The 143,690-nt window shown below is 46.2% G+C and overlaps 2 protein-coding genes and 2 long non-coding RNA genes across 24 annotated transcripts; 1 reads left to right on the forward strand and 3 right to left on the reverse strand.

Annotated features, from left to right (window-relative positions):
- Positions 1–17,308: 17,308 nt before the first annotated feature.
- On the reverse strand, positions 17,309–60,908 carry Kcnj15 (potassium inwardly rectifying channel subfamily J member 15). 11 transcript variants are annotated; one of them, XM_048422789.3, is made up of 5 exons: positions 60,743–60,908; positions 60,362–60,510; positions 39,535–39,768; positions 25,447–25,532; positions 17,309–21,795 (listed from the first exon to the last, which is right to left on the reverse strand). In XM_048422789.3, exons 4-5 carry the CDS (start codon positions 25,514–25,516, stop codon positions 20,648–20,650), a joined length of 1,218 nt encoding a protein of 405 aa, XP_048278746.1. In that variant the 5' UTR covers positions 25,517–25,532; positions 39,535–39,768; positions 60,362–60,510; positions 60,743–60,908; the 3' UTR covers positions 17,309–20,647. The 11 variants fall into 11 exon arrangements, with proteins under 11 accessions (XP_048278746.1, XP_048278744.1, XP_048278745.1 ...); XM_048422787.3 differs by lacking the exon at positions 39,535–39,768 and having other exon boundaries at positions 60,743–60,907; XM_048422788.3 differs by lacking the exon at positions 39,535–39,768 and having other exon boundaries at positions 60,285–60,510; positions 60,743–60,907.
- On the forward strand, positions 58,897–110,244 carry LOC125392957 (uncharacterized). 11 transcript variants are annotated; one of them, XR_015000671.2, is made up of 8 exons: positions 58,897–59,168; positions 71,452–71,524; positions 78,819–78,918; positions 95,935–96,170; positions 98,994–103,928; positions 104,865–105,009; positions 105,630–108,493; positions 109,444–110,244. XR_015000671.2 is itself a non-coding variant. In XM_087898887.1 (7 exons), the coding sequence occupies exons 5-7, from the start codon at positions 108,372–108,374 to the stop codon at positions 109,738–109,740; spliced, it is 330 nt and encodes a 109-aa protein (XP_087755013.1). In that variant the 5' UTR covers positions 58,897–59,168; positions 95,935–96,170; positions 98,994–103,928; positions 104,865–105,009; positions 105,630–108,371; the 3' UTR covers positions 109,741–110,244. The 11 variants fall into 11 exon arrangements, 5 of the variants coding, with proteins under 5 accessions (XP_087755013.1, XP_087754998.1, XP_087755006.1 ...); XM_087898887.1 differs by lacking the exons at positions 71,452–71,524; positions 78,819–78,918 and having other exon boundaries at positions 109,444–109,497; positions 109,587–110,244; XR_015735623.1 differs by lacking the exon at positions 71,452–71,524 and having other exon boundaries at positions 58,898–59,168.
- Positions 66,826–71,095, reverse strand: LOC146895744 (uncharacterized). Its single transcript, XR_015000675.2, has 3 exons — positions 70,836–71,095; positions 69,871–70,207; positions 66,826–67,335 (listed from the first exon to the last, which is right to left on the reverse strand). It is a non-coding gene; the product is annotated as an uncharacterized LOC146895744 (long non-coding RNA).
- LOC146895743 (uncharacterized) lies at positions 86,881–96,714 on the reverse strand. Its single transcript, XR_015000676.2, has 3 exons — positions 96,657–96,714; positions 94,009–94,083; positions 86,881–93,620 (listed from the first exon to the last, which is right to left on the reverse strand). It is a non-coding gene; the product is annotated as an uncharacterized LOC146895743 (long non-coding RNA).
- Positions 110,245–143,690: the final 33,446 nt, after the last annotated feature.

The following is a 143,690-nucleotide window of genomic DNA, read 5'->3' on the forward strand; positions in this document are numbered from 1 at the left end:
GACAGTTCCCACCTGTTGTATAAGACCTGCCATTATGGCTTGGTAACCTGCCAACCTTTCCCGTCTGACAAGAGTAAGGTGGGTCTCTATGGCTTGTTCATAGGCCTCTTCCATTCTGCTCCCAAAGATCATGACCCCTGCCAAACATAAACCTTCCTGACGAAATGGAACAGATGTAGTTGTACTGATTTCTAAGTGGTGGAATTCAGTCTCTCACAAGCCAATCACAGCCTATTGTGAGAACCAGGGTCTACAACAGTCTCTTCTTATTTCAGACATGCATGCCTAGACTGGACAGCTTTAGATATTGCCATTATTTTGTGATTATTTGTGTGTGTGTGTGTGTGGTGTGTTTTATGTGGTATGTGTGTGTATATATGTGCATATGTATGTATGTGTGTGTGGTGTATGTGTATGTGATGTGTGTATATGTGTGTATGTGTGTGTGTGGTATGTGTGTATGTGTGTGTATATGTGATGTGGGATTCCCCTTTGTATGTATGAATATGTTTTATTGCCATTGGTTAACAAAGAAACTGCTTTTGGCCAGTGACATAACAGAATATAGCCAGGCTGGAAGAGATATATATAGAGAGAGACAAGGCTGTGGCTTACTAGTAATAAAACATATTCATAGCATACAGAGGGGAATCACACATCATCTCCCTCTGTATGCTATGAATATGTTATATTACCCGTGCTTAATAAAGAAGCTGCTTTGGCCTATGATAGGACAGAATCAAGCCAGGCAGGAAATCCAAACAGAGATATATATAAGGAGAGTAGGTAGAGTCAGAGAGTCACAACGTAGCTGCCAAAGGAGAAAGATGCCAGAACCTTTCTGGTAAACCACAGCCTCATGGCAATACATAGATTAATAGGAATGTGTTAATTTAAGATATAAGAGCTAGTTAGGAATATGCCTAAACCATTGGCCAAAGCAGCTTCTTTACTAACCAATGGCAATAAAACTTATTCACAGCATACAGAGGGGCTTCCCACATCAGACCTGTTACCCTGGTAACCAGAGATGAGACAACATGGAGCAAGTAGCTCCACTCCCTGCCTCTGCCGAGCCTGTCTTTAATGGACCCCCTCATCTTACCCTTGCTTTTCTCTGAGACTGTGTCTCAGATAGCACAGGCTGACCTTGAACTTACCACATAGGAAGAATAACTTTGAACTCTGGTTTTTCCAGCCCCTGCACCCCCGATTGATGATGGGATTACAAGTATGTGCCATCAAGACCAGTTTGTGAAGTGCTGGGGATCAAACCCAGGGCTTTGAGCATTGTAGAGGGGCAAGCAGTCTACTCCAGAGCTACATCCCTGGCCTGCCATGAGAGTTTTGAGTATATCCCCTGAGCATATGTGACAGATATGTGGGCAATTCTGGGACACAGAACCCTCTGAAAGTGTGACCTACCCAAGTTTACCTTTTCTGAGATGATAATTTTCCAAACTTCTCCACTCTTTCCTTTCCTAAACAAACCCAGTTTTTAAATAGATAAAAGGTTTCTCTTGGTTCTTGGAAATTTCATTATGTATTTCGATAAATGAAGTGTAAAGAAGTTGAACAATGTAGATCAAATTCCCCTTAAAAATACATGACTTTTCTTCCAAATGAGGGGAATTGTGCTGCGCAAACACCGTGGGTTTGGTTTTCCTGAACCAAAAGCACTTGGAAAAAAAGAATAGTTTGAGACATTCAGCAATTCCAAACTGTGGCAGGGTTCACCCACCCTCAATTTCAAGGGAAATTAAATCCAGCTGTTTCTCATTCATGGCCATTCAGCTCACCACATGCTGTTTGGTCAGGGGCAATGGGACATCCGGGAAGCTGCTGCTGGGCTGTTTTCGAGCCACACGGCTTCAGCTGGGAAGTGGGCTTGGCCAGTGCCTATCTGGGACCAGTCTCAGTCTTTCACGCGGAACTCACAAAGTCCCCAAGAATTAAAAACTTGCCGAGGCAGTGCGTAGTTACTGGCGGGTCAGCCTGTCCAGTCTCCTGCATCAGCACGGGTTCTAAGGTTCATCTCACAAGCCCCTCCACTCCAGTTCTGTCCCTGTGTCATGGTTAATCGTTTCTGTCCCTGCCGCTCTTCCCCTCAGGAAGTTCCCTCCCTGCCTACTAGCCGACTGCCTACTATAGAGGAGACTGTTGATTCATCTCATGGCTCCCCTGAGACCATTTTCCCAGCTGTCCATCCCATCCCCCAATTCTTTATCAGCTGGAATCAGGAGTCCTTAGGAAGGGTGATAGCCTGCTTTTTCCCTCACATGGATGGAAATGCTTGGCTGGTTTGCCAGAGGTAAGTTGTGAGAATGCCTTCGATCTTGCCTGCAGTTACCAGGCTTTAGTCTAAACTGACTTCCGCAGTTCCAGGGATGTTGAATAGGCTCCCATTTCCCTGGTAAAGGTTGCAACAGTTCCTCCAATCCCCAGAGGCTCATAGTATACTCTCCTCAGCCTGTGGACTTTCTTAAGTGAGACCGTAGGGTAAAGCACAGACTGCCTTTGCGACAAGATGACCCCACTGGCGGAGAACAGAGGGTAATGTTGAGGACGGGACAGCCCATATTCTTGGCAAACATACGCACAGTAGACTCTGATGGTGCTAGATTAATTAATAAAGAACACCAGTCTCAGAGAAGCAAGCAAAGCCCTGGCGACTTGGATTAGGACAGTGCTCCTTCGGTGCTTGCTGGTGCAGTGAGGGCCCTTTTTCTTGTGTGAGGCTAATGGTTAGTGCTAATTGTCAGCTTAACAGGAATTGGCTAGAGACAACCCTCCAGGCACACCTGTGAGGAACTGTTTACTTTATGTTGATTAGACTAAGCGTGGGTGATGCCATTCCCTGGGCTTGAGTCCTGGACTGTATTAAAAGGAACACGGGAGCTAGGCACAAGCATTCATTGCTCTTAGCTCAGGTCGTGGATGCCACGGGACTGATGCTTCAAGCCCCTGCTGCTTTGGCTTCCGTGCCACGATGACCTGCACCCTGGAACCATGAGTCAGAGGAAGCCATTTCTTCCTTAAGTTGCTTTCTGTCACAGCAATAGGAAAAGAAACTGACAGTGAGGGTTGAGGCGGAATAAGTGTAAGAGTTACAGCGATCTGCCTCAGTGGGATAGTGCTCACCAAGGTGGGGTGGGGTTAGGCACGGGGCTCGCCGCCATGGCCCACACGGCTCGCTGTGGCAGTGTGTGTGTGGGGGGGGCATTAGGCTCGACATGGCGGCGTGGGGGTGGGGCTCAGGGTGGGGGGACACAAGGCTCTCTGTGGTGCGGGGGCACAGGTCGGTGAGGAGGCAACGAGTTCGTTGTGGGATGCTTAGACTTGATTTGAACATGAAATGTCCCCCTAATGTCTCACCCGACACAGGTCCCTAGCTGGTGGCAGTATAAGGAGGGGACTGTATGAGGAAGGTGCTAACTTCATCAGTGGGGTGCGCAAGTGACCAATTAATAGTAGAATGGGTTGGAGAGGTGGGCTCAGGTGGAAGAGGGAGGCTGATGCAGGTGGGCTTTTGAAGGACGTTTCCCCAGGGTTTCCTCTTTGCTTCCAGCATGCACGACTTGAGGGATGCGGCTTCATCACACACTCTACCGCTGCCACGATGCTCTTCCCACCACGCAGGCTTCCAGCCATGGAGCTGGCAGAGTCTGGTGGAAACTTCTGAGACGGGGGCTCCAGACAGAAATTTCCTCCCTTGATTTCTCGGGCTTTTTGTGACCATTGCAACACTGTGGTCTTGGGGAAAGTCCTCTCAACTGTGCTAGGCTTAGTCTCCATATTCATTATTATGGAACAACCTGCTTTTAGATGGAGAAATAACTGAGTGTCAGTTCAACTGAGAGGATGCGCGGCCGTTAACATGGAAGACAGAACAGACTCTGTTATGATTGTTTCCAGCAAATTCACATGTCTGGAGCTCTCAGCACAGGAATGTGGGTGCGCGATACAGTTTTTCATTGTTGATAGGTACGTGTAAATAACACGTGAGAAAAAGATTAATCAAGTACGTCCAGGTGAACCTTATGTCTTATGTGAATTGGGTAATCTTTTTTTTTTTTTTTTTTTGAGACAGGGTCTCACTGTGAATGTCAGGCTGGCCTCAACTGAAGTGCCCCCTGCCTTTGTCTCTTGGGAATGAAAAGTTCTGAGGGTCAGGGTTCTGGAAGTTAGGAACTCTGTCGGGCTGGTGAGAGGTTGCTTGGGAGAGAGCCTTGCAAATGTCAACAGTGACCCAGGCTAGGTGAAGCAGGAACCTCCGCCCCCCCCCCCTTTAACCACCAGTCCCCAGGCTCACACTAATCTTACAATCCAATGTCAAGTGCTGAAACCCTGTGAATCGTCCAGGTCGATGTCCTGAGGGAAGCAGGGACTTGCGAACCATCCTTCTGTTAGGAGGTCCCGGGTGAGGGGAGGTCATCGAGGGGCACCTCTGAGTTTGTGTCCTGGGAAGATGGCCCCTGTGGAGGGAGTGAAAGTGACAGATCGTGATGATGGGAGGGGAGGTGGCCCACACTGCAGAGGGGGGAACAGGAAGAGAGTGACATTTGGAGACCATGGGATTGGGGGGATGACGGGTCCGGAGAAGTGAGAGAGAGTGTCATAGACATGGAGCCTACAGAGGGGCTGCCAGAGAGAGTTGACAGCTGTAGATCATCTAAGGGGCTGGAGATAAACCAGCCACATAGGGAAAAACAGCTAAAATGGCAAACATTGTTACAACAAAGAACTCCATCAGAGGGATGGGAGGAGCCTCAGAGGTGGGTAGCTACATAGGTTGGGACTTGGGGTTAGATGTTCATAAACTCTCAGTCCCCTCACCGGGGGTCTCTTGCCCTTCCCCCGGCTGGTGCCTCCTAGAGGTCTCAGCAATCTGTGTTAATTAATAAATGGTTGTAACATTCTCTGAAAGGGGGACACTCCCAGAGCCAGGAGCAGCCCCTCTTAAAAGGGTCAGTCTCTGCTTTCCAGATTGATCCAAATTTCCCTAATCCTCCTTCATCTTCAGTAAGAAGTACAATTTCCTTTGCCCTAAGAACCCGTTACCATGCTCCTTTGCAAGCTGCCTCTCCCTCTTCCGACCCTAGCAACTCTGTTGCTATGGGGTGTGTTAGATGGTATAGGACTTGTTGTGTTGGGTCTTACAGGGTGTATTTGTGTCTGGCTCAGGATGAAGACTTTGAAATCCGTCTACACTGCTATTGTCATTAGAGATCTTCCACTTTGATGGTATCCCGTTGGGTGGACCCATTTGGCTTACCCTCTCATCTGCTGGTAAGCATTTAGACTGCTTACAGATTCAGGAATGCTTCGGAATACAGCGTCTACAGACAATGGTGCAGGGGCCCGAGGAGACGGCCGGTTTCATGCCAGGGTGGAATGCTGAAAGAATGGCTTAGCCAGATTTTTCTGGTAGATTTTCGGATTAATTTTTAAAGAAAACTGAGGCTGTTCTGCATCAACAGAATATGACAGTTTCTCTAAAGACTCTCTCGCATTTGACTTAGCAGCTGCTTTTAAAAATATTCCGTTTTGTTTTCTTAATCATGTACACATGTGTGTGTTTGTGTGTGGGTTTGTGCACGTAAACGCAGGTGCCCTTGGAGACCAGAAGAGGGAGTCAGATACCCAAGGGATGGAGTGACAGGTGGTCATACAGTCTTCAGATTTTATTTCCTAAATTTGTGCTGCTGGTGACCCTTAAAAATTTAGATTGAACTTTTGTAAAAGTAGAAGGGAGGTTTTATTTTGTAACTGAGCTCTTATACCATGTGCCCTTATAAACTAAGCTAACCGTTCAAATAATTTCCCCTAAGGATTTAATACTAATACTGTAACTTTTCAAATTTATCAAAATTACTATTATATCCAATTTAAGCCTACAAGGTTTGAAGTTGTTAGGTGTCCTGGCTACCCCTCATCTTCTGTGCAGCTGTTAATGTGTTTCTGTGAGGAGCGCACACACACATTTATACATCCCATAGGAAGTTAGGAGCAAGCCATTGTCTCCATGTGTTTATTTTTTTATCCTGGAAATCATTTCTTCCTGATGTTTCCATCTGGCATTACTTCCTGTAAGCCTAAAGATATCCCTTTAACACACACACACAGACACACACACACACACACAGACACACACACACACAACTCTCTTTGGCTCTGGTAGAAGAGTAATTTCTCTTATTCTGTTATTTGAAAAATGTATTTGGTCATTATTCTTGAAGCAATTCTTCTTGGTGGCACTGGGATTCTGGACTAACAGTTTTCCGTTTCAGTACTTCTTGTGTTGTCCCTGTTTGCTGAGCTCAGGGGCTCCTCTTCTGGAGCCGGTGGGCAGTGGGATCTCCATGTTCCTGTATACATGGGGTCAGTTTCCTCGTTCCTTCCAGAGTGTTTGTGATGCCGTCGTTTCTGACAGAATATTGACAGGCATTTCTTAGCACACACCCTGGATTTGTGTCCTGTCTGGGAACCTCTGGGCTTCTGGAGCCTGTCAGTCTGAATTTCGTCTTTCACTAAATGATTTCTGTCCCTGTATTTTCAATCTTTTTCTGAACTAAACTTTTTCCATTTTTGAGGACACAATAGACATTTGATGTCTCGCAGGTTCTTAAACTCTGATACAGTTTTTCAACTTATTTTTCTTCGGTGTAGACGATTCTGCAGATGTGTATTCAATCTGATTATCATTCTTATGTACCACTACCTTTTAATCCTTTTAGACAAATTTTGTCAGATCATTTACTTTTCGTTCTGAATTTTCGGCTTGAGTATCTCCATCCTCTAGTGAGAATTACTTTTTTACTCATTGCTATCGTGTGCTTGTTTTCCTTTTGGACAGAAGGTGCTGCTTTGGTTTATTTTGCTTTTGTCTAACAGGTTACTCCAAACCCTCTGTCCCTGAGCTGAACCCCAACTTCATTCAGCATTACTCTAATTAACTGCTCTAAGACCTTTGTATAATAAGCCTGGCATCTCTTCATCCTAGTGTGAGCATCTGTTGGGTCTTTTTTTTTCCTAGAGAGTGGGTTACTGTGTGTTGTTTAGTTTTTGGTTGTTTCCCAGACTTTATCGGAGATGGAGAAGTTCTTAGTTCCTCTGTGAGCTCGTAGCATGGGATATTCTCCCATAAGCAAGCTTGGCTACATGACGCTCTCTCTTTTCCCTTTCAGGGACTATATGTTGCTCTCATTGGTTAATAAAAAAGGTACTTCAGCCTGTAGCAAGGTGGAATAAAGCCAGGTGGAAAAGTCACACTGACAATAAGAGAGGAGAAGGGCGGGGCCAGACAAAGAGAAGAAGTCAGCCGGGGGAAGCAAGACGTGTTAGGAAACACATGTGCTAGAGATGTATACGAAGCCACATGGCAAAATGTAGATTAATAGAAATGAATTCATTTAAGTTATAAGAGCTAACTAGCAGCAAGCTTGAGTTAATAGGCCAAACATTCTTTAATTAATATAAGATTTTGTGTTATTGTTTGGGACCAAGTGACGAGGACAAAAGAAAAATTCCATCTCCATTTACAATAACTTCTCTTTATTTTCTTCTTAAAATTTACTATTAATGTTTTTAAGTTATCTTACTGAGCAGCAGGTTTCCTTGCTGCATTTCCATACATACTTCGTTTTGGTAGATCAGCTCCTCCTGTCCTGCTTCTTCCCCATCTTTTCCCGCTCATGACCTTTGTCCCAGTGTCTCCCCCTCCTGCTCACATCCTGTGTTCTGTCACCCCATCTGCACACTACTCAAAAGCCTCTTGTTTTATTTTTTCTTCTCTCGTGGGCTCTCTCACTCCCTCGGTTCCTCCGCCTTGATACATATATTGTACACGTGAAACCTTTGCACACGAGAGGAACCATGCTGCTTGGCCTTCTGAGCCAGGGTGGCCTCCCTTTAATGTAATTTTCCCAGTTCTGTTAATTTTTTCTTGCAAATCTGACTCCTTCCTCCTTCGTTATGGATGCGTGCGATCCTGTTGTGCACACACCCCATTTTCCTCATCAGTTCATTCGTCAGTTGGCATCTGGGCTGCCATTCTAATGAAACTTGGTGAGAGCTGAACGCCAGAGCTGGTCTCAGGGGTGTTGATGTGATTGGGATGCTTTGGCTTTGATTGGTCTGCATCCTTGGACGCCTCTCATCCATCACTACCCTGGGTACCTCCCTGTTTTTAAGAGTCAGAAGAATAGCAACACCGGAGTGGTGTTTTCCTTAGGACAGAGCCAAAAAACATGGGAACTTCTGTGTGCTGGCTGCTTTCAGGAGCATTCTACTCCCTCCAAAGGTTGCTTGCTGTTTTGTTCATTCTCTCAAGTTCTTCTATAATTGATTTTAAGTACTTCCCTAATATTTTTCTTCTTTTTGAGAATGTAGATTTCTTAGAAGAAAAGCTCTTGATGATTTAGTTTCAGTTTCGTTAATTCTCTTTATCCTATTTTGGGTTTAATTTATTCTTTTTCTAATTCCTTAAAGCTATAGCTGAGATAAGAAATATTATATCTTTCCTCCATTCTAAAATAAATTCCCCAAACTCTTACTGATCTCATCTTTATCTAAGATTTTAGAATCGTGTCTGTCATGGGTGTTATGTTAGTTTTATATGAAAATATTAAATTAAGATATTGATATCTCTTGATTGCTGAGATTTTAGCACTTCCCAAACGTTCCACCCACAGCAGAATCTCAAGTTATTCTCTATACCATTGACTTTAATATGGACTAGAGTAGAGCCTCCTCCTAAAATGGGCACACCATACTTGCAAATGTTGACTCTGGTGAGGCTCATATAATATATCTGGATAGTGTTTATAATTACCTTACATTACATATTGCAAGTCCTTTTGTTGTAGTTTGCTTTCTGTCGCTGTGATAAAAGCGATGACCAAAGAGAATTTGGGGGTTCAAAAGGTTTGCTTCATCTTACTTTTCCGGGTAGCAGTCCATCAGTGAAAGACTCAGGGCAGGAGCCTACAAGCAGCAACTGAAGCACATCCCAGAGCCTTACCGAATCCAATTCTTCTCAGCTACTTCCCCCTCCTGTCTTGGCCCACGTCTTGCCACTGGAGGTTCAGCCTTCGTCTTGTGTTGCCCAGCAATAGAAATTGTGAGTTGCTTCCTTCTTTGCTGACTCTCTTGGTTACAAGCCCTGTGTCTAAACCTGTGCTCTGGAGCCTCATTCTCTTGACCTTCACCAGTTAATGTGTGTTTATACTACGCTACTCACTTGTCCGTCCCACCCTCCATCAAGTCACTATTGTTTGATTCTTGAATGTCCCACAAAGGCGCATGTACTAAAGGATTTAATCTCTGTTTAGTCCTACTGGGAGGTGGTCAAGTCCCAACCTAGCAGGACTTGTTGAGAAGCTTTTAGGTCATTCAGATGTGCCTTTGAATGGGACAGGAGGAACGATGGTTTTGGTAAAGAGCTAATGGCCAATAGCTAGGCAGGAAACGGTTGGGTGGGACTTGCAGGTGGGGAAAAGAGAGAGTAGTGATGTAAAAGGAGGAGTCGCCAAAGGAGCAGAGGAAGCAGGGGGTGAACTTGCTGTGCTGAAAACAGGTACTGAGCCCCGTGGTAGTAATAGATAAGAAATATGGTGGATTCAAGTTGTCAAGAGCGAGTTAGTAACAAGCCTAAGCTATCTGTTGAACATTGATAATTAATAAGTCTCTATGTGGTTGTTTGGGAGCCTGTGGTCTCAACATAAAACTCTGCCTACATACCATGACCTTTCTCCTGGTGTTACTTAACTCTGGTCTCCCTATGTCTTGTCTTTGAGCAAGCTTTTGTCCATGCTAAGGTGGACACCAGAGCTGGGTATTCGCCTTTGTTCTTGGTGACTGGCATCCACTCTACCGTGTGCTTATTTTTTGGTTTGCTTGTGTGATGGATGGTTGTGGATGTGTGTGTACATGCCTATGGGGGCCAGAGATTGACATGTATACATCCCTCAGCTGTTCTTTTTGGACTTTGAGGACAGTCTCTCTCACTGAACCCGGAATTACTGCTTAGCTTGACAGTCTGGACCTTCTGAGGTCTACCTGCCTGTTTGCCTGGCATTGGCCACACCCAGCCCTTCATGTGGGTGCTAGCATTCTGAACTCAGGACCTCATGACTGCCCACTTACCTAGTGGGTAACTTACCCACTGAACTAGCTCCCTAGACCTTCCTGTCTGCTTTTTAAATCATCACAGTGTCATCTCTGTATCTGGATCCTTAACCCACATCCTTAGTTCCTGAATAACACATCCCTTGACGAATAGAAGGCCTCCAAGGACTCCATCCAGCTTCCGATCTCATGCATCCCTGGGTAATCCATTCTGTTGTTACCTTTGCCTGCAGTTTGACCCACCTCGTGTGGAAATTTGCCCCACAAGTAGAAGTATATGGCAAACACAAAAATCAGGAGGGTAGCCATTTGAGGAGAGCAAGACTCAAATGACTGCTGTGGGTTTTCTAGATTACTCTGGATAAGTGGATCTCCAGGGTCTTTTACAATGTGCATTTAGACCTGTCCTACCTCCTGTACAGGATATGTGGTGCAGGAGAATTGTCTGTATTCTGTCAATCATGTTTTAAATAAATGCTGATTGGCCAGGCAGGAGGTGTAGGTGGGAAAACCAGACAGAAAGTGGAAATGATGCAAGGAGAGCAGGAGAATTCTGGGGAGGAGGAAGTTGATTCCTCCCACTTCTGCCCAGATCACTGAAGAAGCAACATGTGAGCTGACAGCTGGAAAAGGTACTGAGCCACATGGCTAACACAGACAAGAATTATGGGTTACCGTAAGATGTAAGAGTTAGTTAATAAGAAGACTGAGCTAATGGACCAATCAGTTTATAACCTAATGTAGACTCTGTGTGATTTTCTTTGGGGCTTGCCGGCTGTGGGGTACTGGGTGGGGCAGATACCCCAGCAAGCATTCTGCTCACAGACCACACTCAGTCGGACTGCCTGCCTCTACATTTTTTCTCCCACAAAGAGAATGCCTCTGCATTCTTACTCCACCCACCTAAGGGCTGGTCTATCAAAAAGGTCAAGGCAGTCTCTTTATTAACCAATAAAAGTAACAATAGACAGATGACCCTCCTCCATCAGATATGAGATGCCTGCAGTTCCCTGACACATTTGGGGCTATAGAAATTTATTATTTGGGAATGGATAGATGACTCAGTGGTTAAGACCATTTGCTATTCTTACAGAGGAATCCAGTTTTGTGCCCAGCCCTCAAATCAAGTGGCTCATAACTATCTGTATCTCCAGCTCCATGGAATCCAACACCTCTGGCCTCTGAGGGGACCTGCATGCCCACCCACCCAGAAACACAGACAGATTTATAATTAGAAATGCATATAAATTTTTAGAAGATTGTAAACGTATTAGCACACTGCCAAACTCGAGTAAAGAAGTAGCCAAAGCTACAAAAAGAACAGATTTCACAGGGCAAGTGATTCTGGCAAAGTGTGGACTTCAGCAATTCAACCTCTTTGTGCTTTTTATTTTGCTAATTATTATTATTGAGTGTGTGTGTGTGTGTGTGTGTGTGTGTGTGCTATATGTATGAGGACAGGCACATGCTATATGTGGAGCACTCCTGCACACACAAAGGACAACTTTGTGGGTTCCCTCCTTATGCCTTTGTGTGAGTTTGAGGAACGGGGCTGGGATTACCACGGTGGTGTGGCAAGCACTTCGTCCTAGGTCATTTTTCTAGCCTTTGAGTGAGCTTTTTAAGGCTGCCATCAGGTGAATGAAACCAGGGCTTTCTCAGAGGAGAACATGGAGCTTCTACGTTGCTACTCTAGAGTCACGACTTCACATCCACATTCCATGTGGCCTGTCCCCAGGAAGGGCTGTATAAAGGCGATACCGCTGCACCTTGGTTCTCAGGTGACATCACCCAGTGAAATAGTGGAGTAGGAATCAGAGTGAGAAATTTGCTGAAAATTCAAGCTCACAGCCTAGCTTCGCAAGCTTTATCCACCCCAAATGCAGTCCTCAGGTTTAACCTACCATCTGCCCAGGCTTATTTCTTTCCAAAAGTCAGATATTCACACCAAGCACAAGGCCTCATCAGCACTGGGAAGTCACGTTAGACAAGCTCAACTGCCATTGAGAAGCCTCCCGACTGGGACTCTCAGTCTCTTTGTTGTGTGTGTGCTTAGTTTCCACGGGCGACTGCTCAGCAGATAACTGGCAGCTGTCTTAGGGACACGTACCTCTGCGGTGTGGATTCTAAATAGGTGTGTTGGTTTACAGCCACACCCGTAGCCAAGCCACGAAGACATCTGTCAAGAAGTGTCTTTCTCTGAGTCTATCAAAGAGCCGTGGAATGTTAAGGATTTGAGTAAGGGACTCAGAGATGAAAGGAGGCCCTGACAGAGCGACTGGGTGGATATTTGATCATGGTGGGGGAGGGGGAAATGAAAGGAATTAGAAGGAAGAGATGAGGCTGGGATTTCACTTTCTGTTCTAGGATTAGAACGGCAACAAACACATTCCTTCAGACTCATAATAGCACCTTGCACAGGGGGTGGGACACTCTTGGAATCCCAACCACTAGGGAGACTACGCAGGAAGATTGGCAAGTGTGGGTGCACTCAGGGCAACTCAGCAAGACCTTGTCTGCAAATAAAAGAAACAAACAAACAACAAGGTCTGTGATAGAGCTCAATGGCAGAAAAAAAATTTAGTATGCGCAAGACCTTGGTTCTGAGCATGCGCACGCACGCACCAGCAATAGCGCTGCCTTAAACAGTCATTAGTACCTGGTCACGTTCTCCCTTCTGTTGTTCCTAGGAAAGGCTGTTCCAAGTACGTTTATTCTTGATATATCTGAACACAAAATAGAATTCTCTCTATCTGAGCCAGCATCAGCACCACACCACTAAGATTGAGTGAATGAAAACCAAACACGGAGAGCATCCGGCTTTCCCGGGTAGCAGTGGTCCCCATGGTAACAAGGACAGAAGCAGGCTGCTTGTGGATACATATGCTACAGTGAGTTAGTGTGACAAACACAAACAGGTTCATCGAGTGTGGAAGACATAGTTAGACTTGTCCATTTGTTTGTGGTTGGGCTCAGGAGTAACATGCACACATATGTCAGTCAGCGGGGTCTTTCCGTCATGCACCAAACCATGCTCCAACTTTGAGAAACACGCATTGCTATCCTGATACAGCAAACACTAGTGTCAAAGTATCTGAGAATTGGGGGAAAGTGGGGTCATTCGTCTCACAGTGCAGAGGTCACATGATAACAAGAACTGGGGCGTCATGATTTGAGGGATAATACACTGCCAGTTGTCCTAAGTAGTGCGCTGTGGGCTCCTAAATCAGACTATTCTCTAGGATCCGGTCCCTATTATCTCTGTGTGAATTCTATTAAGCAGTTTCCTGGAGTGCACCCTTTGGAAGTGTAGATTCTGTGTGCTGAAGTCTTTTTATACTTGAGGCTTCCTCAACAGCCTACAGAAATAACCCTTCAGAAATAGAGCTGGCTGGCTATCATCCTGCCTCCCTCTCCTGACTGCTATTTAATGCTCTGTCTGCACACACACAGGGCTTCCTTTTGTCATCTGAGGGCTTGTTTTTGTAAAAAGCTCCCACGCAGTCAGGCTTCCTGTAAGAGTTCGGTTCAGTTCAACATCCTCACTCCTCAGCGGTGACAGCAGAAAGGAGAATGGAGTTTTACTCTGCTGGAAACAGGATAGCCTCTGGGCTCCTCTCTTTACTTTTCCACAGTGTTAAATACATATGTAGCTACTTTTTGTAGTATTAATAAGCTGATAGGTAATGTAGACTTTTTTGTAGAAACTTTTCATTCATAAATGGTAACTTCTGAGTTTTAGTTTGTTAGTTTGTTAGGGACACACATGCGCCATTATCAATAGTTGTTCCCATGGAAACTGGCTTCAAGTGTGTTCTAGCTTTTACTTACTTGTACATTTTGGGGGAACCAAGTTAGATGTCATTAGACATGGGGAAATAAGGTTATTAAATAAAATTTGACCAAGAATCAAATACAATGATAGTTAAGGGCTCTATCATATAGAGTAAGTGGTTAAACAGGGAATTTGATTACAAGATTTTAAGATAACCCCATTCTTCAAGATTTTAATGAATTTTTTGGTTACCATACAAATAAGTGTGTTTTGCTATGACATCTTAATTTCTTGCATGGATGAAAGCTGTCTCTTTGTAGATCTGTCCCTCATGTGATGGTGAGGATCACAGGCCTGGAAGCACAGGCTTGCTCCGGAGCCCAGAGTCTGAGTTCTCCACAGCTGTGAGAGGGAGGGTTGGCGCTCATGACTTAGGGCTATAACCAGAAATGGGTCCTCCCAGCTAAACAGGCTCCGCACTGGCTAGGAGAGTCACAAATGGCTCCACATTCCATTGCAATGTGCTTTTGCTGACTGTACTGGTCAGGAAACGTGTTTGGATGACCGACTTCTGTGGTGGTGGCGGTGCGAACACGCTAACTTCAGGTAAAGTGACACACGTTTATGCCCTTCCTAGCTGGGGGTTGTGTGAATGATCTCCACGGGCTTGGCGGGTAGGGTAGAGACTTCCAGTTACACCTGAAGAGTTTTAAAATTTGTTTTTATTATTTTAAAATTATGTGTCTATGTGTATGTGTGCACAGGTAGGGGGCTATGTGTCCATAGAGTTCAGAAGGAGGGTATCAGATCTCAGGGAGCTGGAGTTGCAGGTGGTTGTGAGATGCCATGTGAGAGCTGGGAACCAAACTTGGGTCCTCTGCAAGAGCAGCAAGGGCTCTTGACTGCTGAGCCATCTCTCCAGCCCCTAAATTTGAGGATGTTTTAAAGGTTGACTAGGCCATTTGATTATATATGACAACCCTGACTACAGGACTTGAAGGGCATCCTTACAGAACACGGGACAGAACGACCAGATAGAAGATAAAAGGAAAGGTGTCCAGGCCACTTGGCGTCACCCGCTCTATAGCGTTTAGTGTTCTGGGATGATGCAGCTTTTACTTTCTTGTGGCGTTTGGTGATTTTGTTTTATGGTACTGGGGATCAAACCCGGGACTTGTATAAGCCAGGCACATGCTCCGCCACTGAACCACACCCCCAGCCTCATTGGAGGCATTTTTATTCATGTATCTATCACACCATCTGACTTTCCAATCATTTTATTAGTAACTGACTGTTGATCATCAACGCCAGTTAACTGCCATCCTTGGCTCTATTTTTAAACATCCTATAGCACAAGAACAGGAATTCAAAAGTTCCTGGAGTCAGGAGTTTTAGATACAAAAATGCTTCTAGCTTGGTTTGACTTTTTGTTAGTCCAGAAAATGAATTACCTCAGTAGGATGGACGGTGCAGAAGGAGCCAAGGACACAGAATGTGCCTGGGGACAGTAGCCAAGGTAAAGACTGGAGCTTGGTTTTTACCTCCCCCTCTTCCTTCTTTTTCTTTTCTTCTTCTCTCATACACTACATCCCAACCACAGTTTCCCCTCCCTCCACTCCTCTCAGCCCCCTACCTCCTCTCTCCCCCAATCTACTTCTCCTCTGTTTCCCTTCAGGAAAGAGCAGGCCTCCAGGGGTATCAACCAGGCATATCAAGTTACAATAAGGCTAGGCACATACCCTCATATCAGGATTGGACTAGGCAGTCCAGTGGGAGGAAAAGGGTCCCAAGAGCAGGCGAAGAGTCACAGATGCGCTTCACTCCCACAGTTACGAGTCCCACAAGAACACCAAGCTATACAGCCATGGAATATATGCAGAAGACTCAGCGCAGACCCATGCAGGCTCCGTGATTGCCACTTCAGTCTCTGCGAGCCCCTAAGAGCCCTGCTTAGTTGAGTCTGTGGGCCGAGTTTTTGTGGTGTCCTTGACCCCTCTGGCTCCTACAGTCCTTTCTCTCTCTCTTCCTAGGGGTTCCCAGAGCTCTGCCTAATGTTTGGCTATAGGTCTCTGCATCTGCTCCCATCGGTAGGTGGAGGTAGCCTCTCTGCTTCTTTTTCTGTGACATACAGCTGGTAAAGCTTTGGAAAGAACCTGGGCTCCATCCACTGGTGTTTCTAGGAACGTCCTGGAATTCAGAAGGGTCTGAAGGCAGCTTGCTGTACCATAACGTAGAATTCTACTTTGTTGGGGCCTTTGAAGAACAGCAGCAGAGGTCAGACTTCTGCCTTGTTTTTTGACACAGAGTCTCACTGGCCTGTAACAGTAAACTGGCTGACCAATGGGCCAGAGATTTGTCTGTCTCCACCTCTCCATGCTAGAACTACAAACCATGCTACCATGCCTAGCTTTTTTTCGTTCCTGGGTTATGGGGATGGAACTCAAGTCCTCGGGTTACAAGGCCGGCACCTTCCTGAGTCATCTCCCTGGCACTCCAGTGCACTTTCCTGGCTTCCTTTTCAGTCTGAAGCCAAAGATCATGTCTGTGATTCTTTTAAAAAAGTAAACAAAATGGTGCCACAACATGAAGAGACCAACTGACAGCCGCCCCTCAAGAGGCCAGGTCCTTTATCCTTCACAGCCCTAGCCAAGTCTGGCTCCCTTCATTTTGCTGCTGACTTGAACTCTGGAGACTGCAGAGCTGCTCAGCTGTCTTTATTCTGAAGCAGGTGACCACCTGTTGCCAGCCACAAACCGAAGATCGGTGGGCAAGCAACCTGGATCAATGGCAACGTGGTGGCCACATGGGCAGAGTGCGTAAGTGACCTTCAGAAGTGGAATCGGAAGTGTTAGACCTTAAAGGGGAAGGCTTAGAGGGGCCATATAACCTCATAGTGGGCCACAGTCCCGTATCCTGATGCTGCCTTAACAGTGTGCAACACAGGACGTAGAAATCAAGACTCAGGTAGAGTAGATTTAGTTTTAAAAAATCTCATCAGGGAAAGCTAGGGCAAACTAGCATTCATCGGAAATGACTCTTTCAAACAGTTTCTATAGGCAAAGAAACTCTAGGAAGAAGGGTGTCAGTGCATGGTGGTGCATCCATCTTAGCCCATGGTCACCAGGCACAGAATCAGCACCTAAATGGGTCTGTGGTGAGCGTCCTACAGAAGCCAGGTTTACCCCCCAACACCCTTCACACTCTCCCCCTGACACAACCACTTTCCATCACCTTTCTCTCCCCATTTCCTTTCTTTCCAGCCTATCATATTCTCTTCTCATGTGTTATAATGATCTAAGTGAGAGAGAATTGCGTGAGTAGAAAGGCCTCTCCACACTGGAGTAAACGGCCACTTTTAAATATATATATATAACTTAATTTCAGTGATGTCAAAACCACAACCAGTTCAAAGCAGAAATTTAATTCAAATAAAGATCAAACAAAATGGATGTTTACATTTATCTAAATATTTGGTCCACTAATGAATATTATTATCTTTTCTTTCCATTATGCGTTAATTGTAGATATTCAAAAGCTGCACTATTAATTTCCCATGAATAAAAGGTAAAAATAGCAACAGTGTTTAGCTCCCATCCCCAACCCCAGGTGGCTCATTGTGCAAGTCAGAGGTTGCAGCTCTCTTTGGTGTCTGGGGTCATGGGCAGCAAGGCAGAAGAAATGGCTTGAGTGTCCACGGATCTGCTGCTGCTGGCTCCGTGGCCTCCATGGTGAAGCACATTTTGAGCATCCACTGAGAAGGCAGATGCACTGTGTTTCTGAAGATCACAAGGCTTGTCTTGGGTTAAATACTCCGTGGTTTTGATGATGCTTATGAGTCTGTTTCCACCTGAAGCCTGCCTAGATCACACTCAGTAACTTTCCACCACTTAACTCCTCTGTTGGTATATCAACACGAGAACACGAGAGTGTGCCATTCAAAGTAATCATAGCTAAGTGACTCTGGAGACTGTTGTGTTTCAAACCAGCCAGCCATAGAACTATTTAGTAAATATTATGTTGCAATATGATTTATCGTACTTTTTTAATAGAGGAGTTCATATGCAGGCGATATGTCGTCAAGGCTGGCCTTGAACTCCTGATCCTTGTGCCTCTGCCTCCCACGCGCTGGGGTTACAGGCATGTACCAGCACACCTGGCCCATCCATTGGTTTTGAAGGCACCATGTATTGAAAATAAATCAAATAATCAGATATTCTGAACTTGGCCAGCAAAGATGATTTTGAGTCTGACACATCCTCATTGTACCGTCTACAACAGAAGCAGGTCTAGTTACTGAGTCGCTGGTATCAGTCGGATTCAGATGGCACCAAGGTGGATGTGTGAGGAATTTCATAATGCAATAGAAAAGACACCACAAACACCCCTGTGGCGTGGTTTTTCCTATTGAATCTACTATTATATACAACACAATATACAGGATCAGTGGCTAGAAGGGCTAGTGTCTAAACAGGCAAACAGCTAAGTTTTTGAAGAGTGGCATGAAGTCCATGAAATCAAGAACAGAAAAAATATTTCTGAATGATTGAAGATAACAGTCTCTCTCTCTCTGTCTCTCTCTCTCTGTCTCTCTCTGTGTGTGTGTGTGTATTTATTTGTGTGCATGCACATATGTATGAGTATATGTGTGTGTGTGCATGCGTGTGTCCATGCCTGGAGTCCAGAGGAATAGGTAGCTGTCCTCTTCCATCAATCCTGCTTTATTCCCCCGAGATGGGGTTTCATATTAACTGAACCTGGAGCTCATCTGGCAACCAGGATGCTGCAGCTGTCTTCCTATTCCAGCTTCCCACAGCACTGGGGTTACCGGTCTATGCAATCCTCCATGGCTCTTTAGATGGGTGCTGAGGATTTGAACCGGTGACCGCATGCTCTCACCACTGGGCCATTTCTCCTGCCCTAAATCCTCCCTTTATTAATAGAAATTATTCTGCAAACTTTTCCTCAATGAGTCTCTGACTCTCACCACACTAACTCAGTTCCAACTCAGAGATTTTATTTTCACATTTTGTTGTTGTTGTTCAAAGGAAGAACACTTGCAGATGTGGCCACATGAAGATATGGCTGGGTATGCGGCAGTTCACACCAACAGCTGGATCCAGTTAAGTCTCCCTAACATCTCTGAGTCAAAGTGTTCATCTTCTTATAAAATCAAATAAACATGAAGGCACTTTCATACGTGTGACATCTGATGCCAGAGGCTTGAGATTGTGTTTGCAGAGTCAGAGCATATGTATGCATTTTGTATGAGGCATATGTGTGTGTGTATGTATGTTCATGTGTACGTGGGTGCATGTGTGTGTGTGTGTTGCCTGCACATTCATGGTTGCATGGCACTTGAGTAAACTTACAGTGTGCTCTGATTTGAATAAAAGGAGCACACACCTTTTACATATTTACCCATTCCTGGCCACATATTCTCTCTCCCCCAAAATGCTGGCATTAAATTCTAGTATTTTCAGAGGCAAAATGTCCCCCTTGTAAGGCTGAGTTGTAGGAGGTATGTTTAGGCTCTTGCATGAGGGGTCCTCTTGCTTACAAACACCTCTTCTCCTCTCCCCTTCTTCCTGTTATCACCGGCCTCAGGAACTGCAGGATCTCTGCAGACATCCTGTACTGTGACACAGCTTCAATGTTCTTTTGTGAGGACTATAATGATCAAGCCACATACTTATCAGGGCTGTGACAATCACAGCCCTCGGGGAGCTGTTTTATTCTTAAGACATCAGTGATTTTGTGTAATTTCTTTGTGGTCAAGGTATACTCACAGGGAAAGACTGAAATGTCTGAGAGATAGACTGTCAACCCCGACAGGAGGGCGGATCTGCCAGTCATATGAACACAGAACTCACACAGTCATTTTTTTTTCTCATATGGATCTAGAAAAATGACACTGACAACATTGCCCGAAGCAGAGCTTATAATACTGATGGTTCTGTAAGCCTGGCCGAAACCTGATTGTGTATGTTGCCAGTATGTCCCGAAATGGTGCTGTTTGGCTTGTCTGACAGATATTTTGAAGGCAAAAAGAGGCTGGTGCATGCTTCCCCCAAGAGTAACGGGGATGACAGAATCAAGATACAGACATACTGCAGAACTCTTAGATTCTGGCTTGATTGTTTTCACTCCACACAGTTAAGTCCACTGGAAAATGTCAAAATGAAATGAATGTATTTTTCAAGCTTGAAGTCCTTGCTTTCCCAACACTTTTGGGTCATTCCCAGATAGCCGTCACTGCAAATACAACATACATACTTAAACACGAGAAGGAGCAGGCTCTTGGGCCGTGATACGAGCAAATACTGAATCACGCCTTAGACCCAACCTACTGACGATGCCCTGGATAGGTGGATTAAATAAATACTTCAGATTATAAGCTGATGTTCTTCTACAGACATCCATTTCATTCTGTCAACATGGCTACCTGTCTGTCACCCGAACAGGAATCTCCTCCACCTTCCACACTCGGTTTTTCAGTATAGAGCTCCATTTTAGGGGGGCGAAAATCTGAATTTGAGTGTTCACTCTTGACCAGGCACTCTGAGGAAATCTTTTTATATGTAGAGAGGTTTATTCAGCCACCAGAACAAAGAGAAAGCTGTGCCATGAATATCTCCGTGGTTTGGTATCAGGTCCTCCTGGCCCATGTTCACAGCAGCCGTTGGTTTTTGAGAGGAGCCCTGGTGTGGAGGCAGCTCTGGGGGAGGGCCCAGAGGCCAGCCTGGGTCAGACATTGCTCTGCTGCAGCAGCAGGCTCCTCAGCTCGCGCTCCCTCTGGTCCTCCTGTCTGTACTGCTCTTCCAGCTTCTGTTTCTCGGAATCCGCACAGTAGAAGGTACAATCCGGGCTCTTCCGGATCTGCTCAAACTGGCTGAAGTCAGCCACGTACTTTCCATTTTTGGAGAGAGAAACCACAGGCACAAACTCAAAGCCCCAGTAGATCTCCTCTGGGATGTAAGATGTTCGACTCTGGCAGACGGCGCTGGTGGATTCCACGGTGGCATTGAGAAGGACCACCAGTTCAAACTCCTTTTCCTTTAGGTTCTGGGGAGTGAGGTCCCGCAGGGGGCTTGTTTCATCCAACACGTGGTAGAAGGTCATGGGCAGAATGAGAAAGGGGCTCTCAGAAGAGGAGTCCACGTGGAATTTGACGGTGGCCTGGTTGAGGAGGATGCGCTCTCCCTCTTTGGTGACATGCGTCTGGAGGAGTTTTCCCGAGAGCTGGCACTGGATCAGGAGGCTCTTTCTCATGTTGGCCACTTGGATGACCAAGCACAGCTTCCCGTTCTGCTTGCTGATGACAGCGCAGTGGCTGAACTTGATGGTCTCGGCTCGCTTTTTGGGTCTTGCGATCTTGGCCAGGAAGGTACCCGTAATGAAGATCTCAATCAATGTGGTGATGACCAGTTGGGCAACCAAGAGGAAAATGGCGTGAGGGCACTCCTCCGTGATGGAACGGACCCCGTAGCCAATGGTTGTCTGGGATTCCAGGGAAAAGAGGAATGCTCCCGTGAGAGAATCCACCTTCATAATGCAGGGTGTGTGGTTAGAATTAGGGTCCTCGAGTTCTAAGTCGCCGTGAAGGAAAGCTATGGCATAGTAGACCACTCCAAACAGAAACCAGGTCATCACAAATGTGGCCGCAAACAGGGTGAGTTTGTACCGCCACTTCATGTCGATGACCGTTGTCCACAGGTCCTGAAGGTAGAGGAGATAGATGCCATCTACTTTGTCAATTCTCACATTGCTGTGTCCACTCTTGGACATGACACGAGGCCTATGCGCCTTGAGTCCAACTCCATTGGCGTGTTTCACAAGAGGGGCACTGGACATGCCAATGTGGATGGCATCCATTTTCTGGCTCCTGGGACCACCTAAAGAAATAACAAAGATGTGTCTTACAATGTTTTTGGTGTGACTTCCAGAAAGTAGAAAAGGTACTAGCAGAATCCCGTTGTTATATTTTGGCTGCGACCTCCTACCACGTGCAGTAACTGCGCCCTGTTACCATGTAGAGTAAGGCTTGGATGCTCAGTGGTCCCTTGGTATCTGTGTAAATTTTAAGTGTCAGCTCAACACAATCTGAAATCACATGGAAGAGAGTCTCAGTGAGGGATTGTCTGGATCCAGTTGGCCTATGGGTATGTCTTAGTTGAGGTGGGAAGAACCACCCACTCTAAGAACCTTCCCATTTCTTGGGAAGGGCATCCTGAAGTATAGGAGAGTAGAGAAAGTGGATTAAGGCAACTCTGCCACCCTTGCTCGCTCTTTTTCCAGTGTGGATATGATCTCTCCAGCTGTACCAAGCTCCTATCTCTGTTACTTCCCCTCAATTATGAACTGTAATCTGGTATTTTGAGATAAAATAAATGCTTTCTCCACCTGCTTGTATAAGTGTGTTGGGAGGTTGTGCCTACTGAGGTCAGAAGCCTGAAGAGGGAAGAGTGTGATGCCTGACTCGGGTGCTGGCAATGAACTCCAGTCCTCTGCAAGAGCAATAAGCTGTCTTAACTGCCGATCCATCTCTGCGGAGTCCCGCTAAGTTTTTTTAGTCGGGGTACTCTAACATGGCACCAGAAAGCAAAGCTAAAACAGTTTCCAGGGGTCCTGTTTCTGGCCACCAACCTATGGATACAAAATCCTTGAGTGATCATGACTCCTCTATGTAAACGGCAAATTATCTGCATGTGATCTGTGCATCTTAGTCTCCATACTTCAAACCTTGTCTAGACAATTTAGGAAACTTAACAGGATGAGCATAACACACAGAGAAGTAGCCACTGCGCTGTCTGCTGGGGAATCACCGCAAGAACAATGTCGGCATGTGCCTAGCGCAGGTGCAACCGTGCCTTGTACCTTCAACCCTCAGTAGCTCAAACCTGCAGACAGAGAACTCTGGAGGCAGGTGGACAGATGAGTGTGGAGATGCGTAAGGAAGTGGAACTGTGAAGGCCACACCAGCTGGCTCGTGCCAGTGTGATGAGGGCAGCGGACGAAGGGCTTGGGGCTTTGGGGGAGAGCTAGCATGACTGAGAGATGTCCCTGCAGCCGATTAGCTGTGTGGCTCAGCACAAACCTTCAACCGCTCTAGACTGCAACTCTTTCATTTTTAAGTGGGAGTGAGTCCTTAATGCCTGTGTGGGCTCCCATCTCAGACCCAACTTCCGTCCCTGTTTGCTTTTTGTTACCTGGTGATAAGACACTGATGAAAAGCAACTTTTAGAGGAAAGAGTTTATGTCATCTTATGGGTTACAGGTCACCATGAGAAAGATGGGGCACAAACTCAAAGCAAGAAGTGAAGCAGAGACTATGGAGGAACTCTCTTTACTGGCTTGCTTCCTCCATCTTGCTCGACTGCCTACCTTTCTTACACAGCCCACACCCTCCTGCCTGGCGGACGGCACTGCCCACAGTGGGTTTGACCCTCCAACATAAATCATCAGTCAATGAAAGGGCTCATGGCTACGCCTACAGGTTAGTCTGGTGGAGGCAGTTCCTCGATGGAGATCGCTCTTTTCCAGGTAACTGTGTCTGTGTCCTGTGGCCAAGACATGACCACTCAGACATGACAAGGTGTTGAGATGGTCAGGTCAGCATCCAAACAAAGCCTTATTCTAAAAACAGAATCGCTTTCTCTCGACAACACAAAAGGTTATGCGAATGCCTTACGAAATGTTACCCACATTTATTTATAGTCCGCTTTAATGACTTACCATGATAATACTTATAACGTATTTGACCAGATCCAGAACTGATCTTACATGTTAGACCAACCACCTATAAAATAATTTTGGTATAGCAATCGAGAATATTACTGCATATCTTCAGAGCCAAAGTGCTATTAATTCACTTTTAGACCTTCCTTTTAAATCACATACTTTGGAGCAATTCATGCCTCCCTCCTTCAATGAATAACTTACTATCTATAGTTTCTCCTGGTTGCCATGACATTTGGGAAAAGTCAAATTATCAAGCAACAAACGTCCCACTAACAGCAAGTAATTAAACTTTCTTAACATCTCATGCAGGTTATTCTTAGACAAGTACCACCAATGTCATTTTAGGTGTGATATTTAGGTATACACACAAGTCTGCCCTGTTCTTTAGATCAAAATAGAACCAGCCGGAGGAGTCTATTTTAAGAACAAACGAGAAAAGGATATGTAGGGTATCTAACGTAACAGCAGAAAAAAAATAAATAAGAATTTAAAAACCTACCCAGAAGCAGCACTGGGCTCCCAGCTCAGACCCAGGGAGGCTCTGCTCTGCCTCAACACTCAACAGTCGGAGGAGAACTGTGAGACCACAGAGCATCTTATAGCACCTGCCTGCTGCCTAAGATAGCTGACCCCGGCTTTCCACGAAAAAGATAACGTTGCCAATGATAGAGTAACTCTACCTGGCAGGAAAATTTTTTTTAACCCTACCTCACTGGTATTTTAAGAATTGGAGGGGAAACCCCCCCTTTGAAAAGCAATAGATGAAAATGCAGTGGTTTATGATTCAGATGCTAATCTTTCTGGTGGGGGGGGCATTATGCCAATAACAGTTTTACAATGAATGCAGACAGATCCTTCCATGGAAACAGCAGAGGCTCCCAGTGGGGGCCAGCACCTGCTCAGGATGCAAAATGGAGCCACTGGGCCATTTAATCTTCCTGTTTCGTTATGAAAGGCATGTCTCTTACTAAATATTCCTTACTGAAATTAGAATTTTTTTCTTGGAAAGTCACTGTTTCGATTTCATTGCAAAGAAAGGCCATACGCGCGTTGCTCAGAGCTTTAACTTCTTGAAACCTGCTTCACCTTTCCTGGGATCTGCTATTTAGAAGCCGGGACATCGCAGAGAGCGCGTACCATCTTCCTTCTTGTTCCCTGGACTACACTTCTTAGTTCATAATGAGAGAAGGGAAAAAGAAGCCCATTGAGGCTTGGAAAGAGCCTGCTGGCCTGCCTGAAATGGGGACAGGCTGGTGACAGGAGACCCGCTAAGGATAAGCCCAGCCTGCATGCAGGTGACAGTTATACAGACATACACAGAGGAAAGAAAACGGGGCGTGACCTCGCGTGCCGCGCTGTCCACAGAAACCAAAACAAGGTTTTCCAGGACAAGTGAGGCACGAGTGTCCTGCGCACGGAAGAGATGCTCGCCATACAGCATTCTGGGGGGGACGGGACTGTGGCCTTGTGCCCCGGGAAAGTAGCATTGTGGGGCTTCTGTTTGTCCCGTGCCCTCGCTGGGGGGCTGACCTGGCCTGGGTGAACAGCCTGCTTTCCTGTTTCTGTGAGCACTTCCTGGCTGTAAGCCTGAGCACCTGGTTCTGGGGTCAGTGGCCTGAGCCCTGCTTCCGGGCAGTCAGGGTTTGAGGCCTGGGGCCTCTGCAAGGGCAGAGTTCAGAAAGTGCATGGTTCCCTTTCTGAGGGGCGTGGGTCTCGGGATAGCCCGTCTCCTCTGTCCTCCAACCCCAGTCCCCGGTCTAGAACCCTCTGCCCTCCAAACCCTCCTCTGCTACCTGGTCACTCACTCTGTAAGTCAGGAATCTTCTGCAGGGCAAATGGCACGTCCTCGCTCCCCTTCACCCACCTGGCTACCATGGGGTCCTGCTATGGCCTGGAAGAAAGAGGGGCAGACACGTGCTGTTTACAGGTAGGTCCAGAGCACCCAGCAGAACTGGCCCCTGAAGATCCCCTCAAGGCGACGGGTGTGGCATTTACCTCCGAATCCCTGGCCATCTGGCACAGTGCCCAGTACAGGCTAAATGGCCCAAAACTTTCAAGAATGAAACCGTTGCTACCACCACAGCCTTGCTATGAATCCAGCCCCTGGAGGGAGCTCATTGACAAAAGGCGCTGGAGAGAAAGGGTCAGCCCACCCCCACCGGGGCCACAGTGATCTGAGCAGGCGGCAGGAAGGGGAAGTGCGGAGGAAGTAAACAGCGCACACTGGAGGGGGAGAGTCCAGAATAGCCCCACCGCCGGGGGAAACGCATCGCTCCTGTTGACTCAGAGAGAGAGGTAAAGAGGATCTCAGCACTGTCTCAGAGAGTGGCAGACCATAGAGAAGACGGAAGCCTAGAGGGGAAGGCTGGGCTGGTGCTGGGGAGGAAGGAGGTGCAAAGGCTGTGGGAGACACAGCCATGCTCTTCCCAATACACAAAATTCCCTGTCCTGTCTGCTCTGTGTGACCTGGTCTAAACTCAACTTAAGGTGCTTCACATTCTTCTTTTTGAAATAGTGCCAGTCATCTATCAAACGGTTATCAATCATCTATCATTTTGATTTTATCTACTATCATCTACCTATAATTTATGCCACAGTACCTATCAGATAACCTATTAATCTTCTATCTATCTGTGCTTCACCTACCACCTGGCTACGACCTACGTCCTCCATCTGTCCACCTTGCCTGTTATGCATTCTTTCTATAGATCTTGAGACCCGTGTATGGGCCTCACTCAGGTACACTCACTCCTTATTGCTGATCAGCCATTATTTCCATAGTTGTATAGTTGATATGTCCCCTCCTGCTAGCTCCCTGAGCCTCCTCCAGAACAGATCTCAGTGTGTCCACTGATTGGTTGGAGGGCAACCCCTTGCTCTTTGCTTTCTATGCCCAGTAACCTGGCGGTTTGCTTCATTGACTTTATACATCATGACATGCTCTTGATTTACTTTATATGTTTTTCGGCAGCCTCCTCTCAAATTGTGTGCCTCTCGGGTGCTGGAGAGATGGTTCTGTGGTTAGGAGCACTTGCTGCTGTTTCAGAAGACCCGAGTTCTGTTCTCTGCACCCACAGGGCAGCTCACAACCATCTGTAACTCCAGTTTCAGGGCTTTGGATGCCCTCTTCTGGCCTCCAAGAGTACTGCATGCACGTAAACTCACATTAAATACATACACAGCACTGAAAACAGAAAGCTGCTTCTAGCACCCCATTTTATACGCTATAATGACATAGCCTTTGACCCTTTTTCTTAGTGATCCTACAATTCACATGGTTTATCTGCTGCTGAGACATCAATAGTTTTCTACAAGCTAAACATGGGTAGGAAGATAACAAGGGATTGCCATATGATTCCCTGTCTCTTAATCCTCCAGATAGGCAGTACTCCACTAAAACCATACGCACAGTGTTGGTGTCTGTTAATTACATTTAGTTTCTCTGGTTTTTCATGCTATCGAAGCTTACAGGTTGGTATCATACTTCTCACAACCGTGGTCTCTTCACTGGAGTCCTTAAAATACTGAATAGAGAAGTCAGGATGGCCCTTTCCTACTTCCAGTCAAGAAAGACATGGGGCATGACTCTGTTAGTTTGTTCTGTAGCATACCATTTGATTTCTGAAGATAAAGAAAAGAAAAGTCCAGTGTGTGATTGCAGGTAAGCAGTAGGCGGACAGCCGGAAGGCTCTTGGCTGCGTGAAGAGTAGATGGTGGCTGCTCTGGTAGTGCAGCAGATGAGACAAGGACGGCAGGGGACTTGGAAAGAGTCATCCGGAAGAGACGTCTTCTGACAGAGAGGCACGAGCTCTCGTGAGAATGGAAGACCTGGGAAACCACATAGAACACAGAGGGGCTTTGGAAGAGAACAGCCTGTGAGGTTCCTGGAAGCTGTGGCCGTTTAGAAGAAACACGAAGGAAATAGCAGGGAGAAGTAGGGATAGAAGAAGCATCCCGAGTAGAGAAGATGCAGACTAGACTAAAATAATGTGATAAGCAATCAAATCAGAAAGACTCGGGTAACAGGACCACAGTGGTTCAGGGGAGTACCGACAGAATCTGCAGAGATAGTAGAACACCCTGGCATGGCAGCCACACCTCAGCCATGTACTCATGGGACCCTTGATGCGCAACACTGGAGTCCTGCAAGGAGAGCGCTACCATTTGTCTGCCCTGGAAGTCACCCGGACACACACAGGGGCCATGGAGAAGTGACTAATTCAGGCTCCCAACACTGACCACGGCAGCACTGAGCGACCGCTTTCACTAGCCGCAGAGTGCTCTGGGCTCAGGTCTCCCAATGCGCATGTCTAACAAGATGCTCTGTGAGCATGCACAGTTCCCAGCCTGGTGTGGTCCGCTTTCCTCACTTTAGGATGAGCTTTCCTGTCTCTGCTTCCTCTCAACACCCTGACCAATACCATTGTCCAGGTGTTGAATACACCGGCCTATTTCTGTAGACATGTCCAGCTCCACCATCCTGGTAGGTTAAATGCCACCTCCCCGGCTTCCAGAGCAGGGACAAATACAGAGAGGTTTTAGTCAAAACCGTAGCATATTATTTACATTGATTATATGGATATTTATAAGTCATATAGGCAATAGAGTACATGTATATTATGTAGTATCAAATGTATACCAAATATGTTATACAATTTACATTAAATACTTATCATATTACTTATTTGCACAGTGTCAATAATTCTAGCTAAAATTAATCTGCACTAATTATAAAAATTTTTATATTTTGGGCTAAAACTGAGTAAAGTGATATTTTTGACATTCACAAGTTTCACCCATCATTTTCAGTAGCCCACTCCTGTTTACACAATATTTTTTCTCTCCCAGTTCTCAAAAATAGGATCTTCTACCTGCTGTAGACACTTTCCTAAAAAAAAATTAAACTCGTTTAAGAACTACTTTCCCCCTCCTAGTTAGCACAGCTTTGGGACCTCCTAAAAGTTTAAAGTTATTTTTAATTGAATATTGTAAGTTTCCTGTGTTTTCATCCTGGGAAAACATCAGGCTGTCTTCAGCATGGCAGACAAGTAAGGTGGGTGTACAGGCAGAAAGAAGAAAAATTGATCTTTCCCTCGATGGGAATTGCCTGCTTTCCAATCAAGTCTCTAGAGTCCCCATTCCATGTGCTCACAAGGGAGTGGAAAGTGCTGGCCAAAAAAAACCTGACTCAGTTCGTGCCTTGCTCCTACAGACTAACGAAATGTAGAGGCTCTGACTTAAACTGTGATGTTGTATAGCTGCTTGTTGATATGAAAAATCTCTTGAAAAGTTTTCTTGGACATCAGCTGTTTCTGACACTGTGAGTGTGTGTGTGTGTGTGTGTGTGTGTGTGTGTGTGTGTGTTTCAATGATCTACAAGCCCAGAGATTGCCCAGTTTAAATGTCATGTTAAGTATACCCCGGCTTAAATATTAAGTAGGACGAAGTGCTTAACAAGAATCTGTTCAGGGTTCACTGAACTCAAGGGTTTAAAAGTAATTGAAAATAAAACCAGTCAGACTTACTGTCTTTTGGACCCTGTGACAGGTCACACAAACACACACCAGGAGATCTGTGCTATGGCCTTGTACCGAATTCTCCTCTCCTCTACAAACCATCTACCATTCACTTCAAAGACTGGCTGGCAGAGTTCCCAACCCAGTTTAACTTCACCAGCATGGATCAGGGCACCTGTCGTTTTGCCCAAGGACACCAGCATATTCACGAGCTGGTTTCCCAGGTCTGTGGTCTCCACAGGTAGAGCTGTGGCATTCGGTTACTGTGTGTGATTGGATGTTGATTCCAGTTATTCCCTGCATTTCACTGCTGGATCCCATAAAGGATCCTGATCTAGGCCTTTGGGCTGCCTGGGCAGGGAGGTCATGTGACTTTTCTGCATGAGTGGCTCATCACGCCCCAGCAGAGGCACTGGGCTCCTGCATGGGTCTTGTGATGCTCCGGGGCTGATCTTCAGTTGTTTTGCTCCTTATTCTGGGGGAGGGGGAGGAAGAAGAAGATGCCCAGGGCTGGACCATCTCAGAGCGGCCGCTAACTTGTAACAAATGAGAAGGGATGCTTGCGTGAATCATGGAGGTTTTGGAGGTCTGGGTTCCAGAGACAAGCCTAGTGAAAACTGGCACCAGAGAAGCCCTCACTTCGGATTCCATGCCAGCCTAAAAAATACGGAATTTGAAGAAAGGCATAGAAGTCTGAAGTCGCCCTCAAGGGATCGCCAAATGTTCCAAATGCTGGTCTAGGATGAGAACTTGGAGCAGAGAAATAATGGCAGCCTAACAGGACGTCTGCAGGAAGATGGGTGTGTCTGGTCTCTAGGCACAGCCTAGGGAAGGAGGTCATTTCAGAGTCAGCACTTAGGTACAAGACACAGGCTGACTCTTCAAAAGATGGCACACGGGAGACCCACTCCTCCATTCCAAACTTCCTTTGATCTGTGGATCTGATGGATTTGTGACCTGTAATCTCAAAGACACACGAAATGTCCTGGGTCTTTATCTCTGTGCCACCGACAGCTTTGGTTTTAGGAGGGGGACTTTTTAAAGCAACATCATTTTTAATCTCATCGTTCCCTTTTTAGCAGCAGAAGAAAAAACAATGTACTTCCTAAGTGGGGAGCTTAAGAGTGGAGAGATTAAGTAATGTATGCAAATACATTCAGCTGGGAAGCAGCAGATCTTGTCCAGAGAACCAGGTCTGTCTATCCTTGCCATTCTAGCTATGACACTATCACAAGGACATGGTGACTCATCGCTTATGCCCTGCCAGCCTTGTATAGGCACCATATCTGACCCTCTGAGCCTAACATAGCTACTACTGTTACTGCCGTATTCCTGATGAAGGCTCCAGGTGTGTGTCTGTGAGCCCCCTAGCCACTGGAGGGGATTGGAAGGAGGAGAATGACCTGTGTGGAGCCAGAAGGTTCAAAGGTCTAAGCTCCTAGGAGGTGCCATTTCTGCAAATCTTGAGGTCACACTTGGAGAACAGAGTCTACACACAAGTTCCAGAGAGTACGGGGAAGATAGGCATGGTGGGGAAGTGGCAGGAAGCTGATGGGGGTCAGTATACCACATGGGACTGCCAGGAAGTTGCAACTGTCCTCGAAATGTCCCCAGAGCACGGAAGCTCAAGTGGAGTGTCTCAGAGAATAAACAGTGATGGCGAAGAGCTGGAGAGGTTTGGATGGGGAACACTCCGTTGAAAATCACTCCAAGTCTCTTCCTTGCATAAGTGCCATGCTACCAAATAAGAACTCTGGAGGCCTGACCTGCAGAGATAGCTGGACTCCAGGGATGGGTTGGTTCCAAGCATCGTCTGACTCAAGGCAAAGTAGCATTTAAGACATCTGTAGAAGTCCAGCTTGGATGTGTTGTTAGTTAAGGCCAGGCTGCTACAAGTCCTTAGCCAAGAACACTACAGAATCACATAAGAGATAGGCGTACATCCACTTCCTTCCTCAGCTCTGCCATGTGGGGCCAAGCGTTAGCTCCTGTACCACGAGCGGTGTGCACAACACTCGCTCATACCACACCTGAGCAGAAACATCCAGCCTTGATCTGACATTGGGAAGCCGTCTAGGGAGTGCTGATCTGATTCAGATTGCCCAGATCTAAAGAGGATCCAACAGTGTGAAAGATTCCTCAGCCAGCCCCCAGCTGGTTTCAGGCCAGAACAGAACCGTGCTTCCCAGGTCTCTCCATCAGCAGATGTCACTCCTGGCTAACATGATGTGTCTCGAGCTGTCCACCTCACTGGGTTCTGAACACAGGAGGCCCTGAAGAGTCGGCACCCCTCAATAGCAGCATCAGCCTCCCTCAGGGATCTCACTCTTCTCCCGTGGGTCCCACCTCTAAGCTAAAAAGCCCAAACTTCTGGAGGTGTTTCCCGTGAGCTCGAGCCTTAAAGGAACTCAGTTTCCCAAAAGATTGCAGGGGTGACTTGGAGAAATTTATCTTTTCCCCTGTGACACACAGGGCAAGCAACAAATGTCCCTTCAATGACTAAAACCCAATTTTGCAACCCATGGGACCCTGTCGGGAGCCCATTTGCCTCTATGGTCAAATATTTAGCTGTCTTTCTATGTCTTTGTTCCATTATTATTCTTTCAAATTCCATAAGTATTGAAAAAAAGAACTCCCTTTCCATCCTTCAATGTGGTTTGCATAGTTGTACCCTTTTCCCTCAATGCAGATTCCTTCTGATTTTTTTTATTCCATAGAATGTCAACCTCTCCTCTCTCCAGCAAGGACAAGTCCAAACGGATACCGTGCTCAGCAGACTCATTTTCCATTCTCCATGGCAAAGAATCTGAGCCCTAGAGTAAGTCAGAGCTATCATTTGCTGTGTATTTTTGTAAAGACAGTTTAATTTTAGGCTCTTTAGTTGCAGGAGAGCTAGCTAACCCAAATAAAACATTATACATCTGTCTGTTGTTACGAGTGACCAACTTCAGCTGAACATTCTTCCCTAATAGCAGCAGGCTTTCTTATAGACTAAGGACGACGTGCAGCAACTAGGAGCAAGTGGAAATTTCCTTTGGTTTACCACCCTCGGTCTCGCTTGCTCCAACATGTGAAGAACGTGGGTAATAGGCATCCTCTCCCCTTTAATCACAGCGTGGCTTGGACATGCATTGTTGTGAGGTGATTGGTGAATCAGGGAAATTTATGTCTGGGGGGAAAAACAACAAGGCGAAGAGTGTTGTGTTAACATTCCAAAATGTTCTCCTCAGGGACGCATTTCTCCTGAAGTCTCACAGTCTCGCTTGCCGCTCTTGTCCAGATCAATTCAAACACTGGGAAGAAGATGGATTAGCAGTTCTGTTTGGTGAAGGAAGAGAGAAGGCAGCACCTTGGGGGTTGTTTGACTTGAGTGTGTTGGAGGAAAGTGTTTGTTTCTGCAGACAGACTGTGTGGAAACAAGCATTTATATCATGTGTTTTGATGAAACTGCAAGCTGGGTGCAGTTGTAGCTTGCAAGGAGGAAGCTGGCAAGTGTGGAGGGACTGAGGAGATGACTTTCCTTAGTTCTTCTTAGGACGCAGGAAGGTGCCCGAGTGGGTGCTGCCTTCTCACCATGCGTCCTTATGTAATTTACAACACTTCGGATTGATTTCCCTAAATAAATCTCCCACGTGAAGTCACTGGGTGGAGAGCCTCTATTGAAGGTGATGAAGGCAAAGAAACACAGGAAGCATCTCGTAAATGTGGTGTCTTTTTCTTCTGGCTCTTTCTGTCTTTCTTTCTTTCTTTCTTTCTTTCTTTCTTTCTTTCTTTCTTTCTTTCTTTCTTTAATGGAGTTGTGACCCGGGTGATTCAATGGTGACGGGTGGATTTCAGTGTGATTCACCTGCCGTTGCGGCTGGAGTTCCTCTGCTTGTTGATTTTCCTGCTCGTTATTATCCTAATGGGAATCGTATTCCAGACAAAGGAAATGACTGACTCTTGCTTGGTTTGGAACCAAGTTATTAAGAAGCGGGACCCGTGTCAAAACATTTCACAACCCTGTCTCACTCTTAGTCCATGCTTTGACCATATGCCTGTGACATGGGAACCAGAGCACTCAGGTTTTGGGGGAGCACAGCGCATACTGACAGTCTAACATGGAGGACGATGAGAGGACCAGAGACACGTCTGAACTGTTTGCTTCTTCAACAGCTAGTCATATGCGATCTCTGAGTGACAGGGCCTGTTTCCAATTTTAAAATGTCTTCACGTTCAGTCAAAAATCTTAGCCCTTTGGCAGTTAGCTAGCCTTCATCGGTAAACAGGGACACACGATACACTGATGTCATCTGTACTTAATTAACTGGAGGGTGTTTGGCTCAATTTTGGTCATGTTAGGATTGCCAGATATGATACAAGATGCTCGGTTAAATCTGAATTTCAAGTGGATCGCACATACTTTTTATTATAACTATGGTAATGTTTAATATTTAATAATAGTATTCATATACTAAAATTATTCATGGTTGATCTGAAATGCATGTATATGTGCTCCCTATATATGTATATATTGTATGGACATATAGATAGCACACTGGTCTTTATTTATATGTGCTAAATCTTTTTATTTATTTTGGAGACAAGATTTCTCTGTAGCTTTGGTGCCTGTCCCAGAACTAGCTCGTGTAGACCAGGCTGGCCTCAAACTCCCAGAGATCCGCCTGCCTCTGCCTCTCAAGTGCTGGGATTAAAGGTGTGCCCCACTACCGCCCGGCATATGTGCCAAATCTTATATCCTTAGGGAAGGACAAATCTACCTTCTTCCAGGGTAGATCGGAAGGACAAAACATGTACAGACCAGGTTTTATAGACAGTGTTCTTAGAAGAACAGTATTTTGGTACTAGAAACTCTGAAAACAAACGCAGGCATTGTGGAGTTGGGATGCAGCCTTTTCCTGAATGATTCTCAGAAACGCGCTGGAAGCGGGTAGTCTAGTCCTAGCTTTTGTTTGTTTGGGGGATGGTGGCATGTGCCACCATGCCAGGTTCATGCAGCTCTCGGGCTTAAACCCAGGACTTTGCGCATGGTGGTGAACTTTCCACCAACCGAATCACATTCCCAGCCCTAGTCTTATTTTGAAAATTTGGCTCAGGGGTTCTGAACCATTTTGTTTTGCTTTTCAAGACAGGGTTTCTCTGTATAACAGCTCTAGCTGTCCTGGATCTCACGCTGTAGATGAGGCTGGCCTCGAACTTCTTCTGCCTCCCAACTGCTGGGATTAAAGGTGTGCACCACCATGCCTGGCTGTGAACCACTTTTTGTATTATGGTCTTTTTTGGTGACACACGATTGCCTTCTTGGAGTATAGCATTTAAGGAGATAAAGACGGACCATGGGGATTACCAGCAACAACATCGCTGTTCAGTCCTGAGGTAAGTCAGTCAGGGTGTAAAGGCCATTTTTACAGTCATTAAGCGAAATCTATTGTTCTGAGTGCAGTGAACAGAAATGGCCATTAAAGTCACTGGGAAGCCAACAGAGCGGTGGTGGCTGTGGCTGTGACAGGGTCACTGCGGGAGCTGTTACACCTGTAGTCTGCTGCACACACTGAGAGAACAAAAGACAGAAATTTCTACGAGTGAAGTCACTGAAAATAAAGAGTTCCTTTTCTTCCTTCATCTGAGACCCTCTCTCGTCCACCAGGCATGTGGGCCTGGATTTAGATTAAGTTATACATTCTAAATGCAGTGATTCTGGTACTGTCAGTCGACCTCATCCAGCCTTCTCTATTTACTTTCCCCAAAGACACAGTCAGAGGTCTAGTATATTATTTATGTTATAAATATAGCATGAATCCTTGCTGCCAAGTGTAATAATCTGATTTCAGTTTGTGGGACATGCGTGGTAGGAGAGAACCAGCTTCTAGAAGTCATCCTCTGACCTTCACACATATACTGTGGCACTTATGCACACCCATGTGCGTGCATGCTTGCACACACACACACACACACACACACACACACACACACACACACACACTAAAAATGTAACAAAAGCTTTTGAGATAAATAAATAACCACAGTTAATCTCCCCTCCAACACAGCGGCACACACCGTATCAGGCATGGACATTATGTCAGTATCTTGAGCTCACACCCAAGGGATGCAGTCCAACCCCACTGCTCTGGAAGCCATGGCACCGTCTTCTGACAAGGAAACAGTGGAGGAAATGACAGAAAACAGCTGAGAGCCGTACGTTGTCATTGCTCTTCATAATGGTGCATGGTGTCTCTGAGAACCAGGGAGCCGCAGCTCGGGCTAAGGAACCACGGAGCCCCACACAGGCTTCGATGACTATGGTTGCAGCCGAGCTCTCTCCAGAAAGGAGAAGACATATTGTTCCTGCAGGGCGCATGTGCACGCATGCTCCCACTCCCCGGTGGGGCAGATCCCAAGGAACCTTTAGAAGGCATGGTGCCTGCCGCTCAGGCCTCACCTCATTCCTCAGCTTTGCTCTCTCTAGGATAAGCCTGGCTTCCAGCTCGGCACTGGCCCCTTCCAGTACCCTCAGGGCTCCGTGTCTGAGAACGCTTGATTCTTTCCTGAAGGTTCTCCTCCCTTCTGCCATTGGCTCATCCCACCTCTCCTTCAGAAGTCAAGTTGAGCATGACATCCTCTGTCCTTAAAGATACATTGAGCACTGTAGCGTGAAGACGGACTGAGTACTCACTCACTGTGTTCCTGCTGGCACTACCTGTGCAGCGTTGGACAGATTCTTAACCCTCTGGAGACTTGGTGTTCTCAAGCACAGAATGGAGGACATGATAAGACCCGGACCCCAGAGACTGTGAGAGGTTAAAATCCATCTGCCATACCGTGTGTCACAAGATAATCATTGTCAATTAGAGACTCCCAGTAGAAGAAGCACACAGACCACTGGCCATAAGGAAATTGCATTCACCGCAGAGGAAGTGCGGAGAATTCTATCTGAATCTACTAAGTTCTCATGGGTCCACAAGAACCATCATTCGCAGCATCTAAAAACATTCGACAAGCTGAAAAGACATTTCATTTCTTCAGTGTATGTTCATTCGCAGCAAGAACTTACTGTGTACCTACTGTGAGCTGTGTGTCGTGTGGGACCTGTCGGTGAAGACAAGTCGCTGGCTTTGTCCTCTAGAACAGGACAGGGAGTGAGGCCTTGCACAAGTCAGCAGGCAGCCAACGAAAGACAAACCTGGGTGTGCTGGGGAGGGAGTCGAGGCTGGAAGGCAGAAGAAAGCGTGGGTGTATGGTGTGGTGTGTTCTAGTCTGGGGTTCCTGGAAGGTTTCCCAGGGAGGAGTGAAGAAACAGAACAACTTCTTGTCAGGTGAGAACCGAGTGTCTATGACAAGGCCCTGGTAGATGGAGCTTGGTACCTTCCAGAAAGGAAGGCAGGTGTGGGGAGGAGACAGGGTCCAGGGGAGAACTTAGGGCCTTGGGAGCTCTTTGAGATCTGTCATGTCTTCATCTTGGGAAAACGAGGAACTTCTCGGGTTTTATTCAAAGGAAAGACAAGATTTAACATGCTCACCGGGTGGTTGCTTTGATACCATAGAGAATGGTCTGGCAAACCCAGATCCTGACATCCTAATTAATTAGCACCTCCAGTAATTCAAGCTAAAATAATGAACCGAGGTATAGCCCAGGCTGGGGCCAGCTGCTTGAGAGAGGTGAGAACCTGTGAGCTGCAGGCTCCCCTAGAGTCAGCAGGTGTCTGGGGCACAGGTAGGGTGACAAGAGTGAGGAAGAGAAGGTCTCAGAGATGACAGGACAGGGTCTCATTCTGTAGTCCAAGCGGGCATCAGACTCCCAAGGTGGACCAGGCTAGACTGAATTTATAGTAACCTCCCTGCCTCTGTATTGCCAGTGCTGGGATAACAGGCATGCACCACTTTGTCTGGTTCTAACATGCCTTTCACAAGGCGGTCGGCAGGGCTGAATACACAGTGTGCTCTCCCTCCCTCCGTCTCTCCAGGTAAGATTGATGTGAGATGGCTCCATGCCTCCAACAGTTTTCATCTCGTCAAAGGAAACACAATTAGAAAGGATTTCAATCCAACCAGACTTTCCATTTTATGCCGTTATAATCTGAAAATTCAATTTCCCCGGCACGGCTCATTCTCAGTCCGTCCAGATATTACTGTAAACGAGATGTACTTACCGTGTCCCTGTGAGAAAATTTCCACACCCTGCCACAGCCAAATCTGTGGAATCATTTACTCTCAGACATGTTCTAGTTGTGAAGTCCAGGAGCCTCGTTTGCAGTGAACAGTGAGGACTATTATCTTCTCTTCGCTTGAGGCTTCCTCTAATTGGCTGAGGAGTCTGCGCTTGGCCCGAAGGGGTTGCTGATACAGCAGATTCCTGCCTGATGCCTTTGCTCAGGCAGGTCAGTCACTCCAGAGACCTTTCTGCCTTGCAAACTCCTCTTCACTCCTCACAGCCCAGCCGATGCGTGGGCTCTGATGCTAGCGTTTTCTCTCCTCCCTCTCCTTCCTCTCCTCCGCCTTTTGCACGTTGTCAGCACCTCGTGACAGCTTCACTCTGGGGCCGTCCATCTCTGCTCCGGAATGTGCCTTTTCTGCTCAAAGATGGGTTCTAGATGGATGGGTGCTCAGCTCATCGTGTGTGTGTGTGTGTGTGTGTGTGTGTGTGTGTGTGTGTGTGTGTGCGCGCGCGCGCGCGCACTGCATGCAGGTATGTGGGTGCATGTGTGTGCATATATGTAAGACATACAAAGGTTGATGTTGTATATCTCCTTCAATCACTATTCATCTTACTTTTATCTATTTTTTTTCCAGGCAGAGTTTCCCTGTGTAGCCCTAGCTGTCCTGGTACTCACTCTGTAGACCAGGCTGGCCTCGAACTCACAGAGATCGCCTGCCTCTGCCTCCCAAGTGCTAAGATTAAAGGTGTACTCCATCACTGCCTGACCTTCTTATTTTTGACACAGTCTCTCACTGAACCCAGAGCACACTGATTCAGCTCTCTGAGCCAGCCGGTCAGCAAGCCCAGGGATTCTCCTGTCTCTACCTCCCAGCACCAGAATTTTAGATTCAATCATTATCCCAGCTTATTCTTATGTGGGTCCCAGGGATCAAATTCAGATCTCCATGTTTACATCACAAGCTCCTCACAGAGTGAGACCTCTACCCAGCCCTCATCACTCGTGCTAAAGATAAACCTTGATGCATATAAGGGATTCAACGTTTAAGGGAGGGTCAAGGGGGACAGGGGTGCTGTCCGAACGAACTCAGAGACCCCCGGCTCATAACCAGGCCTCTCATTTACAGAAACCGCTCCAGCTCAGTGAGAACACGGGTCCACAGCTAAGCACGTGGGGGAACCCTCCACCCACAGGAACCGTCAACCTGGAAGTGAACACCTAGATTTCATACGTTGATTGAAAGTACAAGCACATGCGTGGAGAGAAATTATTTGTATATTCCTCAGATTGATGGGCATCAGTGCACCCAGCTTAGCCTGATGAAAGTCGCCCTATTTGTATTACATGCAGGTCATGTACATGGTGTGTCAATCAGTGTATCCAGAGAGCTAGGTTCTACATTGTGTGCTGCCGATTAGCCCAGGGGTCTCTAGTGTGGAGAAGTGTAAGGCAGGTGGATACAGACATGAAAAATATTTATATTTTATATAAAATATATAATATATAAACAGCGTGACTCCTATTCAGCCTTACCTTGTCCCTTTAAATGCTTATACATGGTATGTAGTTTTAGTGAACATACATGTCCATTAAAATAAGAATCTTCATATACCATACATGTGTGTCCCAAACCTTGGTTGGGGAGATGAATGATCATAAATATTTGAATTGTATGTGTATGTGTATGTGTATTTAGTATTGTTTGTTTGAGACAGGGTCTTGTTATATAGCCTAGAACGTTTCAGAACTGAATTTACGGTGTTTCTCCTACCTTTGCCTCCTGAAAACTGAGATTATAGCCCTGAGCTCTAAGCCTGTTGAATTTACACAGCTTTAGAGACCAACGACCATTGAGTCTCAAAATATCTTGGCTGAAGTCTGAGGATCTTCAGCTCCCACTACCTCATGTGAGGCCAACCAGGGCTGAAGGGCCACAGCTCATACTGTGTAGCCGTGAGCAACGGTCCTCCTCTGAACCATAGGACAGATGACACGGGAAGGGGCCTGAGTGGCTGGCTTCCCATTTTTCCTGCGGGTGGCAGTTACTAGTGTCACCTCAAGCATAAAAGAGAAGATATGGGTTATGTCAACCCATAAATTATGGCACAGGGACACAAAGGTTCGCTGTGCCGTATACCGTGATAGGGAGGGCCCTGAGGGGAACCTGCTTCAACAGACGGCATTCCCTCTGAGAAATTGTTCAGCCCAAAAGCATTGTTTGTACCTCACAATGCAGTGTTACACAGGGTCCTGTAGTCAGCAACTCCTTCCCAGCTCTGGCTCGAATCTAGAAGCTCTTCTGCTGGGAAACATAGCTGGGGACTGAGGTCGTGGCCACTCCTGGTCACGCAGCTCCTGTGGGGCTCACACTAAGCTGGGATTGCTGAGTCAGGACAGGCAGCGCTGGCTTCATCACCCTGACGATGCTGGCTGCAGAATGCACCAGATGAGACTCACACTGTGAGGGAGGAAATGCAGGCCCTCTTCATCCAAAATGAGAGGAGAAGCAACACACACACACACACACACACGACACCATTGACTGAATGAATCAACTCTCTCAATTCATGTCCATGTGCCCTATTACAGCTTCCCAAAGATTACTTTTGTCTTGTTTATATAAACTTCTTTTAAAACAAGATTTCTCAGTGGTCCAGAACTTGCTAAATAGACAAGCAGGTTAGACAAATATCCCCAGGATCCCTGTCTCTGCCCTCCTAATGTGAAGACTGAAGAAGTCACCACACCTGGCTTCTTATGTGGGTTCTGGGGGCTCAAATGCAGATCTTTTGCTTGCAAGGCAAACACTTAAGGAACCGAGCTATCACCCTAGATCTGAAAATAAGTTTTAAATACTGTATATGCTCTACTGTGGAACTGGTTTTAGTGGAAAATAACATGGGATTAATTACCGCCAAGGCTAGATCCACAGCTCACAGAAGCGGAGACCAAGCAGAAGAAAGTAACTCTCTAATCTTTTGATGTCTGAGAGGGTGATCTTAAGACGGACAAAAACCATGGATGATGGAAGTGGCAAAAGAACCGTAAGTTTCCTGGTGGAAATGAGTTAACTCTTATAAAAGCTGTTCAGCCAGCGCCCATATTCTTGCTTGGATCTGTCCTCAGCCCCGTTACAAACAAGAGACCCCTCTTTAGAGGTGGATCTGGGGCTGTGGTTGGCAGCCCTTGGCAGAGCCTCTACATTCTGTATGCCCTACAGCATCTTGTTGCTCTTGTCCCTGCCAGACCAACAGACCAGGGCATGAAAATAGAACCCAAGATCTTGGGGCTGTGAGGACTACCAGTAAGGTAGGAGGAAGGACTCCTGGGACTTCCACTGGACACCCAACAGAGGCTCCGTTCACGCTCTCAGCTCTGGGCCCCCTCCCATCCTTAGCGGAGCTGTTTCTCTGCAGATCAGTCTTCCAAGTCTTCCAGCTGTTTGTTCCTAGTCTGGATCACAGAATGAACTTGGGATCCCCTGGACATCGCCAGCACCCCTTTATAGTTCTGCATACTTCCAGTCATCTCTGGGTGTGTATAGTTCTGGTGAAACTGTCTCAAGCCATCTTTGTTCTAGAATATTCCACGTAGTGGAACTGCAGCGGTCCCTCTAAAACTCCAACTGTCTGGATGGGAGCTCTCTGTTAATCAAAGCATCGCTCCTGACCTTTTGAACGTGGATCTACAGTTGGCCCTACTTGCCTGGCTTTGGCTCTAGAAAACAGTGGTCCTAGATTATTAAGGGAATTATGACAAGGAAAAAACACACACGCCCCAGTGTAGAAGCAGGCACTTCATCCTCAGCACTTAGGGTAAGAAAAAGAGTCAAGGAGAGTCACACTCAGGCTGTGTGGGCCGATGATTGCGATCTGTGAGCTGGGGGGAGGCCATGGCCTTCAGCAGGGTGTGGTTACCCCTCCCTTTGCTTGCAGATTCCCCACAGGGCTTGTTGTGTGGGGCACATTCAAGTTTTGCATTTTCGAACTTCCTACAGTTTTCCTTTAAGCATCTTAAGTGCTCTGTTAGTAGATTCTTCTGGTCCAAAACCCATCACTTTGTCCGTCTTTCTTTGATGACAATAACTTGTCTCAGGTTATCTTCCTTTAAGAATGTTCTATATTTTGCAACCTCAGAGGTTCCTGTAAAGTCATCTGCTGCCCAGACCAGCAACATCCACTATCTTCTAGTCAAAACCTCACTCCTGGGCTTTTGAACATGGCTGTGAGACCCCACCTGCTAGCAGACTTTAACACCAAGCATTCCCCAGGCCTCTGCCTACACAAGCTGAGTGACTCACAGCTGTCTTGATGAGCTGGCTCTGTTGACTAACAATGCCTTTCACCTTTTGCCATTGTCTCCCTTCTGCAAAACCTGCCTCCTTTTGCTTCCTGATCTTTTCTGATTTTGGTTTGAGACACTGATCATTCCAGGCAGGTGCTTTTCTTAGTTGTGGCAACAGAGTGAGTGTTTCCCTCCATGTCTGACTGGGCTTTTATCTCTGAGACCCCTTAGCTCCCCGAGTGGAGCTGTTTTCTTCCACGCCCATGTATAATAAGATAATTAGCAATCAGAGAGGTGAGAGTGTACATGCGTCCAGCACTGGGCTGGCAGTGTACATACTTCTAAGTCCAAATTTCAGAATGACTGGTGAAACTCTGATAAAAAATAAGTCAATGGAGACCAAGATAAATTTAAGAGTTGGCCTGAGATTATGTCTAGACCATGGTCTGTCTGTTTTCAATGCCAGCCCTCCCTCCATCATAGTTCAGGGTTTCCCAATAGAGTGCAAACTACTTATACTATATGTGCCTGGGCCCAGGAAGCAGTGGGGCTGTAGTGTGTGTTGAGTGTGTGCATGTATGAATAAAAGAAAAGGAAACATGAATCTGCCATTGTAGAACAGTAGCCCAGAGTCTCATAATGAATGCTTCTACATAGGAGCTGAGTCAGGGACTCTCAGCGTCTGTACCATGCTTACTCTTTGCCAATGGAAGATGTCAGCATTCCCTGGAGGCTACAGTGTGATGTTATCAAGGGGGACGTATGTCATCAGCCTTTCCCTTGAACCTACTATTGTTCCATGTTCTTTGACCAGTCCCGTGGTCATACAAGTCAGACACAGAAGTACATCTCCACCCCTTCCTTGGGAACCATAGTTCCATAATCTCGTTTTAGCTCCTGCACAGTCTTGTTTGCATGCCTGCTTCTCTGTTCTTTTGAGACTGGTGCAGAACTACGTGTCTTCTCTGCAAATCGTTTTACCATGTTGTCTGCTGTTTCTCGGGCTACAGCGAACCTTCTTCATCCCACCCCCATTTTACAGTCAATTTTTCTAAAATGCAAGAACAGTTTCTTAAAAATGAGAACCTCTGTGTGGATAGGACCTGCAACCTCCATCCCATTCTACCCCTGGTTCAAACCTCATTGTTCCTCATTTCCTATTTCATGAAATGTCAACTCTGAACCCAAACTGTAGGTTTCTTTCATCTAGCCCCCTGTCATTTTGGCCATATCTCTGGAGTTGCCTCTCACAGTCCGGGTCACCTTGGCTCTTCCAACCTGCACCTTCTCCTACTGTCTTCCCTGTGTGAAGAGCCAACCATTCTGATAGCAAGTCCCCCGAGGCTGTGATCAGTGCTTGTTTTTCCCCGCCTTCCAGCACAGTCAGTAAAGAGTTCTCTATCTCCTTCACCACTAGGGAGTCGTGACACCACCAGCCTGACTCCTGTAACCTAAAGCTCCAGAGCTTTGTGCCCCTCCCTTCCAGATGGCACACGGGTTGGGCTGAGTTCCTCCTGTGCTCTCAGCAACAGACCCTGGCATAGGATAAGCCTCTAAAACTGTTCTATGACTCATGACTCTAGAATGTGCCAGCCCACGAACCAGGAAGTGGATGATTAGTCAGTTCATAAGATGAAACATAAATTACCATCAAAGGCACGACCAAAGCTCAGGAGTGGTTCCTGGGCCCTCATCACTGCATGCAACATTTTCTAAATCGTTGACTTTGAAAGGCTCTGGGCTTGACGTTGTTCTATCTTTCTAGGAAATGGGTTTTCAAACTTTTAAAACCCCCTGAATTAAGACGCATGCGTGTTGATCTGTCTTGACTACTCAGACACTCCTGAAGGTGTCATTGGTGTTCTGAGAGAGCACACGGACATTTAGAGGTAGCTTCTTTTCCCGAGAATGTTGTACTTTTTAGGGTATGTCTGATCAGAGGTTTCGACTAGAGAAAGCAACAAGCTTCACATGCACACCAGCTCACTGTTCACTTAGGCTGCACACCCCACCAAAAGCACACTTGCGTAAAATTACCATAGGAAATAGCGCTACTCTCATAGATGACCATGAAAACAGCCTTATCAATAACACCTTTAAGAAGCTCAAGAGTTCAAGTTGGGAATCATGTCAAGATCAAGGGAGAAGGAGGGAAGGCTATTGGTCTGTTGGGTGGGTCCTCTTTATGCCCCTCAATTTTTTCCACCGCCCACCTGAGCATCACTTTTCATCTCCAGCATTTATTTCCTAAAGCCAAAGGGGGATTTTGACCTCTTAGTCATTAGAAATGGGACCTAGTTTTAAATGTGCTAATCTCATTCTCACTTTTAAAACACTCTAGGAAGGCAGGAGGGTGTAGAAACCTTATACACAGTTTAGGACTGAAAGTTATGATATGAAACTTTGAGCCTTGGTGGAACCCCTTACTCCTGCCTCAAACTCTGAACTACTGTGCCATTTTCTTGGAAATTCCTCTCTTTTCCAATTAGGCCTCACCTCCAAAACATTCATTTGTTTGCTGATTCATTCTGTAAGCATTTAATGCTCTTTAGTCTTTCAAATACATAAAGATGAGTGTGATGAGGTTCCAACACTGAAACATACACCATCAGATAGAGATGCTCTGTATGTCATTGTTTTTATACCCAGCACAGCAGACTCTTCATATCTAAACACTGAAGCATACACCATCAGATAGAGATGCTCTGTGTGTCGTTGTTTTTATACCCAGCACAGCAGACTCTTCATATCTAAATAGTTCCCATTTACTCATGGATGCTTATCCATTTCTATGATAATATTCGGTATTCCATGGTTCCCGTGTTTCACTCATTGCAAAAGATTGTCAGCAAGGACAAGGATCTGATCTTCACCCCCACCTTGCCTATATCCAATATAGAGTTGACTGGTATACTTGAATGAATGTGAACAATAGAGAAGACTGGGGGTTTCCAGGAGAAAAGCAGATTAGTTTCAATTCAGAAAGTCAAAGAAGTCTTTGCTAATTTCCTGCAGCCAAGAAGAAACTGGAGAAAGAGCTTTGCCACAAGGGAGAGATTCCCCAGGTTTTATTTGGGTTGGTGAAGAATGCCCAGAGTGTTCTCCCTCGACTGGTAAGAGGGTTCATCAGGCACCAGTGTTTTCACTGCACAGAAACATCACACAGGCACTTTTCAGATGTGCTAATGTCTTGGCTAGAGCACAAGGCAGTCAGAATCACCTGGAGAGGGCGTGTGGCTAGACCTAAGTCTTGCTCATTTTTAAAAAGCTCTCAATTTGGTTCTAGTGTGTATCCCTGGTTGGGAAACACTGGGGAACCAGAAGCAAAGGTAGAACAAGGCCAGGTTGTGGGCACAGCATATTAGTAATGGACTTCATAAAGAGATGGAGATCAGACTGGGGAGTTAGATCTTTCAACAGGCAGAAAGGATCATTTTCATAGCTGTGTGGACTGGTGGCCAGGAGAGTGCCTTTGGAAGATTATCTGGAGGATTCTGAACTTGGGTGAGCCATGCATGAGCCCAGGTAGACCCTCAGCTCAGTTTGCCATCAGGTAAAATTCACTCAGATGTGCATGAAGAGGTGATGAGCGGCTGCAAGTGGGAAGGACTTGCTGGTTAGATGGAGAAACCTGGAAGACATCCAGAGGATGCGGAGGGTGAGACAAGCCCAGTGATAATCTGCACCAACAGAAGGAGGGCTGTCCAGGAAGGGATCCGAGCAAACGTCGCCAGATGGCTAGGAAGTTTATCCGAATCGCTAAGAAGGTAGTGGATAAGAATGACTGTAGGTTGAGGGTTTGATGGAAGATAAAGAGGCATTAATGCTCACAGCGGTAAGCGTTGGTGAGGAAGGGTCACCTGCTTCAAAGAATAAAGCCACTGCATGCCCATGGGTGTACAGGCATTGGGATGTGATGGACAGGCAAGATGTTGGCTCTCGTGGAGTTTATGTTCATGTAAAATGATAGAATCACACTGAAGATGGATGAGGATGAGATGTAGCTCAACCAGTAGAGTCCTCACCCAGCATTAACAAAGCCCTGGTTCACATTCCTAGTACCGCAGAGACTGGGCGTCTCTTAGAAGCATGCCTCCAATGATGGAATTTGAGTGGTGGAGGGAAGAGGTTCAGCAGTTCAATGTCATTCTTGACTTTATAGCTAGTTGGAGACCAGCCTAGGCTACTTGAGATCCTTCCCAGAAACAAACAAGGAGGACAATAACTCACACTCAAGGGTGTGAACACAGGTACTTTGGTGGAAGGGGCCAAGGGATCCAGGACATTGGATGAATGTAGGCTGCCTCCTGAATCACAGTAGGAGGCAACAAGTGTGGAGAAAGGCTTTGGCCAGGATCAGGGTCTTGTGATGGTCAAGAGGGAACTTGTATTATGTTTCACCTGCTATACTTCATAGATACTGTGCAGCCTAGAAATACTGGCTGAGTATGGAAGGAGTGAGTCACTCTGGCCGGAGGCCCCAGAAGCCTTAGTAGTAAAGGTCACTGCAGCAGGAGATTGCAAACCCCACGTTAGAAACATAAACACTAGCAAGCCACAGAAGGTGGAATCTCGGGGTCATAGCACACTCGCCAGCTTGTGCAATTTCTAAACTAACGGAACACATGGAGGAGCCTGCTGGCCCTGCTATCTGGCTAGAGAAGAGCTGTAATTTAGCATCCCTGGCTATCAATTAGTCCCATTTTCCTCATCTGTAAAATCATAGGTTTGGATGAAATGACCTCAAGGTTCTCTTTCCAGCCTAGTGAATGGTGAAGGTGAAAATCTGAGCATCCACTGGCAACTTTAATGGTTGCTTTGAATGTTTAACTGTCCGTATTTGAAAAGGCAGTACCAGGCCTATACGCTCCAAGCTCGAAACGCTAGGAACCTACCATATTTTAAAATGGATTGCTCTCTGAAAACACACAATCTAAATTCTGCTGGGAGAACTCCTCAGGGGTCTGGAGAATTGCCCGTGGTGATGGGTAGATGACGGATTAGACATTGAAGCAGACCTAGAAGTTGATTAAGAATGTCTCAAGTCCCTGGAATTTCCAAGGCAGCAGATTACTCCACGAAGACTGAGCGTGAGGGGCTTCTCTAGTGTTAGGAGGCTCTGCTGATGGGACTCTTCCCCGGGAGTCCAGAGGACTCAGAAGAATGCATACAGCCCCTTTTATCCCTCTCAAGTATTTGAAATAAGGGATGGAGAGGCGGTCCAGCACTTAAGAGCACTGGCTGCCCTTCCAGAGAATGCAGGTTCAGTTCCAGTTATTAAACCCACGTGGTGGCTAATAATTGTCAGTACCTTCATTTCCAGTGGATCCGACACCCTCTTCTGACCCTCACAGGGACTGTACACACTCATAGCGCACAGAGATACAATCAGGCAAGAAACCTGTCTTCATTAGGGTTTCTATCAATGTGAAGAGACACCCTGACCTGAGCCACTCTTATAAAGGAAAATGTTTAGTGGAGTGGCTTACAGTTCAGAGGTTAGTCCATTACCATCACGGCGCGACATGACAGCGTGCATGCAGACGTGGTGCTGGAGAGGGAGCTGTGCAGGCAACAGGAAGTGGTCTGAGACCCCTGAGCATGACTTGAGCATCTACGAAGCCTCAAAGACGGCCTCCGTGGTGACACACTTCTTCCGACAAATCCATACCTACTCCAACAACGTCACAGCTCCTAGGAGCGCCACTCCCTTTGGGAACCCAAGCACGTAGAATAAAATATGGAAGCCAGCCAGGCTCTCATGGGCTCTGCACGTCCAGCCCGACAGTGTCCTGCATGGGTGGCATGCAGGCAGTCTGCATGGGAGAATAGCATTAAGGTAGAAACAGCACCTCTAAGAAGGCCGCCTAGTTCCGTCTTATGGACCTGTTTTCTCAGTCACCTAGCAGCTCACTCTGCCTCAGTTTTACTGGATCTTTTCCACTTCACTGTCTCCAGAAGAGGGAGCAGAAGGAAGACTAGACTTGTCCAGAGTCACTACCCCAGCCCCTTCCCAGTAGGTCTCTCCCTGCGTCTTTAGGATGACCCAGCCAGCAGGTGGCCTTCAGTTTCTGTTTTCAGGTTTCTGCCTTAGCTTCCCTTCATGATGACCTTTCCGGAAGCCAAATAAACCTGCTGGTAAACATTGATCTGCACCCAACATTGTTGCGGTCCTAGCCCCAGTAAAAGATGGTAGGTCGTATTGTAGCCAAACACAAGATGTCATCAGTTTTCCAAGGTCTTACGGTCTCCTGGACATGTAAAGGTACCTGCCCCAAACACACTCAGATGTCAACCAGTAACCACTGGTCACAGACACATCACAGGCATACTGAGATCTTGCTCAGCCTAGAGAAGATGAAGTTCCGGGAATGCGGGGTTGGTCATGCTTTATGAGGTTGGAAAATCAGAGTCTGGGGAAATCAGACTCTTGGGGAAGTGGATAATGAGGTGCTAATAGGAAAAGCAAAGCCCAGCTTTCCCGGAAGGGGCACTGCCATGAGATGAGGGAAGAGCCTTCCCGCGACTGGATGGGACCTCACAGGGAGAGGTGGGACCAGAATGAGTGAGTGGAAGGGCTAGCGAGGAGAGCTTATAGAGAAGAATCAGCCTCCCCTCCCCCACCCTCCCAGCAGCTTAGGCTACAATGGCAGGTGCCTTGGATGCTCAGGTTCAAGCTGTTGATGGTTAGCCTCCTTCTGATTCCCAGGGTAGCAGCGAGGCTCCTGAGAGCATGAGGCACACGGTGTTCCCGCTCCTCATTTCCAACAGCCTTGAGGTTTCTCTCCATCCCGACTCGAGCAGAATGCAGCCAGTTTATAGTTTATGGGGGTTTCCTGCACCCCCACCTATGTTTCCACTGAGGTCTGTGCTTTTTCCTAGACCCACCCGGATTCCAGAGCACGGCTCACTTGCGTGCCAAGTTCAGACTTGCTCTTTGTCACTCCTTCTTTCTCCAACTAAAACCCAGGAGCGTTACCTTTCGAAGGCCTCTCTGTGTGTTCTTCACAGAAGAGAGAGAAGGCCCCTAAAGAACTGGAGGAATACTATCTAACTCATTTTGCATGGAAAACAATAGCGCTTCTAGAAATAGGCCACTAATTAGTTCTCTCCCATCCCAGGTCTTGTTTGTCAATTTAAGTGGCTTTTAGTAGGATACCTTGTGTGTGTGTGACAAACTTGGGTGTCCTTCATCAGGTACATCATTATTGTTATTATTGTTTGAAACGGGGTCTCCCACTGGCCTGGCACCCTCCAGCCAGGCAAGACTAGTTCATTGAGATGGGAAACTGCTTCTCTCTGCCTCCCAGGCACTGGAATTATCTGCATGCTCTCATGTACTGATTGTGTTAACATGGATTCTGAGGGTAAAACTTAGGTCTTCGCGTTGCAAGGCAAGACCTTTACCAAAAAGCCACGTCTGCAGCCCTGCGATGCCCTTTATAGGTTAAAGGATAGTTCTTAGAGATTTTGTAGGAGTCGTAACTTAGACATCAGAACTTAGGACTTCTTTATGAAATATTTTTTTTCTTTTCTTTTCTTTTCTTTTTCTTTTTAAAGTGGAACTGATTAATAAGGGAATTGGGCCCATGGAGGAGGAAGTTAGGAATTATTTTTTTTGGTCATCTGAAGGCATTGGTTCCCTATCAGTTTATATAACACAAGACTCATGGCTTCAAGTGCTTGCACTCAAATCAACACAGGTGGTAGGCATTTCTCTGGGGTTTTCAGGTAGGGGGAAATTAGATAGCTTGCCCAGATGAAGCTGCCCTGTGAGTGGAGACTGCAATCCAGGCCTTCTTCCTCCATCTCTCACCTTCTCTCTGAAACCAAGCCAAGGAACGAGCTTGTACTCTTCTTCTGGGGAAAGGAAGAAGACATGGCAAAGGGAAGGATAGATCCCAGAGTGCTGAGGGAAATCCACGCTCCGTGGACCACTTCCACCACATCTGGAACACCTATCTGAAACACCTGTCTGGGGCCAGGAGCAGTCACACCTGGAATTCACATCAGGGACGTCTGGACTCCAAGGTCTAGAAACTACATGGGGCCAGGCTGCCTGTCTCATCAGAATGAGCCTCAGCTGGTTCTCCTCCACCCCCTTAGGGGCTGCTTCTCTCTCTGTATCTCTCCCTCCCCTTCTCTTTCCCTCCCTCTCTCTTTTCTCATGTCTGCACTCCTCATCCTCTCTCGTTGTACCTCTCACTCTCTCTCATCTCTGTACCTCTCTTTTATCTCTGCACTCTCTCATTTCTGCAGTCCCCTCTCTCATCTCTGCACCCCCTCCTCCCTCCTCTCTGCACCTCTCTCTCCTCTCTGCACCTCTCTCTTCTCTCTGCACCCCTCTCTCCTCTCTGCACCCCTCTCTCCTCTCTGCACCCCTCTCTCCTCTCTGCACCCCCTCTCTCCTCTCTGCACCTCTCTCTGCACTCCCTCTCTCCTCTCTGCACCCCTCTCTCCTCTCTGCACCTCTCTCTCCTCTCTGCACCTCTCTCTGCACCCTCTCTCTCCTCTCTGCACCCCCTCTCTCCTCTCTGCACCTCTCTCTCCTCTCTGCACCTCTCTCTCCTCTCTGCACCTCTCTCTGCACCCCCTCTCTCCTCTCTGCACCTCCCTCTGCACTCCCTCTCTCCTCTCTTCACCCCTCTCTCCTCTCTGCACCCCCTCTCTCCTCTCTGCACCTCTCTCTGCACCCCTCTCTTCTCTCTGCACCTCTCTCTCCTCTCTGCACCTCTCTCTCCTCTCTGCACCTCTCTCTGCACCCCCTCTCTCCTCTCTGCACCTCCCTCTGCACTCCCTCTCTCCTCTCTTCACCCCTCTCTCCTCTCTGCACCCTCTCTCTCATCTCTGCACCTCTCTTTCCTCTCTGCACCTCTCTCTGCACCCCCTCTCATCTCTGCACCTCTCTCTTATCTCTGCACCCTCTCATTTCTGCACCCCCTCTCTCCTCTCTGCACCTCTCTCTGCACCCCCTCTCATCTCTGCACCTCTCTTATCTTTGCACCCCCTCTCTCCTCTCTGCACCCCCTCTCTCCTCTCTGCACCCCCTCTCTCCTCTCTGCACCCCTCTCTCCTCTCTGCACCTCTCTCTCCTCTCTGCACCTCTCTCTCCTCTCTGCACCTCTCTCTGCACCCCCTCTCTCCTCTCTGCACCCTCTCTCTCCTCTCTGCACCCCCTCTCTCTTCTCTGCACCCCCTCTCTCCTCTCTGCACCCTCTCTCTCATCTCTGCACCTCTCACTCTCTCTTATCTCTTAATTCTAGATACTGTTAACATGCATTTGTATTCTCTGTCCTGTCAGAAAATTTCCAGAATGTGTGTTACTCCTTAGATTAACTTTTGTCCCTTCCTCCTGTCTTTCCTGCTTGCTTTCCTTCCTTCAGCTGCCCATCAACACGTGGCCTAGGCACACCTTGAACTGACAGACCTGTCTCTGTCTCCCAAGAGCTGGAGAAGGTTCTGGACCACACCTGGCTCTCATTCTACTTTTTCTAAGACACAAAAAAAGCTATGATTACTTTTTCAAGCTATCTATGTAGTTTTCAACTTTGCTACCACGTGTTCTGCCGCAGTTCTGCAAGGTCACAGCACCCCGTTGGGGAAACCCAGAAGACAGACCGGGAAACAGAAACTGGGAGCTGTAAGAAGGCCCGTGGCCCGCGGGGAACTGGCACGACTTCCCTGTTCTCGCTGCCTTGGCACTGCTCGCTCTCAGGTCCTGTCTGTGCTCAGAGGTCATAGATCTTAGGAAAGAGTTAACATGAAAGGTCTTGCTTTAATCACAGCGGTAATTAGCAAGCTTGGACCCAGCATTATCTTTCCTCGGTTTTTTGTTTTGTTTTTTAATTTATTGGAAACACGTTCAAGAACAGGCTTGTTGTTTGCTCGGTGTCTTGGAAAACTGAAACACATTCCTGGCAAAAACCAGCTACTCACCCACTTCTCCCAGGCAATGCCTTTCCCAAATCAGCTTCCACTCCTGAACCCTGAAGCTAACAGACTTAGCCTCTGTCCCTTGCTCGCCTGGCCTGCAAGGGGCGGATGGTAAGGTTCCTTGTGTGAGTCGGAAGTTCTCAACCCAGAGTCCAGCCTTCTGTGGGTTGTAAGTCTGTCAGGGATGCTAACTGGCAACATCTCTCTCCTGTCCCTTCCTCACAACAAACTCAAACCTTGGACACATGGCAGCCACTCTGCATTGCCTGGCTGGCCTTATTTCATTCATATTGCTCTCTGACCTCCGATGGTGCCTCCCTCCCCTCACTTTTGGAGTCCATTCTGCTCTTCGTGGCTCATCTCAAATACCCTAGAACCTTCCCCAGAATCTTTCCCCCTTCTTTTCCTCTGCAAAGGTCCCTCATTCAACTCTCAAGTTTTCCCATGTACCACAGCTGTTCCCAGGTTTTGGGTGTCTACAGCTCTTCTATCTCCCTCCCTACCTGCATCTGTCCTCAGTAACATCCAGAATTTCTCTGAGTTCAAGATCTAAGTTTTGGGGCCAGCTCGAATGCTTGGTGGATATTGTACTTGGAACCAAGTCCAACGATCTGAGTTTGATCCCCAGAACTCATGTGACAGAGGAGAAATCTGCCTTGTACAAGCTGTCCTTCAACCTCAATATGAACACGATGGTACACATGTACAGGAACACACCCACACCCACACCAAATAAATACAGTTTTAAAATTTTAGTTAAAATGACTAAATCTTATCACCTGGCAAGATAAAAGACTGCCCAACTTCCAATAGAGAAAGCTCCCAGCAAGAACCGACTGGGGAAAGGCAACTGAAAGTCAGGGCGTAAGTATTCAAGATACAAAGGGGGATTGATTTAAATCTCATTTAACACACATTTCTCCCAACCATACAGATATTGAAAAGTAAACAAACTGCTGCATAGAAAGCTTACTTTAAGAAACCTCCCCAGGATATTGAACTAGACTAGTTAATATCCATAATTAAAAGAATTTGTGTTTAAAAATGCATATTCTCATGAAGGCTTAAAGAGTCTGGGCGTCTTGAAAGAAGACACATTCGATTGCATTTACCAAATCAGCTCTTCGGACTTTGGGTCTGACAGAGTATTCCATGCTCTAGAGGGGAAAACCGAGAAACTTCTTTTTGACTTAAAATCTGAAAACCCCTGAGAGTCAAATACCTTTCCTGCCGTGCACCCAGTACAGCCCTTATGAAACAGCGTCTGAGGGAGGCCAGCACGCTAGCTCAGTCGGCCCCTGGATGTGCCTGGCCGTGGACTGACTCACCCTTTCACACCCAGGCGGCACCACCTTCTTTTCCCTTCTCCTCTTTGCTTCCTGGACAGAATTGCAGCCCCTACCTCCACGCTGCACCTTACAGGCTCTGAGCTCCTTCTCCGCCTTATCTCAAGTCTCTTGGTATTTCTTCTTCCCCAGACACTCTGGGTGTTTCCCTAGCTCCCTCTTTGGGGTTCGGAGCATCACGGTATTGTAGGCACAGGATGTTGGTTCCCTCTCACTTATGAAAACACCTTCCTCCCTCATCCCCCAGAAGTTCGATTCCAGCAGCTAGACCCCTGGGCCTCGGTGTTCACCAAGGGAGATCAAGTTTCACTTACTAGTTTTCAGATATGTATTTCCTATGAGAGGTCTGTGCTGGGAGAGATGTGGGAGGCCAGGAAAGAGGCAAAGACACAGCAATTCTACCTTCGTGTGGGTGTGCACACACAAACTCAATAAGCGGGGCTTCCCTGGCCAACACATTGGCAGTACAGAGGAGGATCTAAAATCTCCATCGCCAAAGAGACTTCAGGCCTGCCTAGAAGGGCAACTAGGCTATTATAATGTCAATGAAATACCTACATCCAGGAATGGGAGAAAATTCTAGAAGGTGCTAGTCCCAGCTTTGTAAGCCAGAGATGGTGTCCTTGTGCTGAGGCTAGATATGAGTTTAAACCTGGGGAAGGTTAAGCACATCAGTGTGGGCCACCAGATGATACACAGAGTGTGGGGAAGGTTAAGCACATCAGTGTGGGCCACCAGATGATACACAGAAGACTGTAAAGAAGCAGCTGAGGTGTGCTCAGCAGAGGATGGACATCGTCTTTCAGGAATTATGAAATGATGAACATAGACTAGTGATTGTAAAGCTGTTTCTTCACTGGCCGCTAAACAGCTCAGGTAGGGAGGTACCTGTCCCCAAGGCTGAAGACCTGAGTTTGATTCCCAGAGACCACATGATGGAAAGAATAGTCCATCTCCTGCACGTTGTCCTTTGACCTGAACACATGTCACATGGTACACACACATGCAGGTGTATACACACTTACATGCATGTACACACGCTTGAATTCATACCCAAAAGAAAGAAGGAAAGTGGTTAAAGAGAAATAAGAGACGTTTGGCTTCGAGACAAAACGTGAATTGCTTTTCCAGGGCTGACCGAGCAGGTCCACTGTGTACCTAGGGCCACCACTTGCAGTTACCTGCAGGGGCACACAGCTTTCTGTGAGGTCATGACACAGTGTGCTCAGAGGGATCACGTGACTCCTCGCCATTCCCCACCAATGGGTGTCCACCCCGTCCAGTGAAGCCGTGTGAAAACGGGCCAGAGGAGTAAATAGACCTAGGGTGAGATGGGTTTCCTGTCTAACGCGGGTGTCCAGCAGTCTCACAGTTAAAGGCTGGTTGCTGTAGAGTTTGGAGATTTAATGTGCTAATGCCCAGGACCTGCAGGCTGGGAAGGACTTCCTGAGCCTGAGAGTTGGAATTGCATGGGCCCCTCCTTGGACTCTGCACACCAGCAGGACAGAGCGGGAAGCTCCTCAAGTGATAGGAGAGGAGACAGGACTAGCATCTAAGAGGATTCCCGACATCCCAGGAGACTGAAGCTTCAGCGTGTAGGGCCTGAAGCTGGGTTCCTGGGTACCTGTTGATGGGAGGATCAGAGCGCTATCTGGGCTAGCATCACTTAATACCACACATATGCAGTAGGGTCCCCGGTGACTTGCCAACATCACCGTAGCAGCCCTTACGAGGCAGCCTTGGCTCTTCATGGTTAGCGTTTATACTTTATTTATTGATTTATTTTTGAGACAGGTCGCATGTTCCCCAGTCTGGCCTTGAACTCACTGTGTTGCTGAGGATGACTTTAAACTCCTGATTTTCCTGTCTCTTCTTCCTGAACGCTAGGATTACAGGCTTGGGGATACATTTCAAGGATTTGTATTTGCTAGTCAAACACTCTATTAATCAACCAAGCAACTCCAATTAGCCTTTAGTACAGACCTTTCAGAATCATAGGAACTGGAGAGACAGCTCATCGGTTAAAAGCTCTTGCAGAGAACCAGAGTTAAGTTCCAGCCCCTACATTAGGCTTCTCACAACCACCTGAAACTGTAGCTCCAAGGGATCTGATGTCATTTTCTGGCCTCTGAGGACTGCACTCGTGTGGCCATCTCACACTCAGGCATACACGTATACACATAATTATAAGGTAAAAATAAAACATTTTTACAATTAAGATGAGAAGTGTATTGAACGAATTATCGCGAAGAGCGCGTGACTGCGCTGACACGAATGGCATGGGAATAGACTGTGCCTCCACGATTTTAGTTTTAGCGTTAATGTTCTAGCTGAGCGCTCCCACAGTTTGTCGCTTGCGTATATGCACGTGTGTGTGGTGCAGCCCACTAGTTGTTTGTAAATTCCTTCCACAGCCTTCACAAAAGGCACAGAGCCCAGCAGAACTCTTACGTGGGACTACTGCAGCATGTCTGATCCCCCATCCAGCCAGGGGTGTCCAGACTCTCATGCCTTCCTAACTCCTAGCTGGTCTGTGGGAATGGCTGACAGGTGGGTTCACCAGGTGTGAACTTCGGTTTTTTGTTTGTTTGTTTTTTAATTATAGGAATGGATAGAAAGGGTAAATCTAATAATTAAGATAGCAAGACTTAGACCTCAACCTTTTATTCCTTAGAGAAGGGGATAAGGGCAGAGCAGATATGGCTGACAAACGCCTGAGCGCACAGACATCAACGAGGAAGAGCATCCTTCGGTAGTCGTGAGTTTAGCCAGCGTTCATCCCGAGCAATGACAGTTAACTGATATAAGACATCAGAATCAGCGCTCATTCACAGAAACTGGGGAGGGAAAGGAGAGCCCTAGCCAGACACACGGGCATTTCACTGAGGCGACTCCTCAGAGTTCACTGGAGATGTGCCTTGCTCACGAATCTGGCGTCATCCTGGGTTCCAGACTCATGCTCCGCAATGTGTTCTTTATATCTTAAGTTTCCGGGTGGAAACTGCGCAGCGTGGACTCCATGGGAGGATGCATGGGCTCTACAGCGAGAGGATGAGTACGCTGATTGCATCATCATTATCATCATTAGTCCCCTGAGGCCTAAATGGGACTGGAAGGACCAGCCATCACATGGAAATCTGTCATGGTCACATGCCAGTGATGTAAGGAGCATTCCAGACATCATGAGATTGAATTTTCTTAACCCATTGGTGAGCAGGTATGTAGAGGCACAGGCCCATGCCTCCGCCTGTTTCCCAGAGTTACTTGTCAGGCAACTGGTGACTACCATGCACACACAACTGTCCCTTCACCGGGGAATCAGTCTGAGACTTTCCGACATAAGACCCGGCGTGGACTTATCCTGAATTGATGGGATTCACATGCACAAGTCCTCTCCAAAACCTCCTTCTGATTTTACAGCCATGGTTTTGAGTTTATGTTCCTTAATGAAAGCCTTGCCTTGTATAATCTTTGGGCTCTATGACATCTTGACCAACCTCAGCTTTGAGCGGTGGGAAATAAAACACACAAGAATTCTGTAACCATCAGCCTTACACCAAGATGACTAACTGAAACAGGATGAACTCCAGCCAGACCTCCCGGGTCTGAACACAGGCCTGCTCCTTCTCTGTGTCAAATTCACCCACCTTGAGCTGCAGTGGTTCAGCATGTTTGAGCACTCCAGGGGTATGGTAGACTTGGAGGTACTACCTGCCTGACCCCTGGGCAAAGCAGGAACAGTCAGGGCTGTCACTGAGATTTTGAGCATCCTGGTATCAAAGGTGACCCTGCTGGTGTGTGTGGATGATGGCACCCTAGGCTGTGTGAACTGTGAGGCCACAGGGGAAGGTAGTCAACAAGACCCAGTCCATTCTGGTGCCCATTCTTCACATGGTTTTCTTGGTATGTCCTTAACTGGGGTGGGGCTCACACATGCATTTCTATTTAACTGCTTCGTACTGGACACGGACCGGCTTTTGGCACCCGGGTGCTTTAGTGCCCCAGATCGGAACCCTGTTTTCTTCTTGTGTGTCTTCTGCTGCGAGCATGACCAGACAGCCTCGAGTCGTCTTTACAGTGTGACTGAAATAGCTGGGATTTATTGTCTAGAGAATCTGGCAGAGAAGCACACGGGGCTATGACTGTGTTTGGGCTCGCTGAAGTCTTCCCGCATCAGAGGGGATGCAGGTCGCTTGTTAAAGAAGGGCACAAACATGTGTGACTCAAAGTCCTAGGAATGTGTGTGGCCCTCTACAAGGGTCTTAGCTGCACTGTAAGAGACTCCCCGTAGCTGTCTCAATGAATCCAGGGAGTGCATTGCAGCAGCTGTCTGCCTCAAGTTCAACCCTCCTGACTTTCCCTACGTCCAGGAGGCAGAACCAGGGCTTGGTGCCTGCGAGGCACACGCTTTACCACTGGGCTATGCCCTCATCTTGCCTTTTAGAAGGAATGTCTGTGTTTCTATTTGTTTTCCATCTCAACAAAGCAACATTTAGTCTGTGAGACTTCTTTCTGGGAGTCCTTTGCTTAGCCATGTTAATGTTTTCTCCACCTGCTGCTTGCAGAGTGCCCTTTGAAGGGAAGGAGAAGGCCGGTTCCCTCCATCCCCTCAACCAGGGAGGAATCTAAGACTCTGCTTTCCCGAGCTTGCTTGGCTCTGAACTTCTGACTGCAAAGTTCTCTTACCTGACAGGGGAAGCAGCATCCAGGAAGCCACCTGAACAGCAGCAAGGAGCCAGGAGTGTTGGGTCACACCTGCCTCTTTGTGGGGCACTGTGTCCTTGAGAGGCTCACTTTGCTCCTGTGCTACGTCTGCCCACCCCCTCCTTTCAGGGAAATGGAGGTGGCTCTGAGGAGATACATGTGAAGGGCGGAGTAGCTGAGGGCCGGCAGCCACCTCTTCCTGCTCTGCTTCTTGCCTTTGACCACCCATAAGCAACTCTTTGCTGGTGTAGAAAGCAATGTTAATCCTTACAGGAACCTCCTGGCTCTCACTGTGAGGATGTGAGCGAGGCCCTGCCTTTGCTGCACCCACAGAGGAGAGTATAAACTGTCGCTTCTGGAAGGGAATCAGAAGGCAACCCCTCAGAGACGCCTCCTACAGGTGCTCCCGGGCTGGCACTAGCGCTCTCTCTGCCCACCCTCCCTTACAGGTGCTCCCGGGGCTGGCACTAGCGCTCTCTCTGCCCACCCTCCCTTACAGGTGCTCCCGGGGCTGGCACTAGCGCCAGAGACGCCTCCTACAGGTGCTCCCGGGGCGGGCACTCGCGCTCTCTGCCGCCTCCTACAGGTGCTCCCAGGGCTGGCACTCGCGCTCTCTCTGCCCACCCTCCCTCACCGTGCTGTGCTCATCCTGGGATTGTGTACCAATTCGTTCTAGCCTAAACTCGGGACACTAAAGGGTCACGTTCAAGGGAAGCAGTGGACTGCCGCAAGGTTCAAGCGGGTGGACTCACTGCCTAGGAAAGTGTGGGACACTGACTGTGTAAGTCAGAGAAAGGCTTCTCTGAATTTTCTGCCTAAAGCCTCGTGGGTGTGCGCTCTGATCCTCAGCACATTCTGTCATTTGGGTAAATATAACTAAGCATACATATGACACACATGCACACACGTACCCACACGCGCACATACAAGAACACACATATATGCATACACATACATATATGCATGTACACACAACATACACACATGCATTCATGCATATCTACACACCTTCCCCCCCAACAACCACAGAAGCCTTCAGATTTCTTCCTTGAAGAGAGGGAGGAGGCATGCCCTCGGGTCTGAGGGAAGAAGCCAGAAAAAACCTGTTTTTGTTAGCTCCGGGCCCGCTGGCGTGAGAAGCCCTTGGTCTCACTCTTCTACCCCCAAAATGTGAGCTGTCTGCACGGGTTACACGTGTGACGTGGGGAAACTGGGCAAGTGGCACTTGTGTAAAGTGGCCACGGATGTTAGTGGGAGGAAGGAGTGGTAAGGGGGAGGGCTTCTTAGAAACGCATTTTGCCTGAAGCCAGCAGAAGCACGCACTTCAGCTCCATAGGTTTCCCTAAGACCCTCACAGTGCTCACGTGGGTACCCGGAGGAAGACTTTGATCTGTTAGGACTCATGTTTCTGGGGCTAGGACTGCAGGCAACCTCGCTAAAGTTTTTCAGCCTCCAGCCTTGTGTGGAAACCCCACACATGACCTCTGGTTTATGCTCCGTGGTCATTTATTTTACTTCAGAAGGCGAGTTGTTAGGAAATCAAACCCCGGGAAGATTTTGAAAGAGCATTTCCCTGGGACCCACCTGTGAGGTGAGTTTGTAATTAATGCTGCATCTTAGGTCACCGGCATGTGTAGTGTCCACACGTGAGCGGTATTTAACAGCAGTTCCAGTTTTATGTGACACTTTCCTTTGATTTTCTTCCCTAAGCACAGCTGTAAATTGGAGAGAATTTGTCCCCCAAGGCTGTTGCTGATGGTGACCTGTTTGTTTAACCCTTCATGAGAGCGGGCAGAGCAGAGAAGGGTCCGAAGTCACTAAGACTGCTGTGTGAGTGTGAGCTGGCGATTTGAGACTGCCCAAGAGGGGACTTTGAACCCATTAATAACCTCAACACTAACCTGGGGTCTGGGGTGGAGGGGCGAGCACATTCAGATAAAAATAAGGCTGGCTGGACATTTGGATTGTGGGGCGGGGGCAAGGTTTGGACCTTAGATTTCCAGAGTTAATTTCTACATTTGCTGTGAGTTTTCTAACTTGTGACTTAAAGCATCTGTGGGATCACGGAACGTCTAAGAAACAAATTCTTACTTTCCTCCAGGCGACTGAACGCGGAAGTGTAGGGAAAAGACAAAAGCAGGCTCTGCAGGGGCCGGTGGGAGACTTCACCCAGCACTTTGCTCATTAGCCAAAAGCAGTCTAAATCCACATGAAAGTGTACCCCCATTAGGGAGAGGAGTGTTCTCCCTGGGTCTGAACAAAGCGGTTTCTAAAGTCAGACTCCTTCCACTCCTTGACCCACCACAGTAACTAACAGAGCCCTTTCCTTTTGTTGAGAGTGTTAAATGTTTGGTGGAGGATTTGCCTTACTTCTATCTAAACTGACTTCTCCAGTGACAAAAGAAAATGACAGCCAGGGGACTTAAGAAAGAACTAGAGAGCCCCTGGAGAACGGTAGCATGCTCCTTCTGACACCCAACACAGGAAAACACTCGAGCAGTGCACAGCAGTTCTCAGACTCTAGACCCCTTACACCCTCCCCATGCTGGGCAGCATCTGCTTATTTTATTTTATTTCCTGCAGACAACGATAAAACACTCTCCCCTCCCTTTGCCCACATGTAAACAGCCCCTGCAAATCCCCAGATAAGCTTGGCCGGCTTGAACCATTTAAGAAAGTATTAAAAGAAGAGCAACGTTTTCATTACCTTTAGAAGTCAGGCTTTTCAGAAGCATCTCCAGAAAGCTGAGTGCCCCCACGCTGACATAGGCGCCGGCCTCTTACCTGCAAAGAGTGCCCAGTGCAGGCTCCTATGTCAGTCCATGCAGGGCGCCTTGGAAAGATAGGTGCTGAGGGGTTTTCAAAGCGAAGAAACACTCTGGCTGTTCGCTGTCAGTCAAAAACAAGTTGGTACAAGTTTCTGTAGGAATTACCTGAGGGGAATGAGGAGAGAAAGAAAGAGATTGGAAGAGATTGACTGGGGAAGGAGGGACAGAGGAGGAGGGAGGGAAGAAAGGAAAAAGAGGGGGAGAGAGGGGGAAGAGGGGAGAGAGGAGAGAAAGAGAGAGAGAGAGAGAGAGAGAGAGAGAGAGAGAGAGAGAGAGGAATCTGAGAAAGGATCTCATGATGTCAGCATGACTTAAAGTCTTAAGGAAAAGTACAGACCAACGCAGGGCGGCTCAGAATGGCACCGACTCCCCAGCTCTCCGGGCACCTGTGTATAAAAGAAACTGAAGTCCTTATTACAGAACAGCAGTTCATTTCTGGAGAAACTTTGTCCCCTCTTATCAAAGTCCTTTAAAGGTTCCTTTGCCTAAGTAAACTATAAACAGATTATCTTTCTTAAGGAACCAGCCTGAATCTCCTGTTCCCGCTCCCTCCCTCTTCCCTCTCCCCACCCCAAATGAACACTAATCAGCATCCTGGCTCCCAGGGAGAACAGGGGGCAGCAAACTCACTTGAGCCCTGTCTACCACAGATTATGCCCAGGGAGAATGGCACCGTGGGGAGGAAGTGCTGTTTTCAGTTCTTCCCTCTGTGGTCGCAGTGATTTTTTATTTATTGATTGATTTGGGGGACTGATTTTGTAGTTAGAAAGATAAGGGCAAAGCTGGCTTCTTCCAAACAAGACAGTGGGAGCTGGACTGGGGTTCTAGGTTAGAATTAGGGCTCAGCATTCTTGCTCAGAGTCTGGCTTTTTATTAATTATTATTAATAAGAAGTAGCCAGTCATGCTGGGAGAAACCCCTAAAGGGAGAGTTCTAGGGTGTCAAAACACCCATCTACGGGTCTGCGTCCTTCCTGAACTTCCAGAAAGGGACATCCACAGCCTCTCTACCCTTCCGCCGTCTTCTAGCCGTATATATAGAGATCCTGGAGCATCCTTAGAGAGGGATAGTTTCCCATGGAACTTCCCGAGGAATGATGCCTTTTGCTAGTCTATAGGCAGTACAAGAAAGAGCAAAGACTTTTTTGTCAGAAAGAACATGAGGACAAACATGTGTCCCCCACTTCCCCGCCCCCAGCTTTGTCAGGCACCTGCACCTCTGTTCTTGACTAAGCCCATACCATAGTCGTTGATCAGGTCTTGACCCACACGGTACGCGTCTGATGGGTGGCCCTTACCTAACACAGGCCTGCCTCAACTCTGGATCTCTATTTTCCTTACTATTTGATACATCAGTTATCACCACTGGAAACTACTCTGACTCTGGCATTTATTGTCTGTGCTTCATTTCCAAGTTCCTCACTTGTCTAAGATATTAACTGTGTCTTTCCAGGAATACCCAGCATGGTGCAAGTTCATACAAGCATCCTTGCTCCTTGTACATTTACACACATATTTACATATTATGGGTATTATTATATGTATCACGATGTGTAATACACGTGTACTTGCCAAGTAGATTGAAAGGCCATGACCGGAGGATATAGTTATCACAACAGAGCTTCAATTTTCATCTTCTGTATTTGATGTGCATTTCCAGCACTGGCTTCAATTATTCAAATATTCTTACCCCAAAGTATAAAAGTCTTAACATGAATTTTATCTGTTCGATGCTCAGACCAGGATATCAGCAGGATTAGTTGTTTCTTAGGGGGAAGGAAGGGGAAACCAGAGAGACTGATCTACCCAGAGCCAGGTCTACAGTGCAGATGGACGTTAAGACATTTCATGGCCCACACGTATTTCATTGCTCTGCATTTTTCTTGCTAGCCCACTGGAGATATTCTCATGCATGTATATAAGCATGTGAATATGAATATGTTCATATGTGGAAGTTCACGTGTTCATATGTGAATAAACATGTTATGCGTGTTCCTTTGAGCAGCATGTAATATACCTCATGCAGTTTAAAACTGCTGCAAGATTGGTTTCTTGCAGATTTATGTCTAGTAGAGTCAAAATGTATTTATATAAATGAAGACAATGATAATAATTTATGACATAGCAATAATGACAATGAGAGAAGAAGATTAGAAGTAGTAAGAGTGCGTTTGGAAAGTTAAATTCTTAGACAGTGTCCATTATAATGATGCTTGCGTTTTCATTCGTTGTAATGGTAATAATCAATAATTAGATCCGGTGGTGGCCAGTCTGACAGAACCCACCAGATGAGGTGAGGCACTAAAAATACAAACCTGGGTGCTCACAGGGGAAGTAAGAAAATTCTAGAAGAGCTCTCCATGAGACGTCAGTCACCGGAACAGACTCTGTTTTGCATGATGTAACAGCTGGACGACTTGTCTAGGTATCTCTGGAAAGTTCCCTCTCTACCTTCTCCCTCTCTCTTTCTCTCTCCCCTTCCTTCCTCCCCACTCCCTCACTCCAGTTAAATGAAAGCAATAGATGTGTCTAATTTTCACAGAACATAATCTAAACCCTGCATTTGTATCTGGCTTTTTCAAGAGGTGCGTCTCCCCAAAGCCATTGCTAAAAGGGCACCATGAAAGCAGCAGCGCTGTCCTCCTGGCTTGAATCAAAGCACGAAGAACCTTAAGTATAGGGAGAGGAAGAGGAACAAACACATATTTAACTTTTGAACATCTTCTCTGAGTCAGGTTCCGTGGACACACACCAGCACACAATGTGGCTTTGTTTACAAAACACCCTGTCTGGACTGATGGTGACCACCAGCATCTTAGAGAAGGCGTGCTAAGGTCCCAGCACCAACCCTGCCAGGAAGGACTGGGGCAGTGTTAGGGTTCACCCCAACACTCCATTAGCCAGACAGTACAAAATCATCAACCCAAAAATGACTCAGTGGAAACATTGCCTCCAAGCTATTCTCTGTAGGGTGACTGACAGCACTGGGCTTAGCACTGGAAATGCTAAGAAATCCCATAGTCCAGGCAAACAGCTATGGGGGCTCACCCTACTCCAATGTGAACACTTGGTTTCTTTTGTTTTCCTTTTCTTTTCTCTGTTTTTTTCTGTCAGGGTCTCACTGTGTAGTCTTGGCTGGGCCTTGACTCACAGAGATACACCCAGATAACTGGGGTTAAAAGTATGCATGGCTGCACCCAGCCACCCTCTCTCTGTTTTGAAGTTACCTATTTTAACGTTAAACATTAATTTGAAAATAAAAATTGTTATTCTATTATTCTAATAGAGTCACACTAAATAGACAGTGGTCAACATATCTGTAAATGTTAATCCAATGGGGAAGATACAACTTAAAAAGTTACGTTCATGACCCATGGGCCTCTGCTCAGAAACTGCTGGCTCTTTAAGCCTCTCCTGAGTTATTTGGAGACTCTAGGTCCCTCTTGGTGACATGTAAGTGTCAGTGAATGACACGCTGGCCCCGTTGGCCGGTCCTAGGAAGATGAGCTTTCCCTGTTGACCGTGTAAGCCGGTGAGCAGCAGAACATTGCCCGCAGGGTAGAACAGCCAGGCCTGGCCCACTGCGCCCGCAGCCACCCTTCCCTCCTTGGATAATCTAACCTGAACGTTCATCTGAAGATGAGCTTGAATGTTGGCTTATGTTAACTCCTATTGTTATTTAACTGTGCGTTGAGTAGGTGGGTAACTACCTAAGCCAGACAGAGAGATGTCCTGGGCTTGTCTCCACCAGACGTCCAAGCGGAGAAAATTATTCATAACAGCTTGGTTCTTAGCCAACCTGCACTCCAACAACCATTTTTACATATTGAAGTAGTCCGCTGCGGACCTCATGATGGTCAGCCTGTGTAACATAAGAGATGGATTGGAACAGGCATTTGTAGCTGGTTCTACTTCTTTTCCCATGGGTCCCTACTTGGTGATAAACTGGGTACTGCATTGGGGTACCTCTTTTTTGGGGTTGGTGATAGCAATCATTGGGGGAGGCGTTTGGTTCTATCTGCTGAGTGCAGCTGCTGTCTTCTGTCACCTCCAATCATTGTGTTGACAAAGACCCCCCACTTTAGGTCTCACCTGTTAGTATCTGCCTCTCTATTATACTTCCACCCCTGAACATAGGCAAGGTCTCTTTACTACTTTTTCAAAGTTAGTGCTTGGCTTCTGGCAGAGACTGTGGGTTCACATTACAATTTGGGGGCTATTGTTTTATCTATGGCACTTAGTGGTACAACTATGTTATGACCCTCACTCAAACTCCCTACTGATTCCTTGTAGCAACCCTGATTCTTCATAAGTACCAAGTTCCCACACTGCGCAGGAACCTAAGGCAGCAAAACCTTAGCAGCCCCCAAACAACACGCCCTCAGCATTTATTATAAGCAGAGAAGGGAAAACACCTGTGTTCCTTGGGTTTAGATGTTGGAAATTTTCCCATTGCACAACTGTCCCTTCTTGCCAAATATTCCAGTTACTGTGGAAAAACTGAGCAATGAAAATTGGCCAAACGATGTCAAATGACAGAGCCCAGCCAAGCTGTCATTAAGGTCTCCAAGAAGGCTCGTGACAAAGAAATAGGAGTGGGGAAAGAGGGCGCCTCTGCCTTCTAGATCCTTGGCTGCACACCCCACCTATTTCTTATTTTTAGCTAAGTCACGATGGGAATTAACGGGGCATTATCTAGAAAGCAGTGTCCACATAGTGAGCGAAAGGGCGCACTAAAGGGAAGCTATGCTGGCGACTCGCTCTGCAGCCCAAGTCAGTCACCTCACTGGACTCACGGCCACAGCTCTATTTGAATGAAGCACACTTAGAGACACCCTGGAGATAGGTTTTGATGGTCCTTTTCTTCAACAAGCCAGCATGGAAAATTAAAGCAACTAAAAAGTTATGAATGAGCCAAGGTCAAGCTCCCAACACTGATAGACTCGTTGACTGAGAAAGGAGTGACTGGATTTTCTTAGCTTCTCCATTAAGAAAGAGATCACCTTGTGCTCATTCAATCTCTCTCTCTCTCTCTCTCTCTCTCTCTCTCTCTCTCTCTCTCTCTCTCTTCCTTGTGCGTGTGTCTCTCTCTTTCTCTCTCTCTCCTATGTTTGAGTGTGTGTGTATGTGTGTGTGTGTGTGTGTGTGTGTGTGTGTTCTGCCTCTGTCACTCGTTCCTTCCCACTGGCGTTGCTCTGCTGTTGCGGTTACCCTAACCCACAGTGGGGAGTTGAGGGATGACTTGCCCTTCTCCAAATGACTTTCATTGAGAACTTTCACTAATCTCTGGCTACCTCAGCCCAGCTGACTTCCTTTCTGAAATCTGTATATTTGGCAGGCAGTGGTATCTCCAAGCGTGAAGGGTTCTGATTTATGAATTAGCGAAGAATTCATGTGACTCCATAAAGAATGCACCCCAACTAGGCTACTTGGAATTTAGCCTCATGTTTATGCCTTGGGCAAATATAACTTTTGAGTTGCTTGGTGGCTTGTCTTATGAGTCAAGTCCTGGCTACTGTGCCCAGAGCAGTGCTATAGTCCCCCCATGACAGGCTAATCAGTCTTGGCAGGAAGTTGCATAGACGTGCGGGGGTGGAAGGGACATGGTTCTCTCTTAGCCATTGGTTCAGAGTCTGGAGATGCTGCCTGGGAATTGGGACCTGAGAAAAGGTAACCCCATATCCAAACTGCTTTTTGCACTAGTCAACTAAGCATAACAAATCCACATTCAGGGCTCCTGCATGATGCTGATGGAGGAGACATGGGGGACCCTATGCAGTGTGTCTTCTCTAAGGAGACACTGAGGATCAATGTTCTATAGTGAAAGCAGTTAAACTCAGGTTACACTTCTTGCTTTGCATTTGCTCATTGCCATAGCAAGTTCTGTGTTGTTTTTCCCCCAAGCACGCGTCTAGGAACTCCCCCCTACGCAAATCCACAGGCTTCATTTGCGCCCACTCCAGTCCCTTCAAACTCTGTGTTCGCCATTTGTACTCTGTGACCCTGAGCCACCTTAAAATACTTCCAAAAATGTGAATTCCTTTAAAGAACCAGAGCTTCTCCAATAATAGCAGTGGGGAGCCCTGTGTGAGGAGCACTGTGTGAGGAGTCCTGTGTGAGGAGTGTGAGGAGCACTGTTTGAGGAGCACTGTGTGAGGAGGACTGTGGGAGAAGCCTTGTGGGGGGAGCCCTGTGTGAGGAACCCTGTGTGGGGAGCACTCTGGGGGAGCATTGTGGGGAAGCACTGTGTGAGGAGCATTGTGACTCTGTTGCTTTTGTTGGGGGGAGGGTCAAATCATTTGAGTGGTTAAATAGGTTATATCGCTCAGATAAATAGATGAATGGATTTCATTAGCTTATTCTTAGGAAACTGAATTTAATCAAGCTAATTTTCCTGGAGTGCCTTGTGCTGCGACACTAATTTGCAAGGTTTATGCCACTTGGTTTATTTAGCATTTTTTTTTCTGACTTTGATCATGTGCTTGCATTTACAGAAATCAAGTGTGAGAATCTATCTCCTATCATAGTTTTATAATCTAAAATAATATTTGACGGTTCTTGGCATTTCTGTTCATTTGCTAACAGAGTCTTACGCTGTCCGGCCTTGAGTCAATCAACACACAGAAGTAGTGTGCTGATCCCAGCAAGTGGTGTGTGCGTATATAATTCTGTCTGCTGTTGTCTGTGTTCAAACTGCTGTTTGAGTTTCAGAAATTCATATGGGTAGAGCCAGCATGGCCCACATGTAGAGGTAATGAAATTTGACAGTTCACTGCGTCCTGGAGATGGAATCCTTAGTTAAGAGAGCAGCCTGCGTCAGTAGAGCACTTCCGAGTGTTTGCCGGGGATTGAGTTTCCTCCTCAGAATTCAGGGAGCAGAGAGGGTGGAGGAGGCAGGCGTGGAAAGTACTTTCCCGGGTTCTACGTGTGCCTGTGAGAGAACAAAGAGCTCAGGTAGAGATGAACCGGAAATGATAAGAGGAAAGCCAACCTTCCGTCACAAGGTGACCTTGACAAGTGGCCAGGAACGCAGGAGCCCTCAGAGTTGGCGTTCACACCCATGATGACTGATGTTAGTCAACCTCTCCTTCGATGTCTCTGTCTATCTTTCATCTCTACCCCTGTATCATTTACTTATGAACCACTGTGACCTAACAGAACTGATCTGAGCGAGAAAGGCTTTCTGGCTCGTGATTTTAGATAGGCCAATCCAAGTTTGTTAGCTTCATGCATTTGGACAGAACATTATGGCAAAGGGAGTGTGTGCCCAGGAACCTCCTCAGCTCCCCACAGGCAGAACGTAGAGAAAGATACCATGAGGAGTCACAGACAGGAAATCAAGGATCTACCCCTAGCCCCCGTAGCTTATTTCCTATAATTAGATCCCACCTAAAGTTTCCAGAACCTTCCAAAAGTACCACTAATTGGAGAACCAGGTCTTCAAAGTATGAATCTGTTAAGAATATTTCTTATTCAAATCATGGCAGTACCCATGCAGACATCACACTTCTTTTGTTTTTTGGTCTTCTCATCTGACTTGGCCGAACTCTTAAAATCATAGCAGAAGGTAATGTCTGATGTGAAACACTCCTGTCTGAAGGGTTCCAGTTGGGTCTCAAGCATGCATTTCCTATTACAGAGAACAAGACAAGCTTCAGATGCTAACTTTGTAGCCCGAGGCTTACACTGTGGTTCTGATTATCAGGTATTATGCTCATAGCCTTGCCTCTCTTACACATAGCCTAGTCTCACTTCCTGACGGACTCTAACATACTTCCTCCAGGTTGTCCATGGAGACTTTTAGTGCAGACTAGGAAACCTAACAGGAGCCACAGCCCTCGCGCAATGGCCAAGAACTTCAAAGAAATCAAAGGCAGGCCCAGAACGATTCGCCTCAGAGTATAGGAAGATGCCATTAAGGTATCATATACTGGCAGTGACCAGCCAAGGGGATCAGGTACAGTTAGATTCAGAATTGGGTCTCTGACTCTTTGCCCCTTTCCCCAAGCCTTCTCATGGTCTCGGGCTCCTTATGCCCTTCCCTTGCCTTTCTGCTGTCCTCAGAATTTGTGATAATAGTACCTATAGCAACCTCTTGTGGCCATGGAGGTGGCTCTGCCTTTTCCTGTCAGCTGCAGGCCAGTAACCGCTCTTTAAAGAGCGTATTAGATGAACAGTATCCATGTGGTCATCTGTATCAGGATGTGTCCCGTTTCCTGAGCCAGCCATCTGGACTCCATCCAGCCCACAATCCAATTACTTAGAATATCTTTTCTTAAGATGAAAAAGAGGATCCTTGGTCCAGAGGACTCATGGGCAACTATCTGTTCTATAAAATAAATACCTTAAAAGTCACAAGCCTGGAATCAGAGAGTTGGCTCAGCAGTAAAGAATGCTTGATAAGCAATCATGGGGATCAGAATTTGGATACCAGTATCGAAGCTTGGCATCCTGCAAATGCCTGCAGTTCGGGTCCAAGGGCAATGGAGACAGAAGGATCTCTGGGATCTGTTGGCTTCCAGACCAGCTGAGAAAAATATTGAGATGCCAGTTTCAGGGTCCAAAGAACCCCTGTCTGAACTGAATTGCCACAGAGTAATAGAAGGGGACACCTGAAACCATGCACAGTGGTACACACACACACACACACACACACACACACACAATCTTTTTTTTTTAAATCGGCATGAGTCTGACCACCACTGTCATCATTCACTTCACACTGCTGCCCATGGTGCCTGTGATGAATAGTTTTCCCCAAGAAATTCTGAACTCTGCAATATGAAGAGTCAAAGATGGACCCAGAGATAGCAATCTCTTTGGGGCTATTGGATTCAGTTCTGCCTAGAAAGAACAGTTGGAAAGTTAGAGAGATTCAGGGCATCCCATACAGCCAGGCAAGTCTATTCCCATTCTTATAGAGGGAATCTGAGATCAGCACAAGTCAGGTGCACACTAAGGATAGCTTGTCTATAGTCAGGTCCTAAAGGTCCAGTTCTGCTTCAGGAGTTCAGCCTGGAATGTAGACTCTGCTCCCTTGCTCCCATTAGAGTCAACAGAGGTGAGACAGAGGGGGCCTTCATCCCTCGGGTCCCTGGCCAGAGCACTGTTAAAACACTGTGAAGATCTGCTGAAGTCACTGCCCTGTTAACGAAAGTCCTGAGTTCAGATTGTAAGCACTCTGCCCCCTGTTCATTCTTCTTTTAGTGAAGACAACAAGGAATGCCTCCTCAGCCGCTTCCGCTCTTTCCTGCACAGCCCAAGCTACCACTAGCCAAAGGGCTACTAGTTTGAGAGCCAGGCTGTGCTGTGTCAGCACCAGGTAGCTTTAGGGCTCCTTAAACACACCTGGAAACAATTACATAAACACCTGGTGTTTGTTTGCCCTGAATCTTGAAGGTTCAGGCCCAGTCAGCCCAGTTCGAAAGATCTAAAACAGTTTAGGGCAATTATTTTGTAGCCTTACCTCTCAAGTTGGAATGCCCACCTTGTCTGGGGCCTGGGGGAGGGGGACACTTCCTTCAGTGAGTGCTAAAGGACCAGGGCATAACCTGCCCAGTGCACAAGCCTTAGTCTCTGTGACTGGTGCGAAGGGGCAAGGCTGTGACTGGCCAAACACGTGACTGTGATTGGCCCAAAGACCCCTTCTGGGGCTGCGTAGGCAGGGTACTGAAGCTCACTCAGTGGGTCAGCTGGCAGACATGCTGCCGGGCTACTGCATCTGGTACTGCAGCCGCAGGGAAGATGAAGACTGTCTCCGAGTGGCCTTGCCTCCCTTCAGCAGTGCAGGATGTGCCGGATGCCTGGAGAAAGAAGCAGCAGTGGAGAATGACAGAGGCAACAGAAGTGGCTTAGCAGTTAAACAGGTAGGGCCTCGATGCCACAGGCTCTGTGTGAACCGGGCAATGTGGGTACTGCCTGGTGGTCGGACAGCTGGAGATTCGATGGCCATGCGAACACAACACCACTTGGTGTCACCCGTCGACCCCAGACTTCCTGCTGTCACAGGAAAACTCAAGACCACCCACTACCCCAGGGTTCACATAGGTAAACACTGAGCACTGAGCAGCCCTGCTTAAGCGGGTTCCTGGTGCCCCAACTCTGGTCCCTGATTCTCTGGCAGAGAAAAACACAGCAATGCTGCTTCTGAGAGCAGAGGCCTTCATGCATTTGCTTGAGGACAGAGGAACAGCTACCTAGAGAGGCCTTGGCCCACCCCGCAGAGGCAGAATGAACTTGGTGGTTTCTGACGGCCCACCAGTTCCATCCAGATAATCCCATATACCAGCCAGGATCCTGTTCCTGATGGGAGGGCAGGTTTGCTGACGAGTGGTGCTGGCTGACCTGGCACCCGGTTATTAAATAGTCCCCTGGGTCCCCTGGCTCCTTAGCAATAGCAGGTATCCAAGCTGTAATCTGTCTCTCCAGTACCTCTGCGACAGAGACAATGTCCCGAGGGCATTGCCACTGACAACCAAAAGAAACGCCGAAGAGTTTGAAGGGGCCCAGGGTGGAGGAGGGCAGGGGAGGCAGAGAGATGGGAGGTAGCAGCTGGGACTGATATAAGGCTCTAGGGAGCTCAGGCGAAGAACCTGCAGATCTGGTCATCTGAAGAGCTGCAGGGAACTGTCCACTCTCTCGGTCCTCAGTCCCAGAGAAGTTACACTGGCCGCTGGCCCAGATCAAAAGTCCCCACGTCTGAGGCCGGCAGGGAGAAATGCTGACACCTGTAAGGCTGATGTCTCCATGGGGGCAATGACATAGGCAGTTGCTTCTGGCTCCCCACTGCTGCCTTTGCTGCCGTCAGACACTGAGGGAGAGGAAGGCGGCTGTGTCCAGCATTTGAAGAGCTTAGCCCTGTCCACATAAGGGAAGAGAACCAGTCAACTGGTTATGGTGGAGGGAGTCCATGCCCTCATCCCAACATCCGCATAGAGCACTGCCTCTGAGGTCAGGGGACGCTTGAAGAAGGCACAACCTGGCTCCTACACTCAGGTTCCCTGACAGAGGCATCTAATCTGCCCTAGGCCTTTCTTTTCCTTTCTAGAATCGGGTGGTTGAGAAACCAGTTTAACCACAAAGAGCTCAGGAACCTTACACCAAGGCTCTGCCTCACTCGTGTAAGTAAACAAGATGCCCACAAAGATGAGTGCTATTTTTAAAAGATGAGGCAGAAAGGGAAAATAAAGGCCGGCCGGGGTTGGCATTCAGTCCGTTAAGTGCTTGCTAAGGGTGCAGAAGCCCTGGGTTCAATCCCCAGCACCGCATGAAGTGGTCACAGTGGCAGGCCTGCCATCCCAGAATTCCAGAGGCGCAGGCTGAGGGGTCTGAGTTTCACTGTCTTTCTCAGCTTTATTGGAGTTTAAGGCCTGTGTGGGCTATAGAGAGTGAGTTGAAGAGAGAGGGAAGGAGGAATGAGAAGAGAAAAGAGAGTCCTTGGGACATTTCCTAGGTGGGCCAGGCTTCATCAAATGTAAAGACAGGATCAAAGGAGAGTGAAGATCGAGAGTCACTTAGCAAATCTTTATCTGAGCGTTAGGACCAAAAGTCTAAACAAATGAAGGGAAGGTGGTCTCCGGCTCTTAGGAAATGGCTCTTGGGTGGTAATCGAAGGGCTGGAAAACCCCACTTTCCAGGCCAAATGCAGCCTGCCACCTCTATCAGTAAAGTTTTAATGTGATTGTGGCCATGTGCATATAATAACAGATTATTTACCGAGGTTCTCCTGATGGCACAGCGACATGGTTTTGACAAAGAAACAGTGTCACAAGCGAAAAATGTTTGCAAGCTGACTTTTTCTAGCTAAAAGTTTGCCAGCTCCTGGTATCATAGACTACAGAGCAGACAATGCGTTGTTCTCCACTGTGCAGTGGAGTCTCTAAACAGAGAGGGCAAAGATGGAATCTTTGTAGTTTGTTTTTTCCTGGGCACCATACCATTTGATTAAACAACTTTATTGACTTAGCATCTACCAAGCTTCTGTTAGGCGTCTACTGGTGGACACTCTTCCTGCGTTATGGCGACAGTGGTAAACAAAACCAACCATGTGTCCAGTTGCCTTTGCTTGGAGAGTGGTGGGGAGCAGGAAGCTGTCCTGCTGCCACGGCTGTCAGAGCACTGTAGAGACACAGAGAAAGCCTTAGTGGGGAAGCCTGGCATGGGGACTGGTCTGGGTGAGTGGGGAGTGCTTTCAGCAAGAGACCGTGCAGGGTCTCTCTTCACACACCTGTCTCTCTCAGGTATGAGTGGCTTTGGAAATCTTCAGTAGTTAAATGTTGAATGAAAGCCATCTCTTCCCCCCACTTCATGTGTGTATGTGAATGTGTGTGAATATGTGGGTATGTATGTGAATGTGTAGTGAATGTGTATGTATACATGAGTGTGTATGTGAATGCACGTGTGTATACAGAGGCTAGAGGTTGCCACTGGTATCTCCCAGAGTCATTTCCAGCCTTATTTTGGGGACAAGGTCTTTCAGTGCACCTGGAGTCCACTGAGTCAGCTGGGCAGCCTGAGTAGCACCCCCCAGGAACCCCCCTGTCCCTGTCTTCCCAGCCCTGGGGTTATAAGCATGTGGTTATATGGCTGTGCTTTCTTTTTAACATTGGGGAGGGTCAGACACGGATCCTCAGACTTGCGTGATAAGCCCTTTTCTGACTGAACCACCTCTCCACCCTCAAATCCTCTCCTCTCTAAGTCCTTCCTCTCACCCCGTGTCTTCCAGGCTTGGCCTTGAGTGAGGGACTAAGTGTGTGAGAGACAGCGATTGTAGTGTGCTTTTCCACAAGAAAGCCCGTGGGGAGTCCTGGCTCGCAGGTGACCTGGACTGGCACGAAGGTGGCAGACACCAGCATGAGAGAGGATGTGTGAGCGGAGTGGATGTTTGGGAAGAGCTTCAGATCAGCCCGGAAAGCACAAGCCCATCAGATGCCTAGGTCGTTTCCTGCATTTTCTGCTTGGGTAAACAGCCAAGAGAAACTAGAAAGTGCACCCTAGACACAGTAGGGGGTGAATAAAGAGGGTTAGAGGCGATTAGACCCCAGAGGGCTCCTACTCATCTTCAGCCTACTGCAAATTGTCCTGTACGGAAGGAGCAAACAGCTTATTAAACAACAACCCCAGCACCAAGCCGACAAGGGGAGGATGAGAGAGTTAATTATTCCCCCAAATCCTTGACTCCATGGAGGTATCATCTGAGGATATTGGTTTAATAACATGTTCCCACCCAAGTTCATTTAAGGCATCATTTCAACACTTCATGTAAGATGTTAACGAATTTGTTTTTGATAGAAGAGGACTCAGCCAGGAGAAAGGTCACTTACACGAGATAAAAATTCCACCAAGCTGCCCCAGACTTTCATGTCCGCCCACAGACCAATAGTGTCCAGCAGGCAGTATCCCAAGTCTGTGGACTTGCCCCGCCCACCTGTTTTGAACTCCAATATGACGGCCATTTTTTGAAATACCTGGCGCAGAAGCTAGACCCCAGATGTACGGAAAGGTGACCAGAATGCTCTGTGCTCACTCAGGGGGAAATTGTAGACCTGAAAATTCGCAGCAAGAAAAACATGTCTTACCAAAGTGCAAACCAGACACTTGGCATCTGCTCTGTGTGACGCAGGGCTCCCCGACTGGCAGGAAAACCACAGTAAAGAACTGATTACCCTGTGAGAGTACATTCCACAGTCTGTCCAAGGCTATTTTTGTTTTACAATAAGGTACAATATGTTCCGTGATGTTCCCAATCCTGGGCACTTAAAAGAATTGTATCTGTATAGTCATTAATTCCACTAAATTACAGAGAATCCGTCAATTATGTAAATGAATGCATCAGGTTTGGGGTGTTCATTCAATTCGGTAACAGTGCTAATCCACACATGGAACACTTTTAGTAAGGAGAACGCTCCTTCCTGATCCCACCTGTTGATTGTAGCAGCCATTTGTAAAAGCTACAACCGAAAGACAGCTCAGATAAACTGGGTTTTATGAATCAAACACCTAAGTATGATGTTCCCTAGCAAACTAAATGTATTTATGTTTTTTAAAAAAAATAAAAATGAAAAGTCAGTTTTGAAAGTCGTGTTTAGTCAAGTGTTAGTTGATACATTAAAAAAACAAAACAAAACAAAACCTAAATCCCCCTCTTAGCCGGTGCCAGGAACTTAACTGGTGAAAAAATAAATGTTTCTGTTTTAAGTTAGAGCCTGTAAACACTGAAAGTGCTTCAGAAGGAGGAATGGTTTCCCCTGACAGGACGGATAGTCAGCAGCGCAGACGCCTTTGAAAGCAACTTTCCGTTCACCTCGGGAAGGAAAGTAGACAACAGTGTAAGGTTTCTCCTGGGAGCCAGACGGTCCTCTGCGCCCAAGTTCAAGAGCTGCTTCTGCCTAATGCTTGACTAGTTGGCACAGCCGCTTTCCCGTCTCCAGACCTGCCTAGCTACTTTTTAACCATTTCAGACCAGGAAGCTGGGCAGAGAGAAGCTGCACCCAGTCATCTGCCCCTACCGAAGGTCTCAACCTGAGAACCCAGCAAATTCCTCCTTGTTTGTGTCCTTTGCAGACTTTGGCAAGTTCATAGGTCAAGAGGGGGTTAGCCATCTGCAGTGCCATGATGAAAGTCCATATTGTGTGTGAGGGGGTAGGTACATGTGTGTATACATTTGTGTGTGTATGTGCACATGGAGGGAGAGGTACATGTGTGTATGCATTTGTGTATGTACGTGCACATGGAGGGGGAGGTACATGCATGTATGCATTTGTGTGTGTACGTACACATGTGGATAGGCATCTTCCTCAGATTCTCTCCATTTTTAGAGACAGACAGCGTGGGTCTCTCATTAAACCCAGTTTGTCATTCAGCTAGACTGAGTTCACAAATCCCGAGGATCCCCCTGTCTCAGCCTCTCCAGTGCCGGCCCAACAGGTGCCCACTTCAGTGCCTAACTGTTGACAAGGCTGTTGAGGATTGGAACTCGGGTCCTCGTGCTTATATGGCCAGCATTTTTCTGATAGAGTCGTCTCCCCAAACTGTGCTCTGTGGTTCTTGATGGCCTTTTCTTGTGCAAAATAAGGGGGGGAGGGGGTACTTTTTGTCTGTTCCATAAAGCATACTGGTACTCAGAGAAAGGTGATAGAAAGGTAGGAAGAAACAACACATTAAATAAAGTACGTGTGTGTGTGTGTGTGTGTGTGTGTGTGTGAAGATACACACTGAAGGTTCCTTCTGAGGCTCCAGTTAAAAAAGTGTTCATTCTAGAAACTGACACCTCATAAGAAAACATAAACAAGCAGGATGATTGTTCCAAATTTTTAACATCAACTTTGCTGACAAGATCAAGAAACTTGAGCCAACCATCTGCATCAAATGATAAATCCAAGGAAAAATGTCCTTTTCCACTGCAGGGCAGTGCAGTCACAGCATCAGCAGTGACACAGGAGACACGGGCTGTGCTCTCACTTAGAGCGAAGAGGAGCGTTCAAGCCGACTGCCCGGCCAGTGCTGCACCACGGGCATCTCCCACCTGCCCGGCCAGCGCTGGCACCACGCGCATCTCCTCTGTGACCAGAATTATTATGTTCAGATAAGCCAGAAGGAAGGGCCTTTCTCTGTCCTTGGCTTGCTCAGTGGTCTGCAGATGTTTGTATCTCTCTGTGGTACCTCTCCCATAAACACACACACAAAACAACTAATTATTCTTATTTAGTTTTTATACAGTACCAAAAATATGGTTTAAGTCAGCACCTTTCTGGTTGCCCAGGTTGCATTGGGATATTTTTAAATGTTTCAAAGAAAGAAAGAGGGTGGAGAAAGAGGAGAAAATAAAAATGAGCCAGGCCCCTAGAAGAGATTTTTCAGACCTACTGTGTGCAATCTCTGCAGAGCTCTAGATCTTGGGGGATGCCCAAGTAATGGAGACAGGGCACCTTAGCTGGATGTCCTATATCGGTTGTTGAATTTTATGTCCTTTCTGTTTATGGGTTTGTGAACTTGCACTAGTCAGACAATAACCTTGAGGAAACAGAGGTGAGTTACACAGCAAACATGGTAAAGAGAGTGTCAAGCCGAAGTGATTTCTGGCTGAGCCCTTCGAGGTGAGTGTGAGCACACTGCCGGGAACCTGCAGCTCACCCTAACAACCAGCTCCTTGGCTTCCTCATGGGCCCCAGGTGGAAAGGACATTCCCCTTTCTTTGCCCTGTAACAAGAGGTCAGTAACCAGTGTCTGTGCTTCAGGGGAAAAGGACCGAATTCTACAGATGAACCCGGGCACAGACTTGGCCCAGATGTCATGCCTGCATACCTGTAGAGAGGGTCCCATGTCTCTAGAGTCCCATCCTCAGGGGCATTTTTAACTGGAAGCAACATTTTTATATGTATTGTTTCACAAGCAGAGGAGAGGCAGAAGCACGGGGCATGGGAAGGAGACATGGTTTTTCTTGTTCTTCCACTGCCAGCCCTAGACAGCCATGTGTTGGAAAACTTTTATCTAATTCTTTTGACATTTCCCTCCCTTCTTTTCCTTCCATTGTGGAAAATTCTTCTTAGGAATCATCTTCTCGGTGATGCTTCATCTAAGGTTTAGAACATTACACCCTTCAGCCTGGAAGCCAGGCTTAGAGACACTCTGTTGCTGTGTGTGTGTGTCTCAGACTGTCTGTGTCTCTCTGTCTCAATTTTGGTGTCTCTATTTCTCTCTGTCCCTCTCTATCTCTGTTTCTCTCTGGGTCTCTCCCTTCCTTCCTCCCTCGCTCCCTTGCTCGCTCCCTCCATCCCTTTCTCCCTTCCTCCTTCCTTCACTCCCTCCCTCCCTCTCTTTCTCTCTCTCTCATGTGTGTATGTCAGCCAGAGTGCATGGGTGTGTGCACACGTGCACCTACATGCTCATGCAGGTGGAAGCCAGAGGTACCTTTCAAAGACTTTTTTTCACTTTTACCTGGAACTTGGTGACTTGGCCAACTTCAGCGAGCCCCAGGGATCTGTCAGTCTGGCTCCACTTCTCCAGCACCAGAATCACAGACACCTACCACCATGCCCAGCTTTCTTACGTGGGTTCCAGAGTTTAAACTCAGATCTTTACACTTTCCTAACTGACCTGGCTCCCCAGCCCCTAGAATGTTTTTGTTTTTGTTTTGTTTTGTTTAATTGTGAGTACTTTTGTCTCTGTTCTTCACCAAAGGAAGTACCATTTGGAGTAAATGTCGACATGCCTGCATTTGTGTGTTTCTTTTTCCCGGAGGGTCCTGACACTGGGCTGGTGAGCGGTCACTCCTGCAGGTCACCTCTGCCTGCATCTCTTTCTGTATCCATGGCCCTCCACTGCGGCAGCGCAACCACTGCACTCTCCCCAATGAACTATCAGGAGAGGATGACACGGATCAGTTACTTTCCATGGCTGCAGCAAATGCCCAAGGCAAACAATCAAAGGTGGAATGGTTCACTTTGCCCAGAGTTTCCGAGGTTTCTGATCATGGTTGATTGGCTGTTGCAGGGTCTGTGGGGGGCAGGACACCTAACTGTGGACGGGGAGCAGAAGAGGCTACTCACTCCCAGTGGACAGGAGGGAGGAAGAGGGAAAGTCGGGGTGAAACACATCATGGAAAGACACCCACTTCTTCCCACCCTCTAAAGTTCCAATAGTACCAGCAGCCAGGGACCAAGTTTTCTACCCATAACATTTGGGGAACACGTAAGATCTGAGTTCCGTGTGGATCCCAGACAGTTTTGTATGTGTATGTGTGTATATGTTCATGTGTGTGTATGTGTGACTGTGTGTGGGAAATGGGAACATGTTTGTGTGCATGTGTGTATATGTATATGTGTATATATGTATATTGTGTGTCTGTGTATGTGTGAGTATGTACATGTCTGTGCATGTTCACATGTGTGTGGGGAGTGGGCATATGTTTATATGTAATGTGTTTGCATGATTGTTTATGTATTATGTGTGTGTGTGTGTGTGAGTATGTACATGTCTGTGTATGTTAACATGTATGGGGGAGTGGGTACGTGTTTATGTGTATGTGTTTGTATGATTATGTGTGTGCATGTGTGAGTGTATACATGTATGTGCATGTTCACATGTGTGTGAGGGAGTGGGTATGTGTGGTGTGGTGTGTGTGAGTGTGCATGTGCTGACAGTCAGCTTCAGATACTGCTGCTCGGGGTTCTGTCTGCCTTGCTTTCCTTCTACAGGGTCTCTCATTGCTAGGAACTTGCTGATTGGGCTACGCTTGCTAATCAGCCAGGGAAGGGCCATGGAACCCAGCCATCTGCTTCCCAATGCTAAAAATACAACAGCTGACGTTTTTACATGGCTCTGGGGATTGAACTCTGGTTTTCATGTGTACATGACAGTGTTCACCCACTGAGCTCTCTCCCCATCTACTCCTCGTTCATCTTCTTTACCTCACAGTCAGGAAACCAACAAGAAAGTCCAGGTCTCTCACCATCAGAGTTCATGACAAGTTCAAACGTCACTCACCCCTGCTCAAGTGCAACCATCTTCTACCACGGTAAGTACGAAACGATACCTTTTGTTACTCGGCTGACTAATTCTGTCACCTGAGAGCCCGCCTTACGCTTGCCGTGGAAGCTCACTACAAAGTAACAAACTTTCCCAGATCTTCCTGGTAGATGCCTGTGTGGAGTCCTGAGTCACAGCCAACCTATGGATGAGGGTTTTTCCCATCTCTCTACGTGAGTTTGGATGTGTCCTCTCTGCCCACTGCCTTGCCGCGTGTCCTCTTGAGTATGGGCCACTCTTATCTTATGATGTGGAGCAATGACAGAACATGGTGGCAAGGATGACTGAGTGGACAGGAGGGAGCATGGTCCGATGGTTTCAGTAAGAATGGCCCCATAAACTTACACGTTTGGATGCTTGGATGAGTTGGTAGGCTGTTTAGGAAAGATTAGGAGGCTTGGCCTTGTGGGAGGAAGTGCATCACTGGAGGGGGGCTTTGAGGTTTCAAAGATTTATCCCAGATTTCGTCTTTGGTTTCTCCACCTCCATCTCGTGGATCAGGTGTGAGCTAACAGCTACTGCTCCGGCTTGCCAGCCTCCTGTCACACTCCCTGCCATGATGGCCATGAATTGACCAGCCCTCTGACACTGTAAGCCAGCCCCCAGTTAAATGCTTTCTTCTGTGAGTTTCTTTGACCAATGGTGTCTCTCCACAGTGACAGAACAGTAGCTAAGCTACTCTCCCACCCCGACGTCATAGGTTTTCATGTTTCTCCAATCTTCATCAGCCTTATTTTGTTCAGCCACTTGAAGGCAATGATAGCTTCAGATGCAGAGTCCATGGAGGAAGACAACCCACTACCTCCGCATTGGAAGTCAGTATTCCTCCTGGGGTGTGAACTGGTCATGTTCATAAAGCGTGTGCCATGCGTGATGCAGGCTTTAGCAGAGGCCCTGCTGTGAAGACAATCATTGAATATTTTTGGTGCTATTTTAGAGTAGACTGTCTGCTTAAACTAACAGAACATCCTTGATTTTGTATCTGGATAAAATGTTCTTAAAATCAGCAAATTATTCAGTTGTCACTATAATGAATCATCTGAAATAATAACTCGTAAAGGAGAGAGGCTTTGGTCTGGCTCACAGTTTTGAGACTTCTACTCTAACCATTGGATTGGGCTCCTGGGGTGGAGTGGGTAAACCCGGATGTGAGGTGATTAGGGTGGGGACAGGATGTTCTCACCTGGATGTTGAAAGTCATCCAGGGATCCATGTGTTAAAGCCTTGATTGCAGTCCTATGGCAGTGCTCCTGAGAAGTGGAGCACTTACAAGGCAGAGCCTAGTGGGACCTCTGAGTAAGGACATGCCCTTCACAGTGATAGTTGCTTCCTGCTTCTTTTTTATCTTGCTGCTTCCTGGCTGAGAGGCAGGTGTTTTCGCTTGCTCAGTGAGGTCTCTTGTCAGGATGTGGTCTGAGCAGGGAGAAAGTGATCCAGCAACATACCCAACTGGCCTGGCAGGTATTGCAGGCAGGTGCGCAGCTGATCCACAAGTTACAAAACACCTCTCACCAGCTTTGTGTTCGCCTCATTCTTAGGCCTGTTTGACTTAAGATGTTAGGCAAATTTTAAAACTGAGAAATAAAAAGGGTGAAAAGAATCCCTTGGTCTTTGACTTCTCCATGAAGAAGAAAATCTATTAATATAAACACACACATTTTGAGCATGTCATGTGGACCTGAAGGAACTCCCTGATGACGCGAGCAGGAGCAGTCTATGGTTCCTGGGAACCCTAAGAAAACGCAGACTTGAAGAAGCGGAGGTGGTTTCAGAGCATCAGGGCTCCGTCCAAACAAGAATCCCACTGGAAACTGTCTTTAAGGGCTTAATGGGTCCTTTGGCCTCAGCTCAGGCCTCAGTTGCGACATCAGTTAATTACATTGTTGCATTTCCCTTGAAAGGGGTGTCTTTGGAGTATTTCCCTCTGATTGGCCAGAACCCTAAGCTACTGTAACTAATTATTATAAATAGGTTTATTCAGGGCATGATCAAGGTGCTCTCCTCTCTTTCTCTCTCTTTTAAAAATTCTGTTTGATCTAAATGTGTGGAGATGTTTCCTGTTACTATTGCATAAACAATACAAAATAATTACCATTTATATATTAGTTGTATTGTACTGAGTATTATCTGTAATTCAGGAATGATTAATATAAAAGACCTGAGTGTCTTGGCATGCCGTAGGATAATGGTCCTGTACCCTGTAAAGATTTGTTTCTTGTACTTGTTTAATAAAATGCTGATTGGCCTGTAGCCAGGCAGGAAGTATAGGCAGGGCGACCAGACTCAGAGAATTCTGGGAAGAGGAAAGGTTCAGTCTGCAGTCATCACAAGATGACACAGTGGACACAAGATGAGAATGCTTCACTGATAAAAGGTACCAAGCCACTGACTAACACAGACAAGAATTACGGGTTAATATAAGACGTAATAATTAGTTAATAAGAAAGCCTGAGCTAATAGGCCAACCAGTTTATAATTAATGTGGCCTCTGTGTGTTTCTTTGGAACTGAACGGCTGCAGGACCAGGGGGGACAGAAACCTCTGTCAACAGTGGCGTGCACAAATATCCTGATATTCCAAAGGTACCAAGGGTCAGCTTTATCACAGTTGCTCTCTATATAATTAATGCAGCAGTCCTTATAAATCGGAAACACTTTGAGAAGAATAGTAAAATGCATTTTTTAACCCAAGTTTGCTTGGTGATCAAATAAATACAATGAATGTTCCTGCAAAGGAAAAAAAATTACATGTAAAGTCAAACAAAATGTTTAATGTGAGTTTAGTTTTTTGGTAACTTGATTATCTGTGACACCCACTGAACCCCACTGACTGAAAGATGCCGAAGTTGATTGGCGGGAGTCTCTAAAGGCTTGGGTTTGTCTACAGCTCTGTGGCCCGAAGAGTAGAGGGAAATACAGGAAATCACTTGCCAATGTGGGTGCTCCAGAAAAGACCTGAGTCAGAAGGGAGAGTCCCAGAATGTGGTGTGGGAGAACTGTCTGCATTCTGTCAATCATGTTTTAAATAAATGCTGATTGGCCAGGCAGGAAGTATAGGTGGGAAAACCAGACAGGAAGTAGAAATGATGCAAGGAGAGCAGGAGAATTCTGGGAAGGAGGAAGTTGATTCCTCCCACTCCTTCCCAGATTACCGAAGCAGCAGGATGTGATCTGCTCCACTGAAAAAGGTACTGAGCCACATGGCTAACATAGATCAGAATAATGAGTTAATATAAGTCACAACAACTAATAAGAAGCCTGACCTAATGGGCCAATCAGCTTTATAACTTATAGAGCTCTCAGTGTGATTTTCTTTGGGGCTAAACAGCTGTGGGAACCAGGCAGGACAGAAACCAGCAAACAAGCAGCCCTCCATGTTACAGTGGAGGGAAATACAGGAAATCACTTGCCAATGTGGGTGCTCCAGAAAAGACCTGAGTCAGAAGGGAGAGTCCCAGAATGGAAGGAGAAGACGCAGCTTGGCGCATCAGCCGCTGGTAAAGGACATGCATCGCTTTCCTTCAGGAAGGGTCCCAGGAGTCCAAACAGAACCATAAAACCATGGTCCCAAGCATGGAAACAATCCCAGTGTTTAGCACACCTTCTGAGCTTAGCATTACTCACCAGTGAGTGGGAGATCTAGCCATCACAGACTCCCTTCATGTGGCCATAGCTGCATGTCTCACAGTAAGGAACGTCCCCTCTTCCACAGGATGCACAGAGTGCTCTTTCTGCCACTGATGTCCCTTGGAGTGGCACGCCCACTGTGAGCTCAGGAGCGCCTTGGCATGTGTTGAGGTGGGGAGCGCAGGCTTTGCATTCTGCCTTATACCTTCTCTGGCCAGCATACGCTAGAGAAACATGGTTGAGCATGTCTAAGTCCCCTAGAGCCTCTTGCCTCCCTCAGTGCCTCTCCTGTTCAGAGAGACTATCATCATACCCTCACATAAATATTTTCAATTTGTTTTTCTCCTATACAGATTCTTCCATCTTGCAGTTATGCCTTACGCACGTGGACTTTGTTCATGTGACTTTTGCACGTGAAGGGAATGAGCTCCCTAGCCACAGACCTAGCTTTTGTCTTCTAGAATCTCCAGGGCTGAGGAGTGCTGAGGGAGAAGAGGTGAGCCTGTCTGTGCCTGTGCTCACAGGACGGGTGCCTGTGTTTGTGTGCGCATGTGTGGATGCACAGCTGCATCAGTCACTTTTCTGTTGCTGTGACTGAACCACGTGATCGAACGTAGCTTAAGGAGGGACTGACTTTGCCTTGTGGTTCCAGAGGACTAACAGTTCCTGGGGGAGTGCAGGCATGGCAGCACGCAGTAATGCAGGATGCAGAAACCTCGCATCTCAAACTGTGAGCAGGAAAGAGGGTGAACCAGATGTGGTGAGACTTTGTCATCACAAAGCCTGCCCCCAGGGATGTACTTCCTCAAACAAGCTGGTGCCACCCCACCCTTCCCAAATGGCATTAGCAACCAGGAACCGAGTGTGGACTGGAATAATCAATTTTATAAAAATGGCTGTGTAACCCAAAGAACTCTACATATTCAGTATAATCCCAATCAACATTGTAGTAACATTCTTCAAAGAAATAGAAAATAATAATCCAAATATTTATATGGAGGCAAAGCAGACATTATGTAGGCAAAGTCATCCTGAATAAAAAGAATGCTGTTGGAAGTATCAATGCCTGATTTCATTAAAATAATAACAGCAACAGTAGCAGGACAGCACTGGCACAAACACAGATACAGAGATCAATGAAATAGAATAGAGGGACCAGATAATACATAGATTAGTGAAATCGAATAGAGGACCCAGACACCAGGCCACACAGCTACAACCACCTGATTTTTTATGAAGATAACACAAACTCATACGACACAATTACAACACCTGCAACAATAGTATGGAAAACAGACATCCACACAGAGAAGAATGAGAATAGCTCTTCATCATTCAACACCCCTAAAGTGATTTCAAATAGATCAAGGACTTCCGTGGAAGACCTGAGACTCTGAAATTGCTGTCAGAAAGGGAAGGGGGTGCATCTGAACACATAGGCACAGGCAAGGACTTTCTAAATTAGAATTTAGTCACTCATGAAATAAGACCAATAATTGTCTAAGAATGTCATGAAATTAAGGTTTAGTGCAGCAAAGCAAAGTGCCAATCAAGAGGCCAGACAGCCTGAGAAGGGAGAACCTCTGCCCACTGTGTGTCACAGCCTCAGGAAACGAAACACTAAGAAAATAAACAGCCCAGCAAAAATGAGCGAGGAACCAAACGCAGTTCTCAAAAGAAGAAATACAAATGGCTAATAAAATTTTTAAAAGCTTTCACTATCCTTAGCCATCAGGGGAACACAAATTAAAACTATGCTGAAATTCTAACTCTCCCCAGCCAAAGCGGCTGTCAAGGAAACAAATGGCAGCACATGTGTGTGTGTGTGGAAGGGTGATGTTGATCTGCTGGGAGTGGGGGTGTGAGCTGGTACAGTCGCTGTGGAAATAAACATGGAGGTTTCTCAAACACCAGAAATAAATCCACCTTGTGATCCAGCCATAACCCTTCTGGAGAACACCCTAGGAGCGCCATATCCTCACATGGAGAGACTAGCACACTCTTGTTTACTGCTTCTCTACTCTCAATAGCTCGGAAATGGACATCAGCCTAGAGTTCCGTCAACTCACGAATGGTTGATGAGCATGTGATATACACACACAGCAGAATTTTAATCAATCCTAAAGAAAACTGAAACTCATAGGAGAAATGGGCAGAACTGAAATACGCACTAAATGAGGTGGCCTAGGCCTAGGAAGACAAATTACGTGTTTTCTTATTTGTAGATCCTTGCTTCAAATTTCTAGATTTGTGTGCTTAGTTTACAGTATCTATAGAGGTCAGGAAGATAGGTAGGGCCCATGGGGGGACCTGAAGGGTGAGGAGATAGAGAACACACTGTGGAAGTAAAAGGAGATACTGGGAGTTAAAAGCTAAAACGGGGAGGAGGCAGGAGAGAGGAGAGGTTGGAGGTAAGTTAACCGAAACTAAGGATGTGTAAAAACTCTATGGATTCTCACTACTTTCTAAGATAATTACACCTTTTAGAGGAGCTTGACATGGGTGTCCTTCATGGGTGTCCTTTGCTCACTTCAGAAGACATGAAAACCTCAGTGCTGTGTTGGGAAACCTTATTGTTGGTGGACTGGCTGGTTTTTGTGTGTCAGCTTGACACAAGCTAGAATTATCAGAGAGAAAGGAGCCTTGGTTGGGGCAATGCCTCCACGAGATCTGTATGTAAGGTATTTTATCATTTAGTGATTATTGATGGAGGTCCCAGGCCGTGGTAGGTGGTGCCATCCCTGGGCTACTGATTCTGGGTTCTGTGAGAAGGTTGGCTGAGCAGGGCAGGGGAGGCAGGGCAGGGGGAGCAACCCAGAAAACAGCTCCCTTCCATGGCCTCTGAATCAGCTCTTGCCACAGGGATCCTACCCTGTTTGGGTTCCTGTCCTGACTTCCTTCAGTGATGACCAGCAACATGGAAGTGTCAGCCAGATAAACCCTTCTCTCCCCAACTTGCCTTTTGGTCATGGTGTTTTGTCACAGCAAGAGAAGTCGTAACCACGCCAGCGGGTTGTTGGTTAGGACTGTTACTGCTTTTGTTCTTGATTGCCCACCCTAACAAATGATAAGATGGTATCGCTGAAGACACAACACTTAGGACTTAAGCTAGAACTGACCTGGAAACTCCCTTCCTTCATAGGGCTGGAAGTGCTGTGTGGGCCGGTGGGGGAGAGATGGTATCCATGGTCTTACTAGCACTGGACCCGGAATGTTTAAGTACTGACCTGTCAATCAAGATGTGCTCACTGTGCAATGGTGGCATGACTGTTACAGGGTAACAAACTACTTTCTGATTGGATCTGAGGCCTGCTCCATAAGGGGAAAGTTCATGCTTGGTATTATCAGTCTGGTCAAAAGTCCATGGTGAAGGAAGGTATACGCCCTGCGTAGGAACCCACCACTGTTTATCAAACACCTCTTAAATAAAGACACATCTCTACAGCTGGCAGAAGTTAACTCAGAGGCTATTAACTGGTCAAAGTGCTGAGGACAGCTGCCTGTTGTCCTCATGAGCTACTACACAGCTCTGTAACATGCAAGCAGAGTCTCAGAGGAGGTTTAACTCACAGTGGTCAGAGGGCACAGCTGATCTGGGTGAGGAAATGGGGCTCTCTTTGTAGTCCCTTCAGGACCGTGGCTGCCAACAACTCAGGGTCCCTAGAAGTCACTCTATGACAGAGGTAGAGGGCCTCCCAAATAGTTTTCATGTCTCCCATCCTGTGGGCATGAGGAAGCATTCATATCTCAGTTAGCTCATCACTTACATCTCAAAGATACTGATTTGTTTTCCAGAACAAATGAACCTCTTTCTGCTCCACAAATATAGCCCGAGTTTTAAAACTAAGAATTCAATGGGCATTTCTCCCAAGAAGACGACACCTGCCGTTCATCCACCATATCCTTAGTTCCTAGGGACACAGAAATTCAGGCTGTGGCATGAACCCACTTGCTCTGTGGAATGACTCTTACCAAAGGGCAGACACCAACCCATGGCAGTAGGTTTCCGTAGAAATTGGTTGGAGGGTAAAATGCTCAAACTACTTTGGTAAATACCACCAACTTTAGTGGCATACTCTAAAAAATAAATAAATAAAATGCGTTATTTCAAAACCTTGACATGTGAATGTTCATAGAAGAATTATTTCTAATGGTCAGTGGTAAAAACAACCTAAATACTTACTCACTGATGGTGAATGAATAGATAATGATATATCCAAACAATAAAATATTACTCCATCTTAAAAGGCAACAAAGTGTAGATATACATCACAAACCTTGAAGACACTGTGTAAACTGAAATAAGTCTGTCACAAAAGACCTAGTGCAATGATTCCATTTATTGGAAATGTTCAGAACAATACAACTCATAGAAACATGAAGTGTATTAGTGTTTTCTGTGTGGGGGGTAGGGAGGAATGGAGAGACACTGTCAGTGGGCATGAGTATCCTGTGGGACACTGACAAAAGCATTCTTCCATCAATGGAGTTTGAGAATATACCAAACACAGAACTGAATACTTGAAAAAATAGATTCAGTGGTATATAAGGAAAATTCAACAAAATTGTTACTTGGATATTTCCAGAATAAGGAATAAAAATAATATTTTGCTGTTACCTGCATTTCAGGTTGCTTCTCTGATGTGTTTGTAGCTGCTCTCTGAGTACTCTATTTGGTGTTTTTGTCTTGTAAGTCGATTTGTGCAGACTGTGGATGCTTTTATATACCTCCGCCCGTTCCCAGCACACGCTGTAACACCCATGCCGTTAGCGGTTGCTTCTGGAACTTTCTATCCTCTTCCATGCATAACCCCCCTTGTCAAAGATTCTTACAATTTACAATTTTATATCTAGTTTAAAGTTTTGTTCCTGCCCCAATCTCATGCATAAATTATTCTGCAGGTTCCTTCACTACTTAAAACCTGATTTTCTCCATTTGAGTCTAATCCATCTGGAATTTATTTTTGATGGCACACAGCACGAATTCCACTTTTCCTTTTTTTCTACTTGGAAGATGAAATGTTTTTAGAGCATTTATTGAGCATTTTATCCCTTTATCACCAACTGAAGATGCCATTGCTTCACGATGTACCAGACGCCTAAGCAACTGAATTGGCTCTGCTGAAGTAGCACACATTTTAAATTTCTGTAACGCTAAAGCCAGGCTTAGTTTCTGTTGGAGTGAGTATTCGATTGTTCTAGTAAGAAATGAAGGTGTCTGGGTAAGGAAGGGGCTGGGTCCAGCTGGACACAACAGAAAGCCCTTTTCTGAGTTTTGGCACCAGTGTAAGAAGTCAGTGGCGGAGAATGAGAAACTAGAGTCTGTTCCACCTCAGAATGGCTGGAGCAGTCCCTTACTGACCTGAGAGACTGACATCAGTGGGCCCCGTGGCTCAGCTCAGTATCCAAGAGTACAGGAGAACACACAGTACAGGGTCTGAGGATCCGTCTTTGTCTGGCTTCACTGTGTCCTGGAACTGCCGTGTTGGTAAGCTGTTTGCCCAAACCCTGAGACGGGTCCAATCACCTGCGCTGAGTCTTCAGGCTCCAGGGCATGAGACGGGGTGGGAGCTTTCTGAAGTTCCAGGGGTGGCAGGTTTCTTAATGGCTTGGTGCTGTCACATGGCCCTTGCTTTGGTGAGGTGGGTCTCTTTACTAGTTTCACGGAGTAAAAAATCATTCCTTGTTTCTCTCCCCTGGTAAAACCATATAGAGGTGCTGGTTTTCTGAAAACTTGGAGACTTTTTCATGAAAACGATGTGATTTTATCATGGGTGCGCACTCCGGCGGTCACCTTGCCTGTTCATGTCTCCCTATTACTTTGAGTGCATTTGTTTGCAGAAATGATGGAGCAGAGCTTCTGAGGCCGGGATGGAAACACAATGGGGACACCCTCACATTAGCTACGGGTCCCTAGCGATGGAGGAAGCCACCTGCAGCACGGATGGGGCCCCCCAAACAGCTCCACGGAGGGGTCCAAGAAGCACGGAGCTGATGCTTCCTCCCTACTTCTAGCCAATAGGTGTCTGCAATCTTGGCCAATGTCCAACCAAAGCCTCTGGAAGGCTTGAGATAGAGCCATCCCGTGAGCTTCAGGCCTCCTCACCACAGCACCAGTGAGTTAATGGGCATTTATTTTTATGTTCCTGTGTTTTGAGTAACTCATTATGCAGCCATAGATAATAAACATACTTAAACAGAATAATCATTTTAAATAAAAAAATTCAGTGAGCCAAAGAATTAGGATGTTGGTTTAAGACTGGAAACAACTATAACGAATGAATATTTGGTTGCTCCAAGAATGAATCTCTGCAGTGTAGCCTGGGTATTTCCAGTGGAGAAAGCTTCAGCTTTCACTGTGGCCGCCGGAGCTCACACTGAACACACTGGAGTGGTATAGGTTTCCCAATGTTTGGCCAACAACAGTAAGTGCAGATTTGGGTCTGAGGTTGCTAAACCTAATTGCTGCTACATTAGCCCTTTCTGCCCAAACCTGCCCAAGTGTCCCTGGAGACTGTGAGAAACTCCACCTCCCCAGGTGGCCAGGAGACTCAGGGCCTAGAAGTACCCAGGGAGGTCCACTGTGGTATCAGTGCAGATGGGAGCCTGGAACAGCATCCTGGGGCTGATTTCTGGACATGAACGTTCAGTGTTTGAACTTTCACCTATTCGGCAAGATCTAGAGGCAAGGCTGTGACTGGGGATCAAAGAGGAGCAGCAGGTGTAGAGCCAAGCGCACAGAATGGCATTGCTGTGGTCAACGTGAGGGAGCACAGGGGAGACGACCTGCTCTGAACTGTGTCCCCCAAAAGGCGGTGAAGGCATAACCTCCAGTTTGTGGAAATGAGAGTTTCTCTAGAAATAGACCGAAAATTACCCACTTTAGCTCAAATCCATGACTAGTCTTCATAGGCAGAAGAAATCTAGACACACAAATAGTCACATGGGGGATATGTGAAGATATAATTAGAAAATGGCCACTTACAAGGCAGAGATACCTGAGGCTGTCGAGAGTCAGGTGAGGAGCAGGTTTTGGAAGAACACCCCCTCAGCCCAGCCATCTTAGAATCCTGGCCAGCAGAACTGTCAGGCGTGCATATGCGTGTCACTGAAGGCTCCAGCTGGGTCACAGTGGGGCCAGGACACGAACACTGGGCACTGATGCTGTGGCTGATGACAGCTTCCGCCTGCTGTGAGAAACAGCTCCTTCCGGACCATTCTGTGGGGGCTGGGGCTTCAGTGAAAGCAGCGTTTTCCAGTGGGTAGAAGGGAATTCATGGATGCCACATAAACCCCTTCCTGGGGACAGTCGACAGAGTCCCTGACTGTTTTCTTTCATACTGTGCTTGTGCAAAGGAGTTACTATACCTTCTTTGAGAAAGCATTCGGTAGGTGAGCACTGTAGAATCAGTGTCCACTGCCCAACCAATCTCTCTTTGAGGCTATTACCCAAGTAATTAGTGAGCTTCTCATCTGCTCCAAACCAGGATCCACCTGACGTCATGGTGGAATGTCAGCTTCTCATGGTCTAACGTTCACAAAAAGCCCCGGGATAGATTTACAGGGCGTTCTCAGTTCTGTAGACTCCTGTAGATCAGGCTCTAAGGTGGCCTTAGAAGTCTCAGGTGAGCCCTTCCTGTTCGTATTCCCTTTCCTTTTTCTGCAGGGTGCAGGCGTGGGTAGCTTGCTCATTCCTCATTGACAAGATGCTGTTGAAAATGACAGCTTAAAATTCGTGAGCTTACCTTGGTGGTATCTGCATTGCGGGCAACGATATAGTCAGTCTCTGTGGGCTAAAGACTAAGTATTGAAGAGCTAATTATTGAGTGTAAGACTTTGGTAAGTCACGTAGCAGAGACATTTCTTTAAATAACTCCTTAACCAGGAAGACACATTCCTTCTGGGTAGAAAGCTGTCTCTGCTTTTGTCCATAGGTAATTCTGTTGACTGAATGCAAGTGCAGGTCCCCTATGGCGGTGGCAGGAATCAGGGCCAAGCAGTACAGAAAGAGCTTTGGCACTGAGTGATGAAATATTGATGTATTTAATTCCACCGGGAAAGCTGTGCTGGGAGAAAGCATGGCTTTATTAGACACATACCATATACAGCAGCTGATGAGAGCAATGCTGGAAACAAGCATGGGGGACTATAGCAAGCGGCCCCATGTCTCCCTTCGCTACACTGTGACTCTTGTTTACACAGGCCAGCAAGATGCCATGCAGGACTTGAGGTTTAAGGGATGGAATTTTGAAGTGAAAAATCAAGACCCGTAAGTTTCCTTTTCCTGGAAATTGATACTTTGTGGCACAAAGAGGGGGTCTCATCAGAGCAATGCTAGTCTTGGAAGAGAGCATTTCTTCCATTTCCTGGGACTGTGGTTAAGAAATCCCTAAATAGATGCCGTTCTGCTCCCTGCTCCTCTCTCTGCATGCGCACAATGGGGAGGGGCGCACATCACGTTTCCTTCCAGCCGTATCGAGTATTTTAAGTGTGCTATTTCAAATTCGGTAAAGGAATTCTTAGACATGTCTTTAAATGGCATGAAAGTAAATCTTCAATGAGGCCAGGAAGTGCCAGATTTCATTCTGAAGAAATAGGTCTACTCTATTTTTAATGCGTTTTATGTACTATTTCTTTTTGTATTTATGTGTGCTATATTTACCTACTTGTATTTTCATTTATATGCAACATATTCTTTAAGATGTATTCATTTTTATTTTATTCATATGGGGGCTTTGCCTGCTTGTATGTCTCTGCACTACATATGTGCCTAGTGCCTGCAGAGGCCAGAAGGGGGTGTCGGATCCCCATACGTGAATTACACGTGATTGTGAACGGCTGTTTGGGTACTAAGAACTGAACCTGGGTCCTCTAGAAGAGCAACAACTGTTTTTAATGGGTAAAATCCCATCTCTCCAACCTCTGTGTGCTCTATACTTTATATTTAAACATATGGACACATTCTGAAGTAGATTGCAAGATGTTGAAACTAGTTTGACTTTAATATTCTTGGAGTCTTGAGGATGAGACTCAACACCTTGTGGACGGCAGGCAAATTTCTATTGCTGGGCAACATCGCCAGCCTGGGTGCAGAAGTCAAATACACCTTTAGGTGAAACTCTAGGTTTCAAGGAAATACAGGTGTGTGATACGTGTGGTAGGCAGTTGGCCTTTGGATACTATAAGACAAGGATATCATTAAATTAAGTGAAAAGTCATGGAAATTAAGTGAGAGTTTTAAAGAAACACAAAACAGTTAAGACCACTGGCCAGCACACACACTGGGTAGCTCACAGTGACCTGTAACTCTAGTTCAGGCCTTCTGTTCTAGTTCTTCTGGCCTTCACAGGCACCTGCACACATGTGGCACACATACACACACACACATGCACGCGCGCGCGCACACACACACACACACTCGTACAGATAAAATAGAAAGATTAAACAACAGAGACAACTTAATAGAGAAAGGAAAACAGAGAACAGTTAAGAGGTGCTGGTTGAGAAATTTTTTGCACTGTGTACAAATACCATGAGTATTAATTCTATACTCAGAAAAACCAATAGTTCTTTGATAATTTTCCCGTGCCGTTTCCTGTTCACTTAATTCTGCCTGGATACTTGTTTGTACGCAGAGTTAGAAGTTCCTGTTAACTCCATAGGCAGCTCATGGGATTCAGCATGGCCATTGTGAAGGAGAAACCATTTCCCATCCTCAGTTCTGCCATGATGCCCCAACTGAGGATCTGATTCTGAAAGGCTCCCTGTACCCTCCCCAGTGAACACTTCCATGATGCAGAGCACATCGTGTGTGTGTGTCTCTTTCCTCATGCAATGTTGGATGCTTCTTCCAAGGAGCTTTGGGGAAAGGCCTCGGAAATATTTGCTCTAGCCTTTCAAAGTAACAAAATGCATTTGCTCTTCCTTAAGCAATCTGTTGTAGGACTGTGCTACTGGTTCAAGGGTGCATCTTTCTCGGCAGAGCTTAAAATACGAATTCACTCTAAGTGTCAAGAGTATCAGAAAACTGGAGCCCCGGCGTTCTGGAACTCTCTTGTTACACCAGGGGTGTGTTCTTTATTCTCTGGCTTCAGGGGACATTCTGGAAGAAGTGTGTGGCCGTATTGACTGCATATTTGACTGAAGTGTTGCTTGAGAGATGCCAGGAAGAATTACCTCCTATTTCAGGAAAGACTGTTAAAAGGAGCTGGATAAACAAATTCTTTGTAACTTTCTCTTGAGTCTTTCATTTAGAGCCTTTACTCTCAGGTGAATGGGAGTAAGGGAAAAGGTCTTTCAGATGTTGGCCCATGCCAGATACCAAGCTTCTAGCTCTCAGCTTGTGATGAAATAATTGTCCAGTGTGCACTTCGCTAAGGCTGAGAGCTGTTCGCACACACACCCTTGTTATTAAGGATCCAGATAAGTGGAAACAGGCTTCCTATAAATCAGTGATTCTCAACCATCCTATTGTTACCACGCTTTAATACAGTTCCTCATGGCATAGTGACCCCCAACCATAAAATTATTTTTTTGCTACTTCCATAACTGTAATTTTGCTGCTGTTTTGAATCATAATGTAAATATTTTTGGAGACAGAGGTGTGCCAAAGGAGTTGTGACCCACAGGTTCAGAAGCAGTATTACAGACATTCTTCAGTACCCCATGACAGTCTTTGCTTTCTGTTTTCTGTCTGGAAAGTCTCTGAGGGTATTGTTCTCAAGATTTCTCTCTCATGTTGGGATGGGAGAGAGGACATGGCCTCCCCTCTCACAGGAAGAGTGAAGTCAAGCACAAAAAGAGAGAAAGGTTTCCAGGAAGTGTGGTGAGCAGGAGCCAACCTGGCTGGCTATATTAGCACAGGCTTTTTCCATCCCAAGGTGACTGAGTCAGAAGTCAGGCTGAACTGGAGGGTTACTGTACCATTAGCACTGGCTGCATTCAGGGAACTTGATGCATGTCATTTCTTCCATCTTTCCAATTAGATCTCAACATTGTCATCACAGGTGAATGCCTGAAGGCTGTGGGTGGGCCAGGTGCCCGGTGTCGTCATGGTAACAGGTGGCTGTGAAAATCAATAGGAGATGTCTTTCTCTGACGCTAGACACCTGCATACCATGCTTCCTGTCCTTGTGTTTCATAGCCTTTTAAACTGAAACAGGAGGAATCAGAGAAGGATAAGCAAGTGGGGAAACCCTCTCTGGGCAAGATTTCAGTGGGTTTTGTTTCCTCTAAAGATCAAATCCTGAGGTTCCCTTTTTTGCCCTTTCAAAAGCTAGAGTCCTGAACCAGAATGGGAACAAGTTGGTTTTGCTTGTGCCCACACTGGGGATATGTGAGCCCAGCCCAACACCAGAGCAGCAAGAGTTCCTCGCAGGCAACCTCACCAGACTCTACCTGAGAGATTATACTGCTCCCCAGAGATCAGGCCCAAAGCAGGGAGGGGGACTCACCTGGTGGTTGTCATTATCAGGGTTGTCTTCTGGCCATTGCAAAGGTGCACCGAGAAAGTCACAGTTTCTTCACAACTTGAAAGAGAAGGAAGTCATTAATTTGATTCCTTTAGGCAAGGAGTTCTAATTGACCAGGACTCAAAATATACAGTCTGGGTTTTCCTCAGCGGATGAAGGATGCCACCCATTAACTTTTCTTTATCTTGTAGCCAAAATCACCAAAATGGAGATAAACAGGATAGTGGAGCCATTCTGGGTCACATGACAGTACAGTCCTCCGGACCCTAGTGCCCGACAAGTGGACACCTCAACAGCCTTTGTGGCAATGCCCTCCCTCGGCAGAGAGCCATGTAAACCATTTATTTTGTCAGAACCCCTGAGAATCCACTAGTAGTACACAGTATCATTAGCGAGCCTGGGTCCTGGAAACAGGGTGGGGTATGGAAGGCTTGACTGTGGGTTGTGGAATAAAGAAAAAAGCAGCGAATGAAGAGACAGAGGAAGGAATTCTGAAAGCAGGCCGAGAGAAGGAGCTCAATGATGCTGTTTAAGTCTCGAATCAAGGAGAGATAAGACAAACTGGAGGTTTTCAAATCAGCCAGGGAGACTCCAGGAGGACAGAGGCAGGGAAACCTCATGCTGCATTTAAAGGAAGTGGTTGTCTTCAGTTCTTTGCCAACGAGGAGATTTTCTTCTGGAAGAAGCTGCAAATCTGCTCTGTGGGGTTCCTGTTACCCAAATCGGGAAGCCTTTCTTTAAGTAGACAGGTAAATAAATCAGGAGGGATATAGTGAATATTAACAAGAGCCAGGATGACTGACAAGAGTTAACACAAAACAGAACCCGTCAGGTGCAGCACCCTGGGAGGACTGCAATATTGTTTCTGTACTTTTCTCCACTATATACAACCTGAATTGTCACATAATAACCCTACTCATCACAGGCACACCTGCCTGAAATCTCAGAGGACTATGACATTCAGAAATAAGAGTCTGCAGAGGTGCTTAGTTAAGGATCCAGATGAAGGCATGCTGGGTTATGGTAAACATGGAGTCTGCTAGATCGTCCCTTAAAGAGTCAATCAATAACAATTCAGAGAAGCAGTCATGTGAGGGTGAAGGCCAAAAGTAGAATGATGTGGCTAAGGAGCGGCCAGGGAATAGGAGGGTAGATGGTCCTGGCAATGTCTTGCTATTTGGACTTCCAGCTCCAGAAACAGGAGAATAAACATCTTAAGTCATCAGGTGTGTGGCTATTTAGATAGAGCTCCTCACAGAAACCAGTCAGACCGGGTTCAGAACTCAGAGGGTTTTCAGTCTTTAGATCAGTTGAAAGAAGGGAGAAACTGGAACCAAGAGTTCCGAAGGCCTGGCTGGAGAAGGGATCCATCTATTCAAGTCACCAGCATCTTCTGCCCCATCCCGGCCCCATCCTGAAGAAAACTCCCAGACACTAAATCGGCCGGAAGCACGTTGAAAGCCTGGAAGTGGTTTTCTTAGAGTTTTGAATTCTTTGTATTCGCATGGAGAAAAGAGACCTGCTGCAACTTGGTTTCAACAGCAGAAAGAGACTCTGGCTTAGGAGCTAGAGTACGTTCAGTCGACGTAAACAGCAGCCATCGGTGCCCTGGCTCTGAGTTCTAACCAGCCTGGGATTTTCTGACCATCATATGCTCATCAAAATTGGAATTTGCCTTTGGCATTATCTTACCTAGTCCACTGCTTATATCCAAATTCTGCTAACTTTCCAGATGTTTCATTTGTACCTATTTCTTCTTGTACCCAGAGAAGAATCCAGAATCTCCTGTGGTATGGGTCACCACTGTGTCTTGATGCAGTTATTCTGAAGCAGTTCCCCGGTCTTTCACAGTCTCTGTGGTTTTGCAGACATCAGGGAATTATGTTGTAGTGCTTCTCTTCAATTTAGGTTTGTCTGGACTTCAGGAGGAAAGGGGTTGTGAAATCTTCTTCCGTGACTCCAGAGAGCCACTGAGACAACATGTGACAGGGGAGATCCCACGTGGAGAACTGGACAGACCATCACATGAAGTGATGGAAGTGAATCGTGGGTTGCACTGCAGACCCCAAGATGCTGGAGATGCCAGACCCATAGGCTATCTGCCAAGGAGAGCTGATTACAGGGAGTGGAACCCCCTAAGAGAGGTAAGTGTATTACATACAGGCCACCAACTTGAAAAGGCAGAACCACCTAATCCTTTGACACCAGTTATGGGGCTAGAAGGTGTGATGCCTGTCCTTCTGGGTTTGGGTATTGCTGCAGTACAGCTATTCCTGCTTAACATTTCCAGTCCATATGCCCCCTACCCTGGAATGTATGAACTCACTGAGGCTGGGCCCTGACAGATGTAGCCCCAGTGGGGGACCCCAATACTGGGGCTTTTAAAGTGCCAAGCCTGCAAGACTGTGGGAACATTTGCAGTTGGATTAATGCCTTCTGTGTTATGATATAGTCATAAACACGGGGCTATGAAGTGGCATGTGACTATTTGAATAAGACTGTCTCCCACAGTCTTGGGCATTTGAACATTTGGTTCCCAGTTGGCAATGTGAAGAGGGACGCTAAGAAGAAATCCCACACTAGCTCAGAATTGAGTATAATAAAGGATTATTAATTAGGGGTAGACTCACAGATTACAGCCATCTGCATGAACAGGGAACAGGAACGAATCCAGCAGTTAGAAGCCAGAAGCAGGAGAGCGAGAGTTCACTATACCTTGCATTTATAGTATAAGAGACCACGCCCAAGTGGGCTGGTATCTTAAAGACTATTGGCTGAAGGAGCTCCCACAGCAGCGATGATGTTTGATAGTTGTGGCCTTGTTGGAGGAAATATGTCACTGGAGGCAGGCTTTGAAGTTTAAAAAGAGAACTCATCCTATTCCCTTGGTGTGGAAGGATCAATATAAACATCCCATTTACATCTGAATGCTCACGGTCATAAATTCTTAGCTCTTGGAGCAGTCATTGGCATTACCCACCACCCTCTGCAATACAAGGCTCTGCAGACCAAGGTTGAGGTCAGCACAACAAAATCTACTGGCATATTGGCAATGATGAAGAAAGAGTTTATTTGGGCTCATAGTTCTGGAGGGGCAAGAGTCAGAGAGCCGAGCAGAGGTTTGGCAGCTAAGGCAGGAAGCTGAAGGCTCACATCTTCACATCACCAGCAGCAAGCAAAGAGAGCACACGGAGAATGGCGTGAATCTTTCTCATTCTCAAAGCTTACCTCCAGTGACGTATTCCTCCAGCAAGGCCGTGCCTCCCAGTCATAACCACTAACTCGGGGCCAACGTGTTAAATGTCTGAGGCTGGGGGAGGGGATTGAAATTCCTACAGGCATCACCGTTGAGAACCAAACTATCACAAGCTAAAGGGCAAAGAGATGGAGTCCTAGCGGCACCCTCAGTCCTGTAGTTTCTGAAGCCCTGTGCCTCTAGTCTTACAAAGTATACAAATCAGTGAGCTTCCTGCTGGCTTACGGCAGTTTCTTCTGAGTTTCTTTTACTTGTGAGAGAATTCTAGTGACCAAGCCCACACTAATTCACCAATGAGCCAAGGCTGATGTAAGCGGAATGTTCTGTTCGGAGTCAGAGACCGCATCAGAACAAAAGAGTGGAGCATCTCACAGCCCCAGGTGCTCCAGTGGTCCTTAGCTTCTGAGTTCAAAGACATCAGCAGCCTCCCTCTCGGCCCCACTGACCAGACTTCCCTGCTGGGGTCACCGCTGTCCATCACCCTGACATTATCTCCATGGGATTATAAAAGAATGAAATAATTTGCTCTTTCTGGGGACTATTAACAAGTAGAAGTCTCAGCCTTGGCCTCTGACCCATCAAATCCAGGGCAGAATGTCCTAGGAGCAGATCCTACTCTGAACTCCTAGCCCCCTTGCCTCCAGTACGCTCGTGGGCGACCATTCATCCATCAGCTGTTTTGCCTCAGATCCCAAGTCCTGAGGCTGGAGGGACAGAAACACACAGTCACAGGTGATCAGACATTCTCAAGCATCCTTGTCACCGAGAAAGCAGGGACCATCCGCAGATTCGGCAGAAGGTGACACATGATTTGACATCTACAGAACCTCAAGGAGCCTCTGCCCTCTCTTCTTTCAACAGCCCCTGATCTCAGAGCTCCACAGACATTGCTGGAATCCCAGGAGCCCAAAGCATTGTTATTTGGAGGTGGCCTTTATCTTTGACTATTCTCTCCTCTTCCCTCCTGATGGATTTCCTCCGTCTATGCTTATGGGTTAATTATCTGATGAGAGTCACATTTATGATTGTTATTTTCTATCTTTCTCACCTGTGTGTTCTGCCACCTCTTGCCTGATTTTAAGGTGAATAACTGAAGTTTTCCTCTCAGATATTCTTTAGTTCTGTTTAGTTGTTTCATTACTTCTTCTTACACATATATCTATAAACACATTCTCTCTCTCTTTCTCTCTCTCTCTCTCTCTCTCTCTCTCTCTCTCTCTCTCTCTCTCTCTCTGTGTGTGTGTGTGTGTGTGTCTGTCTGTCTGTCTGTCTGTCTGTCTGTCTTCCTTTTCTCTTGCCAATATTCACAATGGAGCCTCTCGTTGTGACCATCTTTTCTTTTAAACCCTTGTGCATCCTGACATGAATGCTCTACAATCCTCGTGACTCCACGACTCTCAATTCTAACACTGGCCTCTTTCTGTTGTTCTGTGAGTCACTGTTGGTTCCTTCACGTGTCTACAACTGTCTGATCATCATGGGCATGGAGGAGTCTTGCTTTGGAGCCTTGTTCAGAGATGCTCTATCTTGAGGCAGTTGGATCACAGTCTCCACTCTCATGGGTTGTGGTTATTCTGTCTGTGCATCTCCTCTGCTTTCTGTCCCATTCCCCAGGTGAGTAGTTTGCTCGCTAGGAACTGTGTCCCCTGGGTTCACACATCACGAGGCTGAAGATGTCTGTTATAAGCTTCATCCATTTCTTCTTGAACAGGTCAGGAAGTGCCCTGGACAAGAAGCCATGTGAAATCCACCCCTTAGGTGGCCCGTCTTCAGTGGCCCAGCAACATCAAATTGATTGCTCACCAGAAAGTACGGCTCCATTCCTCTATTGTCAGGACTCTAAACTGGGCTAGCCCTTTGAAGGAAGAACCAGAAAGGTCCTGCGGAAACTTACTTCCCTGGTTTCAGCACAGCAAGCCCCTTGGAGACCTTGGAGGACACAGTTTCGTTGCTCAACTTTCTCCAGGCTGAATTCATAGCCTTCCGTGGGCAGCTTCAGGGGTCCTCTGCATTCACCAGCCCTTCCCTGTTGTCCTCCCCTGGCCTTTGTCCCACACCTGGATTGTCACACACACACACACACACACACACACACACACACACACACACACACACATACACCGTGCTGTGGGAGCTCCTTCAGCTGATATCCTTTAAGATACCAGCCCACCTGGGCATGATCTCTTCTACTATAAATGCAGCTATAAAACTTGCTCGCTCTCTCCCTCTCTTGCTTCCAGCTCTCACTTCCGGCTGTTAGATTCTGTTCCTGTTCCCCATTCGTGCAGAGGACTGTGTTCGAGGACAGTGATCTGTCAGTCTCCCCTAAATAAGCAACCCTTTATTATACGTAATTCTGAACTAGTGTGGGATTATTTTGTATCTTCCGCCGTCACCCCTGGACGCTAACACACTCAGATTCTCCTGACATCTTAAGGCCTACCTGGACCATAAGCAGATGTTAAATGTTCCCCTTGTGTTTGGACCTTGCAGACGGGTCACAGGGTCTGTGCCGGAGGAGCTGTCCCCAAGCTCCCTTACAGGGCAGCAAACTCTGTGAGGGGGACAGTTTCTGGTGACTGTGACTCAGCAGGCTCCTTCTCCAGCAGCATTGTTCCCTTGTCTATGTGGGTAGGTGGCTGAGCCTCAGCTTGAGTTTCCTGGGCAGCCTGCAGGTGTGCTCAGGTTCCATCAGGACAAGCCCAAAGGTGAAGCAGCAAGCTTAGTTTTTGTCTCCTGGGAGAAAACTCTCCAACTCTGGTGGTTTCTCCAGATATGAGAATTTTGCTGTACACTGTTGAACTGATCTCAAAAAAACAAGCAAACCAAAGCCCTCAGGTAAGAGCCTCAGGGCTGCTGGAGCTTCGGATGCGGCAGCAGGGGAAAGACACAGGGCTGCAAAGCACCATGGGTTCTTGTATTTCATGACATCTCGGGGTGGACCTTTTCCCACCTGGTCAAGCTGCTCTTACCCATTCCTCCCTACGCACACACAGCCTCACCCCAGCAGGCCCACAACCCCTGGATGCTCCATTCCCTACATTTGGGGTAACCAGCATGGATCCTAGAACAGAGCCCCCACTGACCACAGCATAACTGCTCTCCTTATTATTCCATGGCACTTCCAGGGGAAGGAAGCATATGTGCTCTGATGATGACATTCCGGAGGTCACATATGACAGAGCACACAGGTGGTTGGTTCATACGCAGCTGCAGACACATCTGGCCATTTAGCAGAGCACTAGATAGAGATGGCATGAAGGGACAGCCCTTCGCCTACATCTGAAGCAGGAAGAGTTTGTCCCTCTCAGCTCCTGCTGCGGTGATGAAGTGCCTTGTGTGGTCTCTCTGTGGCAGCCTTGAGGGGATGGCAGCAGCCAAACTGCTGCTGTAGGGAGACAGGACTCTCCGTCTCCATTGTTAGCAGTTATACATAGTGCTATCAACCTGAGAGCCTGGGCTTGGGCTCTCTGGGCAGTTACACACCGAGCAAGCTCCAAGAACAAGAAACGAGGCAATAAATGTGATAAAGACCGCCATCCACTCTCCCCATGCCCTCCCGGCTCCTTGTCAGCCAACTGAAAGGCAGTTCCCGGCTGAGAGTGTAATTCTTGTCAACGCTTTCCAAATTTTAATCTATTTTACCGAAAATCATCTTTAAAGTACTGTGAGAAATCCATTATAAGAAATAATTTTTAAAAATCCTTAAACTATGCTGTAGGCAGAGATAGACCTCCATACCTTTCAGGCAGTGGCCGGAAAACCATTGCCCATGCCTGAGCTGTGTTTGTTTGTTTGTCTGTCTGTCTGTCTGTCTGCTTGCTTTATTGCTTCATTGCTGTTTGGGGTCAGGAGAGCTCCTCTCACTTAGATTTAAGAAGATTTCTTTAGTCGTTGAGAACTAGAAGGGTGGATGCAACACAGCCCGAGTACAGTGTCCTGTGTGGCTTCCTGGCTGGGTTAACTCCCAGTCAAAGGATTACAATTTTTAATTAAGGGTCACAATGTCCTTGAAATAAAATTCGACTTTGGGGGCTGGAGAGACGGCTGGGTGTTTAAGTGTACTTGTTATCCTTGTAAAGGACTTGAGTTCAGTTCCAAGCACCCACCCCAGGAAGCTCACATCTGCCTGGGACTGTAGCCCCAAGGGACCTGACACCCTTCGCTGGCCTTCGCAGGCGTGTGTATGCACAGGCCCACACAATACACTTTTTAAAAGACTAGAGTGATTTCAACCTAAAATCTATAAGTACTAATAATTTTTCTTATGTATAAATAGTTATAATTGGTCACTTTTCTGGAAGAAAACATAGTGCCACTTAAATGACATTCTAGCAGTAAGCTACAAAACAAATGGAATGAAATCATGGAAGTTAGCAGCAAATGACACCACCTGAGAAAACAACATTAATAGATAACATTCAGCGAATAGCTATCATACCTCTGCACCATGCTGTTGGCTTGTCAACATTTTAACAATCATATCAGAGAACTGCTATGTGCATCACTGTTATCAACAAGAGAAATAAGGTCTTCAATTTTAAGGAACTTGTCAAAAGTCATAAATAGAAAGTGAAGCCCATAGGTGCATATGGAACAGGTGAGTGTTTGTCTGGAATATTTAAACTCTTCCTGACTTTTCTGCTAACTCTTCCTTCCCTATTGATATGCAGGTTAAGATTTAGATTTGTTCTGATTTGGGTACCACAGGGCAATAGACAGATGACAACCACTAGAAAGAGTTTGTTGCTCCAATTTCCCAAGAGAAGAGGACACCTACACCATGAGAACCATGTGGAGAAGCATAAGGGCCATCCAGGAGAGAAAGGAGGAGAGAGAGCAGGGCAGAAAGCTTGGCTACAGTTGGGGGGGGTGCTGAGTGAGGGATTGTTGACCAGAGCAGGCAGGTGCTGGACACTGGGTGGGGACACCTGCAGAGGGCTTTGGAGTGTAGAGGCATCTCTGACTGTCTGGTACCTGGTCCTGTCATGACTCAACTGGAGACAACTTTCCTCCTGCAGAGAAGAAGGCAGACAGAGAGGTGGTTCTGCCTTTGGACACTGGGCTGACTTTTTTGCTCATGGAGGCCAGAAGAACATGCCTCTCTTGGTGTCCATCTAAGACTTCAATACCAGAGGAGTCCACCTGACTAGCTTAAGTCCCCTAAAGACAATCTCTCTTCACATGAACTGTTTAGGGACCTTAATCCATTTACATAAATCCCTGTGGCCTGTAGAACAGTCACGGAAGTCATGCCTTATCCTGCCCACAGCCCTCACCACCACTCAAGGAGAAGGAACGGTTCAAGGTCATGGCCCGCTTGGAACCCTGCCCATCCCAGATGAACATCACACCTCTCTAGACAAGCTGTCTCCAGAGCTATCTCTTTTCCATCTGGAACGCTTTCTGTGTTTGAAATGGATCTGGTTGTGGAAAGGAAGAACCTGCTAACATGTGGTTTCCCAGCGAAGAGACTGGACACTCTGAAACTTAAGTAACCCTTGACTGCTCTTCGGACCTGCTCTACTCTTGGCTCATCTCTGGGTCTAGCCTAAGGCCCACCAATAACAAAGATGTCCCAGAAGGCGCTTGCAGTTAGCGTGATGGCCTGGTGTGTGTGAGCCTCATCACCCCGGGGTTCTCACAGAAAACGTGGGTGCTGAGGACACATGATGTCATGAAACAGTGTTCACCACACAGAAGAGTAGTGTCTGAGCAGAATACCTCCTCCTCGGCCCCTTCCTGGCTCTGGACATGCCCTGCTAAACTCTACACTGTCCAAACTTTCGGTCTCTAATGCTTCAGCAGCTGGGTGCTAGGAAACATTAAAGATGACAGGAAACGAAATATGAGGGGGGCAGAAGATTTACAATTTTTATTTTTCTTGGTTGTTCTTTTAGCACCTGGGGCCTCATTGTTAACGAGCGTATTTATCCATTGCGGCATGTTCTTTTAGACTATTTGTGGTAGATCCTCTAAAGGACCTAGGATGAGGGGGTAGAACTCCCCACTTCACAGACATTCCTGAAGAGCCCTTTCCAAACGGCTTTGTCCTCCTCACCCCAACTTTGAGCCAATGTCAGAGACCATTTCATGACTGATCCTAAAATATATGGGATATTTAGGTGAATACTGGGTTTAGTCCAGAGGTTTTTTGTCTGCTCTTAATTTAAATTTAATTTCAGCAATCTTTTTCAGTTCTGGAGTTCTCAGAGTAAGCCAGCACTTCTCAGCAGAGGGTTCTCTTGAATTTGGACGTATCCAGTGGTGATTACTATGTCACAACAAGAACTCACTGCTGACATCTAGTGGCAGAGGCCTGGGATGCGCGTGCCAGTTCACAGTGCTCCGTGTGGCCTTCAGGACCAAGTATCCAGTGTCAAATCTCAATGGAGCTCAGAGCGAGAAATCTTAGGTTGAACCCAACCCTTAGGCCAGCCCAGGCTGTGTGACTTCCACCAAGGCCAAGCTGGTCTCATAGACAAGGACTTACTGAACTGGGACACCTCCTGTCCTTCCCAATCCAGAACAAGCAGGACACCCTTGCAAAACCTCACCAGACCTGACCTTGATCCCTGACCATGCTGACCCCTAGGGGTCCCAACTGTTCGCCATCCTCTGCAAGACTGAATTCTGTCTCACAGAGGTGAGTCTGAGGAATCACGGGTCAGTGTCTGTGCTTTCCGCAGAGAGAACTGATGGAAGGCTCACGCTTGAAGGAAGGCAGTGTGATCAGAGGTCTGCCTGGCTTTCCAATGTGAGACAGAACCAAAGCGTGAACCTGGTGGGCCTTGCTCCGAGAGAGAGAGAAAGAGAGAGAGAGAGAGAGAGAGAGAGAGAGAGAGAGAGAGAGAGAATTCACTTTCTCTTGGGATGGAGAGTGATTGACTTAAACTGTTTCTCTTCCCTGGCATTTCCGGGTTAGAGAAACTTGGGTTGTACTTCTTGTCCCATGGCCTTGGCTGCAGTTTTGTGGCTTTAGACACAATTCTACCAGATAAAATGACTTCTCAGCACTGTGTCCTTGAGTGTGTGACTCAGCTTTTGCCTCAGTTTCCGTGTAGTCCAAGGGAGATAACAGTGCTGCCTACAGACAGGGTTTCTGTGATAATGAAGTGGGTAAATATTTATAAGGCGCACAGAGTAGCGCGTGACCTTCAGGTAAAGTTGCCGAAGTGTCTGGTTGTGTTCTGAGGTCTCTCCCTAGCTGTAGCACTAAATGAGACAAGGGTCTGTTTTGCTGTCGTGTTAACCGGTGGAAAACTCCCTGACCATCAGCCAGCGCCTGATTTGTTCCCTCTGCTTGATGTTTTAAGAAGCACAGGCTTTAAAACCATTTCATCGGTACAGGTGAAGCAGAGAGGTCTTTGCTGAGGCTGATTTTCCAGAAATTCTGTTCCCTAAGCTACAGCCTTCCTCATTGGGCCGTTTGCCACCCCAGCCTCACACTGGGCCAGCTTTATCCTGATATCTTTCCCGTTTCTCTTGAAAGCAGAGGAAGTTGTTTGAGACTGGTATTGCTGGTGATAATCCTTGAAGAAGTGTGGAGACAGCGAAATCTAGCAACTCTATTCTGTCCTAGGAGTAAAGGCCCTGGAGAGGAGAGGTCTGAGAACTAACCAGTCTGGAGGCCTCAAAGAGTCCCTTCATTTCGAGGTCCATCAAAGCCTGAATTGCACAGAAGGGAGAAGCTGTGGGCTGCCAGTCTCTGTCCTGCTCCCTTCCTGGTGAGAAGAAACATGGTGTCAGGAGACCCCTGGAAGGGAGTGTGGCGACAGCTTCCTGTTCTCAGCGATCCAGAACTAAGACCAAGCCAAGCTTAGTGCTCCCCGTTTCTTCTGGTCACTCGGTCCCATAGCCTCTGCTGGGGGCTTGTCAAACAGGAGGAGGGGGTACCCAGTTTCCACCTGCTGTCCTAGAATAGCTCTTAACAATCCTCTTTGACCATCCAAAGTTCCCTAGTTAGAGCAAAACATCTCTCAATGTGTGTGAGGGTGGGGGTCTGTGGCAGCTTCCTGTCCAGTGTGAATGTCCACATGGATCAGGAGGGAGGGTGGGCAGGCTAGCTGGCAGAACTAGGGCTCAGTGAGCTGTACTCTCACCTAGCTTTTCCTGAACAGTACTGGCCGATGGTGCAGCTAGGGTCCGACTGTGTGGCAGGTACACTGGGGATTCTGGAGAGCAGATACCCCGGTTCATGGGGGACAACAGGACAGGTATTGTAGGGTAGGGAGTGTGATCTGGATGCTACATAGAGTGGAGAACAGGCAGGCGTGGGGACAGTCCTGGACTTGAGGCCACAGTGCTGGCCTTGGAAGTCACCATCTGTCACTTTCCTCATCTGCAGGACAGGATGGTGCTGAGGACGGATGGACCTGTGCCGTGCTGGGAGGAAGGCTAGGGACAAGGTGCACTTTGTGACTTGTTCAGTCCACCGTAGAGTACCTTAGTATTGCCAGTGCGTGGTAGCCTGTGTGATGTCACCGATAGGACCTGACACCACAGATACCATTGCGCGGCACTGCTGTTTCCCCAGCTGAACTTGGACCTCAGCCCTGTGTGATCCTTCAGGAGCCGCCGGGGTCCTTCCCAGGGCCCAGCGTCCAGATGCTCTCACGCAGCGTCTACTGAAAGAATACTTGAAGCAGCTCCGATGCAGCTGGGCCACCAGCCAGCCAGCATGAGGCAAGCTCTTCCTGCCAAATGTCCACTTAAAACTACTGTCGTCATGGGGCTGGTGAGGCTCCTGGCTGTAAAAGGCTTCAACATCTGCTGCTTTGGAGATTTACATTGACAGAAACCTGCATGAAGGAAGGAGCTAAAGGCAGGAGGAACACGCATGTGGAAACAAGGAACAAGCAGCTCCCTGGGAGGGAAGCAGGAGTCAAGCAAGCATCCTCGCACCCTGCAGAAAGGCTAATGTATTGGAATCAAATGAAGTTTTTCCTGGAGGCTAGACATAATGTCACATTGCCTTCAAATGTAAGTCATTCGTTAATAGATGGTCACCACCTCCCTGTACGAGGCCAGGGAAGTCATCTCAACCTTTATGTGGTATCCTCCCTCTCCTTAGCACAGGGACTGATTGCTGCCTTATCAGGCCTGGTGAGCACCCAGAAATGACTGTCTGGGCCCTGGGTGCTACTGAGAGCTGGCCCCTCCTTGGCTGGTGTGTGCCCCAGCAGAGCAGCTACTTGTGAGCGAATTTAATGGCTTCTTGGGGTAAAAGTGACGCCAAAGGACTGTCGACTTGCCTTGAGGCATGCTGGGAGTAGAGAGGTTGGGAATCTCTCAATCTGTGAGGTCAAGAGTAGGAGCTCCATGGCAGGGAACTGTGTGCTTGTTGTGGGATCAGGAACCAGCTTCAGGACTGGAAATGACCAGAGGGAATGACGTTTCCTCTAGCTCAACATCAGGATGCACATATGGATAGATATGATAATATGGTACACGTTAGCAGGATGTGCCGAGCACTCACTTGTACTACGGAGTGGGTTTCCACTGTGCGCTGGTGGAGTGGGTAATTTCTTACCAATGAAGCCCGCTAATAGAGTGATGTATTATTAATATGATATAAAAATGTGACCGTGTCACTGTGCTGTTGCTGTCATGTGAGGGGCTGATGATATACTATGGCATGCTCACTGTTGTGAGAGGTAGCGAGTATGTCGGAGTATAGCATGTAGTGTGTTATTCACATGAATACTTGCTGATACAATATGCACCGTACTGTCAGTGTAACACAGTGTACGTCAGTCAGTGCTGTCGAGGGTGCAAGTATGATGTGTAATGTGTTCATGATGTAAAATAGAGGCTATTGGTGCATACCGTAAATCTTGAGGTATTATGACAGTTTTGACCGTCGACTTGACATCTAGGAGGCAAAAAGCTAGGCACGCCTGTGCCATGACAAGATAAAGGTGAGCCTCTGAGAATGTCTGTGAGGGATCAATATGTCTTGTTAATTGATGTGAGAAGACCTATCTCAACTGTGGGCAAAACCATTCCCTGTATGGGGGACCCCAGGCTGTATAGATGGGGGTGATATGAGCATTCCCTATATGGGGGACCCCGGGCTGTATAGATGGGGGTGATGTGAGCAGTCCCTGTATGGGGGACCCCAAGCTGTATAGATGGGGGTGATGGTGAGCTGCGTGCTTGTATGTATGCGTTGATGCATTGCTCTCCAGTCCCGACTACGGAGGGAAGGTCTGGCCTCTTCTCTCAGGCTGCACCCTTCCAACTCCCTCCATGACAGACCGTAACCCAAACTGTACCCTTTCTTCCTAAAGTCACTTTTGTCGGGTTTTTGATTTTGCTTTTGTTTTCTTATCAGGGCTACTAGACAAACTAAGATACAGTGTATATTTTAACATGGTATTCAAGGTATTATTAATGTCATCTGTAACATATATTGATTCAATATGTCATTGTCACTATAGCATATCGTGTGCTCATATGTTGGCATGGGTTTATTAATATACTATATAATGTGCTGACAGTATGTGAACTGTGTCTTGATATGATGTGTGGCAGTGTATTGAAGCCACATGGAATGTGCGATGAAGGCCACATTTAAGGTAAATTGGATGCTATTAGAATAGGAGTGACAGCAAGGATGGCCTTGACCGATGTCTTGCTCAAACAACATGTCCTGGTACAGGATTTTTCTCAAGGCTGTGTGCAGAGGGAAATACAGGTCCAAAGTCTCAGGGAAGACCCGGACTTTCCACAGTCAAAGGGAAAGTCCACAGGAACTAATCAGGAGCCAACCACTATGTACACACACACACACACACACACACACACACACGTGCATACACACGCACACATACACACAGACATGCATGCATGCACATACACACACTCACACACTCAAGCACATTAACCAGACAAACTGAAACTTTAAAAACACTTGAAAGGCTTTCAGAATTATGAATATTTCCAAAATCTCTTTCAAAAGACCAGACATTCTGTATCTAGAGCCAAACCCTGCAAGGCCCTAGCTGGCTGCCCCTGCTCTGCACCATGCCTTTTCTGGGTGAGATGAGACGAGAATTTCTGCTGGAGTTGCTGACAGAGACACCAGATGGTGAGAATGAAGGGGCTGTGCCTAAGCGACAAGAGGAAGGAGGTGGGAATGAGAACCGCAGACTCCTGTGTTAGCCGGAGACGCCGCCCTTGGGGCTCACCACGTGAGAGCATTCACAGGTAATGGCTTCTTCTTGACTCAGGACCAGATTTATGAAAACAGCGTGTTTTGGGAGCAAGACAGCGGTTAGCAGGGCGTAAGATAGACGCCCGCGGTGCTTGGCGAGCAGTGCACTGTTCCTGTGCCAAATGCTTTGCTTGTGTTTCACAGTCAGCGGCTAAGGTTTGTCCCAAGCTCTACAGATCTGTCCAGGTCACCCCACTGTCTTGAGCCTGGGGTCTGTTGTTAACTCCCCAGCCTACCCCTCCGCCCCGATGTGGTTGACTAGCAACAGATTCACGCAGTTAAAACACACTGATGCCAGCCCAGCTTGTGGGAAGACAGGGGCTCCTGGTTCTTTTGTGCTGCGAAACTGGGAAGCATCCGAGTGTGAGTTCTCTTCCAAAGGATGACTTTCTCTGTGTATCCTTGTGGTTCTCTAAGGGACTGGTACAGGCCTTGATTAACCCTGAGAGGTGAGAAATGTATTCATTAGTCAGGGAGGACAGCTTGGCAGGAAAAGGAGGTGCCATATCCCAGGAGGGTGCGGGCATAAGGCAGAAGAGATTGCCTGGCCTACAGGAGCTTACAGTCTCAAGCATGAACATGCACAATTCTCCTGAGAGGAACAGGCAGGAAGTTAGAGGCCTGGGGTGGCGGTGTGGGTGCTTCAAACAAAACTGAAGCTCCCAAGTCAAGCCCAGAGGCCGACCTTTTCCTCGAATGTCCCGTTCCTGGGAAGAATGAGGCACATGGGAGGTCAGCGTCACCATCTGGTCTCCAACTGACTTGGCAAGAAAAGCACAGCAGCGATGCTGGGCTTTAATACAACCAACCGCTGTTGGCTCGCAGATGAAAATGAGTTGGAAGGAGCCAAATTTTATAATTGTTGGTAAATCTGTGGATGATCAGCGCTGAAGCTTCTATGACTCCTTTCTCCCCATTTCTCACCATCTGTCCTGTTCTGCAGCCTGTGCTTGGGGGACGATGACCAGATGGAAACCAGGCTGCGGCCGTTAAGCAGGTGAGAAGCAGATGGTTGTGGAAGGAAAAAAAAAAGATGACTTCGGGGTGGGCCAGAAGCTTTCTTGAGGACCAGTCTTTCCTTCCCAGGCTCCACAGCCCAGTCAGAGTCAACCAGGACGGTCCCAGAACCGAGGGAGCTCCACTTGGTCCGTATGTCACCATCAGGGACAGGGTACGTGCCATCTTTGTTCATCTGGAGAAAAAGGGCACGAGAGCCAAGGGAGGGATAGGCTTCCCGTAGCGGCGCCCCAGGTTCAGTGCTTGGCGTCGACCTTGGACTGTAAGGGCAGGAGGCCTAGGGTCCTCCCATCTGTGTTTATCATTCAGATTGTCTTACCTGTTGTGTATGTAAAGGGAACTGGAGTCCTGCGTAGCTAGGGGCCCGTTTGAGATGTTCTACACCCACCTTTGACATAAGACCTCTTAAGTAACCCCCTCCAGGCGGCACTGGAAGAGGAGGGACCGCGCTCCATAGGGGCCACACAGCTTCAGGAGGATAATGGCTCAGAGCGGAGCAGAGTACTTTGTCTACAGAGAATTCTTACTTCGCTGTACACAAGTCCCTCGAGAATAAATGTAGAAGTTCGTGATTATCATAAGGCAAGAGCAAATCAATTTATACATCTAGAATCATCACCTAACATGAGGGCTCTTAGGAGGATGGGCCTCAGGCCCCAGACATCTGTATATCAGAAAGCTGCTTCCCTCACAGACAGTTGCTAATAAAATCTTCAAAATACTACTATTTATCGATCTCTCATCAGCACCTGCTTGGTCAGACCATATGTGGGTTTTGTTTCTGAAACACAAAACCAGAAGCCCAGCTCCCCCTGTTCTGCCAGCTTCTTTTCTTCTCCTCCCTCCCGGGGTCTGGATGCTGAGTCATGCTGACACAGCATCTCAGAAGTGGGCCCAGCATGCCTGTTAAATCATTGTTCTTCATGTCTTTGGGAGGGGCATGGAATGCCCTCAAGTGGTCAAGAATCGGGGAATGTGAGGACTGGAGGGATGGCTCAGTGGTTAAGAGCACAGACCACTCTTGGAGAAGACCAGAGTTCGATTCTCAGAACCCACATTGGATGGCTCCAAAGGATCCAGTCCTCTCTCCTGATCTCTGCCGGCACTCCAATGTATGTGAGTGTACATATACACTGGTGGGCATGCACACATGTAAATAAAAACAAAACATAAGTAAATAAATAAGAATCAAGTGATAGCTGGATTTCAGATTGGAGGCGACCAGCAGTAAGAATAAAGACAAAGAGAAAAGGGGGAGGAAAACTGACAGACAGACAGACAGACAGACAAGAAAGGGCAGAGCAGGGCCAGGACAAGAGGACATGTGGTCTGCAGGTTGTCATGTGTCATACATAGGACATGAAGCCTGAAGCACTTGCTAGATACTTGGATACTTGCTGTTTATTTTGTTTTGTTTTCTGAGACACAAAGTGACACATTCTCACTTTGTAGATCTAGCTGGGCTCAGACTTGCAGAGAGATCTCCCCATCTCTGTCTCTCAAGAGTTGGACTCGCAGGTGTGTGCCACCATGCCTGGCTTGCTAACTCTTGATCCTCTAAGTAATCTACCTAGAGTCTGGCTTCATAGTCATAGTAACTACTGCAGTGAATACATGTTGAATACATGACAGTCTCTTGTTATTTTGGGGGGCCCCAAATTTAAAAAAAGATCCTTGGTCTATGGTGCTCCCCACCCCTACCTGAAGGTTTGGGGATGTTGAGTAGGAGGAGGTAGGACGTGTGTAAGACCTGGAGGTGAGGTTGAAGGCTGTGGGCTGCTGTCACGGAACTCACAGTAGCTCTGGTCACCTGCATATAAACAAGCCAGTTAAAATCCCAGCCTGGTGGGCCCCTCCTCTAGCTGGGAAGCCGGGAGAGGTCCTGGTTGCTGGAGGAGGGAGAGCTGCTTTTCTTCAGTGATTTGGCCACTGATGGGTTGGCCCATGCTCCAGCAGACGGCTTGGTGGGTGGACTCATAGCCGCGGCTTCTTGTCAGACTCCATGAATTACTTTTTTATAAGTCACGAAGCTGGGAAGAAAATGCGTTGGGAAGGCAGAGGTTGGAGAGGGGCAGAGGGGATGGACATGTTCAAACACATGGAGGCGTGTACAGAACTTTCAATGAACAAATAAAACTATAATTAAAAAGAATCCTTCAAGCTTGAAATTGGCCCTGCCGTAGCTCATTATGAATACAGATGTTGCTGTTGTACAATAGCTGCTCAGGAAATGCACATTTTATTAAGTTGCATAACTGTGTATTTCAAGAACAGGGTATGGTTTAATTAATTTTTAGGCAAATCATTTCTATTTACTGGCTTGCTACCCAGGCCCAGGCTACCTGTATTCACTAGGTGAACCCATGTGATTTCACAACAGCCCCACAGTGCAGTGAGAGATATTCAGTAAGTCTACTTTGTAGCAGAGAACACTTCTGCCAGGAGGGTATTCCCACTTGTCCAAGATGGCAATTACTAAGTGTGCAACCACACTTCCTCTCAGTTCCCTGGTCACCTCTCCAGAACTGGCTAAGTCATGGAGCCCAGGGCAAAATGAAAGCACAGAGCTCTATGTGCAAACAATGTTATCCTACTAATCTGTACATCAACATGGACCATTTCCTTGGTGAGTATGGGGATTACCTGTGGGAAGAGTCTCCCCTGAGGACTTCCAGGGAGGGTGCCTTGGTGATCGTTGGCGATTGTGTCAAGGCTGTACTTTAGGCCGTCACAAGAAAGGACTTTTCTCAAGGGTACAGCTTTAAAGGGAGGTGTCCAGCCTGGCCGTTCCCCAAGGTTCTGAGTGTTTGGGTGTTTTGCTTTCCTGTTTTTGCTGCCAGGTCAGGGTCTTGCTCAGTGCAGTACCCACTGACTGCTCCTGCCTGGAAACCTAAGAAGGAAGAAGAATAGAGTCCAGATGCATCTAAAAGTGGTTTGCCGGGAGGGAGCAGCAACAGATGCAGGATGTTTGAAAGTGGTTTCCTCTGCAGACCTCCATCCCATTTCCTTAGAACAGTGGGGTGATCTTGTGTTTACGGCAGAGCTCACCTTGAACTCCAGCGGAGGGTTCTGGGGACGGGGGCGTACTTTGTGCTCTGTGCCTTGGACCATTTGATGGTGCAACTGTTTCCACAGCCCTCCTCTGCCGTTGGCTCCTCGCCTCCCCTCTGCCACTCCCAGTCCACATCCCTCTAGCTTTGTGGACCAGTTACTGCTTGTAATGGAAATGCCATGTCTCACCCATAGCCCTGCTTCACCAGCCTGCAGCTTTGGGCCATCAGATAAGCCAGCTACAGGTCTCAAGTCAAAGAAAGCCACCCTGCTGAGTGTGTCAGGTACCTGTGTGACTTTAGGACATGAAAACTGTTGGCTCAGGTCATTTGGTGCATGTTTCTTTGTTTGGGATTTCACAGTATTGGCACCACCCAAAGAGATCTCTAGGGAGCACATAGTCAATCTATTTCCAACATCAACAGAGGTTGGATTGCCCTCTAGATCTATGGGTCTTACAATTTTTGAGGAATGTAAAATCATCCATAAGTCCCTTGTAAATGCCTGGGTTGTTCACCAAGGGTGCCTTATTTCATAGGCTGAGCTTGAGTTTGGCTAAAAGTTCCTGGCAATTCACATGTAGGGAGTAACTGGCATCTCAAAAGAGGATTTACCAGTATGTGAGAGATCCTACACAGCTGACGTGATTGTGAAGGGTCACCTGTCTTCTGGCAGGTTCCCTCGGGGAGACTCTTCTCACAGATAATTCCCACACTCGTGAAGGAAATGAGCCCATTTTGACCTTCAGACTCCTGGACAGGCCGTTGCTGGACACTGCACGCTTCTCCTTCTGGGGAAGAGTCCCCCTGCCTTGGCCATACCTTGTTTTGGACAAAACAGGTCAATTCACCATCTTTCAGTTTCCTCTCTTCTGATTTGCATTCTGGGATACTCATTGCTTTTACCTGGGTCTAGTCACTTTGAAAGGCAATGGAGGACTAATACTGACCAAAGGATTCCTACAAACCCCAGGTATCTCTGAACATAACTTGTATATGCCTATGAGCAAAATATCTGATCTGGTTGGGAAGAGGAAGTAGGGAGGACGGATATGGCTCGGTGGCTAAAGCGTCCACTGAACAGGCATGAGGACCTGAGCTCAGATCTCTAGAAATGGGGTTTCCCGGAGCTTCTGTCCCCCTCCTCTGCATTTGCTCTGCTTTCTGGGCCCCTACTCACTTCCTGTGCATCCAGCTGCTTTCCCAGTCCATGGGAAGAGGCATGGGCTTCAGATGAAGGCAGGACAGCTCTCCAGGAGTCCAAGCCTATGTGTCTGACTGTGTAACCTCCTTGCACATCAGCTCCAGACAGTCAACAGAGGGTTATTGTCCTTCTCCTGCAAAACTTAAGTTAACAGGGTAATCTATAAGGGATGTTTAGGACATAGTATGGCCACAAGTCAGAGCAGTAACTTCCTCTTCCTCTCCTGATCCCCAGTGTCCTGTGAACTCACAAGAACCCCCAGAGGGCAGCAGGAAACTCTAACTCAGAGAACTTCGGGTTCAGGGGAAAACCCTACCTCAATGTACAAAGTGAGCAATAGCAGAAGACCCCTTTGTCATCCTCGGGCCTCCTGCACACAAATGTGCGTTTCTACACATGTGAACACACACACACACACCCCACATACTTATGCAGAAAAGAAAGACCTGAAAGACTTTAATGCGAGGACCTTTCTTTTCCCATGGGCCTCGCCTGCACACTGGGCAGATTGTCTGTCTCAAAGGGACTTCAGAGCAAGTGCAGGTTGAGGAGAATAGGAGAAAGTAAATGGTGCTGAGTCACAGCGACAACTAGGCAATGCGCATGCTCAGGACAGAGAGCTGCTCAGTCCCTGGGGAGCACTTCCTCATGTCACGTGACCCCTGGCCTGACCTCCTAGGACCCCAGCAAAACCAGCAAACACTGCTGTTGCACTCAGCCCCATATTTCAAGAAAACAATGAGGGACCTGGTTTTCCTTCCAGGACAATGCAAACACTCCTCTTTTCCATGCGACTGGTGCCCCCTAGTGGCCGAGTAGACCATCCCTCCCAGAAGAAGTCTGAAGCCAGAGTCTGAATTGGCTACATCTAACTCTGTCCTTTGACTTAGAGTTTCCCGTTGCTCTCCAGCGATCCTTGTGAGATCACCAGAGACTGAGGATCAGGAGTGGGAGTGGAAGCTACTTCTCTGACTTGTGGTCATACTATTTGCTAAACATCCCTTACAGATTATTCCATTAACTTGAGTTCTGCAGGAGAAGGGCAACAACCCTTGTGTTGACTGTCCGGAGCTGATGCACAACGAGGTTACAATAGATGTCTGCAGTCAGACGCTTAGCCTTGCGCTCCTGGAGGGCTGTTCTGCCTTCATCTGAGGCCCATGCCTCTTCCCACAGGCCCGGAAGGAGGCATGATGATCAGGAACCGGGTGGGTGCCTGGGATGTGCGGTATACATGCAGAGGAGGGAGCAGAACTTGCCCCACTCATCTCCAGGGGAGCTTCTTCATCGAATCATCACAAGGTTGCCAGATGTGGCCCTCTTGCCAAAGTACCTGATGCTTTGGCCAGTCCTGAAGCCTCCTGTGTATTGCCCCCACGCAAGCCGAGCAGCGGAGAGTCCTCGAGACTCAGTTTCTCCCAGAATAAATGCCCTTGGTTTCATTCCGTGTTCAGAACCCAGAGCTGTTTTCATCTCCTTCTTGAACAAAACAAACAAAACCCCACAGAGACTTGGTATCTTCTTTTTAAAAACATTTGTTCTGTTTTTATTTATGTGTCTGTGGGTGCCAAAAGACGGTGTTGGTCCTCTAATTTTGGAGTTCCAGGCAGTTGTGAGCTGGGTGCTGGGCTCTCTGGAAGAACAGAGAGCATCCTAAACCTCTGAGCTGTATCGATTACCCCAGAGACTTGGCCTCCTCTTTTCGTTCCTACATTGTTGTCACATGGGTGGGACCATTCCTCATACCGCTCAGAACTCTACTGTTTGTGTCTTTATGAAATTGAGTTCATGTAGAGATGCCGAGCTGGTGCTGCCAGGAACAGACCCTACCTGCCTTTGGACCGAATCTCTGCTCTCTAATCACAGACCTTGGGAATCTTGAATACGGAACTTGACTCAGCTCACCTGGAATCAGAGGTGGGGAGCACAAAGTCGTGAGGATGTGGCCTGATGTGGAAAGCAAAGACTGTCTACTAGAAATAACTCCAAGTGATGTGCATGAGACCTTGAGGTTTGCTGAAGTATCCTGAGGGGCAAAAACCCTTCTTACAAAAGGAAGACGCCAACTATGAACCAGGCTGACTCATATTGAAGACGCAGGCACGTTTGAGGGTGAGGGCAGCCTGGTACCCATCACGCTTGGTTCTCACTGGTTAGTGCCACAGGAAGATGGCCGAGATGGCCTCTGGACAGGAGGAGACCACTGCTGAGCTGAGCGCCTGTGAGCTCCTCCTGCCAGCGTCCCCAAGCAGGATCAGTGAGTTAGATCAGCAGGTGAGGCCTCCACTTTCAAACCTGACAACTTGAGTTTGAACCCTAGAACCTATGTGGTGGGAGAAGGGGACTGACTCCCAGGGGTTGTCCTCTGTGCGTGAGCTGTGCTGGGCTTGCTACCCTCCCCGAATTAAGTTAATTCATTAATTTAATTCTTAAGATGAATAAAATGGGTCCTCTGAATGGCAACTGGGAACTGACACACGTCCTTGGAGTTGTGACAAGGCATAGTGTGGTGGGAACTAGCCTCAGGTAGACACTTGCCTCTCGTGACACTAACTAGCCAACCTGAAAAGCCATAGCTTGGCATCAGGAGAGGCCAGAGACAGCTAAGAGCGGTTTCAGGAGGCAATGAGAGGCACTTTCCCATGTACTGTGTAGCAGGGAGATCTGTAGCAGAAAGGCGTGTCTTTGCTCATCTGTACTTGGCCAAAGCCCAGGCTGTATTAGGTCATCGGGCATTAGGGGAGCACAGACCTAGTGTCACAACTGAGTAGCATAGACAGAGCGATGCCGGAAGGGAACAGGGTAAGTAGTGACCCAAGTCACGCTGAGAACCCACAGTCAGCGGACACTTCACTTGTGGTCCAGGCTCCTAATTGAAGCCCGTGTAAGTATTGATTGCTAAGCTGCAAATAGAACTGACTTCATTAAGAGCAAGAGGGATCGCCAGCAGCCTTCAATCAGCCGAGCCCACCATAACCACAGAGTTCTTAGAAAGCAGATTCAAAGTTCCACTTGTGTCTAATCACTGGGTTGAGAATGCATGGGAGCATGAGTGACCGTGAAGATGGTGGCAGTGCCAGCTCACATGGAGCAGTGCCCAGTGTGCACGAAGCCCCGAATGTACTCACGTGATGTCGACATGCAGAAGGATGCGTGTTTACCAATGGATCCTCAAGTTCAGGAATCACCGACGGCTTGAGACTTCTCAGCTGAGTAAACACAAGGATTTCACCTGCTCCTTTTGCCCTTTCTCTCCAAGTTAGTAAAGCCATATCCCCAGGTTTTCAGATCACTATTAAGGACTCTGGTTTGTTGTAATGCTTTCAACACTTTGTGTGTGTGTGTGTGTGTGTGTGTGTGTGTGTGTGTGTGTGTGTGCATACATGAGTTGCCATTTCTATATGAGACTAAACTGCCTCACTCTGAACCATTTTTATATTTCATTGGAGCTTATATCTGTATCCCTCTGTATTGGCCAGACACTCACTGCTTGACTGAAATTTTAGTTTCCTCCAAGAGCCTAAGTACAAAATGGTACAGGGCGGAGTCATCACCTTCAGATTTACACTAAACAAGAAGAGGAGGAGCACAGGTCACCTTCTTCTGGAGCACCTCACTAGGCTGTGTCACAAGCCTGCCTCTGCAGCAATGATTGGCTGCTACCCCATTCCAGAATCAATTCCAGAGTCACATTTCCACAGAGCGTGATGTTGGTGATGGGTCAGGAACACCGGCTTCGTGGGGTTCCCCAGAGCAGTAAGAAATGGAATTAAAGGCTTCACCCTTTCCCTGGTAAAGGTTAAGCCAAGAGCTCAGTCACTGCCATGCATGAGGGAGACTTAAGAAGGATACGCCAGTCATTTCTCTAAGGATATGTCAGCTCTCAACCTTCTTAATCCTAGAAGCTTTTCCCAGCCACTTACTGTCGCTGTTTTTGTCAAAGCACACAGGGAAGAACCATTTCTGTGAACCCAGAAGAAGCAGATTGTTACTACATAGCTGCAAAAATTATTACAATTTTTCAAAGCCCGTCTTGGTAGGCAGTACGGCCAATATCGCCTTCATTTAAACAAGATGATGCAAATCTGATGCAAATTATTAAGCTTTTGAAAATGCCTAGCACACATGAAAGATGCTTGCGTGTGAGGCACTAGAAGAGCTTTTATTGATGGCAGCTTGGCAGTTAAGCATGTGTTCACTAACTATGGAAGCCAAAGACAACTAGCAATAAAAGTGAGCTCCAAAGGAGTTGCCACGGCATGAGCTGGATGGACTAGTGCTGGGCTGCACTTTCAGTCTCAGCATGGAGAACCTCATCATTCCAGAACATTCCTGATTTCCAAGTTTTCTCTGTAAAACAAAACAGAATAGTTTTAAAGTAAATGATTCATAAATCCACTGATTTGGGCAAAATAAATCATTGTATTGGTTCATTCAGAATCCAGGGTCACTCTTGGATAGGTGGCATCCTACTGCCCATTGGACAGAAACCAGGAGTTCCTTCAAGTCTCCCAGATATACACATCCTCTGTTCAGGATCCACTGCTGGTCTGTTTTTAGTGTCTCAACACACTTTCTTCCTTCCTTATTCTTCATTATTATTAAGTCATTATCCCTTATGAATGTGGTAATCTTCCATGTCACAAATGTATAACCTTGGCTTTAAAGATCTGATTTTTAAATAATTATTAAAATGTTCCCCAATATTTAATATTAATATAATTTCAAAATATATTTACTACCTTCATCACTTATACTAGTCATTTATAAAATAAAATGTTGCCCTTTTTGGTTGATTTTATTGGAAATTGCTCCTTGATTCTTACCTTCATGGACATATTGGTTGCCTGAAAGTTTCTTTGAATAAAAGAAAAATCCTTGTGTTCTAATCTATTGGGAAAACAAGCTGCTCAAACTTTTTATAATTAATACAGTATATGGTTTATAATCAATTTACAGCATTCAAGGGATTCTCCAGTCTATAATCTCAAACTTTCTTCATTCCTCTTATAAATAAATCCCAAAATTCTAAAAACTGCATCAGATTTATATCAACAACCCCACTCCTGGTTCCAGTTTTCTTATTACTTGATTATTTGCATTTTTGTTGCTATGAAAGGAAGCATTTAGTGGACAAAAAGCATACTTTGGTTCTGGATTTAATAGAATACAGTCCATGGGGCAAACATGATATCAGCTCCACAGTGGTCAGAGCTAGAGAGAGCTACTTGTTCATATCTTAACTGACTAGAAAAGAGAAAGGGAAGGGCTGCTTCTATGACTATCAACTTCCTTTAACGTGTATCTCCATGAATTCTGGTCTAGATCACTTCCAGGTGCTGCTCTGATTGTTTATTGATTCTATTTATTTTCTGTATTATAACCTACATAGCTATCATTTGTCCAAAATCAAGCCCAAATTTTCACAGTGTAGGGTAAATTCTTATATTTTTTCACAAGAATTCATATATCTTTCATAATAATAATAGAGACTCTTAATCTCAGGGTTGTGGGTTTGAGCCCCAATTGGGTGTTGTTTTATAATCCTCCCTAATTCTGGGATTAAAGGTGTGCACCTCTAGGATTCAAGGCACTACTGACCAGTTTCCATGGCAACTAGTGTAGCAACTAGGATCAAAGGCGTGTGTGCCCACTGCCTGGCCTGTAAGGCTGGCAAGTGTGGTTGTTTTACGTTTTAAATCTTCAGGCAAGCTTTATTTATTAAAATACAAATGAAGCGCCACTACATTACTGGAGTCCATCAGCTATTCCTTTGTACTTTCGTCATGGCCAAGTTTCAACCATCTCAACCCCAAGGCACATCTCAACGGTCCTAATGTCCCAAATCCTCAAAACATACAGAGGTCAGCTCTTGACCCACTTCTCTTCCTTAGTTTTTCTCTAGATAACTCTTGCTATTGCTTACCTTTAGCTATCATGTATGTTGATGACTGTCCAATGTGCACGTCCATCCTTAACCTCTCTCTAAACTTTAAACTTCTGTTTTCAACTGTGTCTTGACCCCTCCACTCGATGTCTGAAATACATCCAAACAAGCTCATGCACACCCTTCTCACTTTCTGTGATTTACCTTCTTTGCCTTTGTGCTTTGATTTCCCACTCCCTCTCCCCTGTGTTATATGTTTCCTTTCTGTAATTGACCAAATTGAGAACTTTCTCACAAGCTACTTACCCGTAATAGATGGAAGCTGTTAGAAATAAAGAGAGCTCACGTCAATGCTCCTAAGAAGCATCGTTTCTGCATAGGTTTTCAAGTTATTTATAATTGTCACTGTGTGTCTATGCATAGCATTCTTCAATTGACAGACATAGTCTAGTCATTCCTGGAAGAACCCTACCTAATGGATTGGCTCTTGACAGGGGAATATGTATCATGGGTCAAGATCAATGCTGCTAGCCCACATGTAATGTAGTCTGCAATGGAAAGTCAATGCAGAACAGAGAGCAATGGAAAATTACAAGTTAAAAAACACAATGATCTAAAGGCCAATGAAATTTACTTGACTGCCAATTTTCTGCCTTGGAGGAATAATTTCTGAGGAACTGAATTTAGCAGGAGAGATTTGAAAGGCATTGAGCAAGAAGTCCAGGATGAAATACACCAGGCATGACCTCAGAAAGCTAGTCAATAATTGTACATTTACATTTTAACTCTTCCTCCTCATTACCATAGGTGAGTGAGCGTCACAGGAAAACTCCCTAATATCTATCTGAGATGTGAAATTCTGTTTACCTGCTGGCCTGCTGATGAGCCCAGGAGTCAGCGCTATCGCTACCAGAGCAGTGGAACTTATAATCTCTGCCAGGTGAGAGAAACAAGACGCTTGGCAGAAGAAAGCATTGATTCCACTGTTGAACGAATCATTTTCCCCGAGCAAAGAAATGGAGTAAGGTCGGTCACAGCCTACAGTACTGATAACAAAACTTGGTAGTTATTAATGTCGTTCCATAAGGATTTAACTTCTCTATGTTCCAGTGTACATATTTCTGGTTAACTGGGATAAAGACTTACTGAGAACTAGACCCATGGGAAAACACTTTGCCTGCATCAACCCAATCTTTACAACAATCCTGTGGGGTAGGCATTCTTATTATTGTGACTTTAAAGATGAGGAAACTGATATTTAAAATAATTAAACATTTTGCCCAAGAGGTAGAAGTCAGGTTTGAACCCATTGTCTTGGGCATTTATCTATTTCAGCTACACTAGGGATGATTCACTGTATTGAAAAGAAGCAGAGCTCAACTCTCCCCACTGAGCAAAGCATGTGTATGGAGAGTGCTCAAGGATTCAACTCAGGAGGCCAGGAGAACTCTGTGTATGTGTGTGTGCGCGCATATACGTGCGTGTGTGTGTGTGTGTGTGTGCATGTGTATATGTGTGTGCGTGCATGTACGTGCGTGTGTGTGTGTGTGTGTGTGTGTGTGTGTGTGTGTGTGTATGTGCATGTATGGGACTGGTAGAGGTCAACACACAGAAACACATGCCAGTTTCCTTGTGTCTTCTGGTGTCAGAGGATGTAGTCCATCCTGTGGTGGAACATTAGACCTATATGGAGCGTGGAGGATCCAAACTACACTACCCTGTATAATGCTCTTCTCTCACCAGATGACTTAACCTCTCCCTAAATACTTCCAGATTGGCACATAAGATTTTCTATCACAAGAAAATAGCTTGATTGAACAACTTGAGGTTAGACATCAGAGATGCCACCCAGGGTCTCTCCCCAGTCAGCTTGACCAAGCCACATGCTGCCCCTTGTGAAGCCAGGGGAAGCATCCACCACCCTCAATGGAGAGGACATCCTGTTCTGCATCTGGCAGAAGCATAAAGTGACCTCAGATGCTTTTATGTCTGTTCTTTTGAAAATCGATGCTTCAAATGCATATTTTTTCAAACAAACAGCAATATTCTATTGTGTACTGTGTGGGAAGCTGGTCACACAGGAAGCCTTGTTAGTTCCTAAACTTAGCTGATGGGCACAGTTTTCCTAGTGCCTTATTTTCATTATTTCAACCATGGTTTGACACCCTCCACAGTGAAACGCTGACTCTAGAAAAGATTCATCAGTAGGAGACAGGCTGTATTTGAGCTCTTCCTGGGATTGCATTTTAATTGCCTCCTTCATCTTAGGGGTTCCCTCACTGCCTCTGGAATGACTCTTCGTGTCCCCCGTCATCTGCCACCAGACCAGACACTGCTCTTGGCAACAATGAGAATGAGCTAAGTTACTTGGAAGAGCATCACTTTGCTCTGTGGTCAGGTCGTTCCATTGTCTGCTCAGGCAAGATGCATATCCAGGTGTGGATGACAGGGAAAGGCCCAGCACAGAGTCTGTGCAGGCAGAGAGGCTGTGGGTTGACAGAATTTCCCCTTCTAATCCTCGTTCTCACACTACTTCTGTGCAGCCCGTGGCCCCTTTTGAACACCCTTTGCAGGAACAAAACACTAACAAATAATTTCCAATTGTTAGTTATTTTTCTTATTCATCCCCTACCAAAGGACTGAGAACAAATGTTTGAGACCAGATACCACTGTTAGTAACATTGCCCTTGCTCCACACCCAATCAGTTGCATACATACGTACACGTATACATACATACGTGACAGATATGTATATGACAAAGCTATAATCACCTTTGTGATAAGGGTAACAAAAACCCTGAAAGCATTTCTTTAAAATCTGAGTGAGACAAGGGTGGCCATTCTCTGCAGTCTTTTTCACGCAATTCTGGGAATCCTAGCCAGATGGAGATGGGGAAGGGAGAAGTCAGCTCACCCTTTATAGACACCGTGATGCTTTGTTTAAAAGTCCCTAAAGGTGCCAGTGGAAATCTCCTAAAACAAAAAAGTACTTCTAATAAGTTATTGAGCTAAAGAAATGAACATTTAAAAATTAGATTTTTTTATGCACCAATGATAAGTGTGCTAAGAGAGGGATGGGGGAGAGGACCCTTCCTTGTTCGCTACCGGTGAGCGCATGAACAGAAGCAATCACGTGGAAATCAGTGGGGAGTTTCTCCCAAGCCCACACTCAGAGCTCCAATAAGACTCTGCACCTGATGCTCTTCACTGTGAGAAGCGTGACCTTATCCATAACAGGAGATTCAGGAGACCCCGAGTGGCGGAAGCCCAAACAAATGGGCAAACATGAGATGCTTTGGTGCCCAGCAGTGGATTCTATTGTCCTCAATGGAATTCCTCCGGCTCTGTCTTCCCCAGTGCCTGGGCCCTTCAGGGAGGCAGACGCTTCATGCTGTCTAGAATAAGCCCTCTCCCAAGACTCCTGATTCTAGGGCTCAGTTTCACTTCCTCACAGTTCAGAACTCACTCCAAGGACAGAGAGATTTATTTGGTGAATACCCAGGGTTCCAAGTGCCCTCCCCTCCCCTGATTTGTGGGCTGAGCCACACAGTTGACTGTAGAATTTCACCCTAGGCTATACTAAAGTACTGATGTAGTCAGGTGCCAGCTGATGGGGAAGACGGGGACCCAGTGCTGGTAAATTTAAGTCTGAGGACCCTCTGGTGTTAGAAACAGAACATTTATTTATTTTATTTGTGTATATGTGTATCTGTGTGCTGGAGTTTACAAGCTGCTATGAGCTGCCAGATGTGGGTCCTAGGAACTGAACTCGGGTCCTCTGCCGCAACAGCACACGGTCTTAACTGCTGAGTGGCTCTGTAGTACCAATGTCCTATTTCTTACAGGAGCGACACCCAGAGACTTCCAGGGAGCACGTTTCAGAGACACCTGCACACCCATGTCCGTATCTGCATTGTTGATGAGAGCTGAGAAACCAACCAGCCTTGCTGTCCAAACAGACGACAGGACAGGCTGTGAACATGGTACACACACAACATGGGATTACATTCAGTCACAGGGACAGGCTGTGAAACATGGGACACACACAACATGAGATTACATTCAGTCATAAGGGAAAATAAAGTTGTAACATTTACAGGTAACTTAATGGAACCAGAAATCATCATATTAAGTAATATAATCCAGACTTAAAAAGGCAAATCCTACATCTTTTCTCTCCTGCATGGAACATAGATTTAGAATTATGTGTATGTGCATATGTGTATGTACATGTGTTTAATGTATGCAGTATCATGTGTATATGGGATATCTTAATTAGGGTTTGTATTGCTGTGAAGAGACACCAGGACCACAGCAACTCTTGTAAAAGAAAACATTTAATTGGGTAGTTTATAGTTCAGAGGTTTAGTCCATTATCATCATGGTGCAACACAGTGGCCTGCAGGCAGACGTGGTGCTGGAGGAGCAGCTGAGAGCTCTACATCTTGACTCCCACGAAACAAGAAGTGGTCTGAGATCCTGGGTGTAGCTTGAGCATATATCAGAGCTCAAAGCCTGCCTCCACAGCAATATACTTCCTCCAATAAGGCCATACTTACCACAACAAGGCCACACCCACTCCAACAAAACCACACCTACCCCAATAAGGTCATACCTACCCTAACAGGGCCACACCTACCCCCAACAAGGCCACACCTACCCCAACAAGGCCACACCTACATCAACAAGGCCACACCTACCCCCAACAAGGCCACACCTACTCCAGCAAGGCCACACCTCCAAGCCGTGCCACTTCCTATGAGCTTTTGGGGGCCAATTACATTCACACCACCGCATGGGGTACATGTGAAACCAGAAAGGGAATCATCAGGATGGAGTAAGAGATATTAGGGGAGGGAGGAAATGAGAGGACTTGCACACGTGTGAGATAAAAACAGAGAAGGAAACTATCTGAAAGAGGACAAAACCGGTATGACATGAAGTGCAGAGGAAAGTAGTGTGGGAGAGGGCAAGGGGGACAAAGTATGAGGATGCAGATGTGTGAGAATGCCATGTGAGGCTGGCAGGATGCCTCAGTGGGCACCAGCACATGCTTCACAAGGTGAAAACCCAAGCTTGATCTCCAGAGTCCACATAAAGGTGGAAGGAGAGAACAGCTGCACGAAGTTGTCCTCTGACCACACACACACGCACACACACACACACACATGCACACACACGCACACACACACGCAAATACACACACATGCACACATATGCACACATGCAAATACGCACACGCACGCACACATACATGCACACACATGCACACACACATGCACGCACACACACAAATACACACATGCACACATATGCACACATGCAAATACTCACACACACACATGCACACACATGCAATGTTAAAATCTAAAAAGAAAAAGAAAGCAGTATAATGAAACTAATTTACTTTCAATATTTACTTGAAAAGTTAATTTTAAAACATGGCAACTGTGTGAGTGAGGTGAAGACTATGCCAACTATCTGGCATAACCGTTCATTCAACAGTATCGAAAAATATCACCCTGCAACCTATCAACCTGGAAAGTTATCATTTAAAGATAAAAACATTAAGCTCAAAAATAAAAATCTTATTATGAAAGCCCCTAAATAAACACCATGAGAAAAATTAAGTCGTTGTGATTTAGAAAAGACCAAGCAGCAGCCTCCAGACAAAGGGAAACAAGGCGCTTTGCAGCCCACAGCTGGCGGCCCTCTCTTGTTGATTTTGGCATCCCATTCTTTATTTGCTAGCAAATTAATTTGGGTAGTGATCCCTATCGTGAGTCTCCAGAATGGCTTGCAGGGCTGATTTTATTACAAGAGGCCTAATCTCTGCAGCCTGCAGCATCCCTGTGCATGGAGCCAGGGCTGACAGAGGTGCCTCCCAGTCTGCCCTAGGTCAATGACCCGGAGAAGCTAATGCCTTTTATCTGAAAGATCAAGCTAGGTGAGTTCCAGCCCCCAGATCGTTCCTCTTGTCCTCAGCTTTTGAAAGTCTGCATTGGTGAACAATGGCAGTTGTCAGTGGAGCGAAGAACTGACCCAGAAGGAGTCTTGTCTTTGCCGCCTGACTTCTTTCCTCAGAGTCCCTGTTTTCTGGTGAATTGCCTGTTCCCAGTCTCCTCAGATAGGGCCCGTGGCTCCCTGACACTTCTTTGCTCAGCGGGATAGCTCATTGCCTTCCAATCTCCTCCCTGTCAAACCTTGTGTCTGTATCCCCGGGGCTCAGACTAAACCACTTATCTCTTTGCAACTTGTAGGCCAATGTCACAGCTGAGGATATCTGGGGACTACACAAGAAACGCTTGTCTTTTGTAAGCTCTTAGATCGCACTCCTCATCCAGATATCTGACACCTTAGCCAGAAAGGACATTTGGGTACAAACAGAAACAAGGGAACAGGCTATAAGTTAATACCGTTTGGTGATTTGAGGATCTGACAAATATCTATTCATCTCAAAATGAAAGAATGTCCCACCCACGACCAGTATGGCAAGACTTTAAGTGTATTGTGGTTACTACAGGGGCATGGGTGACAGAAAGACAGTTGCGTCATCCGAAAGCCCTCCCCAGTATAGGTGACAACGCACACAAGCCGTACCTCGGGAGTTCCCTGCCCAAATTTCAGGCAGTTCCAATGGTTAATCTTCTCTCTCCAGCAACTCTCCAGCCTCGGGAGGAGTCCTGTGAACCGTGGGATTTGGTGAGTGTCAAGAGCGTGTCTCGTGAGCTTCCTGGAACTGTATATTTCCTGACTTTTAGGAATCCCCTTCCTCCCCAAGAGGGAAGGTTTCCGTTCCTAGGGCGCAATTCCACAACAGTAGCTAAGGTGTCTCTGCGGGTCTCCCTGCAGGTATTTTGCTGGTTGAGGGGAAATGGTTTGGACCTGCAGTTAGTGTTAGCTAACATCCCAATAGACTTGCTTGTGGTTATATACCGCTTCGGTGATTTCTGCTTGAAATCAAAACAAGGAACCGAGAACTCTATATAAAGTCAATCAGAAATACCGAAGAGTGGAAAAGTTCATTCAAATCAAGATGAAGCCTAGACTTTCAAGAAAATTTTTTGAAGAACTTTAAAATGGGCAGGTGACTGGGTACTATACCCACGTGCTCTCTGCAGGGGGTGACTGGGTGTCCTGCCAAGGGTGCTGTCTGCAGGGGGTGACTGGGTGTCCTGCCAAGGGTGCTGTCTGCAGGGGGTAACTGAGTACCCTGCCAAGGGTGCTATCTGCAGGGGGTGACTGGGTGCTATTCTCAGGGTGCTGTCTGCAGGGGGTGACTAGGTACCATGCCAGGGTGCTGTCTGCAGGGGTGAAGAAGGATGATGAAAAGAAATCCCACACTAGCTCAGAATCGAGTATAATAAAGGGTTATTTATTTAGGGGTAGACTCATAGATCACAGTCCTCTGCATGAACGGGGAACAGGAACTGAATTATGTCACCTAAAGAGAGGCCATCCCGCTCTTTACATCAGCATATATAGTATAAGAGGTCACGCCCAACAAATATCATGCATAAAAATTAGAGCTACAACCAGCATATATCAAGCAATATAACAATATCAAGCAAGAAACATGTAATGAATGTTTCAATAATTATCCTATCCTAATGAGTTTAAGTCTTCTATAATAAATAACTTGGCCAAGTCATGAGAGAAAAGTAACTACAACTATCCTAATCTTCAAGCCCATCGAAGACCCAAGAAGGGAAATAATATTACTTGAGTAGGCAATAAGTGCAATCAAGCAACTTCCAAAATGTGCAACAAATGACAGCGACAACCAACTACCTGGGCAATCACCCAAAGTCTCATTTGCAGCGTTGGAGCAACCAGCTTTGGCTAAGGCCTAGAGTAACTGACAGACCATTTTCAGAGGCAGGAAAATTTTCAAAACCATCTTACCCTGTCTTGGCAAGATTTGGCAGTCTTTTTTCTTGAATCCTGTTTGCCCTGTCCAGACATCATGCACTTTGTCAGTGGTCGATGCATGGGCAGTTTCTTGCCCAAAGGCCAGTTTTGTCAAGAAGAAAACAAACTCCAAGTGGAGTGTCTTTGTTGTTCAACATTATCTCCAGAATAAATGGGTGCTGCCCCGATCAATCGTGTCTCACGTCAACAGAACCATAAGTTATTTAAATGCCATCTTCTACAGCTTTTTGAAGTGGTTGAAGATTACCTAATTTCTATGTATCTAAAGAACCTGATTAGTTTAACTATAAGTATGACAAACATGGATGACTATTGACCTATAATGCTTAATACCTATATAACTTAAAGTCTAAGACTTCATATTAGAATATTAAACAATCTTTAAACAACTGTGCAACAAATGAAGACAATAACATCAAAACGTGAACAATGTATAAATATCTTGATCAGGGGTAGAAATGTATATTGCAATATGATAACTATATTCTAAAATTGTATCAATATACAAAATGTCTTAAGCAGAGGTAAAAGCATGCATGCAATATGACAGAATAACTTTGCATAGGTATACAAATATTGTAGATGAAAATAGGGACATATTCAATATAATTTAAGTTTGCATCAATATATAAGAATATAAACAAACGTAAATTGCCTATAAGTAATAGTTCACAAGTATTCACTTTATTACTCACTATTATTATTAGTGTGAGTAAGCTCACACTAATCTACTATCCCATTCAATTTCCTTTTTTTTTCAAAGAGATCCCTGAGCTTACATAATTTTCCCCCAACCCCTAACCCTATAACAATTATTATCAACCCCTAAATGATGTCCCTGACCCTAGGAAAAAATTGTTGGGAGAGGGGATGTCATCTTCTAGAATTACTTCCAACTGTCATGAGGGCAATGTTCTTTCTATGGGATCCTGTGAAAGTAAAATGATGGTTAAGTTCCAAGATTACTGTCTGGTATAATTGCAAATAGTCTCTCAGTATTTGGTAGGAATTTTCTGAGGTTCCTATTGATAATTTTTTACTTGGTTTACATGGTAAAAATATACATTTTAAGATAATATCTTCCCTTTATATTAAAATTCTTGTAGGGGAAATTCTGGAAGGCAATATGATGAAAATACAATTAAGATTTGGATTCAACCTATCCACATGTGCCTCCTGTAAGTTTTCTTCAACAATTAATTCCTTTTCTGCTTAAGCTGTTAATTCTGCAACAGCTGGTTATAGATTGAAAATGTCCTCTAACAATCTTTGAAAGTCATTAAGATTCCACAATCGATCTCTCCTAATTTGTGCCTTTTGTGTTCTAATTTTTGGTAAACCTATTTTATAATCTAGGTAACTGACAGAATCTCCTCTCTGTATTTTTTTCAGAAGCAATTTGTAATCCTCATTTTGGCAAACTTCCTTTACTTCTTCAAATATTCTTTTTAAAATGTCTATGTTTGAATCAGATAGCAAAATGTCATCCATGTTATAGTAAGTTATAGATTTAGGAAATTTTTTGCATATTGTTTACAATGGCTGACTTACAAAGTACTGGCATTGGGTGGGGTTATTGAACATTCCCTGTGGGAGGATGGTCCATTGGTATCTCCTAGTAGGTTGAGAATTATTGTAAGTAGGCACTGTAAAGGAAAATTTTCTCTGTCCTTTTTTTGGTAAAGGTATAGTGAAGAAACAATATTTTGAATCAATAACTATAAGAGGCCATTCTTTTGGTGATAGAGAAGGCAGAGGAATTCCAGATTGTAGAGGGCCCATAGGTTGAATAACCTTGTTGACAGCTCTTAGATCTGTCACCATTCTCCATTTACCAGATTTTTTTTAACAACAAAAAAAGGAGAATTCCAAGGGCTGGTTGATTCTTCAATATGCTGAGTATCTAGTTGCTTCTGTACCAGCTGTTCTAAAGCCTGTAGTTTCTCTTCTGTTAATAGCCACTATTTAACCCATATTGGTTTTTCAGTTAACCATTTTAAAGGTAGAGATGTTGGTACCTCTAAAGGTTTGCTAGTTTCTTTGTGTTCTTATATAGCCTGAAAGGCTGGTGACCTTTGTGTATAGTACCTTATAATATCCTTTCCAGAATTATGAGTTTCTGGGACTTAAGGAATGAATTTGGGTATTCCATTGCTGCAGCAGGTCATGACCCCATAAATTCACTGCAATATTAGACACATATAACCTCACCCTACCTCTCTGTCCTTCTGGCCCTATGCAGCCAACCCATCTCGTGCTTTGTTTCACTTGAGATAGAGTTCCAATTCCTAGTAATTGAACATCTGCCTCTTGAGAGGCCAATTTGGATGCCAAGATTTTGGAGTAATAATACTCACATCCGCACCCATGTCTTTCAAACCCACAATTACAATGTTATTTATATATACTCTTAGCTTTGGTCTTTGATCATATATAGAAGTCTGCCAGAATATACGCTTCCTATTTCCTATTGAAAATTTTGATTTATCATTGATGTTTATTCCATCATCCAGAACAGAATGGTCTGGATTTATTAATTTTCCTGGTAAGACATTTGTGCAATTATTTCTGGGCTGAGCAGCTGGGAACCAACAAGCGGGCTTCTCCAACAATTGGCACCCATGTGGCCAACTAAAATCCACTTAAAACCTGAGAGGGATTGAAAAGAAATTCTAGACACAAAAATACAGAGTTTAACACAGCTTCTTGCTGTTTGTTGGTGGTGTGCCACCACTTAAGCAAGACTTAAGAGAGGTCTTGCTGATTCAGTAATAGCAGAAATTACTATTTTAAAATGCTGGTTTTCTGGGCCATGCTGCCACCATGACCTCTGGCCCTTTCAGGAGATGAGCATTTAAATGGGGTTTGTGGGCAATGTGCTATGGCTTGCTTGGTGGCAACATGGACTGGCTTTGTACCTGGAGATGGGACAGTGTGTATGGCTCTCTGGACTGGGTGGGGTAAGCAGATAGTGCCGTATATACCTTAGCAATGGTGCAGCTTAAGTTTTTAAGAAGTGCTTAGCATTTTATGAAGTGCTCCTGGACGTAATTAATTATACCTGTAAGTAATTATAGATACACAATAAAGATAAATTCAGATGAAAAAGGTCTCTAAATGGGTCACAGTGTTGGATAAATATACATAGGCTTGGGAGAGAAAAAAAAGAGTATAGAGAGTTGGAAAAGAAGTAAATTGTTTTAAAAGTAAAACAAAGTCTTTAAAGAGACAGAGTACAGATAGTCATAGATTAAAGGAATAAAGATAATAGAGAGTCATCTATAATAGTCAAACTTGTATCAGGTGAGATAGATTTTGTAGATGGACAGAGATGTATTTCAGATGGACAGGCATTCTTTAAACCTTTCTAAAGCTACACAATATGTATTTAAAATATTTTAAGAACTTAGGACTTTTCATGACAGTGAGACACATCTGCTCCTAGCACACCAAGCCACTCAAGAGGAAGATGGGCACTGAAGAGGCTCCTCATGGAGTCTATTAGCCATCTTGGCAAGAAACTGCTCTTGTCTGGACTTCTTGATGAACTGAACATGCAGGACCCACAGAGAAATGAGTGCTGAACTTGCCTAAAGGGAGACAATCCTTTGCCTAAAGGGAGACAATCCTTCAGGGCTCCTGCTTCATGAAAGAGTCTGCCAGACACAGAAGAAAATTACTGAGAAACTGCCAATATAGGTGGAACTGTCTTTGAAATTTCCTGCTTTGTGGAAAAGTCTGCAGGATACTATGGGCCTGTAGGCTGAATATGGATGCCCCAGTGGTACAGAAGAACTTTGGGTGACTGTCCAGGTGAGATGTCTCTGTCAATTCTAAAGTTTTGGAAGTTGTTTACAATGCACTTTTTCTTAGGTAATATATCCTTCTGGAGTCATTGATGGAGTTGAAGAATAGATAGTAATAATATAGTTTTCCTAAGTTATAATAAGAGATTAAGTAGATATAAATATTGTAACTGCAATTCTTGCTTGATACCTGTTTTGTTATATGTAATTTTACTCTGTTAAAGTTAAAGCCTTCCTTTTTGTTTAAACAGAAAAGGGAGGTGATGTGGAATTCTCCTCTGTATGCTGTGAATATCATTGGTGAATAAAGAAACTGCCTTGGCCTGTTGATAGGACAGAACTTATGTAGGTGGGGAAAATTAAACTGAATGCTGGGAGGAAGAAGGCAGAGTCAGAGAGAAGACAGACAGAACTTTACCCGATAAGCCACAGCCATGTGACAATACACAGATTACTAGATATGGGTTAAATTAATATGTAAGAGGTAGCCAATAAGAAGCTAGAGCTAATGGGCCAAGCAGTGATTTAATTAGTACAGTTTCTGTGTGGTTATTTCGGGTGTGAGCTGTGGGCAGTAGAAAAATGAACTAGCAGCTCCTTCTACAACACAGCGGTGACTAGGTGCCCTGCCCAGGGTGCTGTCTGCAGGGGGTGACTAGGTGCCCTGCCCAGGTGCTCTCTGTAGGGTGTGACTAGGTGCCTGCTCAGGTGCTGTCTGTAGGGGGTCTGCTTTTCTCTCCTTAACATTCCAATAGAGAACTGTAAAGCACTTGAGTCTTGTCTTACAAACATAAATACACTGTTCTTGGAAGATATGTCCTTGATTGTTGCCCTGGGAATATGAAGTCATCTTGCTTTTAATTTTGATTAATTAAGCAAATAAATAATCTATTTACTTTTTAGACAGATCTATTTGCACTTTTACACTATGTAGCACTTGGTGGTCAAGAACTTTTTGTGTAGAGCAGGCTAACCTCAGACTCACCCATATGTACCTGCCTCAGACTCCTGAGTTCTGATTTTCTGTGTATGGGATTAGTTCCCTCATAATTAGTGATTCAAATCATTTGTCTCTGCCTCTTTTTCTTTGTCTGTCTCTATCTATTTTTCTGTCTCCATCTCTCTGTGTCCATTTCTCTGTCTCTGTTTTTCTCTGAGTGCCTGCACGGGAGTCTGGCCTTGTGATAGAATTTGGGTCCTGTAAAGCTGGGGTCAACCCACTTGCTCTAACCCATCCAGAGGTTTGTGCTAAAGAGCAATGTCCTGCTGAAGGCCTTCTGTGGACCCATGAGTTAGCAAAGCCCTACACACCAGCTCAGCCTTATCCATGGGGATCCGAGTTCTGTGTTTATTTCTTTCATGCTTATCTTTGTTTGGGCTTTTTATAAAAAATCAGATTAAAGAGTCCCCATCTGTTTTCCTTTTGCTTCCAGTTTTTGTAAACAGTGAGAGCTGAATCCTGCTGTCTACTTTGTGTTTTTTAGGATAGGTTTACATATTCTGCTGTCAAGTTTTGTGTTGCGGTAAAATGAGCTAAGAATTTCTTCCAGTCTCTCCTCACCTTAGAATGAGTTCATACAAAATATCTTAACCCTTAATTGTTTGTTTTGAGCTTTTATTTCTTCTTGAGTTAATTTTGCAAAGTTATACTTGCTGTAAAACTGTCCAATCTAAGATTTGGGTCTATAGGGATCCTAGCCCTGTGATCCTAAGCACCTGCTACATCTCACACTTAGTATGTTCTTTATTGTTCCTTGTGTTCTTTGTGTTCTCCTCATTTTTCCGGAATAACCTCACCAAAGGCTTGGGCATTTTATCAATCCTTCAAATGCTAGCTTTGACTTTAAATTTGCTCCGTTTTCTCAGTTGATTAGATTGGATTTGATCATTCCTATTTTGCCCTGATCTGCGTCAATTCAGTCTCCGCAGCCTCACTCTGCAAACACCAGACATGACCAAGTTCAATGAGCATTCATAAAGGAGTCTTTTCCTTCTGATTAGTATTAAGGCACAGTGTGATGAAAATTACATATTCACCAAGTGATGGTCCGAATAGATTACACTGGAAATGTCACATCTGACAAAATAAATAATAAAGCGGGAGGACATTGAGGCTGTGAACACATATTTAGCCAAGTAATAAAAATGCCCATTTCAGAGTTCACTTATTGAATATTCATCTCAGTATTTATGTAATATGTTCAGGGTAACAATGGCACGCTGGTGAACAAGTCCAATAGTCTTTGCTCTCCTCAGCCTTACAGTTTAGTAAAGGAAACAAACGAATAGGAAAATAAAAATGTTACATGATGTCTAATGGAGATAGGGGATGTAAAGAAAATTCATGTAGGAGTCAAAAATACTGGGCCATTCATTTTAGACTCTTTGTTTGTGTTAGTGGATGTCTGAGAGTGAGCCTGCTGCAGTGATTTGAATGAGGTTCCCCAATGAATCGCAGACATTTGTGTGGCTGGTCCTCAGATGGTGGCTCTTTTGGAAGGATACAGAGGTGTGACCTTGTCAAGGGAGGGGTGTTTCTGGGAATGGGCTTTGAGAATTAAAAGTCTTGCTTCATTCTAGGTGCCCCTCTCTGCCTCCTGCTTGAAAATCAAGATATGAGCATTCTTAGACCAGTGCCACGCCCGTCTGCCTGGTGCCATGTTGTCTCCATGATGGACTCTAACCCTCTGGCACTGTGAGCTTCAAATCAGCCCTTCCTTTTATCAACTGCCTTGGTCATGGTGTTCTGGCACAGCAACACAGAAGTAGCACCTACTTACATAAGTTTTATGGGGTTTTAAACCAATAAAATATACTGTATTTTGTATTTAGATTACAAAATATAACAAAGACAGAAAAGGTAATTGAAATAAAAAATAGAATTCTATGTGCGCTGATTTTAAGACAGGAAAACAGACAGACAAAGGATAGGTACCTTTACCACTTTGTGAGGCACGATGGAGACTTTCCCCGCATACCTGGAGATACGTGAGTTAAAGGGAAAGCCATAGAAACGGCTGCTGACCGATTCACATGATATTCACATTCACCATGCTCTGACTTTGTTTCTTCCTGTGCAATGAATACTTCCTCAAAGGGACTCTCGCAATCTCTCCAGCCATGCGGCCGTGGGAAGACTGCCATTACTCTCATTGCAACAGTGAGCAATCAGCTGAGAAGAGAGCCTCAGTGTGGTTGGCTGTAGTGGGCCTGTCTGTGAGGAATGGTCACAGCTGAGTTAATTTGTGGGCAAAGATCCAGTCCACTGTGCTTGGCACCATTCCCTAGTCAGGGAACCCTGACCTATATAAGAGTAGAGAGCTGGGAAGTGGTGGCGCACACCTTTAATCCCAGCACTTGGGAAGGAGAGGCAGGTGGATCTCTGTGAGTCCTGGTCTCCAAAGAGAGTTCTAGGACAGCCAAGACTGTTACACAGGAAAAAACTGCCTTAAGAAAAAGAAAAGGAGAAGGATAAAGAAAGAAAAAAGAGCAGAGAAAGTGAGTGAGTGGTCCAGCTAGCGAGGGCATGTGCTTTCATTTCTCCTGCTCTTGATGGGGTATGTGACGCAACTGTGAAGTTCCTGCCTTGATTTCCCCACAGTGATCAACTGAAACCAGGATTTGTAAGCTGAAATAATTTATTTTCTGCCATAAGTTGCCTTTTGCCAGAGTATTTATCATATCGACTGGATTGAATATATAATACCCATTCTACAGCTTGGGCTGTGGAAGCTCAGAAAGCAGCTACGTAGGCAAGGTTACCATCCCATAATTATGGAGGGGCACTGACTGCAGTCTGTTGAACTTCAGAAGTTGAACATCTAATATAATTCTCCATGACTCCCCCATCCTCTCAATTCAGATTTATTTTAAAGTAGGACTTTTTGGGAAATTTCTTTCTGACAAGCAGGAGAAGACTCTTGTTAGACTCCCAAATACAAATGGTAAATTCTGGGATATATTCTCTGTCAAGAGCACCATAGATTGACTGATGTCATCTTAGCCAGTGTTGGATAAAAACTGCAATGGTCCTTACTCCTGAAGATACCACTGTATCAGGTCCAGCTTAGATGTGCCCAACTAAACCAAACTAAACCCCCCTCTTTATCCCCAAACTCTTCTCCATGCTCTTGAATTTTGTTCAAAGGTATTTTCTAGATGTTGTAGAGGCAGGGGGTGGATGATGCAGGTGCTCATGAGCTATTACCAAAAATGTATCTTACTTTGAACTCTTGAAAGTGATTTCTTGTCTCCATTCTCCATCTTCCACAGGGATAGTAAGCCATGACTTCATTGACAAAACACGGTTGTAAATGTGAGATAGGGTTGGTCAGGAGAGAAATAAGACTTTCTAAAACAATGTAAATGGTTCAAGAAATTACTCACTCAGTTGCCAAGTATTCTCCAGGATGACTCACATATTACTTTTATTGTGTTGGTTGCAAATGACCAGTGCCAGATGGCCAGCCATTATTTCCTTGTGATCTCAGCTCTACCTGGAAGCAGGAAGTTCAAGTTCACATCCTTATTAAATGTAAAACCAAGAGACATGCTTCCTGGAATCATGCATTTTTATTAGTTTTACTAAGTTTTAGAAACAACATTGAGTGCAAAGCACAAGAGGAATCCATCCTCTTAAGCACCTAAGCAAGAGAAGGCAATAAAGAGAAGGACTAAACATAAAGGTGCCCTAGCCAGGGTCACTATTGCCGTGATGAGACACCAAAGCCAAAAGCAAGTGTGGAAAAAAGGGCTTATTGACTTAGGCTTATAGATCCATAGTCGATCACAGAAGGGAGTCAGAACAGGAACCCAAACAGGCAGGAACCAGGAGGTGGTAGGTGATGCTGAGATCATGAAGGAGGGCTGCTTACTGGCTTGCTCAGACTGCTTTCCTATAGGACTCAGGACCACCAGCCTAGGGACAGCACCAATCACAATGAACTGGACCTTCCCACACAATTCATAAAATGCCCTACAGACTTACCTACAGCCTGATCTTATGGAGGCATTTTCTTAATTGAGGTTCCCTCCTCTCAGATGACTTTACCTTGTGTCAAGTGGTCATGAAACTAACCAGCACAACAGACCCCTTGTCAACACACAAACACCTCACTTTTCAATTAGAATCTTTCCTTTCCCATTTATCCCCAGGATGGCATGTAATATTAAAATCACAATATAAAATATAAGTCAGTTTAAAAATCCCCATTCTTCACACATTCAAACACCTTAAGAGCCCAGGCTCTTTAAAAAAACCAAAATCTTTTAAAAGTTTCTCAACTGTGGGCTTCTGTAAAATAAAAATTAAGTTAAATGATTTCTTCAAGAAGAAAGAACCGAGACTTAGTCACAGTCTGAACAAAGCAAAACCAAACTCCAACTACATAAATCCCTCCGATGTCTTGGACCCAGTCAAGATCTTCTGGGATCCTCCAAAGGCCTGGTCACTTCTCTGGCTCCTCCTGCATTCCACAGCTTGTCCTCCAAGCTAGAGTCGGCTTCAGTCCCTGGCTACTGCTGTTCCTGGTGGTTATCCCTTGGTATTGTCATCTCCAAAATGCTATTTTACTTTTACCAACAGCCTCTCCTGAGATCTCTTCATGGTACCAAGACTCGATTCTCAATTCTCTGCATGAGCCCTTTAATTCTGGGCCTTCCACTGCTACTGAAGCCTCATCTTCACCAGTGGCCTCCTGGCCTCTCACCTAGCCAAGGTTTAGCTGCTTTCCATAACATTCCAGGCCTTCAAAACCAGCACCACGTGGGTGACTCTTTCACATGCCCAATTTCAGCTGCCAGCACAGGGTATAACGTTGGCCACCTCTGTACCACAGCTTTGGTGTGCTGGTCCTAAGGAAACAATTTCCAGATTTCACCTTGGTGATTAAGAGAGCTGCTTAAATCACCATTAATCTCTCAGTTGACCAGTACTGAGCATCTAGCAAAGCAAGGGTTTCCACTTTAGTGGTTCTGGTACCTTGTTAATCACAGCTGATATTTTGCCCCAGTTAACCAGAACCACAGATTACTAATTCAAAAATCAAATGGCCCCAGGAGAGTCTTTAAACTTCACTCTGAAGCTTCATGGCCCAGTCCTCTATTGCCAGCACTGCTCTCAACATTCCTGTCTTCCAAGCTCCCATAGAACATCCCACAGAGCTCTCAACACTCAACGGCTCTTCTCACTCCAAGTTCCAAAGTCCTTCCACAATCCTCCCCCAAACACAGTCAGGTTCACCACATCAGTAGCTCCACAGTCCTGGTAACCAATGCCTGTCCTAACTAGGGCTACTATTGCTGTGATGAAACACCATAATTAAAAGCAAGTTAGTGAGTGTGGTAGATAGTTTTGTCAACCTTAACACAAGCTAAAGTTATCTGAGAAGGAAAAAAAGAAAGTAAGGGACCAATGCATTGTGGGTGGTGCCATCCTTGGGCAGGTAGTCTGGGGTTCTAAATCAGGCTGTGCAAGTCAAAGAGAGCAAGCCAATAAGCAGCATCCCTCCATGGCCTCTGCATCAGTTCCTGCCTCCAGGTTCTGGCCCTAGTGGGGTTCCTGTTCTGACTGCCTTCAGTAATGAACAGTGCTGGGAAAGTGTAAGCTAAACAAACCTTCCTCCCCTAGTTGCTTTGGCCATGGTGTTTATCACAGAAGCGGCAACTCTACAACAGGGAGGAAATGGTTTATTGGCTTGCACTTCCACATTGTAGTTCATTGCTGAAGGAAGTCAGGGCAGGAACTTACGCAGGGCAGGAACGTGGAGGCAGGAACCGAAGCAGAGGTCATGGAGGAGAGCTACTAACTGGCTTGCTCAACCAACTTCCTTATACAACTCAGGACTCCCTGCCTAGGGATGGTACAGCCCGCAGTATGCTGGGCTCTCATGTAAGCTAGTAATCAAGAAAATGCTGCGCAGACCAACCGGGTAGAGACATTTATCAGTTGAGGTTCCTTTCAGCTAACTCTAGCTTAGACCGAGTTGGTAAGAAAATAGCAACAACAAAGTGACTTAGGACAGCCTCTCAAAAACAGGAGGTGCACTGGGTAAGTGGGTATATGTAATATATATGATGTGATATGTATGATGTGGTATGTATGATGTAATATGTATGATGTAATATATATGGTGTAATATATGATGTAATATATATGTAAATGAGCAGGTGGATGGGAGAATAGATGTGCAGATGTGGTGATAAATGACAAAGAGAATAAAAACAAATGGATGATTTAGAATGAATAATTTAAATATTGCCGGCATCTCAAGTGCATACACCACACCTAAAACATCTGAATTTATTTTTTACCCAAGTGCTACATCCACGGCTGTCTTGCCAGTGTAGCAGAAATGCTGACTGGATGGGCAAATATTGCCGGAAGGATCAGGATCCGCGCTTCTCGGAGTTGTGTCCTGGGCTGTCCCTTGGCAATCAGTTGTGTAATGCTACCTGAGTTGCCATTTGTACTGACTCGACCTGACTGTACTTGGTGCTATATGTCTGTCTTTTCCCTTGTCTGTGTGTTCTTTGTGATCCTTACATATTGCTAACAGATCAGACTATTCCAGGCAGTTGCGGACACAAACAAGACTGCTGAGGACATTTTTGAGTTTTGCGCCCCTATTCATTAAAGCCTTTAAAGAAATAGCCAGTTCTGGAAATAGGGAAGTCATCGTTAAAATAATTCCTTAATGATGTGGAGCAAAAGGAGTTGCTCTTATCAGGAGAAACCTTAGAAGCCTTCTGCAGGAAAACAACTGCAGCAACACTAGATGTTTGCCTGAGAATTACGTGCAGGAGGCCTATGCAGCCTTCATTATGGCCAGAACAAACCTAGGCTAATTACAACATCTGACCCTGAGAGTCAGGAAAGGAAGAAAGTTGAGATTTATGGTATGAAACCAGATTCAGACAAGTTTGAGATCATGTCTAAAATTTCCTAGTAGGAAATTTTCCCAGGAAGATAGTGGCCTTCTCCTCTCACACCCCAAGATATTCTGAGCACAAGGTCACTTAGCCCAGCCAGCCGCCTGGTACAGACTGGGCAAAAGTCCTTGTGCCCAAGTCAAAGCATTTTCAAAGATTCTTTTTGTAAACTGTTCTGTGCTTTTTTCAAATGATCTGATGATGTATGCCTTTGCCAAGTTCTTTGTTTGTAATAATATAAAAACCTCACACTGAATAAGTAAAACACAGCAGCATTTTCAAAAATACATTGAAAGTGGTCTGTCTGTCAATTCCTCTGCCGTATCCTGATTTCTCCTGTGCCTTCGCCCTGATTCCCTTACGGTCCGAGTGGCTCCCCTGAGCCAGTCCGTAGCACCCAAGGAAGTAATTAGATCAGGAAGATGAGGTCAGATGTCCTTGACTGTGAGCCATAAAAAGGGACTTAACCATTAGCAGACCATCCTTGAAGAGTACCGTTTGGACCATATGAGACCTCTATACTCGACAGGAAAAACCATCCATTGTTGGGAAGTGAGACCCAGCTAGAGCTGCTCCAGTGGACGAGCACATCAAGGGGAGGTTCCTTCCGGTGGCCTTTGGGACATCACAAACCTCTTTCGGCTACGGACTGAGGAGATATGCACATGAACTGTCTCATGCGTATGATTGTTTCTGAGGGTATCGGGAAGTGGTTCCTGAAAGGTACACATAGCAAGTCCTGAAGGTGTCAGTCATCCGTGTCAGTCAAACATGGTCCATACATCCGGGGACCTCCGCCCTCTCCTGTGTAGTTAAAAGCTCTTGGACCTGAAATGAGGAGCTCTTGCGCCACCTGCTTTCTCCTCCGTGGGGTGAGCATTTTCTTTTCCTTTCCCTTTTAACAAATCTTTGGTTTTACTGTTGCCTTTCTGTATTTTCTTCAACTCTTCATTTGAGACAAGAAGAGCCCAGACCTCCAATAGCATCAGGATGATCACGTGTCCATTAAGTGAAGATGAAGTATGTTCTGCCACCAAGATCCTCAACATCCCAAACAGCAAAGCCAGTCAGATCACATGCACTGAAGGAGAACAGTGGAAACAGAGCAAACATTCCATGGTCCGTAGTCTCTGGAGACTGTAGGCATCTTAGGAATGATGAAATCTCGCTTCTGATTCAGCAAAAACAGCTAATTCTCTTATCCTTTAAGAGAATAAGAAAAAGCAGAGTTGATCAGAATCATAGTAAAATTAGACAATAAAAAAAATCAAAGTCAGAACTGGGCTGGCCCAGCAGGTGGGGAAGTTGGGGACACTGGACCCCCCGAATGTGTCAGTCCTCAGTGACACCTAAGCTCCTAACCTGGACAGAAGTTTTGGGTGTTAATTGGGCTAGGCGGTGGTGTCCAGTTATTTCATGAAACACTCAGGTGCAGCCTTCAAGGTGTTTTTCCAACAACCCACAATCAGCTGACTTTAAATATAAGAGATTACCCCTGGTGATGGGACAATGTGTGGGGGCCTCCTGTCTGAAGAAAAACTCTGCAGTTCCTTGACGAGGTAGAAAGTGTGGCTCAGGCGGGTCTGTTAGCTCCAGCCTACCTGTCCAGCCTGGCAGCCCCCGTCCTGATCGTGAGCTGCTAATGCCCACACTCAAAGGAGCCAGGCCACCACGTAAACGTCTGAATATGTTAAAATAAAATGAAAAATATCTGTCCGTCTCTCTGTCATTTATATCTACAGTTTTATATTTATTATCTATCCACATCTTGATCATATATCACATGTCTATGCACCATCAATATTTATCTATTTTACATACAGTATATCAGTCATATCTGTCATCTACCTGCCCATCCACGTTGGCTCTTTTTCCAGAGATTTCCAGCTGATTATGGACCTTATTTCAATATGAATGTGTTTCCCACAGCTGTAAGATTCCGGTGCAAGCCGGTGTCTGTTGTGACTGAATTTTAAGCACACTCTCAGGACACTGTGGGAGGTTTTGTGATGATGTGCCCAGGCTGTGAAATGAGGCTGAGCAGGTAGAAGGCTTGGAAATGAGCCTGCGTGTGGCTTCCCTCAGGAAGGCTTTCCGGCGTCTAATGAACGCACTTCTGGCAGACGGACAAATGCACAGAGCCAGCCTGAGTTCTTGGAGAGATCGTGGAAATGAGGAGGCACATTTTCCCTTCTGACTCTTTCTGCTCAGCTCTGTCCGTGCTGGGATTAAGCTTTCCAATATCTGGGACTTCAACACTCGAATGATTTTCTTAAGAGAAAGTAAGAAATACAAAGCAGTTCAATTTTAATTAAAAAGAAGTTCATTACAAAGAATGAATAAATTATGATGGCACTGGGGATCACGAACTCCAAACACAAAAACCGGTAATGTCCGGTTAGGAAATCAACACCAGCTCACCCCCATATTTAATTAATCAAATTTTAATTTACTTCTGATTTCTATAATTGAGGACTGGCAGTGAGGCTGGAGTTGAGAGAACAGCACTGTTGGCTTTGGGGCTCCTTTTTTTCCTTTTCTTTCTTGGTTGGACTTTCTCAGATAGATTTTTCTTCTTGGTACTTACTGATCCTGACAAAACAGTAAAAAAAAGTTAAAAAAAAAAAGTTAAAGGGGAATTCTTTAACTTCACACTGTTAGGCAACTGAGTTCCTGGCAGAGAAGGGGGAGGCGCCTCTTTTCTGTCCGTGATTGAAGGATTGCTTCTTTTAAGGCAAGCTTTCCCAGCGCTCAGCTGTCGATGCTGTCTGCTTTCTGTTCTCTCTCCATCATCCCTTGGGTTTTATCTTCCCCACCCAGCAGGAAAAATACTTAAAAACAGTGGAAAGAGTCTGTGGATAACCATGTTCGAACCGGGGCTGTAGCTCAGTTTGCAGACCAGTGTAGAGAGTCTATTGAATAACCGTGTTCAGACCGGGACTGTAGCTCAGTTTGCAGAGTAGCGTTACCTATCACACGTGAAGCTGTGAGTTCCATCCCCAGCACCACAGGAAGGAGACAGGGTGGTGCATATCTGTAGTCCCAGAATTTGGGAGGTAGACATAGGAGGATCAGTAGTTCAAAATCAGCTTTGGCCTCACAGAGCATTAGAAGCCAGCCTGGGGTATGAAAAATTGTCTTAAATGAAATAAAATAAAACACAAAACTATTAATAGATAGCTATTGTCTTAGTTAAAGTTACAGTCGCTATGATGAAACACCATGACCAAAAAAGCAAGTTGGGGAGAAGAGGGTTTATTTGGTTTATACTTTCACTGCACTGTTCATCATCAAAGGAAGTCAGGAAAGGAACTCAAACAGGGCAGGAACCTGGAGGCAGAAGACAATGCAGAAGCCATGAAGGGGCACTACCTAATAGTTCACTCCTTATGGCTTGCTCAGCCTGCCTTCTTTCAGAACCCAGGACCACCAGCCCAGGGATGGCACCACCCATAATGGGCTGGGCCTCCTCCATCAGTCACTAATTAAGAAAATGCCCTACAGCTGGGTCTTATGGAAGCATTTTTCTCAAATGAGCTTCCCTCCTTTCAGATGACTCCAGCTTGTGTCAAGATGACATCAAACTAACCAAGACAGCAATGCCCAATGGCAGCAATGCCCTGTCAAATTAGGAACAAGTCATTTGGGAATGTTTTCTAGACGAAGATTTATTCTTTCCTGAGGTAGGTGGGGCTGGAGGGGAGCCGTTGTGTCTCTCACTAGGGTCATTCCAGTTTGTTATGTTGATACAATAGAATTATTCTAAAGATAATTTCCAATAATCAGGCTTGGAGGCCCTCAGATGCTGTAATATTTCACATTTTTAAACACCTGCCTTCTCAGCCTTCGAACTAATTAACTGTGTTCTGTTTACAGAAACATGTCAACGTGTTTAAGACGAGCACACATTTTTCTCCTTTTCTTCTTTGCTTCCTCACTTTTCCTCTTCCGAATGGTAGGGAAACCCGGCCACCGTGTAAGCAAGTGTTGTTAGGTACAGATTGGTAGGGAAACCCGGCCACCGTGTAAGCAAGTGTTGTTAGGTACAGATTGGTACCGAGGCAATACCTGCTAATGAAGCACAGGCTGTCAAACCACCTGTCACAGACTACCAAAGTTGCAGTCCTAGACTGGACACAATGTCTCTATTCTGCAGAATTGAGGGGGAAGTCCTTCTGAGATAAACTATCCTGTCGTGGTATTTTGGCTGTTCCAGGCAAAATGAGGGGGAGGTTTCCTAAAGGCTTTTGTCACAAGGAAGATAAAATTTCTTTTCCTGAGAGCCAGGCACCTCCAGCTCAGCACTTGATGTGTTTCTGGCTGCCTGACCTTCTGCTGCGGAGACTCCCCTGTATGTGGTGGGTG

Source organism: Myodes glareolus, chromosome 2, assembly GCF_982192425.1.
Source record: "Myodes glareolus chromosome 2, mMyoGla1.1, whole genome shotgun sequence".
NCBI lineage: Eukaryota > Metazoa > Chordata > Mammalia > Rodentia > Cricetidae > Myodes > Myodes glareolus.

Coding starts and splice junctions, on each gene's coding strand:
- Kcnj15 (XM_048422789.3), bottom strand. CDS start 25,516: ATGGTAGCCAGGTGGGTGAAGGGGAGCGAGGACGTGCCATTTGCCCTG. Junction 21,796..25,446: donor GAAGATTCCTGACTTACAGA/GTGAGTGACCAG, acceptor TTATTTCTTTAG/GTGGTCCCAGGAGCCAGAAA.
- LOC125392957 (XM_087898872.1), top strand. CDS start 71,314: ATGCCCTCATCCCAACATCCGCATAGAGCACTGCCTCTGAG. Junction 71,355..71,451: donor CATAGAGCACTGCCTCTGAG/GTCAGGGGACGC, acceptor TTTCCTTTCTAG/AATCGGGTGGTTGAGAAACC. Junction 78,919..95,934: donor TGCAACCATCTTCTACCACG/GTAAGTACGAAA, acceptor TCTTCAATTTAG/GTTTGTCTGGACTTCAGGAG.